At 41.7% G+C, this 144,179-nt stretch overlaps 2 protein-coding genes across 2 annotated transcripts; one reads left to right on the top strand and one right to left on the bottom strand.

Moving 5' to 3' along the window:
* Nucleotides 1–7,450: 7,450 nt before the first annotated feature.
* On the top strand, nucleotides 7,451–13,015 carry bfsp1 (beaded filament structural protein 1; the record flags this gene model as incomplete). The annotated part of the gene is made up of 8 exons (XM_080848361.1): nucleotides 7,451–7,830; nucleotides 8,184–8,244; nucleotides 8,479–8,574; nucleotides 9,306–9,398; nucleotides 10,658–10,771; nucleotides 10,891–11,111; nucleotides 11,618–11,709; nucleotides 12,012–13,015. The coding sequence occupies 8 exons, from the start codon at nucleotides 7,451–7,453 to the stop codon at nucleotides 13,013–13,015; spliced, it is 2,061 nt and encodes a 686-aa protein (XP_080704487.1).
* A 1,888-nt stretch (nucleotides 13,016–14,903) lies between these two features.
* Nucleotides 14,904–90,149, bottom strand: pcsk2 (proprotein convertase subtilisin/kexin type 2; the record flags this gene model as incomplete). Its single annotated transcript, XM_080849504.1, has 12 exons — nucleotides 14,904–15,390; nucleotides 22,242–22,469; nucleotides 23,695–23,795; nucleotides 25,143–25,358; nucleotides 59,065–59,240; nucleotides 60,100–60,188; nucleotides 66,923–66,999; nucleotides 79,150–79,187; nucleotides 79,415–79,523; nucleotides 81,726–81,839; nucleotides 88,061–88,165; nucleotides 89,967–90,149. The coding sequence occupies 12 exons, from the start codon at nucleotides 90,147–90,149 to the stop codon at nucleotides 14,904–14,906; spliced, it is 1,923 nt and encodes a 640-aa protein (XP_080705630.1).
* Between the last annotated feature and the right edge of the window lie 54,030 nt (nucleotides 90,150–144,179).

A 144,179-nucleotide genomic window follows, 5' to 3' on the forward strand; every position in this document is an offset into this window, starting at 1 on the left:
TCTTTTTTTGGTTGAATTTGAGCGTTTGGCAAAGCAATGTTCACACCATTAAACGCCAGATTGAATGGGTTCACGTGATTACTTTTAATGTCTGTTTGACCATTCTGTGGAGTTATGGATCTCCCCCATTCATTTAGAAAGGAACCTGATCTTGTATGCCTGAAATAGCTGCCTAGGGGCTTTACCAAGATGGTAGGCAAGTGGTAAGACTTGCTTGTGAAGTCTTTGATTACCTAAGGTTACCTAATAGAGATATTTAGAGTGTATGTAGTTATTTAGCCTGTAAAACTACAGGTCATATCTTCCATGGATTGTAGCCTACATTTTTAAGTCTGGCTATAGTTGTTGGCTGACATGAGCTACAAAGCTTTTTTGTTTAATGTTACACTTGTATTGACATAGTAGGCCCTGTGGGCTAATCTGTAATGTCACCAGGTCTTTTGGGTAAAAAGAACAGATAATTTCTCGTTTTGGCGCGTCAATGTAAAATTGCAATCCTGGTAGCAATTCGATTTCAACATTGGCATGGGGGAAAAGTGTTGCTGAAAAATTGTGTATTGGAAACTATCAGGGTTGGGAAGAAACAGATTACGGTGAACGCCAAACAGATCTTGTGATCATAGTTTATTTTCAGCCACAAATTGAATTGTTTAGAATTCATTTTTGTAATAAGGTGATAAGGAAGTACAGTTAATGTCGCATAGAGGACATCACCGTTTTGCAAAACTAGTCAAATTAAATCACCTGCTAACTGTGAATATCAGACCCTTCTACCACGGGAGTTTACTGCAGTCGTTACAGTACGTTACTATATGGGATTATAAATGGCCTGGAGAATGTGCACCCGGAGGCAGCCTTCATTTTTGTTGGAGATTTCAACAGAGCCAACATGAAGAAAGTCCTGCCTCAATACCATCAGCACATAGAATTCTTCACACGTGGAGACCATGCACTCAACCCCACAGCATTCCAGGGCAGTTACAAACCCCTCCACCGCCCAGCTTTTGGAAAGGCTGACCACACCTCCATTCTTCTCCTCCAGGCATATAGGCAAAAGCTGAAACAGGTCAGACCTGTTGCGAGGACAGTCCATCAATGGAGTGACGAGAGTGTGGCTACTCTCGAGGACTATTTTGACACCACTGACTGGCTGATGTTTCGGGAGGCAGCAGATGGGGGGAAAAAATGAATACACGGACACTGTTTCCAGCTACATACAACACTGCATAGATGACTTCATTCCCAAGAAGGCTGTCTGGTCTTTCCCATATCAGAAGCCCTGGGTTAATGCCGCGGTCCGGGCCAACCTGAGAGCGCGGTCTGCAGGCCTTTTACTCCGGGGACCCTGATCAGTACAGGAAGGCCAGATACGACTTTTGAAGACCATCAAAGCAGCTCAGAGGGCTTACAGAACCAAGGTGTTGTCCAGTTACCATGGCTCTGACCCCAGGCACATGTGGAGTGGACTAAGAGCCATCACAGACTATGAAGGGAGGAGTTACAGTAAGACCCAGTCCTCTGTCCTACATCCAGACGAGCTGAATGCCTTTTACGCTCACTTTGAGAGGGACAGTGACCCCCTGCAGTTAAGTTACCTGGATTTTCGACTTCCTGACGGGGAGGCTACAGGTGGTGAGAATGGGTGACCGCACCTAATCCACAGTGATCACTAACACAGGCACCCCCCAGGGCTGTGTGCTCATCCCCCTCCTGTTCTCCTTGTTCATGCATGACTGTGCCGCTACGCACAGTTCAAATCTCATCGTGAAATTGCTGACGACACAACCATTGTGGGCCTCATCACTGATAATGGTGAGTCAGCCTACAGAGAGGAGGTTGATACGCCAACATGGTGTCAGAATAATAACCTCTCTCTCAAAATCAGCTAGACTAAAGAGATGATTGTGGACTATAGGAGACGGCAGGAGGAAGAGCATGCACCTCTACACATCAACAGATCCGATGTGGAAAAGGTCAGCTGCTTTAGGTTCCTCGGGCTGAACATCAGCAGTGATCTCACCTAGTCTGCTCAAAAAACAGATGCACCAGAAAAGCTGGCAGGATCCTAAAAAACTTCTACCATCCATCCTTTAGACTTTTTTCCCTGTTGCCTTCAGGCTAAAGTATTCGGTCTCGCACCTGTAGATTGGATAGCAGTTTCTTTCCAAGGGCCATCAGGCTTTTAAATGGACAGTGATAGAGTCTCGCCACTTTGCATGTTACAGTTTCATCTACTGTTTGCACTATCAATAATATTGCACTACCTGATACCAGGTACACTTGATTTGTCTTTAGGTTATTATAGGTCTATTAGGTTAGTATAGGTTACTATATGTATATTATATGTTTAGCAGAATGTGTTGTATATATATTTTGTGTATTTAGTAGATTTATTATATGTTAATGATATGTGTAATTTATGTTCAGAGTACTTATATGTTATGTTATGTTATTGTATGTTATGCTATGGTAGGTTGTGGTGCGGTGTCTTGTCTTAAGAATTTCAGTGCCCAGTCTGACTCTGTGTTGTTCTGTGCTTCTGACAATAAAAGACTTGAACTTGCACGCCAACAGACCTAATGAAAATGCCAATTTGTAGCATTGTAGATTTGATGGGTGAATATTTTTGTAATAACAAAAATAAATGCATAGGGCTGAGAGCGGCACAGGTGCTGGGCCCGCCTCTGTATCTGGGGGTTCCCCTGGAGGCCACGGTGGAGTTGGTGGTCTGTTGGCCAATGTTTCTGGCGTGCACCCACCTCTGTTGAGCCCCCTGCTCCCTGGCTTCTCTGGCCACACTCATACTCGTCCCCAGTGATAAACGGGGCCTCAGCTGTTACTCTCCACCGTACAGTCTTCTGGAATTGAACCTGCATCAGGACCTCGGCAAGGTCTGCAGCCACCAGGGGATGATCTGAAGAGGTCGTGGGAGGTGGGGAGCTAGGTGTCTGGAGGGACGTTGTGGTAGCAATTGTGGTGGGTACAGAGGCCCCCACTGGGAGAGAGGAGGATGGCCCTCTGGTGGTGGTCTGGCTGCTGCAGCCAGGGTGCAAGAGGCAGCTAGTGTTGAGGGCGTCACAGTTAAGAGGGAAGATGCTGCACTCCTTAAACTCCTCCACCACAACACCTGGTCCTTAAGCCGCTGGTACGGGTGGCAGAAAACTAAGCCGAATTCGGCCTGATTTACTATTGTCAGTCACCATGGCAAACTCCATCTTCAAAGGATCAAAGTAATCTGGCAGGAAATGGGAGGTGGGTGATGGGAGATGTAGGCGCACAACACCCTCCCTCCTAGCCACCTGGATGGGAGGTGGGTGATGGGAGATGTAGGCGCACAACACCCTCCCTCCTAGCCACCTGGATGACAGCTGGTGTCAGGTGTGATTTATGTCCCAGTGGAGCAGAGGGCCCTCTGTCCTCACTCAGAGAAGTCCCACATAGTCCAGGCAGGGTTAGGGTTAGGGTTAGGGCAACAGGGTATTCTTGTCCTCTGGTGACAGTCACTGCTTTGGGCCTGTACGGTAGCCATGGGTCACCCGCCCACTCACCCTGTCGCTCAGGGTGTTACGAGGGACGTTAAAGACCCGGCGTGGCTGGCACACTGGCACACTGGCACACTGGAATGCCTGCAGCCACCTCCTCTAATGCCTGCAGCCACCTCCTCTAATGCCTGCAGCATGTTCCTGTGTTCTGTTTGTCTTGTTTGCATGTGTATGGTTTATGTGTCGTTATTTTAGTACTTCAGGCATCCTGTGAGAGGGGAAACTAACTTGCCTGTAGTTTCCGTGTATATGGTGTGACTGGTGTTTCCTATTTTCTTTATGCCCTTTTGTTTTTATGTGCAGACATTGTGCTATCCTGGAGGAGGGCTAGTCACCTGGTGGTGGAGTCCCGTTTGATCATTGGTTGCTCTGTGGTTGCTGTGTCACGCTGGTCACTTTTCGTGTGTTGTGCTGTGTTTGCCTTCACAAGGGTGGTGTGAACCCTGAAGCACATTTCCCAGTTAGCCTGCCGCCCCTCTAGGTAAGTTCCTACCTGCTATAGTTTGTTTCCATTTAATTCCCTTCCCTAGCATGTTTGTCAGCCCTGAACCTCACGGTGCTGACAGTTTGAGTCCTTTTATTGATTATTAAATAAATACCTTTCCTACTTTGACGAACCTCTCAGTCTGTTTAGGTCCATTCCTTTACCTGCAATCTTATACATCATAATTACATATCTTTACAATAAATAACATCTTGTGGAATTCAGGACTCTTGTGTGGTGTGTGTTTTTCAAACCTGTTCTCAAGGGCTGATGTGCCTATTAGAACATTTATTTGAAATATTATCTGGGTGCAATTCAAAGGGTGGCGTACAGTCATAAACAAACAGTCATAAACAAACATGGCACAGATCACTCTCTGAATGGCTTTAAAGGCGTACGTCAGCGTACGTCAGGGTACGTCAGCGTACGTCAGCGTACGTCAGGGTACGTCAGCGTACGTCACATGGTGAAACGAAGGATTAAGAACACACATAGAACAAATATATTGCAACAGCAACATTTTCTGGCCGTTTTATCAATACTGCCAACATTCATAATAAACTCCAAGTGTAAAACATCAGCTTGAAATGGATGTATTATGAATGTTGTTGTGTGGCCAAAGCTTATAAAACGGCCTAACATTTAAATCTTAAGTCTTAACATTTTTCACTTACACCACAAGACCACAAAACATGTCTAACCTATTTGCAGAGGTATTGGAACAAACACAAATATTATTATTAAATTAATGCATGTGTTTTTAGACAATATATCAGTGACATGATTCTAAATCAAATTAAAAAGTAAAAGGGGAAACTGTTGACTTGTAAATGCCTTAATGCTGAATGACTGCATACACTAACACATCTTTGCAAGACTAGAACCTGCAATAGTATCACAACCACTTTTATGTGCTATGTAAATATGCACCTGATACATTTGCTTTAATTCCATGTATGATGCTAATATGCACATTGCCTTTACTTTACTCGGTGTGCTAAAAAAGTCGAGAGTTTTAAATATTTGAAGTAGCGCATTAAGTTATTGTTTATCAACTACAAGGACACATTTTTGGCATAATCATTTTTTGCAGTTTCACCTTCAGTAGTACTGAACTACCACACCCCTCTTGTGTGCCGCATCTCCCTACATTGGGTGCAGTGTGTGGAATTTGGGATCTTTTACCAGAAATAGAGAATAATATTCATAATTATGTTTTGAATAGTGTATAATCACCTCTAACTACAAATCGCTGAGTTTTCATTGGCTTAGAAAGAGCCCATCATATCTACAAAGGGCAAGGTCAGATTCCACAGGGACAGCCATGGTGTGCTGCCATGTTTCTACAGGAGCCCAGAAGGGACAACACTGGGTCAAGAGAGGGCCTTCCATATTTTTACGTTGAAGTGGCAGGTTGAATTGGTGGCGCCAGTTGAAGGACCAAGAAGAAGAAAGATGAGGTATAAGTGGCTTCTGGTACTGGCTGACCATTTTGTGCAAGGAAGTGTGAATCTTCATCAAAGAAGTGAAAACATGAAGCAAAACATGAAGCAAGCAATAGCAGAAAACAAGGAAAAACATTGTTGTGGTCAGATGGAAATTGCTGATGAAGGTCAAATGTTTTCAGAGAGATGCTGAAGTTGGCTTTTTTCTGCTGGACAGGTCATTTAGCCTTCCAATCTAAATGCATTTTGTTATTTGAGAGCTTTACCTAGAATATGGCCATGAGCAGAGTTACAAACACAAGAAACATTTCCCTCGTGTCAGTGTTGATATCTAATTGGTACCTTGATTGTAGTTTTATATTAATGCTCCAAATCTAAAATGCATATTTGTTATTTTGGCCCAAAAGACCCAGTGACTGAAGATGAGAAATGCAAAAGAAAAACCACTACAGGACTGAATCCCCTAGAGCAGGCATGTAGGTCAGATAGGAAATCTAAAACACTTCTATCTTTGATAACCTTTTATCATGTAGTTTCAGTATTAAACTGCCCTGTAGTAGACCACAGTGTTATATTACACTGCAATATAGTATATACTCTGACTCAAGTGTTGTGTGTAGAAAGGATCACTTTGGGCTTTTCAGTGACACAGTAGACTGTGAGATGAATAGTATACTGAAAAAGATTGTATTATAGTATACTGATAAAGCTTTAGTTGACACATGAATGCCTCTAAGGGTGCTGACAGTTATAATGTCAACAGAGGTCTTACAATACTTTTCCAATACAATGTTTCAAGGAGTTCTGCATAGAAAACATATCACACAAATGACTCTGCAGTATGCAAGATACACAAACTAAATTATAAAGTTATAAGATCAATAAAAAACACATTGACTCAGCAGCAGGTCATCAAGGTCACAACATATGTCCTTCTCTGAAACTAGTATGTAGGTGTAGCGTTTAGTATGTAGCAGTAGCATGTGAAGAGCAGTGCTTTAGAGAGACAAAGAAGAGTTCAATGTTTAATTGTTGCTGCATCTCATATTGTGAAATGTTTTTGTAGTATTTTGAAAAAGAAAAATGTTATATGAAATTGAAAATGGCTGCCAAGACCACATTTGACTTGTTGCTTTACAGACATGAGATGAAGTTTTGATGCTTGAGTGCTAGGTTTACGATATTGTGGTCCAATTTTAATATGTTAACAATTATCAAAAACAAACTAACTTTGATTCATCAAACATATGTTGCTGGGCTGGCCTGGTTATTAACAGAAATTATTTGGAAAATATATTAGTGATTTCAATTATAACTGATTTGATTCAGCCAATCATCAGTGTTGGCTACTGTGCAACCAGAGATCTATCATTGGTTAATGTTTGGTTGTCTGTACAATACCTTTTACTTTTGCTCAGTATCTGTATATCGTCTATGGGAAAGTTCTGTACCTGTACCTCTGTACCTGTAAACAGAACAATACCAGTTGTGTCCAGATCAGTCTAATGCCTATGCATAATAGTTTCTATCCTCTGTTGAAGTGCACACCATGCATTTTATTTTACATTACTATACAAGGAACCATAGTGGCATGCTTCCTCACCCTCCAATAAAATGGAAACAGCTGAGTAAAAGACAAAGGATATTGATAAATGTTTGTTGACACAGCATAGTGTTGTCCAGCATTCTGTCACTCTCTTTTGCACCATCACAATGGCAGTGCTTTTGTGGGAGTCCGGCACAATGGGGAAACAATCCTCTGGAACACACCAGGCGGGCGGCGGGCAGGCCCTGACCGGGGGAAGGTTTTTAGCTATTTCGCCCGTGGTTTGAGCGGGGCAGCCTTCAGACTAACATGAAACATCAGAGGGTGAGCACCCTAGTTTTCACACACTAAAGGTGCTGAAGAGAGTGACGCATCTCGGCCCCACAGCAGTGGAGAGGAGAAGAGTAGACCAGTTGCACAGCAGCAGGGCAACATGTTTAAAACCAGCTACTTGCGTGAGGTCCGCAAGGAAAAGTATGAGCGTTCGGATGTTTTTGAGGAAGTAAGCAGCCCGGACGCCAGCTACACCTCCACGGGTCCCACGGCTGCTCAAGGATGGGAGAGCTTACAGGAGCTAAACGGCCGCTTCGCCCGCTACATCAACCGGGCGCGCGTACTGGAGCAGCGCAATGCCATCTTCCGCAAGCAGCTGGAGACACTGCAGCGGATGGAGGAGGCGTCGGGCCTGGAGGAGGCATTCAGTGAGCAGATCAATTTGAACCGCCAGCGCATCCGGGAGCTCTACTCGGATCGCGCCAAACTTGAGCGAGAGCTGAAGGATGCAGAACGTATGCTAGATGAGTTCACCAACAGGTGAGAGGATGCCTGCGGAGCAGACAGACAGACAGACAGACAGACAGACAGACAGAGGGACCATTTAGAGACCCTCACCGTTTCCACCATGGTCCTTGAGCCTAGATTTAGACTAACACTTGGGTTAGTGAAAAGTACATTATGAATAAAACTTTGTATTGTTATTTTCATGCTTATTGTATTAATTCCTAAAATCAATTGATCATCAAACTAGTGATTGTTGTCATGTTCAAACATCGAAAGCATGACCTCGGTTTAGATTTGATCTGTTGACTAATATAATGACACCAGTAGCGTGATGAGCACACATCACCGGGATGAAGACAGTAAAATGACACAAATGTTCTTCACAGGTATAGAAATGAGTGTGACTATCAAGAACAGCTGCGAGGCACTCTGGGACAACTGAATAAGGTACCATACTAACATGCCAATGGCTGCTGTGATACAAACCTGTCATTTCAGAACTATCCTAAAAGCAAACTCTGAAACAGCAAAGCAGGATCTTTCGAACAGATGAATGTCTTCAATGTAACACTTATCTTTCCCTTAACCAGTTGGAGATTACTATGAGAAAAGCATATTATTCAAAATTGCAACCAAGAAAGAACTGGTTAGTCATGGATTTATATTTCTCTCACACTGCAGGAAGCTGACAATGCCCTACTTAGAAACCTTGAATACCAGATCCAGTCTCAGTTCCTCCAAGATGACTTTAACTCCACCAAAGATAGACACAAAAAGGTAAAGTATCCTTCACAAGATTACCCCTCGGAAATCATTATGGATCTTGAGCCTGATGAGTCCTCCTAAACAACAAGTTCACAGACTGGTGTCCTTAAAATACTTGGTTTGGTGATTTGCACGGCATATTTATTGATAGTATAAAGTCATGGAATATAAGTTTCACTTAGATGTAGCTTTAACACACTGCCACACCATGATTTAGGGCGCATGGTGTGGCTGAAGCACATGCAGCACCAGAGTTTTGTAGTCCAATCATTTGGGACGATTTGAAAATGAATACTGTGAATATTTGTATTATATATATATATATATTTTCATTCACCATAAAGAGCACCAAAGGACATAAAATACCAGTTTTTTCAATGATTCTATTATCATACCCATAATACTGTGCAGTGCAACAGAATCTACCGAACACAAATCATTGATTGCATTATTGATGGTGGTTGCACAGAGATATGTGTTTTTCTGCATTAGTTAACATCGGGCTCAGATGGAAATATTTCTGAGGCTTTAATGACGTGCTGGCGCCCTTTAGATTAGTAGTACAGATCAGTATTTCCAGTTTGAATTGTGACATCCATTCGTATTGAGCCCTGGACCAGGTGGGTGGGCATTGTGACATACCCGTGAAACGAAGGCAATACAAGGTGGTACACATGTTTGGGGTGGCACATGGGGACTGTATATGGTTAAGCAACACATAACTCCAACCTTTTATCTTCTAGAATCTGGCAGAAATCCAGACTTATGTGAACATTCTGCAACAAATCAACCAGACAACTCCTCTTTTGCCTAATATGTCAGTTGGGATTTCAGAGGTAGGTTGACTTTGTTAACTTCAGTCAAAATGGCGACAGGTAAATTAGAATAAGAGTTTCGAATTAGAATGTGTCCACTGCAATTTCACTGTTATCTTTGCCACGATGCAGAGTTACATCTTCAGTAGAGAATTAACAGATTTGGCTTTTAAGAAGGTCCGGTGTATTCCACATACACCTGACAACAACAGTATTGTATGACACTATATTGTAACAGTAGTGTAATTTACAGTGTCAATTATCTATCCAATTGAAATTAATTAACTCATTTAAACCACTGGCTGAATCATTTTTACACTCTACACTGTTAGCACCATATGCTTGTATTGGTATTGCAGGTCCTCTATATTGCATAGTTTTAGTATTGCATAGTGTCGATTTCATATTTTTCAATGTGTTTGTAGATTTCTTCCTCTGATGGCTCACACAAGTCCTTATCCTTAGGAACATGAGAAACTCCTCGCTCTAGATATATCTGTTTGACATTATCCTTAGGAACAGGAGAAACTATTCGCTCTAGATCAGTGGTTCTTAACCTTTTTGGAGGAACTGAACCCGGCATGCTTCATCAGTGCATTCACCGAACCCTTCGTAATTTGAAAAATAAAATATGATTTCTTCAAAACTTAGGTATGTATAAAAACGGCCCGACATTGCTAGTGTGAACCGGGCTATACTGTGTGTGTCTAGTGAATTGACCCCTACCGAACCACTGAGAGTGACTCAACGAACCCCTGGGGTTCGATCGAACCCTGGTTAAGAACCACTGCTCTAGATCTTTCTGTTTGACAATATCCTTAGGAACAGGAGAAACTATTCGCTCTAGATCTTTCTGTTTGACATTCTCCTTAGGAACAGGAGAAACTCCTCGCTCTAGATCAGGGGTGTCAAACTAAAATACACAGAGGGCCAAAATAAAAAAAAATGGGTGTAAGTCGAGGGCTGCACAGTGGGGCAAGCGCTCCCTAAATTGACGTATGCTACCAACGCAGGGACAGTGCATTGTGGGACTTGCAGTATTTGTGGTGCGTCCGACATACCAGGGGCCGCAGCAGGCAAGCTCTGATAGATAAATAGATGGATACTTTATCAATCCTGAGGGAAAATTAGGCAAACCAAATAAAATGTCACCGTTGCTCATTCAAATCAATGTAACTTTTTGCAACATTCTGAGAAGCTGGCAGGCCTGATCAGGCCCCCGGGCCTTGAGTTTGACACATGTGATCTAGATCTATCTGACTGTTTGACATTCTCCTTAGGAACAGGAGAAACTCCTGGCTCAGCGGCGTGTTCCAGCCCTGCAGAGTCAGCTGGAAGAGTATAAGATCGCCCTCTGCCAGCTGAAAGCACAGAAACAAAGACTGCAGACAGAGGTGGGTGATTCTAGACACATGCTTGGCAACTAGTGGTCTATTTATATTCATTGTGGCCATCTGTATCGTTGTAGTATTCAACACTGTTCGTCCACTTTCCTGCCTTCTCTGTCTCTTAGACTGCGGTGCTGGAGCAAGCCATCAAAGGCACCCAGGAGAGCTATGATGATGAGATTCAGCTGTACAATGAGCAGATTGAGACACTGAGGAAGGAGATCGAGGAGGCTGAACGCACACTAGAGAAGTACACCAATGAATGCAGGCACCTGGCAATGTATCAATCCTCCCTTGATAATGAGCTGGAGAGATATAAAAGGATCATTGAAAACGAGGACAACAGGTCAGTGTCACATGTCCTAAACACGGTTGTATTTTCAGGAAATGTCCAGATGTACAGCCTTAGGATGTTATGGTACAGGTACTGAACTGCACATACAGTATGAAACCATTTTCACCACATGGTGGCAATATTTATTCACCATACCTTAATCCTTTCAAATCCATTATGCAAAGCTTGAATTAGTAACTCTGTTCATATTTTGTGATTTATACAATTTGTCCAATTCAGTAAATTACATTCACTGAAATTATATAAAGTGTATTGGAGTTTTCTAAAAGGACGTTGTATTGAGAACACTATTATATTCTTGAGAATTACAATGGTAAAGACATGAAGTACCAAATGACAAAAATGGCAGTAAAAATAGTTATATTTATTATAGTTATATGAAATAATGATTATTATGAGATGAAACTTGTGCTTTTTCTGTCAGTGTGGTGGAGAGCGCTACATTGACATAGATGGATTAATACCTTCTTGATGTGCTTCATGTCACTCTCCCACAGGTTAAATTCAGCTATAATTGGAACTCCGATTACGTTGTTCACAACTAATTTCAGACACATCCACAACTCCACAGTACCCAGGGGAGGGAAAGGTGAGAAATGGAAAAGGGATGATGCAATACACCTGTGTCTCACTGCTAACCAAGTGAAAGGGAAATCACCAAACAGGGTGATAAACTAACGCTCTTCATATCCCCAGTCAGTCATTTCTGTGCTGTCAAGCAAAAGAGAAGTCATGCACCTTATGACACCACACCAGCCATTATCTTCAAGATTGCTATCTTTGTCAAACTGCTTTAGTACTAGAACAGACGTTCCATTTCATGAGAAAAGACATATTTTAACTGCTTTTGGAATTTTGGAACTTTGACTGCTAACTCATGTTCTCTTACAGATATCACTCAGGCCATACAGGATATCACCAGTGTGAAATCTCGTCAGAAAAATCTGGCAAAGAAGGTGAACAAAAAGAGAGAAATCACCCAAAGAGATGTGATGGATAGTGGTCTGGAGGAGAGGGTGTCTGGGGCTGATCTTCTGGAGGATGACAGGCACGGCGTGGAGGTGGAGGAGGCGGACGTGAGACGAGAGGATGCACCCCTCCTCTCTGGGGTTGTCCATGAAGATGTTCCAGATGGTGCCCAGATCAGTAAGGCATTTGACACACTGTGTAACATTGTCCGAGACCGCATTAGGAAATACAAGAAGCCTGAGCCGATGGCTGACTTCTACACTAAAGGCCGCTATGTTCTGGTCACTGGTGACTCCAGCTACCTTGACCCCTGCTTCTTCACATCTTCTCCTTCTGGTGGGCATGTCTTTGTGACCATCTGGGATGGAATGATGCCTCCTTATGATCCTTATGCCACACCCTCAAGACCATTTCCCACCCCAAGCCCTGCCCCTGCACCTCGGCCTCTCTCTCCTTCTACCCCCTCAGATGACCCGCAGGGCAACAAAGGAAAGGGAGAGAGAGGAGGGGACGACAAGGGCAAAGCCAAAGAGGGAGGAAATGGTGGGAAAGGGAATCAAAAATCAAAGAATGGAGACCCCTTTCCAAAAGCCAAGGACCCTCGACCCACTTCTCCCAGCGCAAACCAAGGACCCACCCCTGCTCCTACCACACCCAAGAATCATGGTGCAGGACAGCCAGGACAGCCAGGGCCCCGTAATGGTAGGAACATGGATGACAACAGTTCCCGCAGGGGGCCACCACCCATGCCTTTCCCCAGAAGCAGCATCCCCCCTGACTCAATGAGTTATGAAAAGGTGGAGGTGGTGGAGTCTGTGGAGAAACTGTCACCTGACAACAAAGTCAAGGGCTATGAAGAAACAGCCATGGTTGTAGAGACCATGATTGAAAAGACCAGCAAAAAGAAACATGGCGACCGAACCTGAAATGATTAAAACTAACAGTCTACAACAACACCCTAACAAACAATGCCACATTCCAGTGCTCCTGCCTCATCGCTGCAAGTAAAGTGAAGATTATTCTTCATCTTGTTCCTGCTGGGTCTTACAGTGCAACTTACCTCTCTCAGCCCATTAGTCTGGCCTTTACTGTCTGAAAACTTGGGGATCATTTTTTTAAGGCCATGCCCTCCCCCTTAAAATCATAAATGAAATAGAATCTGAATGTTCCCCAATTCTAATTTGAGTAATGCTGCTGCCCTCATAAATATACCCTCATACAATACTCCTCACAAGTTCTGTCTGAAAAGTCTGGGACACAAAATACCCCAGTTATTTGCCAGCACAGCTCTGCTGTGTGTTGTTTTCAAAATAAAATCTGAAACCTCTCAAGTCCATGTATCTGGTTGTTCTGTCTCTGACTTTATGTCCAAATATATAGGAGGGACTACGGACAAGGATCATACTTCATATTAAGTATTCATATTATAATGTAATTAATACATGATTATGTACTTCTCATATAAGTTCATTTAGTTACATTACCAACCATGTCCCTAGAAAACAACTTTACCTTTTACCCAAGAACATATTGTATTAACTGGAGTCAAATGTCTAAATACTTATTATTATATAGATAGATTATATAAGTAAGGGATAATGTATAGAATGCAGGTCATTATCGGGAAATAAGCCCCGACAGGGCGAACAGCACCCAGACGCGAAGCGGAGGTTATATATATATAACCTCCGCTTCGCATCAGGGTGCTGTTTGCCCTGTCAGGGCTTACTTTCCTGATAATGACCTGCGTTCTATACATTATCCCTTACATATTTAATATAAGATGAGAAGAGATGTTAAATATATAGTGTAGCCAAAAAACTCCAGGTGCATCCATGGTCATATTAACAACGTCACTAAATGGTGTTTAAATGAAGCAGTCGCCAGAGGTTCCTCGTCCACAGTTCATAAGAGTAGCTGATCTGGAGCAGAGGTGACCTGCTCGTCTATGGTGATCTATTCTTGTAGAAACCCACTGCCTAGTCAGACACACTGCTCAACGCTGTTCTCTCTGCAATTGATTTCTGTAATTCTGTTTTGCATGCTATTATTTGTCAGTAGCCAGCCTGGAATTTATTTTCTCAACTACTCAATCTGATTCCTTAACAGTGTGGCTTGTGTCTACATTTTGCATAAGATTGCAAGGAAAACAGAATGGTCCCTTTCAAGTGGTGATTTGCAAAGATTTACGTGAGACTCTAAACATTTCAATTAAATCATGGAAATACATCTAAAATATCTTTACCTAAATAATACTGGAGTGAAGTCTCCTTATTCAGTTCAGCACTCTAAGAAAACGTTGAGTAGATTTATTATTAGATAGACCAGTGGGAGTAAAGTTAGCTGGCTAAAGCACAGGTTGCCAAAATTATTCCACAGTCTTTGCCTTTTATACATAAACTGACACAAACATAATATTGTCACGAAAGTATAACACAAAGAACTATCAATGCTCTGTTTGCAAGATATTAAACTTTAAGTAGAATTACAGAAATGATCATTTACACAAACTGTACAAGAGTTGTCTTTTCAGAGGAAACGGTTTTAAGGTGAAGAAGAAAGAACATAATAAAGCAGATACGTATATTCTATTTATATACATTTTTGTAAAGTGTAATAAAAACAATACAGAAAACAACGCATATTTATTGTCTTTTATAGATGCCTTACAGTTATTATGATCTGGATACAAGGAATACTTAACCAAAGATAGGGAGAAACAGCCACAGAAAAGGAAAACTACAGAAGACGAGAAGAAGAGGAGAGGGGAGGACAGGAGAAAGGAGTGTGAGAGGCAGGGCATCATGCAGTTGTCTAATTTTTACTCAGCAGGCTTTTCAGGCTTCTCTCCAAGGCTTCATCTAATTCCTCTTCCAATTCCTCTTTTTTAGACATGGCCAGTTTGGATTGGTAGTCGCGCACTTTCTGGTCAATGTAAGGTGCACTTTGGGTTCCATGGATCATTAGGGTCCACTCTTGCAAAGTTCCTGTCTGTGGTACTTCACCCTGGAAGAGAACCTCCAGCTGCCAGGTTCCACGGGGGTCTTCTCCCCATGAGTGAGAGGTCATGAAGGGCCACTTGTCATAGCCCACCTTAGCATCATCATCTCGGGGTCGGCGGCTCAGAAGGATAGATTTGGTTCCCATAGGAGAAGTCATGTTCAAATTAAGGTCACCACGCCGGCTGGCATTAACCGTCACCACGGCCTGCACATGCTCAAGGTATCGCACATAGTTCTCCTTCCCTTGGCAGGCATCGGTGGTAATGGTTAGGACTAGCTTGTCTTCAGATGGAACTTTACTGCAACAAGAAGAAGCAGTAGAATGTCAACTTCAGAAAACCAAAGAAATAGAAAATAATTAGTACATCATTTAAAAAATAATAAAACATTTGAAATAATCGTCAAAGTAATCTGTTCTTGATTGTTGGGCATAGTAGTTGATATTGAAATCACTGTATGTGAACTACGACAGAATTTCTTTCCTTAGTGTGGATTGGGTAGTGATATCCTTATACATGTAATCAAAGCTTTGAACGCTGTGATTTGAAACCTCAAGGACTCAATGATCCCCTATTGTCTATGACCAGGTCTTATTCTATTCTAAGAGTGTCAAAAAAACAAAAATAAAATAATATCCCTTCTTGAATGTGGCGAGTGGACCGGCTCTTGACCTAACGCCTCCATTGTAAGTTTATGATTCTGAATGGTGCTTGAGGATCTGGCATTCATTGTGGAGCATCTGGTGGAAAGGAGCATCTTTGCTGTTGCTGTTCTGTGTCTGTCCTGCCTGTCATAGAGAGATACGCAGCCATAGTCCCAGGGTGCCAGGAGCCTCCCATATGTCATGCCAAGCAACCTTTATTTCCTCTCCTCCCTTGAGGCATACGGAAGTAACAACATGTCATTCTGATTTGGATTTGAACTTCTCTCTTTTTTCTCCCTTGTAGTAGAAACACTTATTTGCCAGTGACAATGATGGCATTGTGTTCAGCAATTTATGTAGCAATTTATAATTGATATAATTAAAAACAGTGTGTATGTAATACAACACTCTTTAACACTCTCCACAGCCATCTAGATTTGTATTGCTGAGAAAGCCCATACACGTTAAGGGGGGAGATGTTACGACCCTGGCGGGTCTAGGCCCCGCCCCATGAGATTGCATGCCTGTTGTAGCTCTGTCTTTACAGCAGGTGTACGGCAGGTGATTGGTGACAGGTGGACCCCATGATTGGTTGGGCTACAAAAGGTTTTGGAGTATCGTTGGTTTTTCTTGTATCGTCGTTGTTTGTTTATATTACCATTTAACTGAATTTACATCACATCTTTTGTTTCTATTCAACACACTGACCTACACCACACGTTTGCTATAATTATTAGATAACTGTATAACTGTAACCTTTAATAAATAACTTATATATATATTTTTATATACATTCTACGTGGTCTCCTCTTTATGTTTCGGTCATGGAGCTATGATCGTAACAGGTGCTTAACTGAGAACTGGCCTATTTGATTTCACAACTGCTTATACACTGCAAAAATGCTTTTCTAACCTAGGCAAAATCTGCTTAAAACAAGCAAATTTGGCTGCCAGTGCGTTAAGCAAATTTGGCTTGTTAAGATTTCTTAAAATAAGTAATATTTGCTTGAAATAGGCAAAAATAACCTTACCAAGAAAGCACTAGGTAAGTACAATTTAGCTAGAAACAAGACCAACTAGTTTTTTTCATCTCAATATAAGAGTAATAACACTAGGTTAGAAAAGCATTTTTGCAGTGTACAGATATGTAGTTAAAATGTGTATGCTCATTAGCTGATGTACCCATATCTGTTTGTTATCACAGTGGTTTTCCTCCCCTCTTTACAGTAATAGCAAATGGGGGTCCTTTTCTCTTTCCATTTCTTTCCACAGCTGGCTTTTTGAGGTCACTCTGCACTTAGCTCATTCTTTTGAGCTGGGCTCTGCTCTGAGAGTTTGTTCCTTGCTACTGTCGTCTATGTAGAGTTCAGGTCCTGGATTCATTAAAGAGTCTTGAGACGATGTTGCTTATGGTGCTACAGGAACTATGTAGAATTTCTTTGTAAAACACTTTTCATTATGACGATTTGAAAGTGCAGAGTACAGAGATTAAAAACAGTAATTAAGGGCATAAAAAGGCAAAAGTAAATGATGTGAATCATGTGTTTTCCAGGAAAAGGCTTTAGTCTATAAAAAAGTGTTGCGTGGGTTTAAAACAGGCTTTCTTTGTTGCTGTGGGAGCACAAAAGCCTTGGTCTGACTGTCCTTGTGGAGCTTGGTGATAACACCAAAGGCTGGCCTGCGCCGTCATAAAGTGTCCGTAATGGCATTATCCAGGGGGAGGCTTCTTTGGCCTCTGCCATTACCACTGTCACATTAGGAGGGAGGAGGGGAGGAAGAGGAGGGGAGGAAATGAGCTAGATAGAGACAGAGTAGAGAAAGTCTTCTTGGAAAGAAGATGTTTTATATGACAGAGAAACCTGAGGGGTCGTGAGATTATTAAACAAATCTGTTTTCAAGTTTTGGACTTTCTCTTTAATCTTTGATTTTTGGTGAGATATTGGATCATTGGAACATTTTTTTAAATGAAACCATGTGAGTTTAGATGGAAAATCATTATTTGGTGGCACTGGGACTGAAATGTAACCTCGACAACACGCTGCTTTTTGTAAGACGTCAGAAGCCAAAAAGGTTATGTACTGTAAAATCTTCATCGTAAAAATAACTAGCAACTGATACCCCATTCCCGCCCACACTGAAAGCCCTGTTTATTGCTATTTTACTGTTGTGTGGGAATGGGAGCAAAGCGATGAAGTCGAACCATAAATCTATTCCCTGGTGACCTAGCACCATTACCAATAATGTTCAACGGCTCCAGCGTGAATGCAGAACACAAGATTACAGTGTTTGAGAAGGGCAATGGGGAGGGGGCACTTCTCCCTCCTCATTCACTCCAATGATATCAGAGTAAGCCCTTGCCCCACTGATTATTTATTATTTATATCAGGATTGTTTATTTAGCATCTTCCGCAAGTGATTCTAACCACTTTTAACCCAAGACTGTCTTTTAATGGTGAGCAGATTTGGGGAAATTAAATGTTGCAGCAAACGGTATTGCCTGGCTGCTATTGTTGCCTAGTTGCTATGCTATCTTTTTGCAAAATAAAGGCAACCTCACAAGTTGGCTTTACGCTCACGTATCTCTCACTCACAGAATGCAAGGAGCCTATATTACAGTTGCACCAACAAATCACAGTTATCATTGTTTTATATCTATTCTATCTATTATCTTGTTTCTGTCTTGCTATCTCCACGGCAGTTCATCCTTATCTTTCATCTTTTCATCTCTATTCTATTCATTGTAGCCGGGGATTTTAACCGTGCCAATCTCAGATCTGTGCTCCCCTCATTCCATCCAAACGTGACCTGTGCAACCAGAGGCAGTGTGACACTAGACCAGGTGTACACTAATGTTGTTAAGGCTTACAAAGTACAGTCTGACTCCCACCTAGGCCTGTCTGACCACCTCTCGCTGTTCCTCTACCCCTCATAGCAACAAAGAATCAGAGCGACAAGACCTGCCACCAAGTCCATAACAGTGTGGAATGAGGATGCCATCCCTCAGCTACAGGACTGCTTTGACAGCACGAACTGGACAATATTTAATAGCCTGGAGGCTTCTGACGACCCAAAAATTGCACTGGAGGAATACACATCTTCAGTAATGGACTACATCAACTTCTGTGTGAACAATGTCACAAGAAGGAGGACTGTGAGAGTGTTCCCCAACCAAAAGCCATGGATGTGCAGAGAGGTGCGTTCACTACTGAAGGCCAGAGATGCAGCCTACAGATCAGGTGAAACAGCAGTGTACAGTGTAGCCAGGGCAGCACTGAGGAGAGGCATAAAATCTGCAAAAGCCAAACACCGGCAACGTGTTGAGCAACTTTTCCACACTCACACCAATCCGAGACAAGTATGGGAGGGAATAAGAGCAATCTCGGACTACAAAGGGACTGTGTCACCCCCCCCCCAGACCAGCTGTGCTACCCTGACTGAAGAGCTGAATCAGTTCTATGCACGGTTCGACAGGGACAACAATGGTCAGCTGCCTCTGCCCCTACCCTCTGACGATACTGCACCCACTCTGACCCCCCACGAGGTCAGACTCTGCCTGAAAAACATCAACCCCAGGAAAGCGGCAGGACCAGATGGTGTGGCAGGCCGCGTACTAAAGAACTGCGGTGACCAGCTGACAGAGGTATTTACAGACATTTTCAACCGCTCTCTAGCCCTTTCACATGTCCTCCCATGTTTCAAAGCATCAACCATCATACCTGTGCCAAAAAAGACTGCAGTCACGTGCCTGAACGACTATAGGCCAGTGGCTCTCACCCCCATACCTGCTAAATGCTTGGAAAGGCTGGTCATGAAACACATAACACATCACACCAGCTTCCTTTGATCAACACCAATTTGCCTACAAAGCGAACAGATCTACAGAGGATGCAGTAGCCCTGCTACTTAACACTGCACTGGAGCACCTGGAGTTAAACAACACTTACATCCGTATTCTCTTTATAGATTACAGTTCTGCCTTCAATACGATCCTTCCAGGCAAACTCATCTCCAAACTTCAGGACTTAAACCTCAATGCTACACTGTGTAACTGGGTATTGGACTTCCTGACCAATCGCACACAGAGTGTACATCTGGGGAAGCATCACTCTTCAAATCTGACCATCAGCACTGGCGCCCCACAAGGTTGCGTGCTCAGCCCACTATTATACACCCTCTACACCCATGACTGTACTCCCTCCTGCCCATCCAACTACATCTTCAAATTTGCAGATGATACAGTGCTTGGCCTCATCTCCAACAACAATGAGGCTGCCTACAGGCAAGAAGTGGGAAACCTGGCAGTCTGGTGTTCTGAGCACAACCTCAGTCTCAACATTAAGAAAACAAAAGAGATGATCATTGACTTCCGGAAGTATGCCCAGCACAATCACCAGCGCCCACTCTACATCAACGGTGAAGAGGTTGAGCGTGTCACCTCTCTAAAGTTTCTTGGTCTGACACTGACGGAGGAGTTGTCCTGGGTCAAAAACATAGCTTCCGTTTTGGGGAAGGCCCAGCAACGCCTCTTTTACCTCCAGAAGTTGAGGAAAGAACACCTTCCTCAGAGGCTGCTGTATAACTTTTACCGCTGTGCTGTAGTGAGTGTGCTTACATACTGCCTGAATGTATGGTTCTATAGCTGCACAAAGGCGGAGCAGGCAGCCATCCAGAGGCTGATTAAAACAGCGGGAAGGATCATTGGAGCAGAGCTGCCCGACATCTTTTCCATCTCTCCTCCTCCCGTTGCCTGCAGCGCTCTAAACGCATCCTCACAGACCCTTCTCATCCTGCCCATCATCTGTTCCTGTTACTCCCGTCAGGGAAAAGGTTCAGATCAAAAAAGGCACGCACCTCCAGGATGGCAAAGAGCTTCTATCCCTGTGCAATAAGGCTCCTCAACAGCTCAACCAAAAATAGCCTCTTACCTTTGGGTGGCCCATTCAAATCAATAGAACTTTCTTGCAATGTATCAATTATCCCAGTGTCAGTTCCATAAGTAAAATCATTCTTTCAATCACATTCCAGTTTTTTTAAGACTTAATTTCATTAGCTCCTACGGTTATCAAGGGCATTCATTTTATATTAGGATAGATGCTCTGTACCAGATGTAGTTACTAGTCTAGCTTTTACCGTTTTCAGGTAGATATAAGCAAAACAAACAAACAAACACTACACAAGATACAATAAAACCAACAAAAACTGTCTGGGTGATACACAAGACATACGTTACTTGCACAGCATGATATCTATAGTCTCCCTGGTTATAGGAAGATAGAACAGTTGAATTATTTCTTCTTGATATTTCAAGGCTATAGGCTAATAAACCTCTCAACTGCAAAATAAGAAAATATATAAATCAATGGGGTGGAAGGAATGAGGGCTATGGGTTAATTCAGACCTCAAAGAGCAACAGGCAGGCATGAGATGGTTTCATGTCAAGGTAACAGACACAAAAAGGTGAAATGTTTACAAACGTATGTGCTTTTTCAATCCCAGGTGTGGGTATAATTAAATTGCTCAAGGAGTGATAATAAAATAAAATAAATTCTGCTTCCTATTGCGTTGTATGGTTTCTTTGAGTGTTTAATTGGCACCCTGCAATACTCTTCATCATTATAAACTTATACCCACTGCCTCACTGATATTTTGGTTTTAAATATCCCTCTCTATACCAGTTTAAATATCCGGTGTAATTTAGTGGACTCCACTATACTTGAATATGGGACCAGTGGAGGCTTAATATCCTGTGTAATTTAGTGGACTCCACTGTACTTGAACATGGGAAGGCCCAAGGCCCCACACACTGGATGCCAAAGTGCCTCCATTGGGGTATGAAGCATGCACACGAATCAGTACTTAGGAGGTAGAGGTGTGGTGTGTCCTGTATTGTTTATAAAGATCTTGTCAGTCTAATGGATTACACTAGAGCTTGTGGTCTGACATGGTAATGCTAGCGTTGCTATCCCTTCCTCTAAGTCTGGAAAAGGTTAGGATAACACTCCATTCAAGACCTGTGGCTCCATGGATGCATCATCCCTTGGTAAAATGCAACAGTTTTGAAAGGACACAATAATATTACTAGATTGCTCTTTCCCATCTCCTCCTCCCGTTGCCTGCAGCGCTCCAATCGCATCCTGACAGACCCTTCCCATCGTGCCCATCATCTGTTCCTGTTACTCCCATCAGGGAAAAGGTTCAGATCAACAAAGGCTGGCACCTCCAGGATGGCAAAGAGCTTCTATCCTCGTGCAATAAGGCTTATCAACAGCCCCCCCCCCCCCCTTCATCTCCCCCCGGCCCAGCCCGCCCCGCCCCCCATGGACTGCTTTTAGCTGTCTGTTGCTGCCTCTACTGTCTCGTTGTCTTTGTGACAATGACAATAAAGTACTTTGAAATTGAACTAGATTGCGATTCAAGCCAGGAACTTTGGACTCTAAAGACTAGTTCTCTCACCTTCAGTCCATCAGGATATTTCATGGGGTGTGAGAGTGAATATTGCAGACTTACTGTATCTCTTGGATCGAACCAGCCACACAGTGGAACCTTTCCGGAACAGTCTTCCACTCCTTGGCCATCTTGACCATGCCTCCAGCATCCAGCACCCCGTAGCCAAACAAGTGGTTGAACTCAAGACCCACTCCATTACGCTGCCACTGATGCACCTCATCGTGGAGTTGGTTCCGCTTGGAGGTCAGGACTGCCAAGTGCTGCATGTCCCTCCAGGTTAGGTCTGGGCTATTGGGCACACACACACACACACACACACACACACACACACACACACACACACACACACACACACACAAACAGTATAATTTTCATAATTTCATCATTTGGTTCAAATGGTTTCTTAATTGGAGAATTGCAGATTCATTTTCATATCATTCTGTTAGTGACCTGTTAATCTCATGCCCTGTAATGAAGCCTGGGCTGTTCCATGAGATAATCTCTGCATGGGGGTGTGTGTGTATTTATTCTCCTGTCACTAAGAGCCTTCTATCAGTGCTCAGCGCCAGTGTGTTTAGGCAGCCAGAATGGACTCAAAAGCTCACATGCACTATTTACTTCCAGTCAGGGCAGAGCCCCCCTGCTCTGCTCTCTTCTCCTGCTGACAGCAACATCATTATTTAGAGGTAGGTAAACACTGTGGCTTCAAAGGGCGAGTCCACATCAATGTTTACTAACTGTGCAACTCAACCATATGCCTTACAATGACAAGAGAAGTACTCTTACAGACACAAGTGAATGGAACAGCAAAGAAAGGGATAATGATTGTTTCCACATGTTCAAACAAGGACTCTGTTGTCTGAAAACATGGCCCTTGCACATTCATTTTTTTTTTGCCTGAAAATGGGCATATTAAAGTTAAATTCATTACGCACAGAGGAACTGGTAAATGCGATTTTAACCTACTATGATTGGCTGAAAACAATAGGATACCACTTTAGTAATCAAGATCTCACAAACTGTTGCATTTAAAATTTCTCTGTAATGTACTTGTCAAATATCGGTCTGGTGTGTATGTGTTTTAACATACATGTATGCTTGGTTAGTTTGTGGTGTGTTATTTGCAGACTATCCTATCTTTAAAATATTTGAAAGAAAAACGTGTAAACATTAACTCAGGTTAAGTGCTGGGTAATGTGCACACAGTACTGCAGCCGTAGGAGGGCATACACTCCTGTACACTCATCTGTTACTTAGCAGCCTGAAAATGTAAATGTAAAGGAAAGCCTTTGTTTCTTTTCAGGGCTTTTTGAGGGGTTCAATCACAATAGACATTGTTCAACTGCCAGGAAAAGGAGCGATCCTCTTTGTACATGAAGTGTCCCTCGTTAAGGTTTATCTGCTAAGCTGTGTGTCAACCAACAGAGCTATCCAGAGTTAAATAATGGCGCTTTTCTGTCTTTTCATCACCATTTCCCTCTTTCTTTTGTTGGGGGAAAAAATGTGTACCTACTTGGCTTCCAATGCCAATGCAAACACGCCGGCTGCTTCTGGAGCGGCAGCAGAGGTTCCAGAATGACGCAGAGTGCAGTTTCCATACAGATCTGTGGTGGCCTGGATAGACAGCAACAGGAAACATCCTATGAGCCACATTACATCACATCATCACATCATAGTGCATCCACCACTGCCCTGACATACTTATAGAAGAGTGGGGAAATATGGTATTGGCATTGAAAGAGGAAGTCAAAGAGTCATGGACGGAGAGGTAAACACAGCAGGGTTCTCTACGGCTCACTGATTTTATTGATTGGTACGTGCCAACTTAGAGGGGACTCAGCTTCAATGTCTAATAACTCGTGTCTGATTTTTTTGGGCAGACACTAGCCTGCCCAAAGTCATGTAACTATTTATTATATTTACGCACATCAGTACACTGTCTTGTGCTAATACTGTTTAAAACAAATATTGAATCATTTTCTTACAGTTGGCCATACACTAGTTGCACAAGGATGACATTAATGAAGAGAGAAACATCTGTTTGAATATTTATAGCTGACCAAAGAAATTATGTTGATCCTGTTTACATGTCAGTATGATGGACATGCTTGCATGATGGACCCTCTAGGTTGTCACATACCCTCAGCATCACTCTATTGCCCCGAGGGGCATTGAAGAATAGGTGTGTGCAGAACACATGGATGTCTTAAATGTGAAAACGAAATATATGCTGTGTATTTTTTAAACAGAAAATCACCTCAGTGTGATTTCAATTTTAAAACATCATCTGTTCCTGATGGCAACATATATGTTATTGTACTAGGTGCGAATGGGAAAAAAGTAAAAAAAAAAAAATGCATGTTAGCTTTTAGGGAAGATAACTGAATGGTAAAATGAGCAGGCTAGCTCTGGAAAAAAAACAACAGTCAATTTCATGGTCATGTAATAATAACCTTAGAGTAAATTATGTGTTATTCTTGTGAATACAACCCATTTACATTGCTACCACCAATAAGTATGAGTGCATGGTTATATTAGTCCTCTATGCACTGGATTTAAAATGTATTGATGGCACAGACTAAATGTCACGATAACCAGCAGCAACCAGATAGAGGAAGATTTCCTCAGCGCCTAGGGACAGAGCTGATCTTTCCTGAGTGCCCTGCTGACGCTACTTCACTTCGCTCTGTCTTCTCCTTTCTATCTTTCACTCTGTTGGCAAGTGCTTTTCATGTTAAATACTTTTTCTCAAATTCATGTTCTCTAGAAAAAAATTGATATCATTACGTAGCTTTTTTCAATATGCATGTCCTTTGCAATCCATTATACATACTAAAATTAGATGAATCTTGAAAAACAGAACATTTAACATTACATATAGGGGTTATTGTGTTATTAAATCACACACACAGAGAGACACACAGAAACACACACATTTGCACATGCTCATTAAACACGTACCACTCCAGCCTCAGGATTCCTCTTGCGTCCATTACTGAAGGTGGAGGCCAGTGTTGAGGAGCAGCTCTCATCATACAGTGCGGTCCTCCCGTCATTAATGGCTGAGTTAATGGAGATGGTCCACATGCTGGAGGCATAGCCATCACAGTTGCAGTCGTCATAGCTACCGCCATCTCCAGAGGCCCAGACATAGATACTGCCTTTTCCACCACGACCCTGGGGACAATAAAACCAAAGAGCCCCCGTCACCTAGTGTCTATTTGACTGTAGCTACAGACTCTGTCTGAGGGCAAATACTTTATTTCTGTATGCAAATGACTTAATGAACTCACACACAGGAATACAAACACTGTTTTAGTGAGGTCATTCTGTGTGGGTTCACAAATAGCTTCCAAGTTGACTATCTTAGAAATGTTCTAACAAATCTTTCTACAAACACTTGCATGTGCGTGATGAATGCATACAAAGGATTACCCCCCACTTCCTAGTAGGTTTGAAGATTTAATGTAAACACCACTTCCACCATTTCGGACCTCAGACTGGTTTTGGACTTTGGACTGTTTTATATTTGAAGGGGAATAGCTCAACACTGCCTGTATAAAGCGCATATTTCATATGTATAATGTTAGTATAAAACCAATTAAAATTGTGTTTGATTTTCCATCAGAAAGCCAATAACCCAAAAAGGCTAAATGTCCACTCAAATTACTTAAATTACTTCACAAAATCTTGACAATTAACAAAATGCCATTGCACACAAACACAATTTGGATGGTTTTGCCAGTTTGACTAGTTGGACAATACAGTTTTATGCAAAAGAACTTTGGGCTCCCCTGAGCAGAATCTGGACATAACAAAAGTGAGTACACCCCTATAAAATATCACTTAAATATCAAATGATTCAAAATGGTATCGCCTCTCCATATTTGTTAACAAGTAGAGTATTTCCTTTTATGAACAATCAAAATCAAATACTTAAGAAGGACTACATTAAACATACAGGCCTCAAAGTAGAAACTCAATGCAACACAAGTGAATACACCTGTGATCACTGACCCACAAGTTAGAAAAGGTGTGATCATTAAAATAAGTACAGCTCGGATTAGCCCAATTGCACGAACAAGGTAAAGAAATGACCTGTGAACACTAGAACCTTCTCCATTTTGGAGCTCTGGGCTTTGTCTCTCGGGATATCTGCATCATGGCCCCACATGGAAAAGAATTGCCAGAGGAACTGACAAATCTGATTGTGACACTTCACAAAGATGGAAATGGGCACAGGAAGATTGATGACCAACTTCAAATCAGTCAAAACAATTGCAGCACTAATTGAGACATAGTGTCCATGCCGCGGATAGTGTGGTACTTGCACAATCTAGCTATGGAAATCTGTGTTCCTGAGCTAGCTTAGACTGTGCCATGGACATTGTATAATGTCAACCTCTATGGATGGCTAAACTAAGCTAAAACACATGAAAAGAAGCCTGATGACTATTGGGAGCCCATTCTGTGGTCAGATGAGGCCAAGATCACATGTTTTGGCTCAGATCAGGTCCACTGTGTTTGGCGTGAACCTGGCTAAGACCAAAAGGTGTTGACAGTTATGGATGGCACCATGAATGCCTGTGGATATACCAAATACTGCCTGACAAGATCACTCACATTCTCCAGAAGCCTTGCAGAAGAGAAATATTCCAGCCTGAACATGAGCCTAAGTACACGGCCGAAATGACGCAAGAGTTCCTAAAGAGGTGAAAACTATGACCTGGCCAAGTATGTCGCCTGACTTAAATCCAGTGAAACACCTTGGATTATTTTAAAGAGAAAGGTAGAGCAGCACAACCCCTCCAGTAATGAGCAGCTGAGAACATGGCAGAACAGAAGATGCAGAGTGGCAGAACATCACCCACAAATGTGTGCAACACTGGGGTCCTCCATTCCGAGAAGATTGAATCTTTCATCAAAAATAAAGGTGACCATACAAAGTATTAAAAAAAGAATAAAAGATTTGAATCTCAGTCATGAAAGGAACATTGACTTTTGTTTTATTGAGTTCCTACAGTTGGGCAGTGTTGCCAACTTTTCTGTAAGCAAAGTAGCTGTTAGCTCTCCCAAAAGTCGCCAGAAGTTGCTAGACGTAATCAGCTAATTTGCATAATATGCAAACAAGCTGCGCATGCGCATATTATGGGATAGGTGAATACAAAGTTCTAATATTTTTCCCGCGAATACAACGCTCTAATATTTTGCTGCTATCTAGTCAGACTGGCCGCGCAGGCACTGTCTGAGGGTGCGTCCATACTAGCCCGGGTAAATACAAATACGCGTACTCGCAATTAAAACGATCCGTCCATACTAGCGTTTTCCAAAATGTTTGCCGTCCAAACTAGTACTGGTGTACACGGGTACATGACAATCGTTGTCATGGTTATGACACTCCTACCACTCCCTCCCGCCACGCTGCTCTGTTTACATGCGTGCTCAGCTGACACTTCTGAGGTAAAGAAAAACACATTGGTAGTTCATTTATAATCGGAGTATACAGTACAATGGCAGCATCAAAGGCGACTTTTTTCTCATGGACGGACGAAGAGGTGGAATGTCTTCTCCGATTAATGCTACATTATAAAGCCCAGAAAAGCTATGGAGAACGTAGACTGGGAGAGTTGTGTCACAAAGTATGGTGACATACTACAACTTTTTTCAGCGGAGTATCCCGCAGCTAGTGCTGGAAACCAAAAGGGCTTCCCTCACACGCTGGAGGAGCTTACAAAAACCTCATTAACAACAAAAATGAAGGCAGTTAGGGTCAAGTACCGGCATGCGTTGGACTCCGGGAGAAAAAGTGGCCATGGGCGAGTTGTTCTCCTTTATTTTGACATTTGTGAGAAGATATGGGGAGGGTCTCCAGCGACTACAGCACTTGGCTCTGGCATTGAGACAGCTGACATCGTGGATCCCATGGTAAGTTAAACTATTGATTATCATTTAAATTACTTTTACCTAATTACAAGATGAGCTGTTGATAAACTGATGTTTAACTGTCAGAGTTTAATCGCACAGGGACTTGTACACACCAAGTTACTGATATAACCTAGAGATGGTAATATACACGAGGAATAAACTTCATCCATAACGCGAGCCAAAGACAATTTATTGATGAATACACACGGTTATATACATGTTATACAATTGAGGGCATACTATTCCATATATATTAACAAGAACCCGTTAAAAATCAATTGACGTTACATTCGTTGGGCATCTATGTGCTGCGGCTCCCGCTCTTTTTCTCGCGAGCACACATTTGTGTGCTGTATGTGCCGCAAGGCTGATTTTTTTGTAACAAATCTTACGATCTAATTGGCCTAACGATTAACCTATGACTGCTGTTTTATAGGAGAATGGCCCTTCTTCTCCTCCTGAGACCCAAGAGGACCCTCTGGATGGGGAGTCACAGGGCCGGAGAAATAAGCTGACGGCCTATCTCTCAGCCCATAGATATGAGAAGCTGAAGAGACGAGCTCCAGCCGATGAGCAAGAGGCCCGGATCGCGCAGGAGGAGATCGAGATTAAAAGACAGCTGCTCCAGCGAATGGAGGAGACGGAAAATAATTTTTCTGCCAACATGGCACGATTAACTGGGACTGTAGAGAGGCTGACAGACGCATATGTGGACGGCTTCGCAATAATGCGTCAGTCCATGTTTCAGCCGCCTCAATATCCCCAGTACCCCAGCTATCACTATGGGCACACCCCTGCAATGCCCCCTGCAATCCCCACTCCAATGCCAACAAACCCATCTCCCAGCCCCTCCATGTCAGCACACCAGAACCCTTTCCCCCATTATTATGAGGAGTGATTATGTCTGTCTGTCTCAAATCAGTTCTTGTTATGTTTTCATATCTGTCTTTCTGTCTGTCTGTCTATCTCAAATCAGTTCTTGTTATGTTTTCATATATCTGTCTGTTCAAGTCAAGTTTTTGTGTTACTGTAATTGAATACATTTGATCAAATCCCATTGTCTCTGTCCACATTTCTTACTTTTACTGTTTTAACGGGCGAATGTCTGCTTTATTATTATAAAATAATTAGCGGGCGGAGGTGTAACCTTTATGTGTGTTTTTACTGAACACGTGTAGAAGCATTACGTGAGCATGACAGGCACCTACACTACACAACCAAGATACTCCACAAAGTGCTTAGCAACCGCTGCACAGGGTAAGTGACAGCCAATGGTAAGGGACATTGTGAACATGCGACTCATCCATTTATGATCATGTGTGCTCAGAAATACGTTATGTGTGGTTTCCGTTAGGATGAAGTTCCCACTTACCAGCATGTGTCTTTAGCGTAGTTTTTTCCTCCGTTTAGTTTCCCCCTCTATAGTTAATACCAGTAACTGGGTATTCACAAGTCTTTGTGCAATGCCAATCTGACAACAGGTTGCGGGCCCAGAATTTTTCTGAAATGTTAGCATAGGAAAAGATGGCTAGCAGGAGGAAAAGGACAGATCGAGCAGCAGCCATTTTCGACGGAGATGAAAAAGTATTGTGAGCAGTGGGAAACAAAATTCTCAGAACGTATACGATTGCAAGGATTAAAGGACGACTTCGCACATCATTACGGATATTGCTAAATTCAAGCGATTCGACGAAAAGTTTAAATCCAGAGACTCCGTGAGATTCACCTTTGACAACACGTAGCTACTTATGCTGCCGCCTAGGGGATACTGCTGAACAGGACAGAGATAACATTCCCCAACCACTACAGCAACAAAATACGGTCAGTTTTAGTTAATAGTGGCCTAAGCAGTAACGGCTAAAAGCTTAACTGTTCAGGCTATTAAACATCATTTTTGTTTTCATTTATTTGTAACAACAATTGGAAAAAGAAACAAGCACTGCATTTTTATGGATCAAGGTATTTTGTTGAAACATTTCTGATTCTTCGCCCCTCTGACTCGTTGCACTCAGTGGGCCTGCGTTGGGTTGGAGGCTGAAACTCTCGCTCGTAGCGAACAGCTGTGTCAAAGGTTAGTTGAGCAACTGATTCTTTTTGCAGTTCGAAAAAGTTGAACAAAACAAGCCATGATGACCACAGGCAAATGATCCAAATTTAAATCCATAGGTCTCCGTAATGCACCAAAGCGCGCCTTCAAGCGCCCAAAGGCGCATTCGATTACAATTCTAGCCTTACAAATTGACAGTCCGAAGTACTGCTCCTGGGGTGTCAGTCCCCCGCTTGCATACTCTTTCATCAGGTATGTCATCAGAGGATAGGCTGGATCACCCAACAATAACACCGGGACTGGGGTTTCTCCCTCCACCACAGCCTCTGGACACGGAGGAATGGTGCCATCCCTCAGGTGCCTGTTTATGTTGGAGTTCGCAAACACACGAGCGTCGTGGACACTGCCGGGCCTCTTCACCACCACATCGATGAATTGGAATTTGTAATCACATACAGCTTGTACATTCAGTGAGTACCTATTTTTCCTATTTATAAAATCAGATGAATTTGACCTAGGTTGTTTGATATCAATGTGTGTGCCATCGACTGCTCATATGCACTGTGGTATCACGTAGTTCATGTAGAAATGACTGGTAAGGTCAGCCACTGCAGGCTCGGTGAGCAGCAGGGTGATGTACTGGAGGCAGAGGTGGTTGGTAATTGCTGTACATACCTCTCTGACAATTTTTGAGACTGCTTGATGGGCCAAGCCAAAAGAGTTCGCCGTTTTACGTAGCCTGCCTTCATCGCTCAGATAGTACAGGGTACAGGCCACCTTCTTCATTATGTCTACCGGCTCTCTCATCCGAGTTGAAAGTCCTTCTATACGAGGGAGTAAGATTATACTTAATCGTATTAGGCTCCCTCTCGACATCCTGAAGTTATCCCTCCACTCCTCAGGCAATACAATCTGGCTCTCGAAATTGTCCCACCAGCTAGCTGTTCGGCCAGGTCTCACCCAGAAACGCCGCTCCATGTAAGGGTTAGACCGTCTTTTCTTCCTCTCTTCACTCAGGCAGACCGAGTACAGCGCTCGCCTTCTGCGTAGGAGTAACGCATACCTGTTCACAGTGGCGGCTGGTGACATTTTTTTGAGGGGGGGCGCAGTTTGGCGGCGCGGTTTAAATAGCTCTCCACAGGGAGAACAGGTTTTGAGTAGAATATTTGCAGTGATGGGCAAGCTTCTTGATATTTGTAGTGAGCGAAGCTATCAGCTACTCTACAATACATTCAGCTTCACTACACAGAAGCTACACCTCATAAAGAAGTAGCAAGCTAAGTTACAAAAACCTGTCAAAAGTAGTTTGATAACTTAGTAGCTACTTTCAGTTAAACAAACTGCATGCCAAGTCAATGCAATTGTAGTGATCAACACAACTGTCAGTCAGATAAAAACGGTAAATGAAATTCAATCACCTGTACGTGTGTTCGTATGTTTGTGTTGGATGTCGTTATGTTGACAGGAACTTTTTCTTTGGCATTTTCGCAATTCGACTCCCTGAGCAGACAGCACAGACTTCCTAGTCAGCATTCTAGTTATCCGGTTGTCTAGAATGTGCATGCAAACTACCTGTTTAAAATGAATTAATTCTAAATTTATGAGCAGCGTCTGTTGTACTTGAAATTACGATACCTAGCTTTTCACTAGTCTCCACTAAAGTGACGTTCTGCTTAATTTGTCTGTTTGATGGATACAGGTACTGTATGAACATTAGAAAGGTCCAGGATACATTCTTTCGAGGACACTACTGCACTACCTGATCAATAAAAGAGCTTAGCTACTGAAAAGTTACTTGGTTTTGTAAATAGCAACGTTACTGCCAAGCTACTGTCAAATGTAGTTAAGCTAGCAGCGTCGCTACAAGCATTACTCACTGAACAGCCCGCTAACCAGCTCCGGTCAAGGTGCGTCCTCCCGCGGTCAGTGCTTAAATCCATACATTCTGGTCCCATGTCTTTTAGGAAGGGCGTAGGTTTGGTCTCAGCATTGGTAGGGACACTGCCCGGCAGACCCCCCCCCCCCACCCCCACCATAAATTAAAAAATGTAGTTGATGTTATATTTAACAGGCAAACTTTATTAGATTATATTAACATTTGTGTACTACTAACTTGTGGAACTTGGAACTGATTTAAACATAATAAGAATAATAAACCCTTAGTTTAAATAAAAAAAATAACATTCTCCACATTTCTTGACATCACATGTTTTTGTTGTCCTTTTTGGATATCCAAAACATGAGTAAGACCTCATCTGAAGCCCTGATGGTCCAGCTGCTTCTTCCTCAACCTGCACTACATCTGCACTGGATTTCTTAGTTTCCTGAATGCATTTCAAAATATTGCCTTAATGAACAAAATTTCCTAATGAGAAGTATATGCAGTGCATTTGTTTCTGAAATTAATTTGTAATATGTAGGTAAATGGTTCAGGTTTTATGGAGCTGTACTAAGCCTTCATCATCTGGATTGCAGTGCATTGAAATAATGTATTCATGAATTATATGCTACATACATTTGAGCATCCCAATTGATTGCACCTTTTTACTACCTTCAAGTATAACATGTATTCTCAAAATAGCCAGTGTGATTGATTACATTCATGGGTAAAATTGTCTAAACAGGGTAGGGTAGCTTATCCTTCTGACTTCAACAAGACGAGATGTAATGCAAGCTAAAGTAACATGCCCTACACACTAACAACTTTCAAAACATGTTTCCATTGTACAATGGGTGGCGATTTAGGGCTAGCAGCTTCGCAATGTGGGTAGTTTTCCGACTAGCTAACTAACAGCGACCTGGGCTTTTTGATAGCTCTATGGGTGGAAAAAACTTCTGGCATCTCTTTTCTTTTTAGGTGGCTTTTCAGAGCACAAAAGGGTCAAAATATCAATGCTGAGACCAAATGAAATACTGACTACTAGCAGCACTCTTTCAGGATTCACGTAGTGTTTCTAACTCTGCCACTTCAGCCAATTAAATGACATCATCTTGTCTCACAGGCTCGAGGGCGCATTGGAAAACTTAGAAATGTATTTCTAACTCTTCTGGGCGACGAACATTGTATTGATAATAATACGAATGAGTTTGCAAATATATTGTGCAAAATAATTTTTTTCTCAAATTAACAAAATATTGGTAGGGACTTTTTTGTCTTTCCCAAACTTTGGTCGTGACTAGTCCCTACCAACCCTATGCAAACCTACGCCCTTGTCTTTTAGTCTCTTCTTATCGACATCTGATCGTCGATTAAAAGGTGTTCCACGAATAGATACTAAGGAGTTTTCAGTCGCCATACTCTCACAATCCAATTATCTGCTAGCTAGCCTATGGTGCTCCGGTAGATATGTGATATTTAAATGAGATGTGAGGGAATAACAAAAGGTCTCTGATTGGACAGTCCTGTCAGGATGATATACAAGAAGCCCTGTCATTGGCTGTGGGCGCAAGTGATGTGCGCCCCGGGCTCGAACTGTCATCCGCCAATGAGAAGCTGTCCTTGCTCAAATGTTCCTGCCCCTTTTTTTGGCTCCCAAAGACTTCCACTTGGCCTTTTTTTTTTTTCATCTCAAAATTGTAGGGTGGGCGGCGCCCCAGCGCCTTGTATTGACGCAACGCCACTGCCTGTTCATAAGTACTACTTGTACCTGGAGTACTAAATAAACGTATAAATATATTGTGGAGACCGAGCTGCACATTCCGTTTGTTTTCCATGTTCATGTTCATTTTGAGTCTTGACGTTATAGCTTCTCGAGCGCAAGCTTCCCCTAGTGCCATAGCGACCGAACGTCATCGTATCTGAAAAGCTCCGTGTACCCCGACCCACTACTACTCGAACGCGGCGTTTTCAGATGTCTCCGGCCAGGGGAGCGTATTCGAAAATCTTCGTTTTCAGTCTCAGAATACGCCGTATTAGTGTGGACGCTAAATGTAAACGCAGACATATTTATGCGTTTCTACATTTACCCGGGCTAGTATGGACGCACCCTGTGGAGAGGAGACGACAACAGCCCTCACTGTACTCAGCTCCTGGAGATCGGTTGTAACGTGAACTGCAGAACGGGATATGTGAGATGCTTTTTCAGTGCTTGTCAACACAATAATCCACCAAATGACAGAAAAAAAAAGTCGCTAGATTTGTCGCTAGTCGCTTTATGCAGTCGCCAAGGGGCTCTGGAAAGTCGCCAGATATAGCGACAAAGTCGCTAAGATGGCAACACTGCAGTGGGGTCTGTATTTTTAGTCGTGATAATCATGAATCATTTGACATTTGAGTGATATTGCTCAGGGGTGTGCTCACCTCTGTTGTATTCTATTTCATTTTATTTGGTTTTATTTTTGAATTGTAACAGCAAACAGACATGTTAAAATAAAAAAATCTCCAAATGGTGAAATTATTTTAAAAAATATAGAATTTTCTAAGCAAAGGACAAATTATCTATTTGAAGCTATTAAATGCTCAATAAACAAAATGTTTAAGTGGCATTATGCAGTAATTGTACTTCAAGATTAGGGTTAGGATAAGCAGTTTTACCTTAAAAAACAGCTTACAAAAAATTGGGCCGCTACAATGACTTTTAATATGAAGAAATCGCCTCCGTGCCATTGCCATACCAGGGTCCGTAGGCATATTACGGCGTTCTGCCGCCCGGTTTTTAGTGTATGCCGAACTAGTAAGTAGCTTATTTGCCGTCTTGCTTTGTCTTGTGTTGCACTTGATTGATGTTTGACTGTGTTAGGACAGTTGTTGACTAACTAGATTGTCATAGTGTCAGAGTGAGCACATTTCAAGAGGTTTCGCTAGTTTTCTCTGCTAGCATCTCGTTAGCGATTAGCAATTAATCTGTTATGCTGCTTTAATAAATGGGTTACTGTGGAAATTAAGAGGCGATCTGGAATATTCTGTGCAGAGAATTCCTTGTGCTAGTATCACATATCGCTCAACGACACATGCATTCCTATATCTAACCCACCTCAGTATACTCAGAGTCCCAAGAGTTCACACTTTTATATGGCAAGCCACATACTAACAGAGACATATCAGACGTATCAGACATATCAAGCCACATGAAAGTCGAGTGTAGAAATGGAGATGGGAACTGTGATCATCAAGTAGTCACCCAAAGGTTACACAACTAATAACATGCTTCAATACCACAGACTACACCACATAAACCACAAGGTGCACCACAACCATCATAGAGAGACTTTTCCACAATAACCTGAAAAGGGTAATACAAAACGTACTATAGCTTCACCAGCCTAAAAGCTCTATTAAGGAGAAATTGCTGGTTTTTGTGGGTGTTTTTGTTTTTTGCGATTTGGCAGCCCCTAGAGATTCAGGACCTCAAACTGCTTTACGGAGAACCTTTATTCAAACTTAATGTTGTAGGTCCCACAAAAGACTTCATTACCCACAATTCCCTTATCACTTTTACTTTCTTATCTGCATTTCATTGAGACAGTATTGGCTGACAACAAGGTGGTAAAATCGTGATGCACTTGTGCCTAAAGCTGCGTTGTAATCATACATCTTTCTCTCTCTCTACAACTGGCTTTGCCAGGCTCATCTCTCTCTATCTCCTGGCGTCGGCCAAAGAGCATCTCTACCATCCACTCACCTCCAAGGGTGAAGAACAACTCTCTTTGTTCTCAACAAAGACAAAACTCTCTCTAAGATCTCTCGTTAGCCAAACACTGACCGCTAACGTAGTTTAGCGAAAGCAGCTAACATTAGACCTGCTAACTAACTGCAACGGAACAAAGCACAACAGAATTCGCGATTCTGCAACATTCCGAGCGATCAACTCCTCGGAGCTTAACTGCAGTGAAACAAAGACGTCACAGCAAATACAACTTTCTTCATCTACAGACGTTTTCATCTCTTCTCTGCCTCCTCAGCGTCGGATTCGCAGCACGACTCTTTCCAAGGGACTGGTAACAACCGACATTCTGGGCAGCTAGCTATCGTAGCTTATTCACAACCTGGCAAATCATAGGACTGTTTACATATGCCATTATTTATGTATTTCATCTGTTGTGTTTACCGAACGTAACTGTTTGTATATTTTCATTGTTAGTTGGTAGTTGGCTTCGCCACACCATCTAAGGGTTAACCCCTGTAAGCAACATGACGTCCCCTCGACGTCCTGTAATGGTCTCTCTGAACGTTCTAAAAACGTAAATGTGTATGGTTCCCTTGACAACTCTAGGACGTTTTGCACGACGTTCCAAGAACGTCCCTAGGACATTGCGGTGACGTCTGGAAAACGTGTTTCTATATGTCCTGGAAACGTTATGCAGGACGTTGCAAGAACGTCCTGAGGGTATTGTGATGACTTCTGGGAAACGTGTTTTAGACGTCCTGGGGACGTTATACAAAGACGGTAAAAGGACTCACCGTGGACGTAGCAGGCACGGTGGGGGTAACGACCGTTTTTGCTGAGCTGAATGAAAAAAATTAAATAATAATAGATTGCGGGCCGTCATTTTGCTTACAGGGCACACACACACACACACACACACACAAGTTCAAGTTTATTTATATAGCACATTTCATATGATATACAGTGGGGAAAATAAGTATTTGAACCCCTTGCGATTTCACAAGTTTGGCCACTTGCAAAGAAATGTGTGATCTATAATTGTAATGGTAGGTGTATATTAACAGTGAGAAACAGAATATCAACAAAAAAATCCAGAAAAATGCATTTTATAACATTTATGACTTTATTTGCATTTGATGCAAAAAATAAGTATTTGAACCCCCAAAACTGACTGACAAAAATGACTTAGTACTTGGTGGAATAACCCTTATTGGCAAGCACAGACGTCAGACGTTTCTTGTAGTTGGTCACCAGGTTTACAAACATCTCAGGAGGGATTTTGGTCCACTCCTCTTTCCAGATCCTCTCCAAATCTTTAAGGTTGTGTTTTCAATGGGAGGGAATGAGGGAATGAGGTTCAAGCCCAATATTCCACGTTACATGGCCCCATCCATAGTCCCCTTGATGCGGTGGAGTCGTCCTGTACCCTTGGCAGAGAAACAGCCCCAAAGCATAATGTTTCCACCTCCATGCTTGATGGTGGGTATGATGTACTCTTGGGGTCATATTCAGCATTCCCCCCCCTGTCAAACACGGCAAGTCGAGTTGATGCCAAAGAGCTTGATTTTGGATTCATCTGACCATATTCTGTCTCCCAATCCTCCCTAGAATCATTCAACTGTGCAATGGTAAACTTCAGATGGCCCTGTACATGCGCTTCCTTGAGCAGGGGGACCTTGCGAGTGCTGCAGTACTTCAAAAAATTACGGCGTGGTGTGTTGCCAATGGTTTTCTTGGTGACTCTGGTCCCAGCTGCCTTGAGATCATTCACAAGCTCCCCCTGTGTAGTTCTGGGGTTATTCTGCACCTTTCGAATGATCACTGATTCCGCACGAGGGGATATCTTGCATGGAGCCCCAGACCTAGAGCGGGTGACAGTTGTTTGGTGTTGCTTCCATTTATGAATAATCGCACCAATAGTTATCTGCTTCGCACCAAGCTGCTTGCCGGTGGTTTTGTAGCCCATTCCAGCCTTGTCCAGGTCTACAATCTTATCTCTGACGTCCTTGGACAGCTCTTTGGTCTTGCCCATGGTGGTGAGGTTGAAGGTGTGAAGTACGATTCTTTGGACAGGTTTCTTTTATACAGGTCACCAGTTGAGATCAGGTATACCTTGTTAGACCTAATGAGGACTAATCTGTGTGCTTTTTGGGCACATAACTGGCCATTGGGAGCCAGAATTCTTGCTGTTTGCTTGGGGGTTCAAATACTTATTTTTTGCATCAAATGCAAATAAAGTCATAAATCTTATAAAATGCAGTTTTCTGGATTTTTTTGTTGATATTCTGTTTCTCACTGTTAAAATACACCTACCATTAAAATTCTAGATCACACATTTCTTTGCAAGTGGCCAAACTTGCGAAGTCGGCAGGGGTTCAAATACTTATTTTCCCCACTGTACATAGACACACACACACACGCTTACAAACTTGATTGCGAGGCTTGGGAATTGAACCAGCAACCTTCCTATTACTAAACCACTTCTCTACCTACTGTACTACCACTGTCTGATTATAATTTTGTCACTTTAACACGTTTATCACAGTGTGAGACAGCCAACAAACTTAGTCATTTTTTCCAAGGGTTTGAGGAAAAGCATAGGCTATTGTAGCGATCTCAGTCACTACGAATTGAGGGTTTTCCGTGATGATCCCTTTTTTAATAAACATCCATGGCACGTCACAGACGGGCGGTCAGGGAGGCAGAGCCTAATAACTAGCCGCACTAATAATGAGAAAATAAAATAAATATGAATGCTTCTCTACTGATCTGTGCTATACATTTAATGTCTGCATGATTCCAATACAATGCATACATAGGGAGGTCTACCAAGTCTCAGCAAAGATGCTGCAACAGAACGTAGAGCTCACCGGTCAAATTGTCTGATTGGAATTTCTTAAAAATCCCGTCTCGCAAACACAATCTCAATTTGACAACAATCCTAATATTTAGGCCTATAAAGCAAACGTGCACTGCCCTTATTATGTTTTAAAGGAACAGGCTAATCTGCTGTTAGAAAGTTAAACAACACGCATATGCTGCATTTTAAATGAAGCGCAAACCGTCGGTTACAAACAAGGAGCAAACTGAGTGAGAAGGATCCAACATGTCCAAGCACACTAGCCTTAAAAGCTTTTTTTCAGAGGCCAAACACAACTGATGAGGGTAAACCGTCTGACGAGGATGAACCTGTAATACCTGCAGTGTTGCGTCTGAACGTGTTTCATTTCATTATACTGTCTATGCCCGTGCGTGAGCGTGCCGAAGTTGCGTAGGAGCCGAGAGCGATATTGCAGACAGATAGAGATTTGGAAAGCATATAAGCATATTAAAAAAAACGACCTGAACAAGTACATTTTTTTGGAGCTGTGAACTTAGTTCAAAATTTTGAATTATGAACTATGAACTGAACTAGTTCATGTAGAAAGTGAACTTTCCAAACACTGAATACCTGAAGCCCTGGCCTAGATGTTCGAACAGCTTCACCAGAAAAAAAGCCGAAATGTCGGGCGTTTTTGTTGTTATGGAGTGACAAGTTCTCTTGGCTAAGGTGCAAGGTAATTGATAGTCACAGTGAAATGTTCTGTTAGCACTGCGAAAAGGCGACGCAAAGGATTCACAAGAGGGTCGAATAATTTTAAAATCTCTGCTCTCATTGAACAAAGTCAGAGAAATGACCATGTTGCGGTGCTCAATTTAACGCCACAGCAGGTTGTGATTAAAGGCCACTTATTGACGCGCATCAGACATTAATGTTTTTTTTTCCCATGGTAAACTTAGAAAAATAAACATGTTGCATTCTAAACTACCTGATTATGTTATTATTTAAGCTACGCAGACCGTCAGTTTTCTTCAATAGGCTAATTTAGAAGCAGAAATAGATAGGCTATTTGGCCGGCTTATCATTAAAATGTCCGGAGAATGAACATTTTTCTCTAGCGGAACCTCTGGTGGGACGTTTTTGGGGACGTTTTTGAAGGACCGAATGCGAACGTCCCGCAGAGGACCACAGGGACGTCCTGGGGACGTGTGCTGAGAGACCAAATCAGAATGTTCCCTAAAAGTGCGTGTAAGAGCCATTCTTTGTATTTATTGTTTGTATTGTTGTTGTATTTAGAAGATTTAGAATAGGATTTCATATTTATATTTGGACAAACGTTCTGTTGCAAACGTGGTACTAATTGCACCTTGTTAGTGTGGTGTCCTAATTACTCCCTGTAGGTGGCGGCGAGGCTGCTACTTAAGACGGTGTGGTGACGCGGCCCAGACGCTGTAGGGGTGCAATGCGCAACAGTCATTGACCGTGTCCGTACCCGAGAACGAGCCCATGCGCGCGACTGTGCCAGCCTGACCGCGGCCTGTTGCCTCAAGCCAAGCCCCATTGAACCAAATTGAACTCTGCTTTATTTGTTTGAAAAGTTTACGTTTACAAGTTTATGTTACCCTTTTTATTGAATAAACCAACCACTCATCAAGGAGAAAACAATAACGCATCCTCGTCCTTTCACGCGTCAGTCTCTTGCATTCATACAGTCAAAGAACAGTGAACTAAATGGGAAAAGTAATGGAAACAAATGGAAACAAGGAATTAAGGAAAATTAACCCGTTTTAATCACTACATTAAGTCAATGACTTCGCTGGACTTCGTTGTGGACAACTGAAGAACTTGGAAAAGGATTGTGCATTTCGAAGGAAAAGGAAGGCCGACGCGCCAAACAATTCAAACAAAGGAAAGCCCGAGGTATGTGCTTCTGAAACTCATTATTGGAAGGAAACGCGGACTTTGTGAGTATCGTTTTGTTTGATTAAGAAATTGGAAATTACTTTAGAAATATTTTCCTTTGAGAAGCACAATGTCTGTAACACAGACGGATGAAGTCATGTCCGGAGAGGATTTGAATGTTGTAGCCAGTAAACGAATGCGCGCTGGCAAAGTGTCGCATATTACGCGCAGAATGAAGATTTTAGAAACTCTTATGGCTGGCAATGAGTTTGTTGAGGAAGTGAAGGAAAACTTGACTAAGCTTGAAGAAATGTTGAAAGAATTCGAAAGCATCCATAGTGCTTATATTGAAACTTTAAGCATAGAGGCCAAGGAAGCAGATATAAACACTTGGTATGAGCCCCGAAGGAAACAAATTAATTTCTTTCTCTCGAATACTGCGAAATGGATCCACGCTGCTGAAAACCCAGAAGCGCACAGCACTGCTTTACACTCCACTGCTGCTGTACTACCCGATTCTTCTGAACCAGATGCAGATACATATTTGAAAGATTTGGATGCTTGGTCCGTCACTAGCCGACGTTCAATGAGATCCAATGAATCAGCCTCCCAAGCGCTCATTCGCGCCGAGGCAGAGCAAGCGGCGCTATTGGAAAAGGCCGCGCGTTTGCAAGTAAAGCACGCTTTGGAAAAGGAAGATGAACTACTTGAACAGAAAAAGGAAGAAGTAAGAAAAAGACGAGAAACATTAGATTTAGACACAGAAATGGCTGCCAATATGGCAAAAATGTATGTGCTTAAAAATGCTGAACAAGCTGCGTTTGAAAACTTTGAGGAAGAAGAACAACTAGAGCCTAGGGATGCAATGATTGAATACTTTGACGCAGAAGAGCAACCATCAGCACATTATGAGGTCATGCCTGAACCAGATGTAAGGCTAAAGCAGGGAGTTAAAGTTCAGTTCCCCTATCGTACTCATTCTTCTGTGCAGGATCATGATAATGTCCAACAGACTTATTCTGTTCGCTCTAAGAGTTCATTTACTCAAACCCAAAATACAGTGCCAGTTAGGCAAGCCAGTAGTCAGGCTAGCGGCCATGCCAGCAGTCACACAAACACTACAAGCGGGCAGCCTAGCCCAATGTCTGCTCCATCAATGAAGCAGCCACCATCACATGATCTCTCTGATATTCTTAGGAGGCAAAATGAGCTGACCAACATCCTTGTGAAACAGCAAGTGCTCTCTACTTTACCACAAGGGAGCATTACACCTTTTGATGGAGACATCCTCCAGTACAAATCGTTCATTCATTCTTTTGAACACATGATTGAGAGAAAAACAGACAACAACCAAGACAAATTACAGTTTTTAAGTCAATACACAAAAGGAACAGCATTGGATCTTGTGAAAAGTTGTCAACATATGGACGCAGACAGAGGATACCCAAAAGCAAAAAAACTACTAAAAGAAAACTTCGGAAATGACTACAGAATTTCCTGTGCATACATGGAGAAGGTATTCAACTGGCCAGCCATCAAACCTGAAGACACAAAGGCATTGCGTGAGTATGCATTGTTTCTTAGAACTTGTTGTACTGCTATGGAAGAAATTGACTACATGACTGAATTGGATACCATCTCTAATATGAGGAATGTTGTATTGAAACTCCCATATAAGTTGAGAGAGAAGTGGCGTGCAAAGGCATGTGATCTGCAAAGCAAAGGCAGAGTCAAAATGGAAAATGTAGTCTCTTATGTTGAAGGTCAAGCAAAGATCATGTCAGATCCTGTATTTGGCAACATACATGACTCAAGTCATACCCAAACAAAGTCCAAATCAGTGTTGAAACCCAAAGGAAGCTTTGCAACTAATGTGAATGTGAAACCAAATCAAACACAGAAAGGCCCAAATAGCCCATGCCTGTTCTGTAAAGGTGACCATGAACTGAAGTCATGTGATGAATTGGAGAAAAAAGTGCACAAAGATAAGATCACATTTCTAAGACAAAATGGTGTCTGTTTTGGATGTTTAATGAAAGCAGGGCATATAAGCAAAGACTGCACAGGGCGTCTAAGCTGCTCTGTATGCAAGAAAAAACACCCAAGTGTGCTGCACATCAAGACAGATCAGACTTCAGCAAAGCCTACCATTAACAGTGGGCAGGTGTCACTCAGAGCTGGAGAGCATTCTGGGGCCGGTGATAGAGATGGCAGTAGAGAGTGCATGATGTCAATTGTTCCAGTGAAGGTGAAGCACTGCAAAGGAACTGAGGTGATAAATACTTACGCTTTTCTTGATCCTGGCAGCTCTTCAACCTTCTGTACAAAGAGTCTAGCCAACAAGCTGAACCTAACAGGGCGAAAAACTAACATCCTGCTCCGAACCATGTCTCAGGAAAAGTCAGTGAGCGCAGACATCATCACAGGCCTGGAGGTGTCTGCAATTGATAAGTCCCACTTCATCACGTTGCCAGATGTGTACAGTCAAAGCAGAATGCCAGTTGACACAAGTAACATTCCCAACCATGATGACCTATCTAAATATACTTACCTCAGTAAAGTGAGCATTCCCAAAATCGAAGCTGATGTAGAACTGCTGATTGGCAGCAATGTTCCGAAAGCGCTAGAGCCATGGGAAGTGGTAAACAGCCAAGCAGATGGTCCGTTTGCGGTCCGAACGAAACTTGGATGGTTCGTTAACGGTCCTCTTATTGACAGTGGCAGCTCCAGCACTCTTTCTGCTACTGTTAATAGAATATCTGTGGAAAAATTGAATGACACGTTAATACAACAATACAATCATGACTTTAATGAAAGCAAGGAAGACAAACCAGAAATGTCCGTTGAAGACAAAAAGTTCATCGAAATAATGGAAAAATCTGTCTGTCTCAGGAATGGACATTACACATTGGACTTACCTTTCAGGAAGAAAAAATTAGTTATGCCAAATAACCATCAGGTGGCAGAGCAGCGTCTTGCCAGTCTAAAGAGAAGGTTCCAAAGGAATGAAAAGTTTAAAACAGAATATACCAACTTTCTCACAGATGTCATCAACAAAGGACATGCTGAAGTTGTTCCACAAAATGAGCTGAAAAGATCCGATGGACGAATCTTTTACATCCCACATCATGGAGTCTACCACCCAAAGAAGGGCACCATTAGGGTTGTCTTTGATTGTGGTGCTAAATTCCGTGGTACGTCTCTGAATACAGAATTATTGCAAGGTCCTGACCTAACAAGCTCTCTGTTTGGTGTGCTCACTAGGTTTCGCCAAGAGCCTGCTGCTGTCATGACGGACATTCAGACAATGTTCCACCAGGTCCGAGTGTCAAAAGAGCACATTGACTACCTCAGATTCCTCTGGTGGCCCAATGGTGACACTAGTCAGCCTCCAGCTGAACACCGCATGTTAGTGCACCTCTTTGGTGCAGTGTCGTCACCAAGTTGTGCAAACTTTGCACTTAGGCAAACTGCTAAGGACAACAAGGCCATGTTCCATCCAAACATAATCAGCACAGTTGACAATAACTTTTATGTTGATGATTGCCTTAAGTCTCTCCCCTCTGAACAGGACACAGTGCAGCTGGTGAAAAAACTAACACATCTCTGTCAAAAGGGAGGATTCCGACTGACTAAATGGATGAGCAACAGCCGGACCGTCCTGGGACACATCCCAAAAGAGGACAGAGCCTTTGAGGTCAGAGAACTGGACTTGGACAGAGATAAGTTACCAATTGAAAGAGCCTTGGGTCTGCTATGGAGTGTTGAAGATGACATGTTTAAATTCAACATCATTGTGAAGGACAAGCCTCACACACGTAGAAACATGCTATCCATTGTGAGCTCAATTTATGACCCACTGGGGTTTCTATGCCCTCTCACTCTACCTGCAAAGTTGTTGTTACAGGCTCTGTGCAGAAACAAGCATGACTGGGATGGCAGAATACCCCAAGCTGCATCTGATAAGTGGGGAAGATGGATTGAAGACTTGAGTGTGCTGGAGGGCTTTGAAGTGGCTCGCTGCGTGAAACCGCATGGATTCAAACCAGTCAGACAAGCTGAGCTACACCACTTCGCTGATGCCAGTGAGCATGGATACGGCACCGTGAGTTACATCAGAATGACTACTGACAGTGGTGACATACACGTCTCCTTCATGAATGGCAAAGCAAGAGTCGCGCCGATGAAACAGATGACCATCCCACGCCTGGAACTGGCAGCTGCAGTGCTGGCAGTTAAAGTGGACAAGATACTCAGGAGGGAGATGGAGTGGACACTGTCACAGTCAACCTTTTGGACTGATAGTCAGTCAGTTCTAAAGTACATAGCTAACGAGCAGGCAAGATTTCACACCTTTGTAGCAAATAGGATAGCTGTCATTAGGGACAACACAGATGTGTCACAATGGAGGCACATTAGAACAAAGCTGAATCCAGCTGACAGGGCGTCAAGAGGAGTGAGCGCCAGCACATTTGTGAAGTCAAAGGAATGGATCCAGGGACCAGACTTTCTCTGGAAGATGGAAGAGGAATGGCCTCAAACCCCCATGGAACCCCTCTCACTCTCGGAAGATCATCCAGAGGTGAAAAGAAACACCACTGTGTTCAGTGTGATCACCAAGAAGGAAGAGGAAAACCCAACCGAGAAGCTACTGGAGCATTTCTCAAGTTGGCACAAATTGAAAAGAGCAGTAGCATGGTACCTAAAACTGAAAGACATACTTAGAGAAAAAAGGAATGTACAAACAAAAGATGTAAAGGCAAAAAAGCATACCTCTTCCCTCAGTCTGAGTGATCTGTGGAGAGCAGAAAAAGCCATCATTGTGTTTTGCCAGAGACAAAGATATCCAGGTGAGATGGCACAACTGGAAAAGACACCCACAGCTGGAAAAGCAGCAGTAGGCAGGCAAAGCAACATCTACAAACTCGATCCAGTGCTTGACGATGGAGTTCTGCGAGTCGGAGGGAGACTAAGCAGATCAGCAATGCCAGAAGAAGCGAAGCGGCCGATGATTCTGCCAAAGGACTACCACATCTCCACTCTTCTGCTTCGTCACATCCATGAACATCTGGGGCATGCTGGGAGAAATCACATCCTCTCCACTCTGCGAAAAAAGTACTGGATAGTCAATGCCAACTCTGCTGCACGCAAGATTCTCTCCAAGTGTACTGTGTGCAAACGCACAAGAGGCAAGATGGGGGAACAGAAAATGGCAGACCTCCCCAAGGAGAGAGTTGAGGCAGACCTGCCACCATTCAGTAATGTAGGTGTGGACTACTTCGGGCCCTTCGAAGTGAAGAGAGGAAGGAGTCTTGTCAAAAGATATGGAGTCATATTTACCTGTATGACAAGCAGGGCTCTGCATCTAGAGATGGCTCATTCTTTGGACACCGACTCCTGCCTAAATGCCCTGCGAAGGTTTGTGTGCAGAAGAGGACAGGTCAGACACATCCGATCAGACAATGGTACAAACCTGGTAGGAGCCAAAAGAGAACTGGAAAAAGCCCTGTCTGAACTGAATCACAGCAAGATTGAAAAAGATATGCTACAGAGAGGAGTACAGTGGAGTTTCAATCCGCCAGCCGCTTCACATCATGGTGGAGTGTGGGAGCGTCTCATCCGCATGGTACGGCAGGTTCTTTACTCCATCCTAAATGAACAACATCTTGATGATGAAGGTCTACAAACACTACTGTGTGAAGTAGAAGCCATCTTGAACAGCCGTCCCATCACCACGGTGACAGAGGATGAACGGGACCTGGAAGCGCTGACTCCGAACCACATCCTCCTCCTGAAAGCTCAACCTGCATACCCACCAGGACTGTTTCAGAAAACCGACTTGTACATTAGAAGACGTTGGAAACAGGTCCAGTACCTAGCAGAACTGTTTTGGAAAAGATGGACACATGAGTATTTACCATTACTGCAGGAAAGACAAAAGTGGCACATGGAGAAAAGAGGATTCCAGAGAGGTGATGTCGTAATGGTCGTCGACAGCACAGCGCCACGAGGATCCTGGCCACTTGGAAGAATCCAAAAGGTCTATCCTGACTCAAAGGGCCTTGTGAGAGCCGTGACCTTGAAGACCAAGTCTGGCGTTTTAACCAGACCAGTGACAAAGCTGTGCCTCCTCCTTGAGGCAGCAGAGGACGCTGATTGAAGATAAGTGTACATTTGTCAGCACTTATCTACCTTGTTTAATAGATTATTAAGTAAATATGGCTCTCTATACAGTATTTCTTTTGGTAATTGATGTACACACACAATTAGGGGCCGGTGTGTAAGAGCCATTCTTTGTATTTATTGTTTGTATTGTTGTTGTATTTAGAAGATTTAGAATAGGATTTCATATTTATATTTGGACAAACGTTCTGTTGCAAACGTGGTACTAATTGCACCTTGTTAGTGTGGTGTCCTAATTACTCCCTGTAGGTGGCGGCGAGGCTGCTACTTAAGACGGTGTGGTGACGCGGCCCAGACGCTGTAGGGGTGCAATGCGCAACAGTCATTGACCGTGTCCGTACCCGAGAACGAGCCCATGCGCGCGACTGTGCCAGCCTGACCGCGGCCTGTTGCCTCAAGCCAAGCCCCATTGAACCAAATTGAACTCTGCTTTATTTGTTTGAAAAGTTTACGTTTACAAGTTTATGTTACCCTTTTTATTGAATAAACCAACCACTCATCAAGGAGAAAACAATAACGCATCCTCGTCCTTTCACGCGTCAGTCTCTTGCATTCATACAGTCAAAGAACAGTGAACTAAATGGGAAAAGTAATGGAAACAAATGGAAACAAGGAATTAAGGAAAATTAACCCGTTTTAATCACTACAGTGCGATTTAAGGCTCATGCGAATGTCCCGCAGAGGACCACAGGTAAAGGTTACGGGATCGTTTTTGAAGGACGTCCTGGGGACGTGTGCTGAGAGACAAAATCAGAATGTTCCCTAAAAGTCCGATTTAAGGCTACGGAACGTCACAGAAGGACCAAACGTAGACTTGCTACGAACGTCAAAAACGTTCTGGTAAGGTCCTCTAGCGAACGTTGTGGCGGGGACCAATTGGGGACGATTGGGGACGTTGCGAATGTCCTGTTAACGTCCTGGTGACGTTCCCTGTTTGCGGGGAACGTTATGATTGCTTCTCATCTACATCGGGACTTGCATGCATCACTAACCATTTCCCTCTTCTAACATGGCATCTTAATCACACACGATTACATATACACTACAGTTCAAAGGTTTGGGGTCACTTAGAAATGTCCTTATTTTTCAAAGAAAAGCACTGTTTTTTTCAAAGAAGATGACATTAAATTTATCAGAAATACACTCTATACGTAGTGAATGTGGTAAATGACTATTCTAGGTGAAAATATCTGGTTTTTAATTAAATATCTACGTAGGTGTATAGAGGCCCATTTCCAGCAACTATCACTCTGGTGTTCTAATGGTACATTGTGTTTGCTAATCGCCTTAGAAGACTCATGGATGACTAGAAAACCCTTGAAAACCCTTGAAAACCCTTGTGCAATTATGCTAGCACAGCTGAAAACTCTTTCGCGGGTGAGAGAAGCTATAAAACTGGCCTTCATTTGAGCTAGTTTAGTATCTGGAGCATCTCATTGGTGGGTTCGGTTATACTCTCAAAATGGCTGGAAAAAGATAACTTTCATGTGAAACTCGCCAGTCTATTCTTGTTCTTAGAAATGAAGGCTATTCCATGTGAGAAATTGTGAAGAAACTGAACTTTTCCTACAAGGGTGTGTACTACTCTCTTCAGAGAACAGCAGAAACGGGCTCTAACCAGAGTAAAAAGAGAAGTGGGAGGCCCCGGTGCACCACTCAGCAAGAAGACAAGTATATCGGAGTGTCTAATTTAAGAAATAGACGCCTCACAGGTCCTCAACTGGCAGCTTTTTAAATGGTACCCGCAAAACGCCAGTGTCACCTTTTACAGTGAAGAGGCGACTCTGGGATGCTGGCCTTATAGGCAGAGTGGCAAAGAAAAAGCTGTGACTGGCCAATAGAAAGAAAAGATTGATATGGGCAAATGAACACAGACATTGGACAGAGGAAGATTGATAAAAAGTATTCTGGACGAATTTAAAGTTTGAGGTGTTTGGATCATACAGAAGAACATTTGTGAGACGCAGAACAGGTGAAAAGATGCTGGAAGAGTGCCTGACATCATCTGTCAAGCATGGTGGAGGTAATGTGATGGTCTGGGGGTGCTTTGGTGCTGGTAAAGTGGGAGTTCCTTGTCGTAGAACACTACGACATTACCTGATGGGAAGTGACGTAGTCACGCATCCAACTTCGAATACACTATTCATTCACGCCTGGAAGGCTGAGATGCGTCAATCATCTCCTGAGCCCGCCCCCTCAGGAGTGCATAAATATGAGCGCTTTAACGCATCTCGTCCTCTTTTCAACTTTCGACGTTAGGTATCCGTACCTAACATCACACTTATCGTTACGCTCAAGAAAGAATTGCTATTTGCTAATTCGTCTCGTGTGCTTAACACTCTTGTAGCCGGTGAGTCGGGTTTATCCCTTCACTAACTTTGAGCGTGCTCCCTCCGCTTCCAGCAGCGTGGTGTCTGGCATCCGCCCTCCGGCTGTAGCCTCACCCGCTAGCCCTTCCCCCTCTCCCATCCCTCCCCCCACCCCGTTGGTCACCACGGAACACGAGGCGGTGGAGCTAACCTCTTGCTTCGAGGAGATGCCGGCCCTCGAACTAGACTTCGGTCTGGACACGAGAGCCTGCCCGAATCTGAAGAGCTCTCGTCGGAGAGTGAGGATATGGATGTGGCTGGGCAGCCGCCCGTCACTTCCAGGACCCTGGGCCAACAGCTGCATGAGGTGGCACTGAGGGCTGCGACCTACCTCGGTCTCCCTCTACCTCCACCTCCTGTCGTGCAGTCTTCCATGCTGGACGGGGAATTCTTCGGCGGCCCTCCAGCCACGGCTCCCAGCCCCCTCCCTTTCTTCGCAGTGGTACATAGGGAGCACACAGCGACCTGGTCCACGCCCTACTCAGGACGTGCCCCGGTTCCAGGCTTCGCCTGCTACCTCCACCTTGACCAGGTGAAGGAAAGCGGCTACCTCTCCGTCCCTCCGGTGGAAGACGCAGTGGCGGGTTACCTTTCACCCTCTGCTCCCTCGGCGCATCTGGGCCAGAAGCCTGCTCTGCCCTCACACATTTCCCGTCACCAGGCATCATTGGCGGAGAAGGCGTACTTGGCGGCTGGGCAAGCCGCCTGTTCCACCAACACCTCTGCTCTCCTGCAGCGTTACCAGGCGAAGCTGTTAACGGAGTTAGCCGCGTCGCTGGGAGGCGACCATCAGGTGGTGGCTGAGCTGCGCAGGGCGACGGATCTCTCTCTCTCCGTCTCACTCGCTGCACAGCGCAGGCTCAAGGAAGAGTCATGGGCGCCTCCGTCATGAATCTGCGGTCGCTTTGGCTGTCACTGGCGAGGCTCAGCGACAAAGAGAAGGCTCCTCTTCTGGACTCGCCACTCACCGTCGGCGGTGTCTTCGGTGAGTCTGTGGGTTCAATGGCCGCCCAGTTCGAGGCGGAGAAAAAGAGTCGCGATGCGCTTCAAGCCTGGATGCCCCGCTCCATCTTTGACCAGCGCTACTATCCTCAGGCAACTCCAGCCACAGGAGCCAAGCGCAGTGGATTCCATTCTCCAGCACCTCCGCCAGCTAAGGTCCCGGCGCGCCGTGGATGGCACAGACACCCCTTCCGCCTTCCAGAGCAATCCGACTCGCGTCAGCCCGCTCCACGCCAGACGCAGAGCGCACCCCGCGGAGCACGCCAGCATGCTGCCAGGCGGGGGAGAGGTCGCAGAAACTCTTCAGCCTCCTGATCTGCGGCTAAAAAGAGGAGAGGGGGAGAGGTGGAATCCTCACCACCAGGGAAATTGGCCCGCTTCTCGCGTGCAAAAATCATGCCAGCTACGGTTTGTCAAGTTACACCAAACACACAAAATGTATTTGTCCCAACTGTCCCTTTAGGCCGGCGTTTCAACATGCTTGTGTTACTCCCCCACACATCACGCATTTTTTATCAAACCGAGGGGGCAACCCCAGATCTCTTTAGTCAGAGCGGGCACAGATCTAGACAGATTGAATATGAGCGAGCCTATGCTCGACCAAGTATTTCGCTCTCGGCCCAGCCTGCACGACTGTGTGGAGAGCTGGCGCGCATGCGCAGTGTCACCTTGGGTTCTAAAAACCATATCAGTAAGATGCACGCTCCAGTTTGCCCGTCCCCCGCCGAGGTTCAGGGGCACGGTTCAAACGTTAGTGCCACCGCACCAAACGCGTTTCCTACAGGAGGAAATAGACTCCCTTCTAGGAAAGGGAGCAATACAGCATGTACCTCTCGGAGAAGAGAACAGGGGGTTCTTCAGTCGCTATTTTCTAGTCCCAAAAAAGGACGCAAAATATCGACCAATCTTAGACCTCCGTATTCTGAACAAAGCTCTCATGACGATAAAATTCAGGATGCTGACCCCTCGTCTGCTAGTTCAATACATAAGACCGGGAGATTGGTTCACTTCCATCGATCTAAAAGACGCATATTTCCATATCCCCATTCACCCCAGACACCAACAGTTTCTGAGGTTTGCCTTCGGAGGGAGGGCTTATCAGTTCTGCGCGCTCCCTTTCGGTCTAGCTTTGGCTCCAAGGGTGTTCACAAAATGCGTAGAAGCCGCCATCGCACCCTTGCGAATTTACAATTACTTAGACGACTGGCTTTTTTGCTCGAAGTTGAAAGAAGCGGCGTTACAAGAGTGCCATCTAGTGGTGTTGCACCTACATCGTCTAGGCTTCGTGGTGAACAAACTAAAAAGTGTTCTTATCCCCAGTCAGTCCGCTCTCTTCCTGGGAATGGTATTAAATTCCATCTCGATGAACGTGGGTTTCTCTCAAGGAAGAATAGAAGCAATCAGATCGTGTGTAAGTCAGTTCAAACTGAAAAAGAAAGTTTCATCCCTTCTCTGCCAAAGGCTGATAGGAATGATGGCTTCGGCTGCTATAGCGTTACCTCTCGGAATGCTACACACACGCCCCTTTCAAACGTGGTATCTCTCTTTAAAACTCAGTCCCACCAGGAACAGGTTCAAGAGGGTGACAGTGGATGCCAGGTGCCTGAAAGCTCTGGCGATCTGGAAAACGCTACACTTCCTCACATCGGCAGCTCCGATGGGCATAGTGACACACCGTTTAGTGATAACGACAGACGCTTCCACATCAGGGTTGGGTGCGATCTGCGAGGGAAGATCAGTAAACGGCCTCTGGTCTGCGGCAGAGGCCGAGTCACACATCAATGTCTTAGAACTAAAGACGATTTTCCTGGCGCTGCAGCACTTTCTGCCCTTAATAAACGGTCAGCACGTTCTAGTCAGAACAGACAACACATCCGCCCTGGCATATGTAAACCATCAGGGGGGTGTTCTCTCTCCGACGCTGCATCGTCTGGCGTCCCGCCTGCTCTTGTGGGCAGCAGCTCGCATCAGTTCCCTCAGAGCAGTTCATGTTCCGGGCAACCTCAACTGGGGCGCGGACTTGCTGTCGATGGGCAATCCACAGCCTGCAGACTGGTGTCTTCACCCTCAGGTGATCGAGCAGATCTGGCTACGTTTTCACAGAGCTCAGGTGGATCTGTTTGCCAGCAGAGAGAACGCCCGCTGCCTGCTCTGGTTCTCGCTGGGGGGAGAAAACCCCCCGTTAGGTGTAGACGCGCTGGGCCACCAATGGCCGAACATGCGTCTTTACGCTTTTCCCCCGATCTCTCTCCTTCAGCAGGTGCTGAGCAGGATAAGGGACGAGGGCAGATAACTGATATTAATAGCCCCCCATTGGCACAATCGACCATGGTTCGCGGATCTATACAGGATGTCAGTGCAACCTCCATGGACGCTACCTCTACGGAGAGATCTCCTGATCTGTGGCAGCTCAGGGCCTGGCACCTGAAAGGAGCAGGCTGATAGCTTCGGGGCTGTCTGATGCAGTGGTGTCCACAATACAGAGTGCTCAGGCTCTGTCGACACGATCCCTCTATACGCTGAAGTGGCGCAGACTTGATCAATGGTGTGTCGTGCGGCAGTGCGACCCTGTCAACTGCGCTCTGAGCGTAATTTTAGAATTCCTGCAGCAGTTATTTGACGAGGGGAAGGCGGCTTCCACTCTCAAAGTTAACCTTGCGGCTATTTCGGCCTGCCATGCAGGCATTAATGGTAAAACTCCAGGTAATCACCCTCTAACGTCACGCTTTATGGCTGGCGTTAGGCGTCTCAGAGTGCCCGAAAGGCACTTAGTGCCCTCATGGGATCTGCTGGTGGTTTTGCGCACTCTCACAGGTCCTCCGTTCGTACCCCTTGAGACGGTAGATATGAAACTTGTTTCATTTAAAACCGCGCTGTTGTTGGCTTTGGTGTCAGCAAAACGCGTGGGTGACTTGCGAGCTCTGTCAGTCAGCGCATCGTGCCTACAGTTCGCGATTGCTGGTGACAAAGTGGTTATGCGTCCGAATGCCGCTTACACGCCTAAGGTGGTGTCAACTCCTTTTCGCAATCAGGTAATTGAGTTGCCAGTATTTTCGCCTCCCCCTTTCGCTTCGGCGGAGGAGGAGCGCTTGAATAAGCTGTGCCCTGTGCGCGCTCTCCGCTGTTATATAGAACGCACCAGTGCTTTCAGGAAATCTGACCAACTGTTCGTATGCTTTGGAGCACACGCGAGGGGCAGACCTCTTTCAAAACCTAGCCTTTCCCGTTGGATTGTGGAGGCTATTGTTTTGTCTTACAAGAGTTTATCTTTAGAGCCGCGGGTAAAGTTGCGTGCGCACTCTACTCAGGGATTTTCTTCCTCTTGGGCATTATTGAAAGGCGTCTCAGTCGAGGATATTCGAAAGGCTGCGAGTTGGAATTCTCGCAACACTTTCGTTAGATTCTATATGTTAGATGTGGCTACTCCTTCTTTCTTGCAAGAAGTCTTACACGCTGATAATTCATTAGCTCCCCAGAGCCTGTGAATGGTTATTAATATGAACGGTTGCCAGCCTTTACACGTTTAATGCTGACGCTCCGATATATGGGGAAATCATGTAGACAGACGATTGGAAATCGCTTAGTCTGCGTGAGAAGGTTATTGATAACGTATGTGTTCATTAGCTTTTATACTAATGCAGATGAACCGTTATATGAGAGATTCATGTAGGCAGGTGATCAGAGATCACTCTGGCTACGTGAAAGGAAGGCATAGTAATGCATGTGTTCATCAGCTTTTATATGATAAATGCAAATGAACCGATATAAGGGGGAATCCCGTAGGCTGGTGATCAAAGATCTTGTAGCCTATGTAAAGAAGGGATTGCCCCGTGATGTTAACCGCCAGCTGTCGTGAGAACCTCTTGGGAGGTCAGAAGTACGAGGAGCTGGCTAAGGTTTATTGACACTGTATTTTTCACGCGTGAAGGGATACGGTTCCCATCTAGTAATTTCGTAGTGTTCTACGACAAGGAACGTCTCGGTTACTTACGTAACCTCGGTTCCTTTAGTGGAACCGCAGACATTACCAAGTTTGCGTGTACAGTGTCCATTTGTTCTTGGAGTGGGTGTGTTTTCAGTATGTTGAGTGTATGTATGCTCAAGTTTCCAAGAGAACGAGATGCGTCAAAGTGCTCATATTTATGCGCTCCTGAGGGGGCGGGCTCAGGAGATGATTGACGCATCTCAGCCTTCCAGGCGTGAATGAATAGTGTATTCGAAGTTGGATGCGTGACTACGTCACTTCCCATCTGGTAATGTTTGCGGTTCCACTAAAGGAACCGAGGCTACGTAAGTAACCAAGACGATTTGTACAAGGTAAAAAGGATTTTTTTGCCATACCCTGTGGACAGCGCTTGATTGGAGCCAATTTCCTTCTACAACAGGACTATAAAATAGGAGATATTGCTGAATCCCCAGAAAGGACTGTATAGCTGATTTACTGAAATGATGAGTGACAATCACCACATGTCTGTCCGGTCAGAACAAGAATTGCTGATGCCAAAGTTCCAAAGATGACTGGTTTTATTGCACACACACGTGAAGTGAAGACATGAATGACTGATGAATGAACCATGAATATAATTATCCGTGTAAAGGACTCATATACAAGGATGATGATGAACTGACTGATAGAATCCGTGGACTGAATGAAACAATGATCCGTGAATATAATTGCCGTTGTAAATGACTTATATCCACGGCTGTTGACCCGTGGTTTCTATGAATGACATGAATCACAAGACGTACTGATATTAACAATTATATATACAACAAGAATGAATATATATACACGATGAAACAGACCAAGTAAATAACACACATATACACAAACACTCACATTCTTAAATCGACGCACGGCAAGTGAATGATCGCAAATTAATTGTCCAACAAACTCCTTGATGCTCCTCTCTCCAGCTCTGCTCCCACAAAATGGCCAGAGAGGGGTCTGGCTTATATAGGGGCGAGAGGAGCTGAGAGGCATGTTCAGGCATGCCTCAGGGGGAGACTTGAAACTGTCCACTGAGTTATTTGGGGTTGCCTGGAAACTGTCTTGGGGTGACAGTGACAATGACAATGGAAAGTGACATTCCACTGTTCACGACCCCCCACAGAACCTAGGGATGATCTGACCTTGTTATTACCCCAGGTCCTGTGAGAGGCCCAAACAGCGGGGTGCCTCAGCTAGATGCAGCTGAGGGAGAAGCCTTCTTAACAAGGACAAAGACCCAAAGTGCACCTCCAAATTATGCAAGAACTATATAGGGAAGAAGCAGGCAGCTCGTATGCTGTCTGTAATGGAGTGGCCAGCGCAGTCACCAGATCTCAACCCCATTGAGCTTTTGTGGGAGCAGCTTGGCCGTATGGTACGCAAGAAGTGCCCATCAAGCCAATCCAACTTGTGGGAGGTGCTTCAGGAAACGTGGGGTGAAATTTCTACAGATTACCTCAACAAATTAACAGCTAGAATGCCAAAGGTCTCCAATGCTGTAATTGCTGCAAATGGAGCCTTTTTTGACAAAAGCAAAGTTTGATGAACAAAATAAATATTTCAAATCAAAATCATTATTTCCAACCTTGTCAATGTCTTGACGATATTTTCTATTCATTTCGCAACTCATTTGATAAATACAAGTGTTAGTTTTCATGGAAAACATGAAATTGTCTGGGTGACCCAGTACGGTAGTGTACATTGGCCTTCATATAGCCACACACGCAAGAAGAGTACTCAAACTTCGCGCTGCACACAGGCTCGTCCTTTTTCACACCACATATATGGGCCATTCTACCGAATTGATGCAAAGTCATGTCGGATATATTTAGAATTTTTTTATGGTTTATTCCCAAAACTTTGTCCGTATGTATATTGTACCATATCTAAAGTACACATATCTAGTAAAAGAACAGTCAAGTTTTATATTGTATTTTCAGAATGTGTTGGAATGTTTTTCCTCTTCCAAAAATTGTCACTACCGAAACATCACATTTACTATAGTAAAAAAGTATTATTATTGACCTGTTCAGATTGTGTTTCCTTCCCTTCTCTGAAGAGTATTTTTACAAATATTTCTTGAAGGTTTTCACAATGAAATCCATAGAAATGAATTTTTTACCTAATTTTCAAGTCCAATTTATCTGTTTCGGTAGTGACTGCACTGTTTCGGTAGTGCTGCACTGTTGGATGGATGTTCATTTCTCTCCCAAAATCATCCAAAAGGTGCTCTGGGCCGCCCTTTAGTCCACACAACACATTTATTTAAAAATGATGGGATTGAACTACTTACCATTTCATTTTGTCACTACCGAAATCATCTGGTCACTACCATATGTTTCGGTAGTGACTGTTTCGGTAGTGACAATTCTAGCTAACTTTAAGCATAAATAAAGAATTCTAGCAAGCACACAGCTTGCAAACACATCTTTGAAGAGGTGAACACACATACAAACATAAGATTTTCCATGAAACCCCAAAAGGTTTACTTAATTGAAGAAAACATGCGTTTCGGTAGTGACAATTCTTAAGGTTACACGTCGATTTTTAGACTTTGGAACACATTTATATAAAAACTATGGGATTAAGCTACTTACCATTCAATCATGAGGGACAGAGATGCAGTGTCACTGCATGGTCAAAAATGCAGAGTCGTGGCTAAAACACAGGCTCAGCCAATGGACTAAAACTCTTGTGTTTCGGTAGTGACATGAAAACTAGGGACATGATTTTTTGAGTATAGTAAATTGATTTAAAAATTAAACCCACAATAAATCTAAATATTCCAAGTTCTGTTTCAACCCAATCATAAAGATCTTTGAAATTAAATCATTGAAAAAAATCTAAAACAAATGAAAAGTGTTATTTAAAGGCATTGAAATCTAGGTGTCAGGGTTGGGGACAGCTACTTCCCAATAGAAAGTACCCTATAAATGATGATTTTGTACATATTTAGCTTATCACTATCTCATGTAATGCATTGGGTTTATATAGACCATAACATTTTCTAATTAAATATCTATGCCTAAATACCTAATTGTTTTGTAAATAGTTTTTATTGTTGAGGGACTGCATATTACACAAATTCGGTAGAATGGCCCATATATGTTCACGAACGTGCACACACATGCACGCGGAACTACGGTGGTCAGACAAAGGAACACAGACACACATATTTTCAGGCACGCTCCTAACAGCGCAACACCGAGCTTACAAGCTTGCGCACACACACACACTCCCTCTCCCTTACACATACATATACTCCTTCAATTAATTAGTTAGATACATTTAGCTAGATTACATATTGTGTGTTATTTTCTTATCATTGTGTAAATAAATACTTTGATTTATATACACTGGTTTATTTAATGTTACACAAGAATGGACGTTGTCAACCTCTTCTATTCAGAACTCCAATGACCTTCAACCATACCATAAGGTTACTTTGTTTGTAGTTATTAATTTAATTATTAATCAGAGTTCCAAATTGATAGTATAATATATTTTATGAGACTGATATATTTAATGAGACTGATTTGTGGATTATCATTACTTTGACCACTGTGGAGAACACTACACTTTGTGTGGCGCACTAGGTGTTCAATTTAGTTAATCTGCCTTTGTGTTGAATGGTTGATACCTGTCCAATCGGGTGAGATTACCAACATATTGTTGCTGTTGCAAGGACAGCACCAGTGTGTCTTGGTGGCCCTCGTGAAGACAGTATCACAATTTATACACAATTGCACCCACATTCACCCGGCGCCTGCTCACTGGGTAAGGTACGTACATATTCTGGTACTCCCATGTGAGAATGGTACCAATTTCACCTACAGTCTTGTGAATGTGACATAGGTTAACATTCCAACTCCCAACATTCTGCAACTGCCAATAATTATATTTTAATTATTATATATACAGTATAATCACAACAGTAAACTGTCACTGCTGCAGCCTCTGCAGCTGTCTCTGTCTCTCTTACTTCCCATTATCAGTCTATTGATCTACCTTTTTTGTAATAATTTTTTCTCTTATCTAACTTCCCAGTCTCTTCTATTTCTGTTTTTAAAAGCCACTCTCTCTCTTTCATTCACTCTATCACATTTTCACTATCACTCTATCACACTATTGCTATCACTATCACTTTATCACTATAATTCTTTCACTCTAGTTCTGTTTTGGTTTCCTTCTCTGAATCTTGCTCTTAATCTGTTTAATTACTTTGTGTTTCTCTTTCTCTCTCTTTCACTCACTCACCCCCTAACTCTCTATTCCATGTCTTACATTGTTTGTCTTTCTCTGTTAGGGAATGGTGCTGTTTAGTGCGGTGTCTGCCATAGTGAACATTTGTCGAACAAAAAGAAATCGCATTTATTAAAGAAAAACTAGAAACTTCCATAGACTTACGTTGTAAGTAAGCTACATTGAGCCATTGTGACATCTTACATTCACCTGTGCCATTTAGAAGGCTCCTTTTATCTCTGTCCCTATCAATATAACTCTGTAACTAGGAGTATTGATAAGAGGCACATTCCATACTCGTTTTTCCCCCCATCTCTCTATGCTTCTTTCCCATTCTAACCCCTTTTACAGAAATGCAGCTCTATGATATATATAGTCATGTAGATACTAAGAAACATGGCCATCACATGCCCAAATGCTCTCTGAAATAGCTCTCCCAATTAAAAAGTAACTTACTTTCCTGTGCAATTCAAAGTCATTTTTTCATGTTAACAACACACACCTAAACCTAAACCTATACCACAATATCTTTTCAATCTAGTTGGTTTTTAGTGATGATGAAAAGAAAACAACACCAAGTATTAAAACCTTTTGAACAAGATGCTGGCATTTTACATCAGGTTCATTTTTGAGCCTTCTCCTACTCCAAAAATAATTCAAAGACTTGAAAAATATTTCTTGACACTTGTTTCCTTTCATGAAATCAGTTTTTAAGCACATCAAGAAGACATTTTTGTCTCTACGGCTTTCCAAGTCCATCTTATATAGCACATTACTCCTTCATAAACAGGCTACCTTATTGACACCATCCGCCATAGCTTGCAGTGTTAGCTCCCGAGGGCCGTCCACTGTCTTGCCATCATCAGTGGGTCCCCAGCTGGCACTGTAGATGTCAATAACCTGAGGCATGTGGCTGATGGAGGACGCCTCAATGATATCTGTCATGAAGGGTTGGTCCAGCATTCGAATACCTGTGTGAAGTCATTAGAGAAGAGAAGATATTATTTCTTGTTGCATTTTCAATGTCTTAGTATAATACAATATTGTGCTGAACTATCAAGATATTTGTTGTTGAGTAACTACAAGATTCAATGTAATGATTATGGATTTGCAGTCATTCGGGAGTGGAGTGTTTTGATAATCTCGGAGCTGTCAAAGACCCTTCAGGCATGAACAATAAAACTGCTGCAGACTCCGGCAGAGGCAGAACAGATGCTCTGGTCCCTCGTGCCAGAAAGGATGAAGTGGCTTTAGGAAGGCTGGGTGGAGTTGCTAAAGGCTTCCATGGAGTTCAGGCATGTGGCAGTTTGAGGCAGAATAATGTATTTACAAAATCTTGTGCAAAACTCAAAAATAACGCCATATTACCTCAGCAGACAGTATGGCTGACAATTGACAATATTTACCTGTACGTAAATATTTATACATGTCTCCTATGTGCTTACTATTCTATTCTGCCGATCACTACAGATCGACAGAAAAAAAAGGAGTGTGAATGCATACTATGCATGTGTTTTTTCTACACACAAAAAACTGGAGGGAGAGCGTGCAGTTAAATCCAGTCAAAAACAGTCCTGCTCATATGACTGGTATAGTTCTTCAAGATAGTGTTTAGCACTTACTGTGATGGCAGAGTGAGGGCCCTGGATGGCTGGAAGTTATGTATCACACAATTGTCAGCTAAAATGATCAACCAGTTTGGTATGATGATGCTATATTGTGTAATGAAGTCATTTAGTGGATGTTTCATCCCAGGAAACAGAACTGTCACTGTTAGCTCAGATGTACCGGGTTATATGAACCCATTTTGTCACATCAGTAAGGACGTACCGGCCACTTTGGAGTTGTAAGCCACGCCCACTCCACAGATGTTGTTGTTGGCTACTGCAGACACCTCACCTGCGCACCTGGTTCCATGACTGTGAACATATGGAGAGAGGAAAGAGAACTATAAGGGTTCCATGACTGTGAACATATGGAGAGAGGAAAGAGAACTATAAGGGTTCCATGACTGTGAACATATGGAGAGAGGAAAGAGAACTATAAGGGTTCCATAACTGTGAACATATGGAGAGAGGAAAGAAAACTATAAGGGTTCCATGACTGTGAATATATGGAGAAAGGAAAGAGAACTATAAGGGTTCCATGACTGTGAACATATGGAGAGAGGAAAGAGAACTATATGGGTTCCATAACTGTGAACATATGGAGAGAGGAAAGAGAACTATAAGGGTTCCATGACTGTGAATATATGGAGAGAGGAAAGAGAACTATAAGGGTTCCATGACTGTGAATATATGGAGAGAGGAAAGAGAACTATAAGGGTTCCATAACTGTGAACATATGGAGAGAGGGAAGAGAACTATAAGGGTTCCATAACTGTGAACATATGGAGAGAGGGAAGAGAACTATAAGGGTGAGATTGAACTAAGCCCTATCTGTGTTGATTTTTTTTTCACATATTTCACATATTTTGTGATTTCTAATTAGCTGCAAGGGATTTAAAGCGGAAACAGACCCAACATGGCACAATGAGACACACACATACACAGTGGCTATTGTTCTTCTGTAAATCAGTGACTGGTTAATCTGCATCACATTCAACATATATCTGAGTTTTCTGAAGCACTGATACATACCCTGCCATCACACAAAATACTACCTATGTCCCCCTACATTAAAGTACATTTGTTTATCGGCTCAGGGCCAGTTAGCACACACTGTGCCTTTTCATTTGACGTTGAAAGTACTAAACCTGCAGCTCCTGGAACCGCCTAACGCCATTAAAAGGAATCAAAAGGTTTGAGACAAGGAAATAGATATACATGTTAATAAGATGTCATCAAACTGAGATAATACATATTATGTATTATATACACATATAATACATAAATCTAGAGCACTGAAACAAAATTAAATACTTGGACCATCCATGTGAAGTGGAAAATAGATGGCAAGACATAAACACAAATAAAAGTAACAAAAGAAAACAAACATGGTAGAAATGAGAACTGTTTCCATTGTTTCTGGAGGTTTTGGCTATTTAGGCATCTAAAGGCATTTTTATACTTCTACGATTCTCTCCGATTTGGTCGTAGAGGGACACTTTGGCACGCCTTGGCACGCCTTGGTAACACCTTCACCCAGGTGTTGCCGCCCATCCGACCCGTCGGAGAGCCGTCGGAGAGCTGGTCGGAGACAAACGCTTTTTTCTAACTTTTCTTAAAGAGACGGAGAGAGTCGGAGACCCCCTTGGCTGTGATTGGCCAGTTTACGACATCATTTCCAAACAACATCATTTCCGGAATCACACATCAGGACCTCACATTTCCTGTTTTCTGTCAAAATGTTTTAGTACGACTTTGGTAAACTACAAAGCTGCACAGCATGCAGCATTAGGCTACCATATTTTATATAAACCCTCGAAAAGTACATTTCTCCCGACCACTGTTGGTCTCTTGGCTGGTGGCTCGGTGTTGAAAGTGCCTTCTCCAACCAGCTTCAACTGACATCTAACGTAATTTGCTACGGAGTAATGCTGGCAGCATAATTACTTTGCATCTGTTAAATAGGACATGTATTTCATGTATGTGTAGAACCTATTTAGAATGACTGACTTTACATAAAACGGCAGTGAAAGACATTTGAGTCAAACATTACTTTTGCCTCAATGAGGGTGGCGTGTGAGAGCATAATCGGCACGACAACGTTGTACTTATTAGCAGCACACTTTTGAGAGTTATTGTGAATACGCTAACGCTTGATTTAGCGGAAAATCTAGTAAACGTACGTACCACCTGTCTCCTGTTCTGTTGTTGTTGTAGTTGTCGCTCAAATCGCTACAAGCACGTCCTCTGCTTATAACTCAAACTAGTCCAGCAGCTCCACCATCTGCATGCTTTGTTTTATAGTGACGTTTCACGCTAACACTTTTGACAAGGGCAACCGTCTCGTTGCAGATTAAACACATCGGTTTTGTCCTGCCCACAAGCAGCACAAATGCATAGCCTACTTGTCAGTCCACTCTGTCTTAAATTCGAGAGTTTTGGAATCAACTTTTCGTGTGTGAGAGCCTGGCAGATGATCATTAGTAAGTGTGCTAATGTATGTGTTTTTCAACATACTCATGGTTGAAATCGCAGTCCCACAACTGTATGTTGAGGTATGCATGTTCTTGCTGTGTGTCTGATATAACTATAACACTGCATGATGTATGATGTATGATGAATACCGTGGGTTTATTTTTCTGGCCCTGTCCTCAGAGTTTGGGGGTAATTTTGTTCGAAGTGTGCATGCTTTGTTTCATAGTGACACATTCACGTTACCACTTTTTGACAAGGGCAACCGTCTCGTGGCCAATGAGTGCATTGTCATAGCGTTGTAGTTATTCAAAGGTTACCCAGCGATCATTGCAGTATGAATGTGACAAAAATACCAAAGAAAATAAGGACGTATTCATTTTATTGGATCGTTTTATAATAGTTGCTCTTATTGTATGTAAGATAAGCATATCGTTTTGTTATAAATCGCAATGTTTTTCACAAAAAAATGACCACCACGATGGAGATACATTTGCCTACTCAAGTGAATATATAGCATTAGACATGTTATTATTGACTGTACTACATGTCTCCAAGGCCCATGTGACTGCACCTGCCCGACAGGTCTTGAAGCAACATCCGTGTCATGTCAGTGACAGTTGGGAGGAAAAACAATCAATGACTTCCAATAAAGAGGTTATGTGATAGCTACGGGCTCAACAATCAGTAGTTACCCCACCCAGCGGTCTGGCGTTGAATAGGTTGAATAGGCTTTAGGACGCATAGCCGTCGGAGTAGTATGTAAGCCCGACCAGTACGTTCAATTTTTTCTGAATCAACCGCCTGCCCCCGCCCGCCCATTTTTTTTTCGAGGACGGAGAGGGATGCAGAAGTATAAATTAGGCTTAACACGCTACTGGACATAAGAAGGAATCACCCTGTAAGCAAAATGACGTCCCCTAGACGTCCTGTAATGGTCTCTCTGAACGTTCTAAAAACGTAAATGTGTATGGTTCCCGTGACAACTTTAGGACGTTTTGCACGACGTTCCAAGACCGTCCCGAGGACGTTGCGGTGACAACTGGGAAACGTTTTCTATAGGTCATGGGGACGTTATGCAGGACGTTGCAAGCACCTCCCGAGGGCATTGTGGTTACGTCTGGGGAACGTGTTTCTATAGGTCCTGGGGACGTTCTGCAGGAAGTTGCAAGAACGTCCTGAGGGCATTGTGGTGACATCAGGGAAACGTGTTTTAGACGTCCTGGGTACGTTATTCAAGGATGCACCGCGGACGTAGCAGGCACGACCGTTTTTGCTGAGCTAAATGAAGAAAAGAAAATAATAATAGATCGCTGCGCCGTCATTTTGCTTACAGGGCGCACACACACCCAAGTTCAAGTTCATTTATTTTACACATTTCATATGATATGCATAGACACATACACAGACACACACGATTACGGGCATGGGAATTGAACCGTAAACCTTCCTATTACTAAACGAGATCGCTACCTACTGTCCTAACACTGTCTGATTACGATTGTGTCACTTTAACAGGTTTATCACAGTGTGAGACAGCCAACAAACTTAGTCTTTTTTTCCGAGGGTTTGAGGAAAAGCATATTGTAGCAATCTCAGTCACTACGCATTGAGGGTTTTCCGTAATGATTACTTTTTAAATTAACATCCATGGCACATCACGGACGTGCGGGCAGGGAGGCAGAATAACTAGCCAAACTAAGAATGATGAAATAAAATAAATATGAATGCTTCTTTACTGATCTGTGCTATAAATGTAATGTCTGCATGATTCCAATACAATGCATACATAGGAAGGTGACCAAGTGTCTAGCTTTAACATATTGAGCTTTCCATAGGCCTTCAAAGATGCTGCAACAGAACGAAGAGCTCACCGGTCAAATTGTCTGATTGGAATTTCTTTAAAAATCCTGTCTCGCAAGCAGAATCTGGATTTGACAACAATTCTAATATTTAGGCCTATAAAGCAAACGTGCACTGCCCTTATTATGTTTTAAAGGAACAGCCTAATCTGCCGTTAGAAAGTTATTAAACAACACGCATATGCTGCATTTTAAATAAAGCGCAAACCCTCGGTTTCAAACGAGGAGCGAACTGAGTGAGAAGGATCCAACATGGCCAAGCAGACTAGCCTTAAAAGCTTTTTTTCAGAGGCCAACTGAACTGAACAACAGTGATGAGGGTAAACCTTCTGACGAGGATGAACCTGTCCTGTAATACCTGCAGTGTTGCGCGTTTCCTTTTATTATAGGCCTACTGCGCGCCGAAGAGCCGCGAGCGGTATTGCAGACAGAGATTTTGAAAAATTATAGCACTCGCAGCATATTGAAAATTGGAGCTTTGAACTTAGTTCAAAATTTTGAATTATGAACAATGAACTGAGCAAGTTCATGTAGAAAGTGAACTTTCCAAACACTGAATACCTGACTCATTGAACAGAGCAATGACCATGTTGCGGCGCTCATTTTAACGCCACAGCAGGTTGCGCTTAAAGGCCACTTATTGACGCGCATCAGACATAAATGTTTTTGTTTCCCATTGTAAACTTAGGAAAATAAACATGTTGCATTCTAAACTACCTGATTATGTTATTATTTAAGCTATGCAGGCGGTCAGTTTTCTTCAATAGGCTAATTTAGAAGCAGAAATAGGTTAGATATTTGGCCGGCTTTTCATTAAAATGTCGGTCAAATGAAAAACATTTTTCTGGTTCAGAGAGGACCATCAGAGGACGTCAAGGGGACGTTTTGGAAGGACCAAATGCGAATGTCCCGCAGAGGACCACAGGTAAAGGTTACGGGGACGTTTTTAAAGGACTTCCTGGGGACTTATGCTGAGTGACCAAATTATAACGTTCCTTAATAGTCCGTTTTAAGGCTGATGCGAACGTCACGCAGAGGACCTGCAGGTAAAGGTTACGGGGACGTTTTTAAAGGATGTCCTGGGGATATGTGCTGATCAAATTATAACGTTCCTTAATAGGCCGTTTTAAGGCTCATGCGAACGTCGCGCAGAGGACCTGCAGGTAAAGGTTACAGGGACGTTTTTAAATGACGTCCTGGGGACGTGTGCTGAGTGACCAAATTATAACGTTCCTTAATAGTCAGTTTTAAGGCTCATGCGAACGTCACGCAGAGGACCTGCAGGTAAAGGTTATGGGGACGTTTTTAAATGACGTCCTGGGGACGTGTGCTGAGTGACCAAATTATAACGTTCCTTAATAGTCAGTTTTAAGGCTCATGCGAACGTCACGCAGAGGACCTGCAGGTAAAGGTTATGGGGACGTTTTTAAATGACGTCCTGGGTACGTGTGCTGAGTGACCAAATTATAACGTTCCTTAATAGTCAGTTTTAAGGCTCATGCGAACGTCACGCAGAGGACCTGCAGGTAAAGGTTACGGGGACGTTTTTAAATGACGTCCTGGGTACGTGTGCTGAGTGACCAAATTATAACGTTCCTTAATAGTCCGTTTTAAGGCTGATGCGAACGTCACGCAGAGGACCTGCAGGTAAAGGTTACGGGGACGTTTTTAAATGACGTCCTGGGGAGGTGTGCTGACAGACCAAATTATAAGGTTCTCTAAAAGTCCGATTTAAGACTCATGCGAACGTCACAGAAGGACCAAACGTAGACTTGCTACGAACGTCAAAAACGTTCTGGTAACGTCCTCTAGCGAACGTTGTGGCGGGGACCAATTGGGGACGATTGGGGACCTTGCGAATGTCCTGTTAACGTCCTGGGGACGTTCCCTGTTTGCGGGGCAGTCACTCCTCACACTTCTCCTCCTCCAGTGTTCCCCACAACCCTCCCATGGATGCACATGCTTCAGTCACAAGAGCACAACTTGTCATTCTGCGCTGATGTTTTCATGTGCATGCTGCGATGCAATTACGCCTTAAATGGGCGCTAACATGTTAGTACATCTGCCCCTCAGTGTCATGGTGTGACATTTGTAAGAAAGCCTTAGCTGTGTAGGTTTTAAACAGGTTTTAACAATATTTTTACGAGGGTTCTGTCCTGTATTGACAGCATTTGAAGGCAGTGTTAATATTTGGAGAGTAACAGAAGGCAAAGGAAAGGTCATGTCTTTGACCACAGAGGCTTGAAGACTGCAGGGCTGCCAATCTGTTCTCTCTCACATTCCTGCGGGTCATGCTCTGGTAGCATCTGACATCACGCAGGAAATCCTTTCCAAAAGGACAAACCCGAGACATAGCACACTCCATCACAAAGAGAGCCATATGTAACACATTTATCAACATTTTTGTAAGTAGAAATGAGGATGATGGAACGTTTATACTATTATCACACTAGCTCCTTAATGCACACACACATGGGCCACTTCCTCTGAAAAATAAACCATGCTTATTAATCAACTAAAGATAGTTCTATTTCTGGCTCTATAGATGCCATGAGCAAACACATTCATTTGTGCCTGCTCTGTGAAAAATGATGTGTGGGTTCTTTCACTGGCTAGAGGTCCATTTAGTCTAGACTAAAGCAGTGCATCTGCCAAGGATCTCATTAAGAGAGAGGGAAGGGTAACACTTCTGTCTCCAAATCTACCCATTACCTGTTAAACCAGTCATCTGTGTAGCGGGGGTAAGGGTATGGGTCGTTACTGCTGAAATCATAGCTGGCCTCAGCATTCTGAAAGAGAAAAGGTCAGGTCAAATATGATGTAGACATAGGGAGAGAGGAGTGGGCTTGTATAACCAAGAGAGCATATACAAACATTAGAAATTACTATCTTATCTGTATCCTAGGCTTCATATAATTAGAAGTAGTAATAGAAGTAGTATAAAACAAGAAGAGGAAGATGAAGTGTGCTCTGAAGATTGCAAATGAATTGCCATCATAAAGCTTAATGAAAGTCAACGATTGTTTTCAAGTGAGTGGTACAACTTAATATACTATATTCAAATAGTTCAGCTGAGTAAGACCGGTTTTCAAGGCCAGAAAGACTCTAAAACATAATATACTATATTCAAATAGTTCAGCTGAGTCAGACCGGTTATACAGGCCAGATAGACTTTGTAAATTGTCTGTTGGTGTCAAATAGAACCTTTCTTTGCATGATGCACTGGGCTGTTCATGTGAGCCCAGACACAAAACGTGGTCTTTCCCGACTTGATTTCAAATGCAATGTCTCATATGAGTCACTATAGCAGTACAGTCACACGGTTGAAAGATAGACATCTGATCTGCATATGAAAAATTAGATGGTACTAGATGGGATTGGTAAGTGTATCCCTAGTGTATTCTATTGGGGAAGCCATTGGTATGCCTGAGAGGTTTTCAACGAATTTCACCTTATTCTGTAGTGTAAGATACACATCTGATTTTCCAAGCATCGTTATTAGATAATAACAAAACAAAATACTAGATAATATTAGATAATAGATTAGATTATTAGATCATAACAAAACAAAATACTACAAAGCAAGGAGAAAATATAGCCTTTCACATGACTCCACAGTGAAAAATCAAAGCCTCAGTATGAGCCAGCACTAGCCCAGTGATTTCTATAATGTGATGGTTTTAACAAAGGAGTGAATTGACCCTACCAATATTTGTACTAATCAATGTCTGTGACGGTCGTGGTGCGACCGAACATGACAAGCACACTCCTGCCCTATCTTTGCAACCACAAGCGCACCCAACAGGCATGGTTTGCACACACGCACACACAAACACTCAGACCACTGATTACAATTGGATCCACCTCATGGACACTTCTAATTGCCTAGACTGGCTGGGGGGTACATCTAAAATGGTATGGACCATACCACTTGCATAAGGTTGTTTTTAACACTATTTGGAATTTATGAATTACATAGTTATTTCTGTGATTGATGATTGTGAGGAAATGCTATGTTCGGGTCTCAGGGTCTGTCTTGTCATTGTGTATTGTTTAGTGTTTGTGTCTACCCCCCATGTGTAAGCAGTGGTGGACGAAGTACACTAACTACTTACTTAAGTGAAAGTATAGATACCTGGTGTAAAATATTACTCCAGTAAAAGTGTATGCACTTTGAATTTCCACTTAAGTAGAAGTATAAAAGTATTGGCCTTCATATATACTTAAGTATTAAAAGTAAAAGTACCTTAATGAATTATGGTTCTAATGGCCTTTTATCATTTTCACATCAAAGCGCCGGCTCAATCAACTGATATAAGGTGAAAATAGTAATGCCAATCTTTAAATAGTGTCTTACATTTGTCTATTAAAAGTGTATAAGCACAAAACATTGAAAGCTATCTATTGCCATTAGGTAAGACAAAGTGGTTATGAAATACAAGAGAACAGTTATTTAATTTTACATTTATTTGTAACTTAGTTGCACATTTAATTATTAAAAAAAATGCGGAGTTAAACATAAGCTCCTTTACTATATCCCATCTGTCTGTCTGTGTTACCCTTAAACTAATAAATCCTGATGTTTCAAAGTATGATAAATACCATTACAGGAACTAGTTCCACAAAATCAGAGAATGTGGTGTTATACTAGTTTGTGCTGAAGACTAGTGATAAAAGTGATATTCCCTACACAACCCTAGGTACAAAAACAACAACACTTGACCTATTTATAGGCTACTAGTTTGTGCTGAAGACTAGTGTTAGCAGTGATATTCCCTACACAATCCTAGGTACAAAAACAACAACACTTGACCTAGTTATACTAGTTTGTGCTGAAGACTAGTGTTAGCAGTGATATTCCCTACACAATCCTAGGTACAAAAACAACAACACTTGACCTAGTTATACTAGTTTGTGCTGAAGACTAGTGTTAGCAGTGATATTCCCTACACAACCCTAAGTACAAAAACAAAACACCTGACCTCAGATCAAACATGAAGAAAAAACAGGAACTCGTTTTTGCATAAATTGCACAACATTACAGAGTATACCAGTCTGCACCGAAGTCTGTAAAGAAGTATGTAGTGATACCTTTACCGAGGGAGTTTGTCAAGAACTGCATGATAAAAGTTTGCGACATCGTGTGCCCTGATAAAAGGCAAGCATTTTTAAATGTGAGCCTGAGCAGAAACACCGTTGATTGTGTATGTTTCTTCCATCATTTATGTAGCATTACGTAGGCTAAGCTTGAGCATAAAACAGCCTCAAAATGCTGCAGAATTCAACGTAGCTCGCGCTCAACGAACGAACGAAACTGACGAAACCGAAAGGACTTCAGAGCAAATAGTGCTAATCCCTGATTGGTGTGATTGTGAACTCACTTTGACCTTTCATTATTTGATTCGCTCTGGTAAAAAGGAACGAGAGGTTTTACTAAATGTAATGGAGTAAAAAGTACGAATTTTCACTTTGAAATGTAGTGGAGTGAAAGTATAAAGTCTCACCACATAGAAATACTTGAGTAAAGTACAGATACATAGATATGTTACTTAAGTACAGGAACGAATTACATGTACTTCGTTACTGTCCACCACTGTGTGTAAGAATGGTGCTGGCCGCCATGTATATATGTTCAGTGTTCTGGGCCCAGTTTCCCGAACGCTAAAAAGGACTTGAAATCGGTCGTAAGAGGGATATTGCAGAGCGGTTTCCCGACGCCGCACTTACGGCAATGATGAATCTATGATGTCGCCAAAATCCACGTGGGCCGTTAAGATACGTCGTTATCGGGAAACTAGGCCCAGTCTAGTTAGTCAAGTCTTGTTTAATCAGGTATGTGTTCCCTTTTGACTGCTGAGTTTTGACCTCTACAATCTTTAGAGGCTCAGCAGGTATTTTTTTAATAGTTATGTTAGAAAGGCCAGAGACTTTTGCAGATTGTGCACGCGCAGAAATCCGCAACCTCCTGTGTTTTGAATTAGTTCGCGGCAAAAACCTGAAGAGTCTGCAAGGTGTTAGTTTGGCTGTACAGTTTAATTAGTAAAAGTAAGATCTGTTTCATATTCCGGACATGTTTGTGCGTCACTGACGAACTGTAAGTCTGTGTTTTATTTCCTATTATATAATGTATAATGTGTAATTCTATAGTTTAATAACGTTAGTTTAGTTAGCAGTTAAGATTAGGTGTTATTTAATATGTGGATATGTTAGTTGTATGGCTGGCTACTCTAAGTTTAGTTGAACTGTTAATAATGTTAGTGAGTAAGTTAGACATGTGTAATATGTGTAAGGTTTCTTGTACTATTATTTGTAGCATAATTAGGTTTTCTATTTCTACCGTGAGAATGCCCGTTAATGGCAGTTAAGCTATAATTAGATTAGTAAAGCGCATTTAAATGACCAGTAGATGGCAGTAAAATCACATAGTGTAATCACCACTATTTACTAGCATAACCTATTTGCGGTGTGTCAAACATATGTATATATTAAGCCTTTATGTTAATGTTTTATAATAATGATTTATGCATACTAATGTATAATTTGTACTTTATTTTCTTTGATAGACCATAAACATAAACACAACACAAACAGATAAAGACAAAGATAAAGATCCTTGAGACTGCATTCTGACTGTGTTCTTACCGACACCACCACATCTACCCTACAACCTATACAGTCCTTTACGATCAGTTTAGTCAGTTTTACAGTTATGTACTGCAGTATTTTTGTCCTCTACCCCATTTAGAGGCTGAGCAGATTTAAGACTGTTGCTATTTGTCCTCAGTAGATTTGTGAGGCTAAGCAGTTCTCCTCGGTATTTTGAACCTGAATAAACCTTTATATTTGAACCCTCACTCTGTCGCTGAGCTTTCATGCCAAACCCACACATTTCGAAGGCAACCGAGGATCGGTCCGTCACAATGTCATAGTTTTTAAACCTGTAACTTAATAGAATATCATGACTGGGGGATTTTTGTCAGGCAGATGGAGTTTAAGTGTACACTACTGTATGTGCTGACCTAACCATATTTTGTATGTGCTGACCTTTTTGCTTTGTACTGCACTTAACATGTGTTCCATTCTATTTTACTTTTGGCAAGCTTCTCTCCATAATCCTTCCGTTTTATGGTTCACTATGCACCCCCTATCTCACCAAGCTCATCTAAAGGCTTACTGCTTTCTAAATGAAGTGACATGGGAATCGATATGCCACGAAAGTGATCTACTGAAATGTACTGTTACTTATATCTACGAATACTTCTAGCCAATCTGAATCCCTCCCCTTCTCCTAACAATCTTTTCTGTTTTGGGTTGAAAGACTCATAGAGTGAAATAAAATGTTTCCAAGGTATTGGTATTGTGTTTACAAGAATAACAGGGTTGTAATAACAAAAGAGGAGGGGTCCAAGTAACAAGCCCTGAGGCACAACAGCAGAGAAGTGATACTTGTCCCTGCCTTTGAATGATCATTCAATGAGATACAAGTCAAACCAACAGTATACTTTTAACCAAAACGCAGAGATTAGACAGTGTAGAAAGGAAGATATTGTGTCTCACTATGTCAAAGAATGCTGATAGGTCTAGTAAAATAAGAAGTGATGACTGAGAAAGGGGCTCTTGTTACTCAAAAAGCCACAGTGACAGACAAAAGAGCTGTTTTAGCTTTGTTGGCCACTCTTAAAACAACACTGCTTAGAATCCAGTTAAGAATTCTGAAAATGAACCATTTCAAGAATCTTTATTAAGACGGCAAAAAAGGGCTATAATGTGCTGGGAGGTCAAACTGTAGGCAAGATAACAGAGGACATGTTATAGGACAACTAAGGGGGAAAAGATTGAGACGTCTCTCTCATTGAGACGTATAACTCGAGAATGGTGAATGAGTAACGCTCCAATTTCCCAAGGAATTATTTTGCGTCTCCAAAATTCTCAAATACATTGTGTTCCATCTTAAATTTCTTTTTTCATCATTTCAACATTGTTTAACAGCTAGTTTGTTGCCAAAATAGCGACAGAGATTTATATAAATTACAAGCTTTACTGCTCCATTTCTTGTGTATCAATTCAAATGAATCAATACATCACTGACTGTTGTTAAAAGAATGTGTAGGTCTGGTGATGAATCTAAAAGCAGTTAGGTTGTGGGAGGGAGGATGGGCTTTCTGAAGGAGAATGCGTGCGCAGCTCGGCAGGACACAGCAGAGCAGTGAAGCGTGCACAGGCCTTCCCCACACCGCAGAGGACGGGGAGTTATTTTGGGTGGAAGACTGATTTGGCTTCATTCCAAGGCTGAACGAAGTGTTTTCCATACTATGGCATAGCTATTACTGCTGTCTATTTCATAAGTACTATTGCAGAGCTATTACTGCTGTCTATTTTATAAGGAGCTTGATGGTTTTATGCTGTGCCGTATTTATGTATTTCCTGGCCTATAACAAAGCAGAATTAAATGTTATCAAACACATCCTACTCTGAGGCATCCCACTGTTTTGTTTTGGTGTTTCTGGCTCTCGATGAACTATAATGAAAGCATATTATCTCGGTTTAATTAAGACCCTGTAGGTCACTTTATTCCCACTGGCATTGATAAGCCTTTCATTAGTGTTGAGAGCTAAATATTGTGTGAACTGGAATGTGTCGATCCCTAGGATGCTCAACATCTATCTGAGGAGGTGGCACGTGACACACGGTCTCTATCATCCATCCTTAGTAATGTGTTAACCAGGGATTAGAAACGGTTCAAAGAACGAAAACGAAAACCGGTAAAGAACGAAATTTTGTGATGAACGTAATCGAAAACCGGAACAAAAACAATTTCAGCTGTTCCGGAGTGAAAACAATATTTTCAATTTTAAATAACCGGTTAATAACGTTATTTTTCGTTCCAAATAACCTTTCTTGAAATATTGTGGGAATAAAATAATTGTTAAAATAAATCTTAAAAAAAAGTTTTATTCCGGAAGTGATGGGCTTGGCTACCTGCCCGCTAAATGTTACCCAGACCGCCTGGCTGAAGTGAAACTACTGTTGACACTAGCGAGCTGCTAGTAGCCTAACAGATCTGCAATGATTGTGCTGCCTGTGCCCGTTACCTAGGTCAGTGTAGAGCGTGCCTTTTCGCCTCTCAAATATATCCTGTCTCCTTTGCGCAGCAATCTGAAGGAGAATGTTTTGGAGGACATACTTTTCCTTAAACTGAATAAGCAATTTGGTATGTAAGCTATCTGTTGTCCATTTCAAATAGGCTAACTCTCGAGTTAATAGAAGAGAGTAGGCATAGGCCTCTAGCTATGGACATGAGTTGTGTTTATTTTGCGCGTAATGGAGAACGTTTTGTTGGAGATGCTTTCCGAATTTGAATGTAGGCCTAAATGTGACCGGCTGAGTTTGTTGTCATTTTGTTTTGAATAGTCATGGGTCTAAGCTGCTGCATTTCTTGCTTTCTTTTTTTTTAACGGACTTCAGTTCGAAAGACATGTTTGCGTTTAAATGGTCCTGCAGCCTAATTTCATGTTGCCGACTGGAAACAAATAAAATTGAACTGCAAGGTGATATAATGTTGTTTCATTATTTATTATAATTTGTAGGCAAACTCCGTTTCCACAACGTTGGAAAAGTGCGCATTGCATTTAGCCTATAGGCTTCACGCACGCACCCGAATAATGACAAACATTAAGCACGCGCATACCCCCCCGCATAATGACAAACATTAGGCACGCGCACCCCCCCCCCCCACCCCCCCCCCCCCCCCATGACATTTTTGAAAAGAACGTTATTAACCGTTCTTTTATAGGGTTCTAACCGGTTAATAACATGAAGAGAAGTATAGGAACACTGGAACGGAACAGAAAAATAACGTTTCTGGTCAGAACGAAACGAAATGAAAAATATTTCGTTTTTAATCCCTGGTGTTAACTGTTCAATATTGTTATTTTTATCCTTCCGAAGAAAACCTTCCTTTAGGCATCACACAACTAAGAAGGGGCACATCTACACCTGTCTTTGTGTAACATTTAGGCATACATTTTGACAGCATGTTTAAATAGCTTATTTGAATCACCGTATTTTCTGCACTATATGGCGCACTGGATTATAAGGCGCTCTGTCAATGAATGGTCTTTTTTCGATCTTTTTTCATAATGGCGCACCGGGCTAAAAGGCGCATTCTAAAACTGATTGTTCCAATCCTTGAATCAGGATACCCCTGGCGCTGCACCAGCAAAGAGGAGCCCGTTTGAAAACTATTTCAACAATTGCACTATTAATGGCGATATACAAATAAATAATAATAATTATTAATAAATAAGCACCTTTTTTTGTCGGTAGCGCAAGTGTTCCACCTGGCTGTTGCGTTGCTTCAAGGGTTGTGTGGCAACGATTTATTTAGGAACAATACTTTGTAGAAGAATGATGGTTTATCATTAAATCATTCAAATATTGTTTCTTAAATTGAATTGTGGCGTCGTGCCTAACAACTCCCCTTACCTGTTCTAAAACCAGCGCAAAGCACGGCCTCTTGGGATTTATTGCTTAATTAAGAGACACAAAACAGTCAGTCAAACTTCATCAAACTTTATTAAACTTTCAACATTGTTCAAACGTTAGTGATACATTAATGCAACGTAAAATACAACACAATACACTCACTTTTTCAGTTCATTCATCGTCCACAAATCCCTCAAATTCTTCATCTTCAGTGTCCGAGTTTAACAGTTGGGCGATTACGGCATCCAGCATCCCCGGATCCCTCTCGTCATTATCCGAGTCAGTGGAGTCAGTGTCATTGCTGTTACCTGGCAGTTCAGTGATGATTCCGGCCTTCGTGAAAGCTCGGACAACAGTTGAGACTGATATCTTAGCCCAGGCATCCACGATCCATTGGCAGATAGTAGCGTAAGGGCTCAGATACACATACGCGTTTTTGTAAAAACGCGACGCTAGGAAATACATTGATTCCTATGGTACGGCGCGCTATCACGCAAAGCGCCCCGTACCATAGGAATCAATGCATTTCAAATGCATTGATTCCTATGGTACGGCGCGTTTAAAGCGTGCGCCCCTTCTCCACCACGCGATGCGTCTTTGAAGCGTTTTTTTAGGTGCGCTTAAAGTTGAACTATTCTCAACTTTCCAGCGCAAGGCAGGGAAGCGCACCGCTTCTGTTTTGGCCGCCGCACTTTGCCAAGGCGTTACTGAAGCGTTTCTGCCTGAAAAAAGACGCGTATGTGTATCTGAGCCCTAAAGGCGGCTGCATGCTACAGCGTTGGGGGTTAACGGTTGCACAAAATTTACTCGGTGCAGTTCATGCTCCCAAAGGTTGCGCGTGTTGTTATGAGCCTGCCATTTGCCTGGCAGATAGAAAGCTGTTTCCCTAACAGAAAGTCTGAAGCTTGAAGTTCTTTTCAAACCTTTGCTTGGGTAGCACTGTTAAACTGAGCAGACATGCAGACTACATTTGAGTAATCTCATCTCGTAACATTCGTTTTCTAAAAACAATCACATAGTATTGCATGTTTTACTGTGGTAGAAAATACATTAGCTTAATGCTAACGTATATGGCAAATCCTATAGACACCGCGCTAGGTATTAGCATCAAGTAATTCACGTTAATGTTTTTGTATGAGCCTGACATTTGCTCTGCAGATAGATAACAGGTTCCCTAACAGAAAGTCTGAAGCTTGAAGTTATTTTCAAACCTTTACTTGGGAAGCACTGTAAAACTGAGTAGACATGCAGAATATTTTAGTAACCTCATCTCGTATCATTCGTTGATAGAATGCAGGCTGCGAGGCTCGCGTAAGGGCTTACGCAAAAAATTACGCAAGTCTAGAAAAAGGGGCCGACGCACGCAAGACGTAAGAAGTCGCGCAAGGGTCACGCAAAGGGGCTTGCGCGGCCGCTTGCGCTTACGCAAGGAAGCATGAATTAAGGCGGCTGCTTGCTACAGCGTTGGGGGTTAACGGTTGCGCAAAATTTACTCAGTGCAGTTCATGCTCCCAAAGGTTGCGCGTGTTGTCATGAGCCTGCCATTTGCCTGGCAGATAGAAAGCTGTTTCCCTAACAGAAAGTCTGAAGCTTGAAGTTCTTTTCAAACCTTTGCTTGGGTAGCACTGTTAAACTGAGCAGACATGCAGACTACATTTGAGTAATCTCATCACGTAACATTCGTTTTCTAAAAACAATCACATAGTATTGCATGTTTTACTGTGGTAGAAAATACGTTAGCTTAATGCTAACGTATATGGAAAATCCTATAGACACCGCGCTAGGTATTAGCATCAAGTAATTCACGTTAATGTTTTTGTATGAGCCTGACATTTGCTCTGCAGATAGATAACAGGTTCCCTAACAGAAAGTCTGAAGCTTGAAGTTATTTTCAAACCTTTACTTGGGAAGCACTGTAAAACTGAGTAGACATGCAGAATATTTTAGTAACCTCATCTCGTATCATTCGTTGATAGAATGCAGGCTGCGAGGCTCGCGTAAGGGCTTACGTAAAAAATGACGCAAGTCTAGAAAAAGGGGCCGACGCACGCAAGACGTAAGAAGTCGCGCAAGGGTCGCACAAGGGGCTTGCGCGGCCTCTTGCGCTTGCGCTTACGCTTACGTAAGGAAGCATGAATCACCCTTTAATGCAGGCTGCGAGGCTCGCGTAAGGGCTTACGTAAAAAATGACGCAAGTCTAGAAAAAGGGGCCGACGCACGCAAGACGTAAGAAGTCGCGCAAGGGTCGCACAAGGGGCTTGCGCGGCCTCTTGCGCTTGCGCTTACGCTTACGTAAGGAAGCATGAATCACCCTTTAAGGCTGATTCATGCTTCCTTACGTAAGCGTAAGCGCAAGCGCAAGCGCAAGAGGCCGCGCAAGCCCCTTGCGCGACCCTTGCGCGACTTCTTACGTCTTGCGTGCGTCGGCCCCTTTTTCTAGACTTGCGTCATTTTTTACGTAAGCCCTTACGCGAGCCTCGCAGCCTGCATTCTATCAACGAATGATACGAGATGAGGTTACTAAAATATTCTGCATGTCTACTCAGTTTTACAGTGCTTCCCAAGTAAAGGTTTGAAAATAACTTCAAGCTTCAGACTTTCTGTTAGGGAACCTGTTATCTATCTGCAGAGCAAATGTCAGGCTCATACAAAAACATTAACGTGAATTACTTGATGCTAATACCTAGCGCGGTGTCTATAGGATTTTCCATATACGTTAGCATTAAGCTAACGTATTTTCTACCACAGTAAAACATGCAATACTATGTGATTGTTTTTAGAAAACGAATGTTACGAGATGAGATTACTCAAATGTAGTCTGCATGTCTGCTCAGTTTAACAGTGCTACCCAAGCAAAGGTTTGAAAAGAACTTCAAGCTTCAGACTTTCTGTTAGGAAAACAGCTTTCTATCTGCCAGGCAAATGGCAGGCTCATGACAACACGCGCAACCTTTGGGAGCATGAACTGCACCGAGTAAATTTTGCGCAACCGTTAACCCCCAACGCTGTAGCATGCAGCCGCCTTTAGTCGCCCGGCGCTGTCTCCCTGTCTTGGTGAATGTGTGTTCGCCTTCTGTCATCCACTGCTCCCACGCAGCTCGCAGTTTAACTTTGAACGCCCTGTTGACACCAATATCTAACGGCTGGAGTTCTTTAGTTAATCCACCCGGAATGATGGCAAGCACCGAATGAGTTGGTTTTTGACAGCATCGGTGAGATGGGCGCGCATGGAGTCGCAGATCAATAGGGACGGAGATTTGTGGAAAAAGCTATCCGGTGTCTTCACGTAAATTTCTCTCAGCCACTCACTCATCTTTTCCTCGTCCATCCAGCCCTTCGGGTTAGCTTTGATGATTAATCGGATGGAAACTTTTCTTTTGGCAATGTCTTCCTCTTGAAAATGACCATTGGTGAAAGTTTCTGGCCATTAGCCTGGCAACCGAGAACTACAGTTAGGATGACTTCTCGTTCCCTGTGGTGCGTACAGACACCGATCTGGTCCCTGTTTTCTCCACGGTGCGGTTCACAGGGATGTCAAAGGTGAGGGGAACCTCGTCCATGTTGGTGATGTGCTCTGGCCTGATCTTCTTTTCATTGATCTTGCTTTTGCAGTATGCGCGGAAAGAGGCCAGCTTTTCTACGTAATCTTTTGGCAGTCGCTGCGAGACGGTAGTCCGTGTGCGGATGGAGAGATTACGTCTTTTCATAAAATGAAAGCACCAAGAAGGACCGCCTCGAAAGTCATTGATATCCATGTCCTGTGCTAATGCTGTTGCCTTCAGTCTAATAGAGACTGTAGAGACGCTTCTACCTACTGCTCTCTGTTCAATTACCCACTGTTCAATTTTGTCCTCTAACTGTGGCCATCTCGCTTTGTTCCTTCGGAAACTCTGTGTGGTCTTCTTCACTTGGCGCAGGTCATCTTCTTGCTTCCTCCACTTTCATACCATTGATTCATTAACGTTGAATTCTCTCGCCGCTGCTCTATTCCCATGTTCTACTGTGTGACTGATAGCCTTGAGTTCGTAAGCATGTCTCTACAGGTGCCATTTTGGGGTCACTTTACTCACACACTGAAATATTATGATGAAGCATAGTATATATTACGGCGGCGGCTGTATTGTTTACCAAACAAAGCGGTGCGGCTTTGTAGTTTATCAAAGTTCGAAAACATTGACAGAGCGCGGTTTACCACACAAAATCGCTTTGATGTCAGTACGCACAACCATAATATATAAGGCGCTCCGGATTATAAAGCGCACTGTCGTTTTTTGAGAAAATTAAAGGCTTTTAAGTGCGTCTTATAGTGCAGAAAATGCGGTATAAACCTTCTTTTTTGAGACCACTGAAATAGTGATTTTTCTGGTGCTTTACGTAGATATGAATACAGTATATGGCTAATACACACTATCAATTAGATTTAAGGTGAGTTCAATTCAAATCTTATAACTTACATAATTTGCCGCAAGGTCTGGGTGGAGATAGTCAATTCCTAGAAAATAGGTGGATACATGTCAAGGTAAGCATGTGAACTGAGTACAGCTTCAGGTCTCTCATTCAGGTATTTTATATATAACATTTCAAGAATATGACAAGCTAGACCAAATAAAAGTAAAGTTGTTTTAAAACATTTGTTAATAATCTTTCAAGATACCGGTAGGCAAAAGCTCACTATGACTCAAGTGAGTCATTCTTAACATCATGAAATACAGTACATACCATCATCCATGATGGCAATTGTCACCCCTTTCCCAGTGAACCCTAGCCCCCAAGCTTCAGCCACATTCAAATCAAGTCCAGGAGTGCCGTCTGCCTGGCCAGTGTTTACCTAATCAGACAGGAAGTGCATCAAGGTTTCTACTTTCAAATGAACCAGCCAGAGAAATTACAAAGTCTGCTGGAAACTATTTTGGTCCCATTTTTTTTAAACAAAACAGGCATGAAAATTGGATGAAAGATGTTTTAACAGAAATGCATTCCCCTGTCAGTTTTATGGCAGAAAACATAAGTGACTTTCCCAGTTTTTAAGGAGTCTGCAAATTAAACATTTTTGTGTATTCTCTCATGACAGCTATTCTTCAAAGCCCTTACAATTTCATGCTGGAAACTTGCATAACATGTTACACTGCAGTTCAAACAGGGCCTCGTTTCCCGATAACGACGTATCTTAACGGCCTACATGGATTTTCGCGACATCGTACACTAAGTAACACTTTCTATGTACGTGCGTTTCCCAACCATCAACTTAAAGTCAGGTGCACGAGCGCAACGTGCATGAGTTCTTAGGTAGCTCTTAGGAGCTGTTTACGTCAGGTTAACCTGTTTACGTTAATTGCTGTGAAATTAGCGAGCCTATGCGTGCATCGAACGTGCAATGTGCACTGAATTCGGGGCGGGGATAGTAACGCCATCTCCAGCAGAGTAGCCTATTTAAACTGTGTTCCCATTGTAAGGACATTTATTACGATCTGTCTGAGAGTGGGCTGTCAAAGCTAGCATCATCGAAGTCATACAGTACAGTAGGCTACATACATTCAATAAAATTAACCTACATTTGAGTCCAACTGCATGACCATTCTTACCCTACACTTACCCTTACAATAAAGAAGTGATCCTATTTCAACCATAACTTCATTTTAAATAATGTCTTTCTTTATGACATTTAGTTTATAGTTTAGACAGCAACGTTGACATCTACAGTATATTCAACTGCATCCACTACATAATCTCAAACTTTATTTGTTGGTAACTCTCCAAAAAGGCTACCATTAACACATTTTCTTAATGAAAAGGAAACATGCATCACAATAATACTTCAGTGTAACCTGTACCTATGTGGAGTGTAAATATGTCTTGCCATTACACTACCCAACAGCCCTACGTCTGCTAACACTACAGAATGCATAATTCCTACGGGCACTGCACTAGTTTTGTATAGCCTAATCTTTATTTTCAAATACTCAATATTCTTTATTTCTATTTTGATGGGAATAGGCAGGTGAAACAATGACATTCTCATGATGTGCTATACACAGAAACATCGTTTGGATTTCTTCTACAATATATACAACCATCTAGCTAGAAAGCTACCATATAAGCCAATGGAGTGGTGGCATAAGCGCTAATTGTGCCATAAACTACTGTTTGAAAGCTTCAGTTAAGACCTACATACTCTCCATTGGTCGCGTAGCACATTTCAGATCAAACCGAGTCATTATAAACATATAAAAAGTTGTGTAGATAGCTTTATTAATGTAAAATATTCCTCGCTTCAAGTAGCCATGTTTTTTTTTTTAATTCCCCTTTCTTCCGAACGACGGTCGAACGACGCCCCTGGTGGATTAAATCGCTAAGTGTGAAGTTACTACTGGTCCTGACCACACGTAGAATTCTTCTCAACGAAAGATACACTTAAGCTAAGTGCTGCGTTGGGAAACCCGTCTGCAACGTAGGATTCCTCTTACGAACGATTTCAAGTGCTTTTTAGGCTAAGTGCGCGTTCGGGAAACGAGGCCCTGAACTGTACAATTATAACTAGGTGAAGATGAATTATATCAAGATGAAAAACATTAGATACTACCAGCTTTTCTGCTTATGGAGAAAAAAAGATTTGTATTACTGCTTGGCAAATATATATATAAAAAAAAGTTTATAAATATTCAACTTAAACCTGGAGGAATTTATAACAAATTTAATAAAACTTTTTTTGTTACTATGGCCAAACAAAATGTTCTCATGATGAATTCAACCAAATCTTTAAAAAAATTGAATTTGGGTATTTCAGTGAAAAATACCTCTTCTACTGTCATTAGGATGTGGGATATTAGCCCTTCTAATGGGTAAGAGAAGGCAGCAGACTTCCTATGCATGACTTGCATGCAGCTAGTTGGCAGATGAAACTGGACATATTGATGTGGACAGAGGGTATGAATGTTGGGACACAAATAAAGCAATATCACCTAAAATGAGTTTAACATAAAGGACTTTGGGATGCTGAAGTTTATACAAACAGTGTAATGTGACTACTTACAAGATACCATTGCTTAGTGAAAAGAGGGTCACTCATGTTGATGTCAACATAGTTCAAGTCTCTGTAGCCTCGTTTCTGACGATCAAATCCCGCCTGTTGAAGTACACTTTTCACCTGATGAAAAACACAAGATGACATTAACGTCCACTGCAGACATATCGCGACATATGCAAATCAGTTAGGATACCTTTAGAAGAAGTGCTGAATATAAAAGATTCAGTTGATTCACATATAGGGATATCTTTGGACAAATCAACCTCTTTAGCTTATGTATATAACACTTGAGAAATATCACACATTTGATTAATGCATTGAATGAATTCTGGAATTTCCTACAGTTAGGACCAGATAATAAAATAGTATATCTGTGTATGTCACCAACTTCCAAAGAAAATGAAACAAACACGCCAGGCTGCTTAATTGTGGGAATGTTTGGGTTGTTTTTGTTGGTTGGTAACATTTTTGTATCCCGTACAAGCTCCACAACAATCATTATTCTCTCGTAATTTAGACAGTATCTTTAAAGTAGCCAAATTCTACATCTAATGTTTAATGTGTTTAATGTTTCCAAAACATTCTGACATCGAATGACAGCATTAGGAGTCCTCTACACTACTTCTTAGTTCTCCCAAACTAAGGCGCTAAGGGACTTTATGAAATGTTTTAATTAGTCAAAAGTGTACTCGTTAATTACACTTAATCGTTAATCAATAATCATTTTAGGATTCGGAGAAAGAGAAGCACAGACATTTGTGCAGCAAATATTAATATACTGGCCATGCATAATGACGTGAATGGAGGAGGAGTGACATTGACAAAAAGAGCATGGGATGGTGATCCTGTGCTAAATGAAAATAATGGAGTTTCCAAGGCCATCCAAATGTCCAGAGGTTGTGATTTCAATAATAATGTCAGGAGGAAAGCCAGTTTGTTGCCCAGTAGAGTGGGCCTTTGTCTGTGCTTTGAAGTGGCTGAGCTGAGTGATGCACGGCGACTATATTGTAATGGCTTCCAGGACAGAGCAGGGATGGTTGGTGTGTTCTGGCAGTGGATGACACAGTCCCAATGGCATAAACACTATGTGTGGGAATATGTAACATACGTCACATAGAGGCACTCCAGGGAAAAAAGCCTTGGCAGGTGCCTTCAGAAAATGTTTAATGGCAAAGATAGTAAACATTTATAGACATCTTGTCAACAGCAACAGCAAAGCATTGTGAATTGGTGAGAGCAAACAGAATTTATGAAAGTAGACTTTCAGAGAGTAGAGTAGAGTTGCAGCTGTTGGACCCTTTCTGTTCTGGTGCCAGGTGTCAACAGGTGCCAGCAGTGTGTGTCCTGGACATGCAAGCCATCTGGAACTGAAGTTACTCATTTTTATGACAGTGTCTGCCATACAACTGGTGATTACATCATCTCTGTTCAATTTTCTTAAGTGTCTGAAATGATCTGTCAATGTGTCTTATTGTAATGGGGAGAGGCCCAAAAACATGTGGAAATATTTGTGTAGAAGTTTAATTGCTGTCATTAAGGTTTTAGTGCTCATAATATCCGCGTAATATTGGTTCCACCAGTGCATTTCACTATCAAAGACTGTGTCAGTAAATGATCAGTTAGGTTGCAGCTGGAAGGTGCAGATGAATTCACTACTTGTATTACCACTACTACTACCAGTACTACTACTATAACAATAATGATAATATTAATAATTATAATAATAATAACAGAACCTTTCTGGCTGTTAGTATTCAGAAGTGCTTTTTCAGAATAAATATGCACAATAAAAGTATAGAGGACAGGACAAAACAAAAACATAATGTGTTACAAAAATGTATTAATTAATTAAAAATGTTATTTAAAAAAAGCATAAAAATAGCTGTCATTAAATATAGTGAAAATATAATGGATGCCCCAGTACAAAAATGTTGCATAAATTAAAATAAACTAAACTAATATTTTTTTAATAGTTTAGGCATTCTGAAAGTCCAGTTTATAAAAATGTGTTTTAAGAATTAAGAAAACCAATAGGAACTCTTTGAACAAAGATAGATATGACCTTTTTGAAAGTATAGATATTACCTCTTTGTGCGAAAAGAAATGCTTTGGTATGTGAAAGTCCTTCAGATAATTTAAGGGTGCTGGTGACAGTACATTTTGAAGGCCTTTAAGGGAACAGTGGAGTCATTAGTGTGCTTGCCCGAAGGGAAGCACAGTATTGTTATCGTCAAGTTTTCTTTCTTTATTTATTCTCCCCGTTTTTCTTGCAGCTAACTACTCCTCGCCCGTTTGAGCTAGAGACGCCATTCAAACACCGAAATGTCCGGCTCGATCCGGTGCAAGCCGCTATGACTTTTCGTGGCGGTACCCCTTGCCACTCCTTTTTTATTCCTCTTTTTCATCCCCTTTTTTCTCCATAGACTTGCATGGCAGAGCTCTGCCATTATGACATCATAATAGGGTCATTAAACTGGCTTGCAGCTGTGCTTCTCACTGACACCTCCGCCAAATCCAAGGAACCGCATTTTCTCTGTCCCTCTCAATTCAACTTTGAAAAAGAATAAGAGGAACCGTATTTCTCTGTCCCTCTCAATTCAACTTTGAGAAAGAATAAGAGTAACTACAGTTTCTAACCTAGCTACCGTATTTCCACTTCGTTAAGGTGAGTTGAATGGCAGCATTTTCAGTGTACTGACTGAAATTTTAATGGAAACTGATAGTTAGCCGTAGCAGCTAACATATAAATTAACGTTACGTTAACGTTGGAGATGCCATTTTCCTTAATTCAAGTTGTGAAGTAAACCTTTGAAGTAATTCATGAATTTAGTTGTGTGGATATAGTGAGCTAAGGCTTGTATTCCCACTACGGTAACGTTAGCTGTGTTAAGCAGAGCTATCCTAGCTGTGTTAAGCAGCTGTAACATCTGAGTACGGGGCTAAAGGCTAACTAACACTACGTAACGGGAGTATCCACTGGCAGTTTCAGCTAGCCGTAACGGGGGATAATTTTCCTTAATTCAAGTTGTTAAGTAAACCTGTGAAGTAATTCATGAATTTAGTTGTGTGGATATAGTGAGCTAAAGCTTGTATTCCTACTACGGTAACGTGAGCTATCCTAGCTGTGCGGGGCTATGTAAAAGTTGCTTATACTGAAAGAATGGTTAACTTGTTGTGGCCGATAGCGTGAGTTAACATTAACCCGTGTCCTGGGAGTAATGATTCATGAGAGACCTTGAATCATTAGGTTAACTGAAAAACGTTTGAGGATGTAGCTGTTGTAGTGTGCTCAGTTTTCGAAAACTAGACTGAAACTAAGAAGGATAACTATGACTAAATGTGACTAAAACTAATATGCACTGAATCTAAAATAGCTGCTGAATCTAAAATAGCTGCCAAAATGAACACTGAGATGTATTAATTTTGGCAGCTATTTTAGATTCAGTCTTAAGACAAAAATGCATATTAGTTTTAGTCACATTTAGTCATAGTTATCCTTCTTAGTTTCAGAAGAGGTTTTTCATGGTTGCTAGCTCTAATCAGATGTACTATAGGCTTATAAGAGAAGACTAACTTTTTATGCCAACGAACACCAATAACTAGAGCTAATTTGACAGACTATAAACCAATGTGATACACGTGCTCTCTAGCTATACAGTAAAAGTGTTGCTTACGTTTGATACTAGACCTACAGTCTAACTCTAACTGCATTAAGTCTAACATATAGGCCTATCTTACAATAAACTTTAAGTAAAGCTGGCTATGTAACCGCATTCATTCCAATATTGTTGCAGAGATGTTTCCTTTTACCAAGATAGCAATTTCAACAATTCACTTAGCTCAGTAAGTCAGTATAACGAAACTCTGAGATACCCTCATATGTCTAAACGTCAGTGGAGCCAAAATATAATGGTTGAGCTTGGTTGCTTGCTAAAATATATTGGAAGAAGGCCCCACTACACTGATTGAGTAGATGTAAATACATGTTAATTCATAGGCACTTGTTCTCTCTGTCACAGAGCAAGCACACTCTCGCAGTTCGTTCACGAAACGCATTCTAGTTCTAATTGCTCCTGACTGTTTTCTAAGGTTGATAATGCACCTCATAATTGGTGACTTTTGTGTTGGCTGATTCTGGACTACAATTATGTAACATTCTTCCAGCTTCTTTGATGACTCTGTCTGCTTCTAACAAAATGCAGCTCACAAAATCCCTGTTTGTTCGGGATACTGGAAGAGTGAGCACCTTCTCTGAAACCTTCATCGTTCGAATGATCTTTGGACTACTGATTGCACTGAAAAGATGTCTGGCCTTCACTGATAAATTGCTTGAATGTTTCACCAAATTTGATCCAAATAGTTAGCAGTGAAAAAAAAATCCCAATTCCAGAGCAATTTGTCATTGCATTAATATTTACTTTTGATAGTTAAATAGTCAAGCATTAATGACAGAACACTCATGTGTGATTTACCAACACATTCACTTCAAACCGAGGACATTTCATCTGATCGATCTTGTAGGATCAGTAAGATCGAGAGCTTTTTATATATAATATTATATATTCAAATATATATATATATATATATATATATATATATATTACTTGAGTAGAGACCAAGGCTACTATTCCAAATACAAATGTTCTCAGTCTGAGTCTGCAAGCTATAAGCTATAAGCTTTTTTCATATTACCATCATACAAAAACATAAAGGTGTCTTTATTCATTACACCAACACACAATGACCAAACCGAGACTTTGGCATGACACAAGTTTGTTCCCCGGATGAAAGCATGCCCACCTGTGCTTTCCAGAATGGGCGCCCAAATACATATACATTTAGATTGTGTTGGCCAAAGTAAGAACATTTGATAGAATTTGATGCAACTGACTTTTCTTGGTTATGAGGCCCCACACACACGCACACACACACACACACACACACACACACACACACACACACACACACACACACACACACACTGAAATTATGAATTCCAGTGTAGTATTACAACAGTCTATTCTATACAAACAAAATGACATCTTACGATGCCACCATTGGTTGGGATATTAAAATATAAAAAAGATGCTGAATATGTTAGGACAGAGTAAAAAAGTACTCTTCATCATCTTTTTTACTGAAATAAATGGTACAATTCATGATTTTTTTTAAATGTGCCATTGAAGTCATGCTTGATACAACCAAATAGATATGTATTAGTCACACTGAGACAGAGCGAACGCTCTACCAACAAACACGGTCACATTTCCACCCCCCACATCCAATCCCCTGTCTATAATCTCTGTGACCATGCACTTCATTAGTTTGTGGACACAGTGGAAATGAAAAAGAGAATCTAAATACTACATGGAATTTTATCCAAGTCAGATTTCCAGTCCCATATTACATGCTGATAAGTGAAACCAAATATCTTTAAATAGGCCCTGCCTTCTCCAGTCCATCTCAAATCCTCTGTCTCTACACAGGGAATGCCTTGAGGGACTACAAGCTCTGAGAGATACTCATGACTCAGTGGTTTTAAATGATCTTTTTCAAAGATACAACATGTTTCACACCACAAGTATACTAAGTTAAACACCATCTCAGCTACAGCTGTCATCAAATGTTCTTAAGAATGGAAATAGTGTGTTAAATGGTGTTTAACCACTATGAATGATGGCTGCCTTGCTCAACTTAAAAGGCCCAAGGAGGGGAACAGTGTCACGTTGGAGATGAGAGGAAACATTAACTGGTTTCTACATTAAGCAAGCTGTCAGTTTCAGCATGGAGAAGGAAAACAGGAAAGTAATCAATAAAGAATTGCAGCAGCTCTCAACCAAATGTTGATTCAGAGGCTGCCAAGGCTAACCTGGCTACCTGCATCTTTTTCAATTGATTTTAAAGGGGCTCACTGCTTCAACCACTACAGTTATAACAAACTGTTATAACAAAGCAGTCTCACTGTCACAAGGATTTATGTGTCTTAACCCCTGCATGTCAAATTGTGCATGTTTGTGGAAAATGTAAAATGTAATTACATTTTTTTGTATTTACTTTCATTTAATTTGCTTCATTATTAAAACCACTGAGTTTTGTCCCACTTATATGCAAAAATAAAAGAGTCTTGAAGTTTATGGTTTAAAAAATCAGTATGCCGTATGTCGTGATTATGTTTTGAAACTGCAGTTACCATTTACCAAACACAATACGAATCCTTTACTGAACATAGTGGACTATATCATGTCTCACATTGATCGTGCTTTAAATGAACCATTGTTTTCCAGGAACTAAAAGCAGGCTGGTTTCTATGGGAACCACACAATATGAATGTGTAGCCTTACCCTGTGATCCTTCTGGAGACTCTGCCCATGCCAAGCACTGCGCTTCTTCCTGGTAAGAGGGCTATTCTGTGGGTAGAAATGGAAAAGCCCATCTCCAAAAGGAAGCTGATATGATGGATAGATATAGAAATGGATAGAAAGAGATAAAGGGAAAGACAAATAAAGGAAGACAGAGTGGGAAATTAAACACACATTTTATTGTGCTGATAAATATTTAACAAATAAAAAATGCAGCCCCTACCGTGACCACAGAATGTAAGTTATCGTATGCGATCATGCATTGCAAATGATTGTGCTGTAGGGGAAAATCATTGAACTCTTTGCCTTCTGTCACAATACTGGTAGCCTATGGTGGCATTGGGTCACTGCACTTAATGATATCTAATATCTGCCTCCTTCATGCAAATCAACATTCTGAAGAGAAGAAGTCATGTATAAGTTAAAAGCTCTATTTCCATTCAGATGGAACAATTCAGCGGGAGAAAATGAGCATCGTGATCACCACCATGGAATACAATTCATACTTCATTTGTGAGATTCAACAATGTAGAAAGACAAATTAAATACGATTCTCAGCTCATGAAAGTGTCTCGGATTTCAATATTTTCAAGTATACAAGTAAAGAACAAAGACACCGATTCATCCCATACTGTTAAATGAAGTGTGGCCAAACCAGGCAAATAAGGGATTTCATTACATAAGAAGTGTGAGCTTGTTCTTAAGACCAAAAAAAATGAAGTGAGATGATGGTTCTATCAGGAATTGTCTTCACAATAGTTGGGATAAGAAACTAAGATTGAAAGGTAAGTGACAATAAACTGAGATCAGCAATTTTCTTTAAGAAACAGAATGATGGAAGCAGTCAAAGGCATATGCTGCTCAAACAATCGAAAGATCCAATGATCCACCTGCTGGCTGTCAGGTCTCCAGCTTACTCTGGTGCACTTGACTGACTGGGGCCACAGGCTATGTACAAACACATCTGATTTAGGCATCTACGCCTAACAATATTAGTGTGCTGAGGTGGTCACTTTCTCCATTTGACAAATAAATGCCTGTTTGGAGACAAACACACATAGAGTGGCATACGTTCAATTAGCTGTTGCTATTCACTCATGGAGTAACTCATTTGAATTTGTTCTCACTCCTTCGATGGTGTGTTATTTGTATGTGATGTAAATAACTTAATAAGTGTTAAATGAAGGGTTCTTTTTAAATTACACAAATGTAAAATGCTCTTAAATATACAATTTGAAAAATAAATAAATAAACATTGTCTGTCTGTGACAGGGGACTGAGAACATGATACATCTTTTCATGAATGTGTAATAATAGTAATAGTAAAAGTGATAATAGTATAATAGTAACAGTAATAGTGATAATAGTAATTTTAGTAGCCTGTGAGTCTACCATACACATGTCAACGCATTTTGTAGGCAATAATAATAACTGAGGATATTGTAGTGAACATTCTCTTGTGCACATGATACTATTTTACCACAGATTTGTATCAATACTTTATAGATTGCATAGGACTGATGTAAAACCAGCAGCAACCCCTTATCCTGATATAAGTAGATAGTGCTGGGTTATGTAATTATTTCACAATATCAAGGCCTTTCCCGAACATACGTTCTGATGACGTAAACATTTGTAAAGGTAGGCTACTTTAACGATTAAAGACTCATTAATAGACCAAACACTATTTAAAGAACAATAGTAATAAGAACACCGACCCTTAAAATGATTAGGATAATACTTCACATTTAAACTAAAACGTCGTTTATTGCCATCTAAAATACCTAATAAACGAGTTATTTATTAATGCAGACGCATAAACACTAACAGTAAAGGAAAGGATAGCCAATTTTCGACCATGTTCTATTTTGGACACTTCACATCTTACCTTCCGGACGCTCTCAAACCCGTGCTCCAACGCAACTTGAGGGGCTTCATCATATGAACCTTCATGCAACTGAACCAAAAGATGATTTGTTAAAATCCCATCCTCTGTGTCCCCTATCGCAAAAATCAGTGCGTTGACCAGTACTAAGACCACCATTGGTCCATATCTTAAGAATCCAAACATTGTCGACACGGACTGTCCGTATGATCTTGGAGGAGAAATCTGCGAACGGGATGCTCCAAATGAGAGATGGCTTCTATCAGGGCTTTTGGGGATGCATCTCCTGAGTCGGGGACAAGGCTAACGTAAGTTTGTCTGCGAGTCGGATAAGCGCAGTGTGCGGTGGTGAGTTGAAGGCTTTTGCTGTTGACCAAATCTGCATTTTCAGCTGCTCTTTCATCTATAATTCAGCGTTATCGTGTGGGTCTTCTCCATGTGACGTTCTGCGGAAAAGTGCCCAATAGGCTCTGGAGGGCGTGGCCATTGCCTGTCACCCACCTCGTAGTGCTGATGGAGCCTAAGTCCCGTACCCTGGACAAATCTGAAATAGAGTCAGACAAAATAATGTGGATTTATATGCTATGAAAATCTCCTGCATTAAAATAACCTATGATGTCTTATGGACCTGCCTGTTACAGCCACTTGTAAATGTTAATATTTATGTCAGTATGGAAGATCAAGACATTGTTAGGGCAACAGAATAAATATAGCATATCCATAAAAGCCATCTATGATTCAAAATGCTGTAGGCCCACTTTCACATGAACAGAGGGCAATACACACACAATAGGGATTCAAATATAGTTTTTGAGTCTGAATAAATACATAGTTAGTAGATTATTTTTAAGTGTTTTCTCAGGTGGCTCAACACAGTCAGAGGGGATCAATGTACCCCTAACAAATCGAACCAAAAGACTACATTCTTTTTAGACCCCATATTATGTTGTCTATTTAAGTTAGGCACACTGCTAATGGTTCAATTGATAGCACACATCCCACACTTGTGTTGTATGCATTAGGTTTGTATCTAATATTGGCATATAGATAGACTTAGGTCAAACATGTCTCATCTTACCCCACTCTCCCCTATGGTCTTTTGTGGGTCAGTACTAATATGTAAAATGGCATCTGTCTGTGAATATAAGGTGTTTGTGTAACATCCCTATTACAGAAAAAGAAGTTAAGAGTGCACACAGAGACAAATGTTTTCTAGCCTACCTGTGAGGTGCGTTCAATATATTTCAGACCGAAAAAAAAAAGCCTAATTTTTAATGCAACTACTGTATATGGAAGAGTATTCGTTGAATTATATCTTAACTGGTCCATGTCTAACAAGAATGATCAAAAAGCTCTGTCAGGCTGTTCCACTGATTGATCTTTTCTCTAATATCTCTTGTCTATCAGACAAGCCAAGATACTCATCATTCATAGACTGTATGCTTTTGTAAGGTAACTTGAGAGAATGTCTGAAGAAAAGCAAATTGATAATTATGTTGTCTACTGTATGAAATAAGATGAGAATTAATTAAATAGACTGAGAAATCAATGGAATTAAGACTGTCCTGTGTAACATCTAAAATGGATGGATCTGTTCATCGAATAGAGGGTCATGAGAAAACGCAGAACAGGTGTCTGCAGGTGTCGGCAAATAGTTTGGTGAATATCAGTGTGTGCTAGATCAGTACAGAGGCAGTACACAGGACAGGACACAACCACATGTCCACACAGGACAGGACACAATCACAGGTCCACACAGGAGATTACACAACCACAGGTCCACACAGGAGAGGACACAACCACATGTCAACACAATACAGGACACAACCACATCTCCACACAGGACAGGACCATAGGCGTCAGTTACGGGGGGGACGGGGGGGACATGTCCCCACCACTATTCATGATTTTAATTTTGTCCCCACCACTCTTGAAAATGTGCAAACCAATTGCGACCAAAAAAATCCCCACATAATCAACCGCAATCACCCATTCTAAATCTTGCGTATGATCCGGTCCCATCAATTCGCAAACATTTCTCAATTTGATAGTTTTCAGCTGACGTCAGAATGACCAGCTGGAGGGCAAAATTGACGTTCCACAGCTGTTTAACACGGGAGTTAATACAGGAACCACCCACCTTTCAAGCTCTTTAAATATAAGTTAGTAAAATGCCAGACAGTTGTTGCTCGGTTGGCTGTTTAAATCGGCGAGGAGACAAGCCCAGATTTAGTTTTATCGCATTTTAAAACCCGCTACCGCTCCTGCCAGCTGATCAAAAAAATGTTTATTTCGCCGCCTGCCAGCTGATTGTAGACGCCTTCTGGGTTAACTTTTCTCGGACACACAGTAAAGTAACCTTACTTTTGGAGCTGGAAATAAAAGCAGTCACCCTGTTCTGGTCGCCTTCTTTATCAGAATAACTACCTAAAATGGGAATAAATCAAGTAATAAAGACAAGAAGTAAAGCATCAAAACGATTCAAAGTGGATTACCCAGCTGCTGATCTACCTAAGTAGGCTACCTAAGCAAGCAAGTAGGCTAGGCTAGTGTATTTTGTCATTCAACTAGTAATACTACAATGTCAGTAGAAAATATATGGGAAGATCATTTAAGTTGTCATCCGCCAGACAAGGTCTTCGTACTTAAACCAGGGACCGTTTAAACCAGGGAATTGTGTCAAAAAAATAAAGAACATCGTTGGGTATGCTAACGGCTGCTAGCTTACAGCAGGTACCTCGCTAGCTGGTACCTTGTTATTTAATGGCACTCATCTTTGCGCTGATTATGAAGATGGTTTTTAGTTTTCACCTTCCGGACGACATCGGTTTTTTTTTTCGCTTCAATGTCGTTAAAACAATAAGATATTGTTGGAGGAAGTTTGTTTTGTTGCAGCAGGCGCTGTCGAGCGGCTGATCCAATAAATCCATGTAAATGTTCGTAATTCACAATAATGTTTGATAACCCCCCCTGAAGAAGTTGTATTAATGTTTCCCCATGTGTTGTCTACTGCTCATTTTACACCGTTTCTCCAAAATCAGTTTGATCGATGAAATACTGTGTTCATTGGTGTTTTCATGACAACATATTGTAGCAACCCTTAATGTGTATTGTACATCATAAGTACATTAGCCTGCGTCTCGCAGAATTGCATTATCATTGCTTCTGATGTTACGAAGGTAAGGGGGAAGTCAAGTCATTGTTACGCCGCTGGTTGTTGCTCAGTACCTCGTTTCATGTCATACACCCTTCAGTCTGTCAATGATTGTCTGGTCAACTTTGTTGCTGTCATGAGAAGTGTTAAGTTGCCCATTCTGTTCTTTGTCCTATGTGTATTAGTATTACATATCCCGAGCCAATACCCTGGTGTTCCCAACACCGTTTTGCAAAACAAGCAAAAACACGATCTTTTATTGTTCGAATGGGATTTTCAACACCTGACAATACACTGTAGAGCATATTGAAATGCAACGTTGAATGGATTCATAGCTTACATAAGGGTACCCAGCACTTTTCAAACCACACTCAAGCTTATGGTTATTGTCCCCACCACTTCTAAAAACAAACTGACGCCCTTGGACAGGACACAACCACAAGTCCACACAGGAGATTACACAACCACATGTCCACACAGTACAGGACACACAGGACACAACCACATGTCAACACAATACAGGACACAACCACATCTCCACACAGGACAGGACACAACCACAAGTCCACACAGGAGATTACACAACCACATGTCCACACAGTACAGGACACACAGGACACAACCACATGTCAACACAATACAGGACACAACCACATCTCCACACAGGACAGGACACAACCACATGTCCACACAGTACAGGACACACAGGACACAACCACAGGTCCACACAGGACACAACCACATCTCCACACAGGACAGGACACAACCACAAGTCCACACAGGAGATTACACAACCACATGTCCACACAGTACAGGACACACAGGACAAAACCACATGTCCAAACAGGAGAGGACACAACCACATGTCCACACAGGGAGGACACAACCACATGTCCACACAGGACAGGACACAAACACAGGTCCACACAGGACACAACCACATGTCGACACAGGCAGGTAGGAACATAGACAATTATTATTATTCTTTATTTCAGACACCAAGTTCCATATAAAGTAACAGACATACAATTATAATAAATAAATACAAATAGAAATAAAGAAAAACAAAAAGATACAACACACATAATACAGTGCATTAAAAAGTATGAAGACATTTGTGCCAATGTCGTCTTAAGTTTGAGGTAAAGCGATAACAGCTCTTTAGAGGGTTGACCAGAGCCTCTACTATGCAGTTCTCAGACTTGTCCACTCGACACATGAAACCATACATCAGTTTTCTCAAGAGCGCCTCACAAGTTGGTACGTGCTTAGAAACAAACAACTGACTAGCACTATGCCACCTAGGCACATGAAGCAGCAATCTAAAAGCATCATTGTAAGCTACTTTCAGTTTCTGTATACTCCTTTTCCTGTAATTAGACCACAAATGAGCAGTGTACATTGGTGTTATGTAGGTTCTAAACAGGGAACATTTAACCGAATCTGAGCACATAGAAAACTTTCTTAATAACATATTGGCCTGAGAATATATTTTGCAGCGCTGTCGATATATATCGTTGTCATCAGTCCAATCATCAGAAATGACATGGCCCAGATATCTTATTTCCTCACGGGCACCAAGGGGACTGCCAGATAGATAAAAGGTAGGGAAGGTTAATTTCCTATCCTGATTACTTCTGACTATCATTATGTGGCTTTTCTTTGCATTATATTTAATATCATGGTCTATGCCATACTGAGAGCACACCCTAAGCATCTGTTGCAGCCCAGCACTGTATGGGCTGAGTAAGACCAAATCATCTGCGTACATCAGATGATTGACAATAGATTCCCCTATAAGACAGCCTGTATTTGTCTTATTCAGCTGGCTTGATAAATCGTCCATATAAACATTAAACAAAAAGGGAGATAAAATTCCTCCTTGTCGAACTCCGTTGCCAACATAGAAAGGAGCTGATACAACATTGTCCCATTTAACATGAAAAGTTTGATTGGCATACCAGAACACCAAAATCCTCACAAGAGGTTTAGGGACACCTCTCGCTAGCAGCTTCATAAACAGTTTTTCATGACAAATTCTATCGAAAGCTTTGGAAGCATCAATAAAGCATAAAAATACAGATGAATTTAGACTTTTGTACCTAGAGACAATCTCCTTCAGAGCATAGATACAGAGATCAGTACCATGTTTTCTTTTAAAACCAAACTGATTGTCAGCAGTCAGAACATACATTTCCAATTTCATTAATAGAATTCTCTCAAACACTTTAGACAAGATACTGGCTAATGCAATGGGTCGATAGTTGTCTTTGCTGTTCAGTTTACCAGACTTATCCTTAAGAACAGGCACTAACAGCACTGACATAATAGAGTTCGGTAGAACACCATGAACCATAATTCCAGTAAGACACATGGCTAGTAATGGACTGAGTCTATAACTGGCATTTTTTAGATGCTCTGCAGAAATGCAATCCATACCACAAGCCTTGTTGTTGTCAAGCATGTGGATGGAATCATAGATATCTACTGATCTAACTATCATGTCTGCTGAGAGACCTTTACATTCATTATCAATTCTAACGGTGTTACTTTTAACACAATTAAATAGTTTACTGTAATGCTCTCGCCATAGATCAGCAATCTTCTCTGGACAACTAATCCCCTCGATATCAGAAGGGAGGGGAGTTCTGTTTTTATTTATGATCTTGATCTCCTTCCAGAAGTCAGTAAGATTGTCATTCTGCATCTTTCTGGCCAGCGAGTCTGCTCTCATTGTGTTTTCATTTTTCTTAACAAAACGAAGTGCATATTTAAAACTAGCGTTTGTGAGTTTTTTGTTTTCAAGCAACACTCCCTGTCTGGGTCTGCCTGCCTCTGACCAGAGTCTAAAGGCCTCTCTAGCAGCAGCATGTTGCTCAGACACAAACTCATTCCAGCCAGGTCGTATGTTAGGGACCTTCCTCTTGTAATTAATAAAAGGTTCACTGGAAGTATAAAGACATTTGACAATATCATCATACATGGCACAGAGCTTTTCAGTATGATGTGTATCCTTGCAGCTCATATCCGTGCACATAAGGGCATCCCTAGGCAGTTCAACATCACTGAGTAAGCTATCAGTTAATAAAGAATATCTGTGCATATCCTCTTTGGTCAATTTTGACCAGTCCAGTTTTCTTGAGGGAGCAGCATTACCATTGTTGGCCAGCAGGGGTACACTCTCAACATTTAGCAGCATAGCAACTGGTATGTGATCAGTGGTGGCCAGTCCATAACATATCTCTATACTTTCCAGTGAGTCATGAGCATCGGCTGTTGTCACAATATGGTCTAGCCAGGAAGTTGTGTGCCAAGCTTGAAGTATATGGTGAACAATGAAGTATAAGGTGGAGATACAAAAGTGTATTTACTTTGCCCAAACTGACCAAAGTAGTAAGTAAACAAGAGCAATCCGAGATTTCTGACCTCCAGCAAGGGTCCGTTAATTTATTGCAGTACTGCGTTTCAACGACGTTGTATTCACAAAGTGACGTTGTATACACCCAAAACTCAGTGTAAATCTTATATCAAGCACTTGCTCGATCCCAATGCACAGTTTTCGATTACAGTGACAACGTAGGCTATCACATACATTTAGTTAGTCACGCAAAGCAATGTTAGGATCAATATCATATTGGGACATTGAGAGAAAGATCGTGTATTAGTCTAAACATCATTCCTTGTTTTGACAAATAACCTCATTGGGATTTTCCACGAACCAAAATCCTCACCCACACTACAATGTGAATCATTCGCCCCGATAGATCTTGCTTTACGTCAACCCTTGCTTGAGGTCAGAAATCTCGGATTGCTCCAGATCAGGATCATCCTGAAATCTGAATTTTAATGGGGATGTCCCAGGCAGTGTTGTACCTGAACGCGTTCATTGAACTCGTTCATAATTTTGGTGAACGTGAATTGAACGTTCTGTATTATTGCATCATTCTGGTGTCTGTGAACGGCACGTTCACTCTTTTTAATTTCGTTCAATAAGGTGCCAGATTTCTAGAGACTTCCAGGCGAAAAACACACATTTAACAGTCATTTAACAGTTTCAAATCGCTGCGTGTGCTTTATTTTACTGTCAATGCCTGGCAAGTGTGAGAGCGACAAAGTTGCACAGAGGCCGAAAGCGGTATTGCAGACATATGGAGATTTTGATTTTTTTTTTTTTAGCTCGCAACATATTGAAAAAAAGAACTGAACTAGTTCATTTTTTGGAGCTGTGAACTTAGTTCAAATTTTTGAATTATGAACTATGAACTGAACTAGTTCATTTTAAAATGTGTGAACTATGAACTGAACTAGTTCATGTAGAAAGTGAACTTTCCCAACACTGGTCCCAGGAGGAAGATCCACCTCTTGTGAAAATCTCAGAAAGATCCGCCAAGTAGTTTCTGAGAAATCTTGTCCACAGACAGACACACGGACAAATAAATAAATAAATAAATTAACGGAGCCGATCGCATAACCTCCTTGCTGGAGGTAACTAACAGAAACTTCGGTGAGAAATGGATCTGTTCGATGTATTCACTACCTAATCTAAGCAGTAATTAGAAACTGCAATGATGCCTATCTCAACCTAACAGACTACATTGTATCCAGGCACTGCTAGTCTCTAAAATCACCACAATAATACAAATAGCCTACTGTATATTTTAGTATTTTCATTAAGGCACCCTCTGATTTTAAATCCTGCTGATCTTTGGAATCAATCTCACATTTTGTGGTGTGCAACACCACAGAAACCACAGGAAAATATCCTCCTACTATCGAAAAGCCATGTCAATGCTGACCTTTCAAGTCATCAAATCCACACTGGGTTTCTGGAGATAAGAGGATATTGGACATCAATGACATGGCATGATATCCTGGAGTGGGTGGCCTATGTGCATGTTGTGTCATAATCAGAGCTCTATTCAACAGTTGCCCATATTGTTCCCTATTTTCCCTTGGGATTTACTGTATGGTAAAAGGAACTTGAAAAGTAAACAGTAGACTAACATCATTCAGTTGCCCAGGAAACAAGTGCAATATAAGCCACAAAACACACTATTCAGATGGTTCCCCCTAAAAGGCAAATGAAGTGAAATTCAAGGAGAAGAAATGATTTTTCGGAGTTGAACCCCAAACATTTAGTCAATATTGGCAGTTGTTAAGATAAGACTGACTGGCATTCAGATGTTGTGGTTATTTTATTGTCATGTAATTAGGACAGGCAACCAATACTAGCATTGAGTTGCATTAGCGATCTACTAGCAAAGTAGCATCTTTGTTTTGTATACTTTTTGTAACCACACTGTTTAGCTAATGGTGCAATGGAGAGCTGCTTCTAAGAAATGGCCCAGTGAAATCAAAACATTCTGTTAACATGAACTTCAGTTGGTCGGAGCCATGTGTACATGTTCTCTTCCATTTAAACATTCTGTTAGCATGAACTTCAGTTGGTAGGAGCCAAGTGTACATGTTCTCTTCCATTTCAACTCTTAGTTTCTGCAGGAAGCATGAAGGACATGTAGCACTGATGTGTATTCTGGTCTAGAGATTAGTCCAAGAGTATAGTTAAAGTGTACAAGACTTTATACTTTTACATGACATACTTACTTTCACTGATGTGTTATAAGCACGGTTTCATTGACAAGGGCATGAATGTGTTTGTACATGTATGTCTGTATATTGCCACATTGTCTGGAGATTAGAAACAATATCATCCTATACAATAATCCTTTTTCATCTCCCATAAATCAACAGAGGAATGAAACACAAACCCACTCTGTGTCGGCCAAGCACTAGCACCCGCAAGCACCACAGACACCTCAGTATGATGGTGGAGGTAATCCTTCAGCTGCATTACATGAATCCTCTACATTATGAATGAACTTCCACAGACAAACACACATGAATGGCTCACCTACTGGTCGTAGGTCAAAGACAGAGAGAAAGAGAGCAAGAGAGAACAGAGAAAGATTCAAATATAACAGGACTAAGAGGACACACACACTCCTATAGTCGTACTTTTGAAACCACACTCACTCAACTTAACCACTGACTAGCAGTAAGATATAAGTATAACATAACAGCTTGCGGATGTTACCTGGCTAGACCATGACGGTTCTAAGCGGTCATTAACATTATGAATGCATGGTGAGTGCACTGCTCCTGTCTCTTATTGCTTTTTTAAGGCTATTTCTTTCATAAATTGTAGCCTATATGTTAACATCAGCTGATCAGCATAAAGCTTGTCATGTGCAATCAAAACAACCCCCTGGGGGATGGGACACCATGGACTATTTGTCAGGTAAACATATCCATATCGTTTAACCTATATTGGTTTTCTTGTGTCTATAGTAGTTTAGTTTCATCTTAAATAGATACATTAGTATTATTTATACCTTTATGTATTCATTGGCACTTGGTCGGGCTCTGCACAGTGCATGGTATTCACGTAGCCTACATATTGCTGGCTTTCCCTTGCCACTGTTTATTCATATGCAATGTCACGTTCGGCAAAGTGGTGCCAGGAAAACAAAAGCAAGAATTGAAGATGATGCATAATGTAACTAATTCCTTCCTCACAGTGTATTATTTATTGGGAGGAGAACACTTTGTGCACCCTAATGAATGAGTTGCTCCTGAAAACCTGGGGATAAGGAGCTGGAATGAGTGTGAATCAGAATTAGGTGGCATTGGATGTAGGTGATGCTAGATGGAATGATGTTCCAAATAAAAGGTTACGAAACTGTCACAGCCTCTCAATACAAAAATCCCTATAAATAATCACTTGGACTCTAGGTGTTAGGATCCTATGTTAATTCCATTTACATTCTTTCTTTGGAGAAAACAGCTATTGAAATAAAACAATCCGCTGTAGGAATCTCAAACTCTCCAATCTCCAATTTTACAGTTTGTACAGTTTTTGGTCAGAAAAAAGCTAGCAACACAACATATGTGCAAATATAAAACTCTACAGCAAGCCTTTAAGTTATCTTACATAAACTGCGTAAATGAGCCTGCAGCATGCGTGGGCGTTGATGTTCTTTCCATTTTAAAACAACATTAGCACTAATGGTAATGGTATCTTTGGTCTTTCCACCTATAAGCTGCACTTGTCATGGCATCAGGGCAACACCTGACCACAGAAGAGGCACAGACTCCATTAGAAAAGCAAACAAAATCTGTCCTGTTCAACCTGCAAATAAATAGAAAGTAATTATAGCTTTGCCTTTGCTTTGGCCTGTAGCACAAATCTAGCCTTGGGAATAATAATATAAAAGTGATGAAAACATAAATAAAAACACTATCACCATCTGATTAACACTGTTTTGAGAAATCACATATTTACGACATAAGGATACAATCACTTTTGTCTTCCCATGAATCAGCTGATAATAATATAGATTGAAAAAAATAAAATTAAAAAAAAGTAGTCTTAGAAGTATCTTGAAATATGCTGATCAAATCAAACGGCATCTGGTCCTATCACAGCATGGCTGTACCTTTAAAACTCCTGTCATATGACTGATGTTTTTTTCTGCAGCATCCTCCTCAAGGTTGACCTGATTTTCCATGTTGCTATTGTACCTATAGTTGCATTCAGAATCGAGAGCTTCGCGGGCCGAGTGGAAAGATCAGTGACACTGAAGCCTCTGGACAATAGTCTTAGCAGGAGAGTGTGAACTCAGGACAGGTTCCCGCAGATTAAAGGTCCTCACACAAACATGACTCATGGCTTTGCTCTTTGCAATGCTCCATTCTATAAATGCCAAAAAGATTACAGTAAATATAGCAACACACACACACACACAGCGAGAGAGAGAGCGCACTAGAGAGAGAGAGAGAGAGAGAGAGAGAGATACGCACACACACCAGATTGGTGACTTGAGATAAATAGGTATTTAACAATCCCAAAATGATAAAGGTTTCAGTGTGCAGTTTAGCAGCAACACAGCAATCCATGTGAAAAAACACATCGGATTTGATGTGGTGTTGAATGGTGTTATGAGTTCAGAGAAATGTAAAGAAAAGAGAATTAAGGAGAAAAGAGTTGTTGAAAAAGTACAGTCAGTTTCACATATGAATGAACACAATGGCTCTGTACTTTCCCTAGGCTGGATCCTCAATCACAAACAGCCCTTAATGAAAGGCTATCTCATGACAGAATTATACACAAACAAGACCAAGAATCAGTCATTATTGAAAAGCACAAACAGAGGGAGCTTGTCAAAACAACAGACCTAGTCAGAACTATTGTCCTTGCTCCAGCAATGAAATGAATAGGTGAAATGTTTTTGACAAAACAATAACCAGAAATTCAGAAAAGCACTTTACTCCATTACACATATGGGATGCATTCTAGGGTTGACCTGGCTTTTGTTTTTATAAACATGGCAAAAACATTTGAGGGTTACGTTACCCCCTCATCAGTTTTAATAGGTAGACCTATCTGAAATTATGATAGAGATAATCTGACTGAAATCTTTTACGCTGAAGTCTCATAAGTCTGCCTGTTGGTTTGTTGAACTATGCATCTACCGGTTCACATAAGACTCAGACACAGTTAGAACGTGAGAAAGATAAATAAGAGTTTTCTATTTTTCTGTATTAAATACTTTTAATACAGAAAATGCAAAATTCAACTTTCCAACTGTGTAGGTACAGAATGAACACTTTCTTCAGTTTTATTGCAGAGTCATTTGTCAAAGTAATTGTGTCATCTGGTCTGGTCTGGTCAAATTGGCATGGAGGAAATACCAACTATGACTCACTGAATGCCATTTATTTTGGCAAAATTCAGTTAAATATTCCATGGGATCTTTCCTCGTGTGATTACTTCAAGTAAGCAAAGAAATGAGCTATCAGTTATAAGTACCCTACCAGGGTACTCTCATGCACGCCCACACAATTTGGTTTCACTACTTAATTGCTTTACTTAGCCTTGTTCCTTTTGCAATGGATAATTGGTTGTCATGACAAACAACACAAAAGCAGTGACTGAAATTCAACTGCAGAGCCCATAGACATACACTCCACTCCATATATATATATATATATATATATATATATATATATATATTTTATGGCATGCCGTTCAGGAAATTAACATTTGAATATATATATATACAAAAGTCTGAATATATATACAAAACTCTGAATATATATACAAAAGTCTGAACATATATACAAAACTCTGAATATATATACAAAAGTCTGAATATATATACAAAACTCTGAATATATATACAAAAGTCTGAATATATATACAAATGTCTGAAATATATATATTAAATCAATGGTACCAAAATGTTTGTAATTACGTATTTTCTGCTTCATGAAATACTTTTTTTCTTATTGTTCAATTTTGACATTGATTTCTCACTAGAAATGCAATAATAACACGTTTATTTTACACCGTTTGACTTCACGAAGGATATTTTTAGAGACAAGTTCCCCATTGACTTGACTGGGGTCTTGTCAAAACCTTCGTAATTCCTTGTTTTCTGCTTCGTGAAATACTGTTTTTCTGTTATATGGCTAAAATTAAACATTGATTTCTCACTAAAAATGCAATAATAACACGTTCATGTTGCATCGTTTGACTTAACGAAGGACATTTTTACGTTTAACACTTCCAACCCCAAGGGCTTTTTTTGACTCTGTTAGGTAGTTTGCCATGCCTGATATTTTTGTATATTTTATCTAACTAAAACCCATGAGGCAAAAGTGGCATTTATGATTATATTCTAGAACAACTCAGCAATAATACAATGAGAGTAAAAGGATTGTAGTAAAACAAAGTTTTGTATTAAAATGAAATATAAAGACACTAAAATGAAATCTAGTTTTAGAGGTGCTCAAACTTTGTACAAAAACACATTGTAAATATTTTGGAAGTTTTCTTTTTTACTCTGAACCTCGTAAACAAAGGTGTTTGCTCCAAAAAGGTGAGTTTAGCATTCAAAAAGTGTGTGTGGTTTCTATACTTATTATAAGTAATATAGAAAGTGACACTTTTCTTCACTTAGACCACTATGCATATTGATGAGAGAGGTGTGAACATTCTGGGACACCTTGGTCAAAAGACAATGGCCAGCACGTAATGGCCCTGGAATGTCTTTGTGGCCCTCTACCCCCTTCAGGTTTTCTTGACACATCATGAACCAATGGTGATCACTGAATTACCATCCCCTTATCATATGAATAGTTGTAATTTGCTAATGGGAGGGTCAAAACCTCACTCAGATGCTGAAATGTGCAAAGGATAAGTTATACTCTCCTTACAAAGTGATTATTTAAACTTTAGTTTCAAACTGTATATATTTAAAAAGAAACAGGTTCAAGGTTGCTGTGGGTGTTAGTTTTATGTTTGTAGGACAAAAACTTGCGGAGATTTTTAATTCTATTAATAAAAATACCACCAAGTGCCCCACGGGGCCCCTTCGTTTTGGAAGGGTTAAATGGGATACATCGTATCCTCTCGTCACATGATCAAATAGAGACTGCCAAGGGAAGAGAGTTCAGACGGCTTGGTTGCCACGCTTCCGTCAGTCTGCCCCAGGGCAGCTGTGGCTACTCTCATAGCTTACCATCACTGGTATGACTGTGCGGCTTTGGGTCATTGAAAAGCGCGTTACAAATAAAAGGTATTATCATTATTATTATTATTATTATATATATATATACTTATTTGTAATATATATACAGCCGCGGAAAAAATTAAGAGACCACTTCAAAATGATCAGTTTCTCTGGTTTTACTATTTATTGGTATGTGTTAAAGTAAAATGTGCTTTTTTGTTTTATTCTATAACCTACTGGCAACATTCCTACCAAATTTCAAATAAAAATATTGTCATTTAGATCATTTATTTGCAGAAAAATGACAATTGGTCAAAATAGCAAAAAAGATGCAGTGTCTTCAGATCTCGAATAATGCAAAGAAAACAAGCTCATATTCATTTTTAAACTACACAATACTAATGCTTTAACTTAGGAAGAGTTCAGAAATCAATATTTGGTGGAATAACCTTGATTTAAAATCACAACTTTCATGTGTCTTGGCATGCTCTCCACCAGTCTTTTACATTGCCGTTGGGTGACTTTATGCTACTCCTGGCGCAAGAATTCAAGCAGCTCAGCTTCTTTTCATGGCTTGTGACCATCCATCTTCCTCTTGATCACATTTCAGAGTTTTTTTTTATGGGATTCAGGTCTCGAAATTGGGCTGGCCATGACAGGGTCCTGATCTGGTGATACTCCATACACACCTTTACTGGCCTGGCTGTGTGGCATGGACCATTGCCCTGCTGGAAAAAACACTTCTCAGAGTTGGGGAACATTGTCAGAGCAAAAGGAAGCAAGTTTTTCTTCCGGGACAACGTCGTACTTTGCCTGGCTGAGGTTTGTAAAAGACCATAAGGATTGAACCAAAGCGGACTGGAGGGTCTCCTAGTTCGTCTTCTCTGATGAGTCCAATTTCACAGTAGGTGCAAGACTCTGTGGCTTGTAGGCCTCTCCAGGTCTCCGTCTAACCATCAGACGACCATGTGTTGGGCAAAGCTGAAAATTGGACTCATCAGAGAAGACGAACTAGGAGACCCTCCAGTCCGCTTTGGTTGGAATGTTGCCAGTAGGTTATAGAATAAAACAAAAATGTACATTTTACTTTAACACATACCAATAAATAGTAAAACCAGAGAAACTGATAATTTTGAAGTGGTCTCTTAATTTTTTCCGCGGCTGTATATATATATATGTGTGTGTGTGTGTGTGTGTGTGTGTGTGTGTGTGTGTGTGTGTCTATGGCAGAGCCACTCTGACTTCAAATGGACTGATTGTTTGTTTCCAGCTGAAATGTACACTATTTTAAGACTGTCTGTCTTCTTTGATGACCCATGAGAAAATCCTATTATTGTGTTACTGTGAAAAATTGAAATAAACAAGACAATGACATTGTACCATCTGCTGAAGAGAAAAAGAATCTTTACTTGGCTGATGATCTTCAGACAAATGGCATATTAGAAGAATTGTTTCAGACCACTGAGCTCACAGTAGCAAAAACACTACCTGATGTTTTAGCAGGGTGAGGGCAGTCATCCACACTCAGTTAATCATGCTCATGAAAATCAACTTGCTAATTGTCTCATTCTGGTACAGTCACAGTAGATCCTTAATGAAGGGTTCACTACGTGGAGTGTCATTACATATTCATGACAATATCTTTGATCATTTTTACTTTGGTCAATAAACAACCCAGCGTGTAAGAAAGGTGGAAAACACATAACAGCTGAAGAATTTAAATATTACATTTTTTTCTGCTGTTGTGTCTCTTTCTCCACATAAACAGAGTACAAAAATAAACAAACAATAAAATGTAGGGTGGATGCCTGCTGTTGGCCACTTGGCCCCAAAATAAACATTATTATTATAATTATAGATGCAAATAATAATAATAATTATAGTTATAGATGCTAATCAAACATTATTATTATAGTTATATATGTAAATAATCATTATTATTATAGTTAGAGATGCTAATCAAACATTATTATTATGGTTAGAGATGCAAACTACATTAATATTAGGGATGCACCGATACCGATACCAGTATCGGGTATCGGGTCGATACTTCGTTAAAATACTCCTACTCGTACTCGTTTTAAATTACCGATACCAAAAACCGATACCCAGTGTTGCGTCTTAACGCGTGTGTTTTCTTCTCCTCTACTGTCTATGCCTGCCAGGTGTGAGAGCGGCGAGTTGCATAGAGGCCGAGAGCGGTATTGCAGACAGATAAGTTGAGGTTGAACTTGCAGTTTAAATTAATTCAATAACAGCTTGGATACGATGTGTGGAGGTGGCTTGCGTAAGCTAACGGTTTCGCTAGAGATTTTAAACTTAACACGTACGACCTCCAGTAAAGGTAAGTGCTATCTTTGGCTATTTTATGTTTTGCAGTTAACTTAGAACTGCTGTTACATAGGCAAAGTGTAGGGGCTAGCCTACTGTCTTTAGCGACGCTGCGCCTATAACATATTATTGCCATTTGCTACGGTTGATTGATGGGGACGGGAATGTATTTGTTTTCTCCTCTTTTACCCGGACACATTTAGGTCTCGAAAGGAGGACATGTGAGGGTAAAAGAGGACGTCTGTCTTGTCTTGTGTTTCAGGAGCTTGTTGACTTGCTAGTTTGTCATAAACACCCGCTAGCAATAGCGGCTAGCAAGACATCCCGTTAGCGATGTTAGCAAGGTTGTTTTAACACTCTTGGACATTGATGCTAGTAATACGTTTTTTTTCTCCGTTTTTCCGCCTGATGCTAATATTAAGTGCTTTTGCGTTAACTTCTTTGCAATGCTATTGTGATAGCTATGTTGGCTAGGTTGCAAACAACTTCCCTAACACAGTCAAACTTCAGGCAAGTGTCAATTTGGCTGCAAGAACGTAGCCGCCCAGTTCATTGTCAACATTAAACTCTAGTAAGAAATCGCTATACCGTTGTGCTGCCTTAACGGCGATTTGGACTCCTTTTAAGATAAATGATGACAGGAGTAAGGCACAGTGTAAGATCTGCACTGTTACAGTGTCGAGGGGCGGAAAGGAAAGTACTTCGTTTGACACAAGCAATTTGATTAAACATCTGAAGACGCACCATAGTGCTAAGCACACAAAGTTCACTCATGCCAGTGGCTCAAGAGACCAAAGCAACCAATCTTTACTGACGTCATTCAAAAGAAAAAAACACGCACGCACACAGACAGAGAGAGAGAGAGAGAGAAGGGGAGGAAGAGAGTTGTTGATCCTTTTGTAACTGAACTGTGCTCATGTTCTTATCCAGGATAGTTCTGTTCACTTTTTGTTAAGCAGACTGTGTTGTTAACTATGCAGCAAATTAAATTGCCATCTGTCTATATTTACATTTTGTCTAATGTGATGATATTGACTCTTTTTTTTTTTGTTTAAACCAGAAAGCTCTGTTTATTTTTGGCTTGGGATCGCCTTCTGTTAATATTGTACTATAGGCTTGACATAACCTGCAGAGGATAAACTAAAATCTTTCATGGAAACCAAATCTTTGAAGTATAGGTATCGGTACTCGGTATCGGCAAGTACACAAATAAAAATACTCGTACTCGTATCGGTTTGTAAAAAAGTGGTATCGGTGCATCCCTAATTAATATTATAGTCAGAGATGCAAATCAAACATTATTATTAAAGTTAGAGATGCAAATTCATTAGCATAATTAACATGCAAATAATAAGACAAAAACAAGTCACACAAAGGTTAATGCGAAAAGCAAAAGCTTAAAGACTGCCTCTCCGAGACTATGGTCTGCAGCACCGGCGCTCCACAGGGGACTATGCCCTCACCAGGGATGGGCAGGACGGAGAGATCAGGGGCCGTATTCACAAAGAATCTTAGGGCTAAAAGTAGCTCATAAGTGGCGAATTTAGGAGAAACTCCTAAAAATAATGGGCGTGTCAGTCTTAAATTTAGGACTCCTATTTTTTTTTACTAAGAGCAATTCACAAAGTATTTTATCCCTAAAAGTAGCACCTAAGTCTAAGACAGCTTAAAACTCCTCATGAGGACTCCTAAGTCACTAAGAATTATTCACAAAAAATCGTAAGATGGCTGCAGCCGACTTGGAATTGATAAAAGACATTGCTTGAACAGTGAAGGTATTAATATTGTCGTAGAATTAGCGCGGGTTGCAATGACGCCTTTAAACAACGATGTGTCCCGAAGTGAAATGTTTGGAAACATAAAGATAGCCTATTTGGCTTCGCGGAAAACGCAACTGACGACACTGGGAATCATCAGTCAGCCGTTTAATTCATCAAACTATCAACGCACTGTAGACCCCACATCATCCAACAGTTTATCCAGTTGCCTTTGGACAATCGCCAATTACACAAGATCAAAGTAAATTCCATGGCGATCGCAGGAATGTCCAGTGACGGGACACACATTACAATAATTGCCCCATCAAAAGATGGGGACTTTTTCGCCCACCGTGGCCTGGATGTACCGATGACTCGTGCATTTCAACGGAGAGCGGTCTGCAGCAGGTTTTTGAGAACTTACCAGCTGGATGCCGCTGGGGTGACAGTGGCTATTGGTCCTGGGACCAGTAGGCTTTCGCTTAGGCTACGTTTCACGTTCGTTTCGCTTGAAGGGCCGTATGTGCTGATATTTGAAGTGGTCAAGGGCTGGAAATATAATAGCCTAACAGTTTGCTGGGTGCTTTAATTATTACTGCCTTGATTAGCCTACATGCAATTGCCATATTTTATATTGATCGCTTTCTTTTTCTCTTAACGTGCAAAGTGTCATTCCCGTTGGATGCACAAACTTGTCATCATGCGTGTGCATTCTGCTAACTGCACTGTCCATAACTATTTAATATGACTTAATTTGAAGCCTAGCTTATTCTCTTATTTTCAGTTGATATAGTGGGATTGTTAGAGGGACGTCACAAATGAGTTTTTAATGAGAGAGCCTGTCAACAACCAATCACCGTCCTCACCCCTTCTAAACTCGTGCATGAGAATCGACGTCATCCATAGCAACGGTGCTTTTATCTTAAGCTTAGGAGTTTGTATTATCCTTAGTATGAGTAGGTCTCAGAAGCGTTGTGAATCACTTTTAAGAAATTACTCCTACGTAAAATGTTTTAGCGCGAGTTAGGAGCACTCTTAGTGGTAAGATAAAATGCTTTGTGAATACGGCCCCAGGGGCCTGGTGGATAACTTTGTGCAGTGGTGTAGGCAAAACCATCTGCAGCTGAACACCAATAAGACCAAGGAGATGGTGATGGATTTCAGGAGGTCTCAGCCTCCTTTGCTACCAGTCTCCAATCAATGTGGAGGTGGTCAACACCTACAAATACCTAGGTTTCCATCTTGACAACAAATTGGACTGGTCAGCCAACACTGATGCACTCTACAAGAAGGGTCAGAGCCGGCTCTACTTCCTGAGGAGGTTGGGGTCGATGTCTGCAACAAGCTTCTAAGCATGTTTAACCAGTCTGTTGTTGCCAGTGTCCTCTTTTATGCTGTGGTGTGCGATTAAGAAGAGCGATGCTGGAGGACTGGACTGGCTGGTGAGAAACGTGGGAGCTGTTGTTGGCACTAAACTGGAGTGTCTCACAACAGTGGCAGAGAGAAGGACCCTGAGCAGGTTGCTATCTAGTCCTGACAATGACCACCACCCTCTTCACAGTACCTTAAACATATAGAGGAGCATATTCAGTTTCAGACTCCTGTCACTGTCATACTCAATGGACAGGCTGAGGAGGTCCTTTGTCCCCAGGGCCATTCAGCTGTACAACTCAACACAGAGGGGGAGGGGGAGATGACTTTCTCTGCATGAGTCAACCTCAGTCTGCCCTATCATCCATCCCATCTTACCATACCAACCCACTGTCCATCCATGTACTAGTTATATTAGCCCAATGCACTGACTTTATATCTCATTTTTGTCTGCCTTTTGCAACTTAATTTAAAATTGTTGTTTAGCATGTCTCATTACTATTTGTGTGTATTAATGTTTTGTCATTATTTTTAAGCTACTGGATGTTCTAAATTTCCCTCGGGATAAATAAAGTATCTATCTATCTATCTATCTATCTAGCTATCTATCTATAACTTAAATGCTGGCTAACGTTAGCTTTTTACACCATAGATTACGTTTGTAACTTTTAAATTAAGCCAATAAGATCTTAAGCGTTCTAACATTAGCTAGTTGAACTTCAACGTTTCTTGCTATGTCTGGAACCAGTGCTATGATGTGCATACCCCTATCCCCATGAAGCTCCTTTCCCACTGAACCAGTACCATGAAGCCCCTTTTCCCACTAATTTCCTATTTTTCCTAGCCTGGTGACACCAGCCTACCTATTTCAGCCTGAATTGATTTCAAGCTCATACTCAGTCTGGCCCAACCCCGTTGACAATCGTCTCCAGGACTCAAAATCCTGTAGGACCAATCAGCGAACAGTTCAGAGCTGTGACGCAAAACTCGCCTTGGAGGAAAAGACACGAAAAGCTATCGGAAAAGTTGTCTCAACTCTCGAGAACATCAGAAAATTAAAAGGAGAACAAGAGTATTTTCTTGCAAGTTTTATGATTGGAAAGGACGTCGTAGCTCTTCTCCCAACTGGCTTTGGGAAGAGTTTAATCTACCGAATGCTTACTAAACGTTGCTGATTGGTTAAGGGAACTCCAATGATTTTAAACCTCAAGCTAAGCACCCGCTCATCTCGGAAACGAAAATGCATAGCGTTTTGCCAGACTGAAAGACGGAATGAAATGGAGTCACAGGCTGGTAATGGCCAGGCTATATTTTTCCACCAATATTTTGGGATTGTCTTCCATTTATTTCACCGTCACATGACCTGGTCCAATATAGCTGCGCCATTGACTGACAAACCAAAGCCCAATGCGGCATCTATGTACATGTTTATGTAGCCAAAGCAGTAAACATAGTCAGAACGTTTACATGATGGTATTAATTCGAATTTAGCTTTAGACGGACTATGCTATTTTTGGGGGCAACTACTATACTTAATGTACATGGCAGTGAATAATTCAAATCATTGACCGAAAACATGTCATATCCTGTTACCAGTGACGTGCGGTGAGGTTCGTAGCTGGTGAGGCACAGAAACCGGAAGTTATTGCGTCATTTTGAGCTCTAGTTGTTTAAAAAAAATATATAATGTATATATATATATACATGTATGTCTATGGTTTTAAAATTATCATCTGATCAGAACTGAATTTTTTTTACGTTTTATTGTCTAATACCATTATTTTTAAACGATCGTTTTTTTATTGTATTATGATGAGTAATTAATAAGATATTAATAGTTACAAGCTAGAGTATGTAGCCCTCCACCAATGATATGGCTCATTTCATTTTGTCTGGAGAAAATATAACTACGGTGGTGGGATGCTAATTTAAATGACCATTTACCCAACTCGGACACAGTTTTGAAAAAACAATTACATATTTATTTTCACAACATATTAACACCGCATACATTGCACACAATACCAACATGTTCTACTGGCCAGTATAATTTATAGTTGGTGCACTTTCGTTGGAGCTCGTAAATAAAAACAAAAGTAATCCACTCACTTCTTCCCTGTTCAGTGGAAATAGGTTGTCCTCTTCTCCCGCGATCATCCTTGAGCGAATGCAGTCACTGGCTAGTTTAGCTCACCTAGTCTGCTCACAACTTCAAGCCAACTGTCCTGTAGAAGCAGCCTTTAGCGTGGTTCGTGTTGCGCATGTAGTCCCGTTGGGAAACGTGAAACACTCCAATGCAAATGTCAATACATTCTGTCCTGTCGTTTGAAGCAAAACTTTTAGCTCCAGCATTGGTCTCCCATTATTTATCCTTTCACATTTCATTTCACGTTTGGATTGAAAGTCCAGTTTTGAGATCTGCTTCAGCTTAGCAATACGATGTTCGATTTTCGCCGTCAAGTAGAAGTGTAGAAGAAGAACAAACGACGTCAGAACCTATACCCGACAAGTGCGCTCTCGCTCGCTTCCTTACCTGAGGCAGTGGTACTGCCTGCCTCATTTAAGGGATTTGCGCATCTAAGGGATTTGCGCATCTAAGGGATTTGTGATTGCGCAATCCCAGGGGAGGCACTGCCCATAGACACCAATGCAACGACCGCACGTCCCTGGTTCATTGGCTGATCACTGTCAATGGGAACCGGAAATGCGCAAATTCAGCGATTTTGATAATAAAAATGCTCGAAATGATCCGAATCATGCAGAAATGACACCTGTAACACAGATTACTAGAGAAATATGAATATTTATTTTATAATCCCTCCCCTGCCTCCTCTGACCGCACGTCCCTGCCTGTTACAATAGGTGGCGCTGTTTTCATTACAGCTAGTGGTGATACAGCTATTTCCGCTTGACCTCTTCACCACTACCAACAACAACAACAGTTGATTGAGCATGAATCGTGTCTGTTCAAATAAAATGTTGAGTGTTTACAAGCGGGCACCTGCTATCGTTGATTATACAGTAAATAAGTTGTGAAATTAAACAAAAACTCATCACAGTTAAAGTTGTATTAGTATTGATTGATTCACATCCATATGAATGGATGACATGACTAACAAGTGGTGGAAAATAAATATGAAAATATTTCTTCGCTGAATTACCGCATTCTGACCAAACAGTCGCAGTCAACCTTTTTTTTTTTTTTTATATCAACACAGTGGTACCACATTTCTATCGTCGGACTTAAGCCTCTGAGAAGGTAGTATGTTGCAATGTATGTGGATTCTTTGCACAAGTGGCATCCTTCACGTCTCATCTAGTTCCATGGCAATGTTCCAAAAGCCCATTATCCTGACAGCCCACTGTTCCGAAATTGTTACTTACAATATTTCTAAATTTTGCCAGGGGGAATATTTAGATTTCGGAATTATCGGGTTTTCGGAACACTGGGCCGTCTCCCTCTCATCTTTAATCCTCCGATTCATTAAGTTGGCTATTTATATCGTTAGGTCGAATTTACAATAGACTCCCGGCTAAACCAGTCGTAAATAAATTGATTTGAATTTGTTTTGTGGTATGAAGGATTCTGCATTCATTTAAACTGTTCTATCATCTGAAATATCACGGTATGTCGAAACAAACTTTTGATCTAAACAAAATATTTAGTATTGAATGGGAATAGATCAGAGCAGTATCTTTTATGGCATTTGAATATGCCCTGATTGCTGTGCAAGTGAAGTATCCTGTGAAAAATGGGATAGTACTCCCTCCATGAATTTGCGGTCATTTGAACGTCCTTTTATGTGTTAAAGGAGGGGTTGTAAAGGTGCAAATATCTTCGGACCTCTTGTGTACACATATATACATGTCTATGTCTCTTTCGACATCCAGGTCACGACCTGGGAGGGGGAGGGCGGCGGGATCTCAAGCATGCACAAAGATGCAAAGTCCAGTTCATAGTCCAATTCACCGTTTACATGCGTGCGATGATCGCAATCATTCGAATAAAGGTGTTAACAAGAAAGGGATCATTCTATATCAGTCCGAATAAGCCAGTAATTCAAATCCATGTAACCGCACTGAGGGCCTGTTTTACTAACATTGTGACCGCAGCTTAATCGGCGCCTTTGCCAGGCGCACATTACGCATGGTGTTTTTCCGCATTTTCCGTGGTATTTATTAAACCAGATCCGCACTGGGCACTCTGTGCTTACTCCGCCCTTTAGGGCCTGTTTTACTATCATTGCGACCGCAGCTTAATCTGCGCCTTTGCCAGGCGCACATTAACGCACAGTGTTTTTCCGCATTTTCCGTGGTATTTATCAAACCAGATCCGCACTGGGCAATCATTATTTAGCGCACCGTTGAAAGACGGGACAAATCGCCTGCAAGTAACTGCCACCATGGAGATTCGAGGAAGAAAAAACTAAGGTTCAGCGAAGAGGAGATAGATATATTGGTTCACGTTCGCTCAATCACTGAAACTGATTCAATGTGCACGCGGTTATATTGTTGTTCTGCCCGCCATCACCTACAGCGAGATGTTTAAAATACCACAATTATAAAGAATATGCTATTGGTGGCATTAATCCATAAACTGTCTTTTATAACAATATAGATGTGTACATGGCGAGAAAATAAGTTCTACAAGGGACATGGGTTCACTAGAATATATCCCCACTGAAACAAATACATTTACCAAACCAGATCCGCGCTGGGCACTCTGTGCTTACTCCGCCCTTTAGGGCCTGTTTTGCGACCACAGCTTAATCTGCGCCTTTGCCAGGCGCACATTAACGCACTGTGTTTTTCCGCATTTTCCGTGGTATTTATCAAACCAGATCCGCGCTGGGCAATCATTATTTAGCGCACCGTTAAAAGACGGGACAAATCGCCTGCAAGTAACTGCCACCATGGAGATTCGAGGAAGAAAAAACTAAGGTTCAGCGAAGAGGAGATAGATATATTGGTTCACGTTCGCTCAATCACTGAAACGTGGAACTCAACTCAACCCTAAGTAAAAAGCAAAAGCCTTAAGGTTGATACCTCCTCACTTGGTATCTTCCCCGCAAACATTGCGTGCACATTGAATCAGTTTCTGTGATGTCTGGGATGAATCGGTATATAGAAATACGCATCGTTGAGATCTATCGTGACTAGCCAATCGCTTGGCTTTATGAACTGAATCAGACGGCGTGGAGTCAACATTTTGAACTTCAACGGCATCAGTGCTTTCAGTACACGTAAATCTAATATAGGGCGATAATTCCCATCCTTTTTGGGGACGAGGAAATACCGGCTGTAATGGCCTGCCTTCATGTTCTCTGGCGACACTACGCTTATAGCCCCCTTTACGAGTAACGCATCTACCTCCTGTAGAAGGAAATGTGCGTGAGCTCGTGGCACCATTGATTGAATGACACCCCTGAACCTGGGAGGAGGTCTGGCGAACTGCAGTGTGTAGCCCGTTGAGACTGTCCTCAGCACCCAGGGCGAGACTGCGCATGCGCGCCAGCTTAAAACGCAGTCTGCCAGGCTGGGAGATAAGTTGAATCTGTCGGGACCTCGCCCGCTCATAACCAATCTGTCTAAAGGAAGGTGAGTTTGGGGGTTTCCCCCTCATGGTTTGAATAAAAAATTGGTTTTGCGAATGCAACGGGTGCATTGCGGGAGTGGAAAAGCAAGCTTGTCTTGTGTCTGCGCCTAACAGGACAGTGTCGAGAACATGGGGATGTAATGCTTGTGGGAAAATTTTTGCTGTGCTGGACACGAACCTTACATGAGCGCATCTGGCGACCTTCCCAGGTGGTAGCGGGCACACTGCGTAGCCCGCGGCGCGTCACCCAGAACCATGTCTGTGTCCTCGTCCGAGTCGTGCTCAAACGAGTCATCCGGCAGAATCTATCTGTCCAAGTCAACGTCCAGTTCAACGAACATCTTTTTCAGTCGAACTCGGACAGCGGCTCAGTGGCCACTGCAGTCACCGCGACTGGGGCCAGAGAGCGGGCCGGGGAAGAGCAGGAGGACCAAGCAACCTCCCGAGGGAGGCCGCCGGGCCCGCCACTGCTCACAGGGCGAGGGGAGCACCGCCCGACCGGGGACACCTCCCTGGACGGCACGGGCTGCGCTCTCGGGATGAGGTCCCTTCTCTCCCATAGAGAAAGGCAGTAGTGAGATGGCAAGTCGAGGACGAGCGTGGTCACCAGCTAGACAGCAGCTTGCTTAAAGCGTTAAATATCCTTTGCAGCACTCAGAGCTAGTAAGGGATTTAATCCGCATCTCACCAACTCGAAAGAGTAAAATAGCACACAAGAATAAAGGATACGCTGAGCGTGTAGAAGGTTTTTTTGACGGTCTGTAGCTTCCAGTAGCCGAAGAGTCAAAGAGGATGAGCGACGCAATCACCCCCAATTTATGGGGACCTGAGGGGGCGGGCTCAGTGCGGTGTCGCAATTCGGCCTTCCGGCGTGAATAGAAATTGCTTCGATTGGTCAATGAAGGTGTCATTTCCCAAATGTTACATCGCAGTACCTGCGATAGGGAACTTGATCCCTGATCCTGTGCCTGACCCTGATCCCATCCCTGCTGATGCTAGCTTTGAGTGTGCGCCTGGTGTATGCCATAATAAGGTGTTTATGTTGCCTCTGTTGCCATTTGTCTGTTGTACACTTTGGGTATGATAGAGCCATGTCTACAGGCAGCCTTGCATGTCTCCCAAACACCACATAGAAGGACGCCAGGCCGCTACTACTATGAGGGGTGTTGTAAGCTTGGAATGAAGGTGGCAACTGACTAGCCCAGCATTCTTGTCCATCTTGATCCAGGGTGTTGGGCAGTGTAAGCAGTCCATAGGCTCCATTACCTTAGGGTGGTAGGAAGTGGTATTTCTACACCCATACAGTTACTGTTCCAAAACTTTAGCTTCCTTGAATCTGCTAAAATCATGGCTGGGAAGACACTGTAAAACACCATCAGAAAAGACATTCATGAAGGCAGAGAATAAAGGCACTTACCCCTACACCAGCTTCTTGCCTACAGCTAAAAGATGGGGCCTAAACTGATCAACAATAGTTTTTCCACCATAGAGGCCTTCTTGTCCAAAATAATAACTGGCTTTGCCCACCATCAGCCTTCAGCACCCAGGGCCCACCCAAAAAACATGGATCAATCCTAACATTCCTAGTGGTTGCATTTTCACCCGAGCCCTAATCGGTAGGGTACCCCCCCAGCTGGACCCAGTGGACTATCTCTGCTTCCCCGAGAGCTGTTGTGTGTACCTAAGCAGGATGGGAGCAACCACTTTTTCTTTCCCTCTGCCCTACCTGGCCATGGACTGAGGACCACTTAGTGGACTTCTTATTCTACTATCCAATAAATAAATTGTATTTTTAAAGTTTACCTCTGTCTTCTGTCCTCAGCCTGCTACCCAGCCCAGCCTAGTCAAACAGAACCTGGTAACACGCACATCAAACGCACAAATCTCCTTTCAAAATTTTGCAGCAGGCAGAATGCGGTTTTAGCTTTGTGCGGTTTGTACGTACCTACCATGCTATGTGTTTAGGCGCACGGTCACTAAGATGTTACATCGGTCCCTCAGTCCAAGAAATTAGCTAGCTTTTTACATATTATTTTTAATTACATATGGAGTAACTTACTTTAAACAACAGTGAGTAACAGTATGTAGCCTTAATTGTTCATGCATGAGAGGTTCAACTGCATACCATACCATGACACCCTTCCCAACACCACAGTGCAAAGATTGAGACACTCATCATTTAACATTGTCTCTATATAAGACAAGCTACCATTTAAAATTTCACTTCATCAAACAGCTAAACATTTTATTTGATCAGAGCTCTTGTTTAAAACAAATCTGGCTGGAGCTAAAACAGTTTCATTACTGGCTGTGTACATTTCCAGTATTTGGTTAGGTGCAGGTTCGTTGTATTAATAAACGAACTATCACATCGTAACATATTGGCTAAACGGTAGACCTGACAATATTATGTGTGTACAAAATGAACTTGACAAGGCAGTCGTTCTCGTAGTGGCAGTGGGTATTGCCATGTATCATTAGTTCACACGGCTGTGCTCCCATCTTTTACAAAACTGAATATTTGATATACAGTTGCATTTACTTACAAGGATCTCTCTAGCTTTGATATACAGTTGCATTTACTTACAAGGATCTCTCTAGCTTTGATATACAGTTGCATTTACTTACAAGGATCTCTCTAGCTTTGATATACAGTTGCATTTACTTACAAGGATCTCTCTAGCTTTGATAAACAGTTGCATTTACTTACAAGGATCTCTCTAGCTTTGATATACAGTTGCATTTACTTAAAAGGATCTCTCTAGCTTTGTTGACAAGGGCAGTTCATAGTTCACAGTCCAACCCTAAAATGTTGAATAAACAGAATTGAGAGTAAAATTAGTTTTCCCATCCAAATTATTGTTTCATGTCCCGTCTGAAGACATACCTCAAAACAGTGTTCCTCACCAGCAACAGTGTAACGCTACATGGATGTGCATAACATCATATAAACATTTAAACATTTAGATTTGGTAATGTTAGATTCAACCAACTGAGACAGCCATCAAATAAAAACACTAACAAAAATTACAAAAAAACTCAACTTCAATCACAGATCTATAATATTCAATGGGGAATTTACAAAAGTGAGCTAGGAAACCAGTGCCTCTTAGTTAAATGTCCAAAACATAACATGTACCACTCAACAACATAGAGAGACATAACTAAATCAATAACACTTTCCAACACAACATGGCTGATCTGGTGTAAAACACATGTTTGTGGTCTTTTTCAAGTGTCAGACATTCTCAGCATCAAAGGCTGTTTGAAGGGGACTGGATTGATTTCCATTGTGAGGCTTCACGGCTGGGGACACTTTAGGCTGAGGGGACGCAGCTGCTCCCAGGCCAGGAACTCTCACTGCCCATCACTCTGTCACTTCACAGCTCACAATAGGCCTGGCTGTCGCCATGGAAACTGCTGTCTTACCGGTGATCGACTCCAGGACTCAGGAGGAGCTTGCTGTTACACATGTAATTGTAGAAATATATGGGTATACACATGCACACACAGAATCAGTTGTTTCTACAGGAAGATAAAAATAGCAAGTAATAATTGTGCTTCAACATCGCAATAGGGCTGTTCTACTAAGTATCTTCAGAGGGATATTTAAACTGCATTAGGCTGCAGTGCTGAATATAATTACAGCTGTTGCCAAACAACAGTATCAAATGTGTCATTTTATTTAGATAATTACCATTCAACTTCTATGACCAAAGTCATTATAAATTATGGAATGTGTTTTTATGGATATGCTGCAAATAGTCTCATTAGGTAACAAGTGTTGACCAGCAACAGCAAAAAAAAGCTAGTCAGTGTATTCATGTGTAGGTTCACACACTAGACTGTCAATCTTAACAGTAAAGTATAACTTGTTTGACAAACTAGCTGTGCCTTTTGCTCTGTATAATGTGTACAATCATTACAGGGATGATTAGATGGTCACCTCTTTCTTTGGTTCAGTAAGTTTGATTTGCTAACTGTCCCACTCAACCTTGTGCTGGCATGTGCTCTTAATGTGAGCTTCAAGACCATTCAATTAGCTTTCTATATAATTTGACTAAACATTCCTTAGCTGCACCTCAAACCCAAATGGAATGTTTAAAGATAATTTTGGACTGACAGTTGGAAGAAACATTGTCAAAATACATTATTTGTGATTCAAATATCAGCTGAATGTTTGTGGAATAAAAAGGTTCAAGGGTAGAGGGACTCTATAAATCTTCATTGTGTCATTGTCAGGCCATTTGGTAAGGTGCTAGAAGGCCACTCAGAGAGTGCAGACCCCCAACAAGGCCATGATTCAGATCTGTTCCCAGATTGAATGTAACACAAGTAGAGTAACACAAAGAGTCTCAAGACATCTGGAAAAAAGACAGAAAAAAAGAGGTTGAGTTGGAGAATAGATTTGAATGATGTAATAAAATAGGTACACGTCGGTCCAGTGGCTGTCCTGTAGGTGAGAGTAAGATATTTAAATGTAATTCTAGCAGACACAGGAAGCTAGTGAAGGGTAATCAAGGTTTACTGTAGAATCCCCCCCCCCCCACGAAAACGTAATTGCAACTTTCGAACGCTATTTTGCCTTGTAAGACTGCAATTATTTCACATAAACACAACAACAATCGCAGCAAATAGACTGTGTTACCGTCACACACCTGTATAAACTCAGTCCCAACATAGAACAACGACATGCAATAAGAACAGTAAGGAACAGGAACATCGTTAGTGCATCAAACATAGAAAAGTATGCGCCCGCCGCACGGCATTATGGGGCGACTATGCCGGCACGTTACAGTATGTATTATCATTATTTGTTAAATTTAGCTTTGTGGCGAAATGTATTTTTTCGCTTCAATGTCGTTAAAAGAATAAGTTACTTTGCGCATAGGCCTACGTGATATTGTTGCCTCTGCCTCTCTCATGCATGCGTGCGGGCGCACACACACACACACACACACACACTGCAGAACCCATGTCTCATGTTTTTTATTCTTTAATTGGTGTAAAAATGTTGAGTGCATTACAAATAAAATGTATTATGTTTTATTATTAGAGCTGAACGAGAATGGACGTGGAGAGCCCAGGCCACAACCTAGGGAGGCTGGACGTGGAGAGCGCTGGAGGTCTGCCCCATTTACCCCAAACCTTGTCCAGTTTCAGTTGCAAGATGATGAACTGAAAGATGAGCGAGCAGATTGGCAGCTACTGGATTATGTGGAGCAATACATCGACTCAGAGCGGATGAAACTCATTGCTGACTGCACAAATGCCATGTCATTGGCTAACAGTGGGAGAGCTCTCAACACTTCGGTTGACGAGATGTATCACTTTTTTGGAGTAGCAATATTGATGTCGTGTGTGCCTTATCCACAGACGAGGATGTTTTGGTCCAATGCCCTTAGAATCCCTGCCATAAGTGACACAATGTCACGTGACCGTTTCTTCAAACTGCGGAGCCATCTGAAAGTTGTCATTAATGACGATGTTACAGAAGATACGAAGAAAACCGACAAATTCTGGAAGGTAAAGCCTTTTATGAACCGCATTCTCACCGGCTGCCGCCTTCAGGCTCGTCCAGAAAATGTGTCTATAGACGAACAGATGATCCCGTTTACAGGGGCCTGTCCATTCCGACAATATGTGCCACTCAAGCCGAATCCAGTTGGAATGAAGAACTTTGTGCTGGCATCAGTGGATGGAATCGTGCTAGACTTTGAAGTCTACCAAGGTTCAATATCACTGGGTTTGCAGGTTCAGGACTCAGACGGATTGGGTCTAGGAACACTGGTCATCAAACGTCTGAGTGGATCCCTGGCTGCTGGCACAAAAGTGTATTGTGATCGCTTCTTCACCACCATAGCAGCTGTTGATCAAATGCTGAAGAATGACATCTATCTTACTGGTACAGTGATGAAGAACCGGGTCTCACAAGCAATGAAGAAGCTACCGGATGACAAAACCCTGAAACGCCAAGGAAGAGGCACCTCCGCCACCGTAACCAGGGCAGATGGGAAAGTTTGCGTGGTCAAGTGGTATGACAATAAGCCAGTCGTGATGCTCTCCACTGTGAATGCAGAGCAGCCAGAAGACACTTGCCAGCGGTGGTCCAAGAAGGACAAAAAATATGTGACCGTCACACGACCAAGCATGGTGCGCGAGTACAACTCAAAGATGGGAAGAGTTGACATGTCAGATAGGATGATAAGCTACTACCGAATGAGTGTGAGGACGAAGAAGTGGACCATTCGCATGCTGATGTACTTCACGGATCTTGCTGGCTGCTGTATCGCGTAGATAACCAGGAAAATGGTACCCCAAGGAAAGCTATCATGAAGTTTCTTGAGTTTCGCATGGTAGTGGCTCAGGTATTCCTCAGCAAGTGTGATGTTCTTCGTGAAGATGCTCGTGTCGCAGAAGCAGAGAGAGAGTGGACACCTTCCACCACCAGGCAAAAGATCTCGGGTCGCTCCGATCCCCCACGTCTCAGTCCGTTCCAGCGCCGCTCACCTCCCGGAGATGGTGGCCTTGAAGAACCCCATGCGCTGCAGAGCACAAGGCTGCACTGGGAAGTCCCGTGTGCGATGCATAACATGCAATGTGAACCTCTGCATGCAGAGTGAACGCAATTGCTTTGCACAATTTCACATGGGCCAGTAGGGCTGTTCCAGACAGGCAGACAGACTGCTTTCTGGAGAAATAAAGGAAGCTAGTTAGAAAAAATCTATGGTTCAAAGGCTGCTCCTGTTTATTTGAAGATGTGTTCAAGCATTTAAATGAACTAGAATGCGTTTCGTGAACGAACTGCGAGAGTGTGCTTGCTCTTTTGCAGCCATGACCGAGAGAGTTTGCATGAGTGAGTATGCATGAGTGAGTATGCATGAGTGAGTAAACATGAGTGAGTATGCATGAGTGAGTAAACATGAGTGATTATGCATGAGTGAGTATGCATGAGTGAGTAAACATGAGTGAGCATGCATGAGTGAGTAAACATGAGTGAGTATGCATGAGTGAGTAAACATGAGTGAGTATGCATGAGTGAGTATGCACGAGTGAGTATGCATGAGTGAGTACACTGTAAAAAAAAATTCTGTAAAAAAACAGTAAATTACTGGCAGCTACGGCTGCCAAACAAAAACCGCAAAATTAAAGTAAAACATCCTAATTCAAATAAAGTGCAAAAACCCTATATTTACAGATATTTCCATTTAAGGATTTGCAGAGAAAAACTGTTTTTTTTATAGATTTTTCCTCAATTAATACAATCAAACACCATTAATAAAGTTACATCCCTAACAGTTTAGCAGAGAAAAACTGTTATTGTACAGATTCTTCCTAATTTATTACGAGCAAACACCTTTTATTAAGTTAGGGTACTAAAAGTATAGCAGAGAAACACTGTTATTTTACAATGTTTTCCTCGATATTTAAGATTAAAAACCTTCAATAAAGTGGCAGCCCTAACAGTTCAGCAGAGAAAAACTGTTATTTTACAGATTTTTGTATCTATTATTAATATCGAACACTTTCAATAAGGTGACAGTACTACAAGTTTAGCAAAAAATGCTGTTATTTTACAGATTCTTCCTAATTTATTACGAACAAACACCATTCATTAAGTCAGGCTTCTTTAATTAAGATTAAAAATCTTCAATAAAGTGGCAGCCCTAACAGTTCAGCAGAGAAAAACTGTTATTTTACAGATTTTTTTATTATTAATATCGAACACTTTCAATAAAGTGACAGTACAACAAGTTCAGCAAAAAATACTGTTATTTTACAGATTCTTCCTAATTTATAACGAGCAAACACCATTCATTAAGTCAGGCTTCTTTAATTAAGATTAAACACCTTCAATAAAGTGGCAGCCCTAACAGTTTTGCAGAGAAACACTGGTATTTTACAGATTTTCCCTCATTTATTACAATGAAACACCTTCAATTAAGTGACGGCAATTCACATTTAGCAGAGAAACTGTCATTTTCCAGATTGCTCCTACATTTTTATGATCAAACACATTCAATAAAGTGCTGACACATGCTCAAGATTGTAAAATGATGGTTTTATTTTGGAAGACAATTATTTCAAACATTGACTTGCAGGGTTTGTGATTGAAGAGTTTCAGGTGATGCAGAGTTTATTGATGGAGTACAGACGGGGAACAGGACACAAACAGAGTATACAAATCAACGAAAGGGTTAACAGACAGAGTTCTAACACAAAGATCTAGGAACATGAACTAAAGATCGCACAGAGTCTCACTCTGGCTACTGTGCGCAAGGGCAAAGAACAGAGGTACACGGCTACAGGCCGGACAAGACAGTCACATTACTCCCGGTGCCGTATGCACGGCACTCTGGATAATGCAGTCCTAAAAGTCTGCCGGCACCGAAATGGCTGACTCGGAAGCCAGCAGACAGGGAGCTTGCGGGGCTGGACGCCCAAGGACAGAGAGCTTGCTGGGCTGGAAGCCAGCTGACAATGGGGTTGTAGTTGCCGGTGGCCGGAAGGCGGAATCCCAGGGACGTAGAGTGGGCCACAGATTTAGAAGACTTGGGCAAAGGTTTCACCCTTGTAGTGACGAGACCAAACACGGAGTGAGGGGAGTGCAGGTTATATATAGGAGTGAATCAGGTGTGTGTGATCATGTGATTTGGGACCTGAATGCAGTGCAGCTGGGATGGTGAATGATACTAATGACATGCAGCTGAGAGCATGAGTGAGAGTGAAACAGGTGTATGTGCTTGTGTGATTGAAGGGGGCGTGGCCAGAGCGGAGCTCAGCAGGAACATCACAATAGCCTCTACCCACAAAAGTTAAAACATTTGACTTCAGACTCATATTAAACTACATGGAGTGAGTCAGTCCATTGCAAAGTAATTTCCCCCTTGTCTCGTCTTTATTGTTCTGCATTGCTCTGGGCCAGCCAGATCCAAGGTTAGGTCAGGTCAAAAGTATTGGGACACCTGATCATCACACATATATGAGTTTCACGCACATCTCATTCCAAAACTACTCTATAACAGTTGCCTCTCTTATAGGAAGTCTTTCCACAAGATTTTGGAGTGGGTCTGTTGGATTTAGTGCCCATTCAGCATTAGGGAATTTGGACAATGCTCTTGTGTGACTAGACCAGGCTTGCCGATGCCGTTAGAATGGGTCCCAAATATGTATAGTGGTGTTTAGTTCAGGGGTGGCTTGATTTTAACCGAATGAACAAAGTGAGTCTGTGACGGGGCACCTGTGTGACCCACCACTGCAGCCTGTAGGCTGCTGCTTTTGTGGACTGGGTGAAGGTGTTTTGGTGTGTGTGTGTGTTACATGTTTGATGTTCATGTCTTTGTTCAGTTAAAATCAGCACACATTCAATGTCTTGTCTCTGAAATTTTCTGTTTATTTAGTTTAACAATAATCATATTGTCATATTTCATACCGTTTGTCAACCGGTGTTTAGTGTCTAAGTTTGTGTTGTGAAGATGGCGCGATATATGGAGTTTATGTTTAATGAGATTTGGCTGCTTTATTATGTGTCGGCTATGCCGGCACCAAGCCTAATTGCTACCATGTGTAGTCTGTGTTTCCTAGTTGATTGGGAGTTTGATTGTTTAGGTATGGCTGCTGTGAGCCACAGGTGTTGGTGCCTTGCTGATTGACACACCTGAAATCAATGATTGGTATGAGCCAATTCAAGGTGCTTGTCAAGGCTACTTAAACTTACCTTTGTTCTTTGTTCAGGAAAGTTGCCAGTTTAATAGGACGTAAGTCCTTGGAGCTCTCACGATGGGCTAGTTACCTTGATCCTTTTATTTGCTTTTGTTTTGTTTCGTAGTGAGAGTGATCGTGTTTAATAAGGACTCTCACTGACCAGTTAATGGTCCTTTTTATACATGTGGTCTTATGTGAATTGCTTATTTGTTGGTGGCTTCATGCATTTGTCCTTAGTGAAAACTGTATTTTTTATATTGATTTAGTATTGTCAGTGTTTTAACTGCCTTTGTGCCTTATTTGGGTTAATAAAAATACCCATCTTTCTAACATCTTCAACCTCCTGAGTCCTCTTATGAGTAACATCTTGCTCTAAGCGTGAAGGCTATCCCGACCTTTTACAGAGTGTTATCTTATCAGGATAACCCAATCAGCCAGCAAGATACGGGAACCTGTAACTAATATCATAGGTTGACTGACCTGTCAGTCTGACACAATGCGCGCACCCAAGACTATTTTGTTGCTATCATATGTCCATGGTTGCTATGGTAAACTCTGCTAAGTCTGTGCGTGAAAAACATAAACTAATACTTTCCTTGACTGGTCCACACATGTGTCAATCATGACTGTAGACCAATGAGATGCAAAGATATCCGAGTGCACAACAGAGAAGGTGGGATGTAATCAGTAATTCACGTGCATTTGTTTTGCCGTTTAGCCACGCAAGTTTTGACAGTTCTATAACGTAATGCAGGTGCACAACAAAACACATTTATTCTACATCATCATGGCTTCTAAAAATAAAACAGAGAGCCAGCCCCCAAAAAGATTGTTTTTATGGGGTAACAGTAGTATTGGAAGAGCTTCAACGGTTGGATGACGAGAAGATTGAAATAGAGTCTGGTATAATCAAAAAGCAGCAAAAGTCACGGAAGTGTATGGAGGGCTCACCGATTATTTATATTCTAACTTTTGATTGGGATGAGATATCAGTTCCAAATTTGTTCAAGTGATGGCATACCCTTGGGGGCACACAATTATATGACAAAACTGGGCATTTCTATTCATTTTCCTACTTACATCCACAGTAATCTAGATGTAAATGAAAAAAAATAGGGAGCGCCTACATTTTGGGAAGGTTATCGACATCTTTCTAAAATTTCAGATATCATATATGGTACTCATAGCTTGACGGGTACTCTGTAACATCAAATTGAAATTTTCCACCATACTGTGCCTAAAACTCAAAAGTAAGCCTTTACATTTGGGCATGGAATTTTTAGGTCATTTAGGAAAAAACATCAAGGTTCTAACAGGTTAAATGAAAATGGGTTTGCAAAAATGTTTATGCTGAATTAGTGAAGAATTCACTGTAAATTTACATAGAATCATGCTAAATTGTTAGTATGTACATAAACCATAATATAATGAGCTACATATTAAATTACAGATTATCAGTGTAATTGTATTTACATTTGCATGTATTTCAGAAAAATGGAAAATGTATGTATAAATAATACAGTTATTTTCTGTAAAAAAAATTGAAATCCATGTAATTTGTCATTATTGGCATTATCCTTAAAATAGGAGTCGTGTTTTTAATTTATAGTTAACCTCCATTATTATATGTAGTTTTGTATACAATTTCAAAAAACAGAAAACCACTGTAAAAATGTAGAGTTATTAACTGTAAAATTAGGTTGTTTTTTTACAGTGTATGCATGAGTGAGTAAACCTGAGTGAGTATGCATGAGTGAGTAAAAATGGGTGAGTATGCATGAGTGAGTAAACATGAGTGAGTAAACATGAGTGAGTATGCATGAGTTAGTATGCATGAGTGAGTATGCATGAGTGAGTGAGTATTCACGAGTGAGTAAACATGAGTGAGTTTGCACAAGTGAGTATGCATGAGTGAGTATGCACGAGTGAGTAAACATGAGTGAGTAGAGCCCTGGTATGGAAGGTGTCTCTTAATATTCCTAGTTATACAGTTGAATGGAGAGTGGCTTGTGGCAAAAAAACATAGGAATGAGTCCTGAGGTTCTTGTGGCTTTTGTTTTTGTTTTCTGGCTATTTTCTGTGCCTTTTCTACATCTCCCCTCTCCGCAACCCCTATCAGAGACTGGCTGCTCTCTCCCCCTTTCTCTCTCTGTCTTGGCTCTCTCTCTTTCTCTCTGTCTTGGCTCTCTCTCTCTCTCTTTCTGTCTTGGCTCTCTCTCTCTCTCTGTCTGTCTTGGCTCTTTCATCTCGCCATCTCACTCACTATCTCATTTGGGTTTGTTTTATGTACTTAGGTTTATTTGGTTTAATTGGTCACTATGATATTTAACTATTGGCAACCATTTCACTTAAGACTATTGTCACTGTTTATGCTTGTTAACCTACATTTGGGTTTCTATCTTACTTGAATCTGGTCTATACTTGTAACTTGTAATTAATAAAATGTTAATTCATTCAGCAATCATACAATTCTTCTTGTGCCATGCCTCTACTTAATATCTAGCCAAATGTTGAACAGTGTATTGTAATGTAACAAATAAGAATAATTTAATGGAATTAAATCGGTCCTCCAGCTCGTGCCCAGTAAATCGTTCCACGTTCACGAAGGACGACAGATTTCATTAAATGCTCTCAGAGGAACATAGGAGAGAGGCCTTTTCCAAAGAAGACCCTTCCCATTCCTTCACGAAGACCCTTACCATTCCTTCACGGAGTGACCTCTATTCTGCCTCGCTTTCTCTTTGGACACATTCATGTTAGTTTGTATTTCACAGCTTAGTGTTGCCCTAGTTGTAGAACGCCCATGTTACTTTAGATCATGAGGCCGGAATTACACTGCCGACATTCATCTTTCGATCGGCAAGTTAAACACAAAAGAATATCTGCGGTGGACTTAGATGTAATTTTGTGAGGATGATAAAGTAGCATGGAATCTGAGTGTTTAACACGTTTCCCCCTACTAACAGTTTTCAAGCACATTTACTTTTCTAAATAGTTGTGTTTGTGTCTAAACCATTTCAGTTATCAGTTATCCCACAGAAATGGTAGTTTAAACTAGTTTAATCAGCCCACCTACAAACTGCAGCATAGAGCCAAACACCATTTAACAAAACATCACTGATGGCCAAATAGGTTTTTCAGATTCCTAGAGAGCTTCTTGTCCAAACAATATGGTTACTTCTCTCCTGTGCGACTCGATGTCACAGCTTCACAATCACACTTTTTGCGTAGTTGGAGGAAAACATTAATTCCATTGCCATACAGTAAAACATGGAGTTATGGATCTGGTCACACAGTGTTGTGTTTCTCTAGAAAATATCATCGGTCATGTGAAGGGACAGATTGCTTCAGAATCAAAGTCATTACATGTCCAAAAAGGCTAATTCTAGGTGGGCCTCTCAGGCTGAAAGGCCTCCCATGACTAGTACACATTTCGAATGCTCAATTACTGACAGCCTTAACAGAAGACATTTTTAGTAGGGCCGGGACTCGATTAAAAAAATTAATCGAATTAATCAGAGGCTTTGTAATTAATTAATCGAAATTAATCGCATTTTAATCGCAAATAAATATTTCACCTGAGAACAGTGAGAAGTAATTTTTTTCACATGGATTTTTAGTATACCATTGAATAATGACTGAATAAATAAGCTTAAGCAACACAAATATTGTTTATTTTTGTTCAAGTCCAACAGACCAGTGCAATTTTTGCCATTAAGTGTAGCAATACCATATTTAGAAATGTAGTACATTTCAGAAATCCAGGTAGCCTATAGATAGGTAGACCTTCTGTAAACTATAATACTTTGGGTTTTTTAAGTAAAACACAATACTTTCAAGTACATTCAGAACATTAGAAACCCTGACTGTTAGAAAACATCTCTGGTTGTACCCGGAGTCAGGCTTAACGTGATACTCGAGGTGATACTCGATGTGCTGCGGTGATATGCGAATTCCTTGTTGCATAGTTTGCACTGAACCATGTTCTTATCGACGCCTCCATCCGTTCATTTTTTGTAACAAAATGTCCCATTCACTGGGCCAACCAACGCGGTCTCATCAGCTTCTTTGTTCATGTTCACTGTGCCACTGTGGTTTGTTGTTCAACTCATAGACATATGTATGTATGTCTAAGGTTCAACTTGTTTGAACCGAATTTATGCGCGTTAGTTGGTGTGCCAGTATAATCGGTCCGTCTGAAACTCCTCCAGTGAGAAACGTTCCGCGGTGCAAAAATAGATACGATTAAAATGCGTCAATTTTTTTAACGCGTTAATTTTTGTGAAATTAATTAATCTTAATTAACGCGTTAAAGTCCCGGCCCTAATTTTTAGTTTATAATGTTGTACTAAACACCTTATTATTGACTCTTACACTTGAGTCTGAACTTGTGATATGATCTGTGGAGGACAGTGGAGCCATATGCATGCCTTACTTTTGAATTAAGTACATGTTTAAGGAAGTGTTTAAGTACATGTTTAAGTAAGTGTTTAATTGAATTAAGTACATGCTTAAGTAAGTGTTTCATTGTCTCTGGTGTGGTTTTTGCTGAAAAGTTGGAAATGAGTATGGTCTCCAGAAATTGCCATGAAGGTATTTGGGTATTGTGTTGGTCTTACGGTGTCTGAACTGATGATGTCACATGCTGGGTCGGCATCAACTGATGGCAGGATGTAAAGCGCAACAATAATGGTGCATGTGAGCCAGCCCTGCATCTCCAGTGTCCTCTTAAGTGGTCAGGATGTAGGGTCTTGCTCCAGACAGTAGTGTGGGTTTGGGTTTGAATGCATTCAACTGCTCTTGGAGGTAAACAATAGCCCGCTACCGTTGGCATGGTGACCAAGCACAACAATCGTTAAAAGTACCAGTAGGAGTAGAAATCAGTTCAGCCATACAGTATGAACAGTCCTAGTAGATAGTGTTTTGACAGACAAAAACGCAACAAATTACAAAAAAACATTAAATGTTGACTAGTGCAGCACCCTCTTGATAAATCTATCAAACTAACTACCTAAAAGTTGTGCTAGAACCTTTCAAACACCATCAGCAGCCCAGTTGGCACCAACAAAAAGCTTGATAACTGGTGTCATTTGCTGATAAAGTTGGAAATGTCCTGCAGTGTCTTTTCACACAAAACTAGATATCCTGGATGGCCAGAGGGAACAGTGTGTTGGTACTCCAAATGGAAACAACTTGCTATTTGTGAAAGATGTATAGCTGTATATTTTAATTAAAGATATTTGTACACACCTGGGCCAATGTTCATAACAGACTGTGTCATTGGGTAACATCTATTACCTCCACTGTGGGGGCAGACAGACTGAATGGTCTTCAGAATAATTACCTTCAATGTTCAAGTGCTCACCTCTAACATCCCCTCACACCACAACACAGAGAAGAGAATCAACACTAATATAGAGAACAAAAGGCATAGGATACAGAGAATATTGTTCAATGACAGAATTACCCACAAAACTATTACAATGATCATTAAATGTAAATGTGAACAAATGTAATTTAAAAAAAATAAATAATAATAATAATAATAATAATAATAATAATAATTATTATTATTATTATTAATAATAATAAATTGCTTATTCACAGAAGATCTGTTTTTCATTGCAACTATGTAATATAATTTCACCTACCGTTTTCTCATCTTGTACAGAACAACCTGCTATTTCCAGGAGTAGCTTTTCTCATCAGTCACATGCAGAGCTAGGCAGACTGCTCTTCCCCACACTGGTTGTGTTCACATATTTGATTGGACCCACTTCATCAGACAGACAGACAGACAGACCCAGCCCACCTCCCTCTCCAATGCCATATGCATGACCTTGAAAAGCATCATTTTACTGACATATGCATGTGCATTTGAATTAAATTACAATATGCAACCAATTTTTACTTGAAGTGGCATAGATTAATAACTATACAGGAAACTATCAACCAGAATACACACAATATAGTATTAGTTTCAGTGTTTAAACACTATGTCGATGCTATTCTTTTTCATCACTCTCTCAAATGTAACACTGTTCAACGACAAACCATGAGAATCAAAATGTGAAAATATTATGCAGTTCTGCCCTCTCTTCTCATTAACAGTTGAATTCCGCAAACTGTTGGCAGAAATATGAACAAATAGCTGACATAAGTGAAATAACAATACACCTCCTTTACTCCAACATACTTGCATGTGTGATAGCATTGTAATCACTAGAGTTGGTACACTTATGGAAGGACTTACAGTTGTTGGGATCTTGACTGTGTCACGTTGGAAAGTGTAGGTCTCATTGACATAGTTCCCAGGGAAGAACCCAATGGTGCCCATCTGATCAACATATCGGTCACTATAAACCTTTAATAAATCAACCATGTAATCAATTAAGATAGAAATGCACAGAACATACATCAATGAATTGATACACTACTGACGCATATAAGCACTTCCTGGGTTCCATTTGCCTGCTATTTTCAGCCCCAAAACACTGACAATCATCTCTCTCAAGGTATTAACAGGATATTCGCAGGCAGGATCCCAAGTTTGACCAATGAGCAACAGAAAGAGTAGTCTCTGTCTGCATCTAGTGGACGGCCATCTGCAGCTTCGATCTGCTATCATAACTGCCATGTTACTCATGTTATAATTAGTAGCTGTCAGTTTAACGCGTTATTAACGGCGTTAACGCAAGCCCATTTCAACGCCGTACATTTTTTTATCGCGCGATTATTTTTTATTTTTTTAGATTAACGTTCTTTTTGCTCTCCCAAACTGTGTAGTAGGCTAACGTTACGTTTGTGTGAATTGTGAGCGCGATACGGCGAAATGGATGATAAAAAGCTTCTGAATAGAAAGTTTACCTCTAAAAGCAAGCTTCACTGTTGTCGGAAAATGTAGTAGGCTTACCTTTTATTGGTAACCTAACTGTTTTTGAAATAAGAGGCCTGACTTCTATGTAAAATCTAAAATATTAAGCCATGGTTTAACTGCACTATAGGCTGAGTCCTTGTTTATCTTAAATGTGCACTTTATAATTTTATTTTTTACCGCCCTGTTTGGCAATGTTGTTTTTCAATAAAATAAAACATTGCATTAAGCAAGCCAATCCAGTTTTCCATGTTGATAAGGGCATTAAAAATGCGATTAATACATTTGCGTTTAATCACGATTCATTTTGAGTTAACTGACAAAAATGCGATTAATCGCGATTAAATATTTTAATCGTTTGACAGCACTAATAATTAGTATTTGACCTCCATTTTACATTTCTCTCTTCACATTTGTGAGTGAAACTTATACGTGAATGAATACAAGTTTTGAGTCATATTTGTACTAATATGGTATTGGTATTAATCCGGAGATTTATCTGTCCTGTCCATTATGCTATATTCAGTCTGACTCCTGATTGGGAAACCATGTTGGAGAATGTATGATTTCAGCCCATACTATTTTAGGAATATCCCAAAATATATGATAATACTACATTATGATTACAAACACCACCACTACAGCCAAGAAAACTTGCAAAAATATAAAGATATTACTTACCACTTTTCATCAGAACACCAGGACCACTTAAACAAAATATTACAGGCAATACAGTAATGGTGTAAATATGATCCATCAGCATCTTAATGAACTATTTATTACTGTGATCTACTACCGTTTATGACTCGTTTCACATAGTTCCTTGTATATGAAAATGTACTTGGCCAATAAACATGATTCTGATGATTCTGATACTGTGCAGCAACACTTACACTTCCAGACCAGAAGACTCCAGCACCCTCTGCTGGCAGCAGTTTGCACATAGATTGTCTGATCCCGTTTCAAGTTAATAAACCTACAGTCAGGGGCAACATAATCCTCCAAGGCTACTGCCAGTGAGATAGCATCTGAATGGTAGAAAATAAACATATTTAAATCAAAATTAAGATGTTTAATGTTTAATAACAAATTAAGACTAGTAATATAGTATTTTTAAAGTTCTGGCTAACTCACTAAATAGACATCTGAAAAATACACTGGTGCAGTGTAATGCTTGTAAAATGTCTAATATCCTAAATAAGTAAAAAAAAAAAAAACTCACATGCACACTCCACATCACATCAGTTTCTCCAATGGTGCTGTGCTTGATTGATATACAGATCCCACGAAGAGAAGTAAAAAGGCACAGCACTCAGTAAAGGACATCTTGAGATGTACGTCTGTAACGGCAAACATGGTCAAGTTCTCTAAAATTCCTTGTTCTCTTATTTCATGCTGATGGGCTGATCCATTACATCATAGCCTGCTGGACCAATCAGGGCTGCCCTTCCAGCCCCAAATTCTTGTGGGTGAAAATAATCAGAGAACTTTTGGACACCAAACCTTCAGCATTGTCATTCTTTATCCACACAGAATTAACATTAAGCAGATCACATAATGTTGTTTTATGGTGCATTTTGATCAGCCGGACCTTCTTAACACTTCACGCCTACTTTTATTGGTTATGTTGACAATTTTGCAAATATATCAAGGTTTTAATCATAACTGTTAACACATTGATTTGAATGTCTTCAGCAAATTTAACATTTCTTTTACTGACACTTGGGGCCTTCTGATTTCAAATAATTACATAAATGTGTGCTCTGCTAAATTCACACCTTGGGAGGCAAAGACATCTTTATTTAAAGGTCCTCCACACAAAGAAATCATTATTTAAAGGTCCTCCACACAAAACACTAGCTAAACCAAGAAAGAGAGGGAAGCAAAGGAGGTAAGCAGAGAGGTGAAGGGGGCTCCTGTTACACTCCTGAAGAGTGGATGAATAGAATGAATGAGAAAAATCACAAAATACTACTGCTTTCATCAGGTTCGCTATAATAGTAGCGACAAGTAGCAGTATATAAAACAAAGTTTAAATAGGGAAAAACCCTCAAGAGAGTTCACAACACAACAGTCCATTATTCTGAGCCATATCAATTCATTCTCAATGACAATTCAAAAAGCAGTATCACACATGAACTGTTATGGCACAGTGTAAATCAAGTAGATATGGTGCATCAAAAGTCATTTTGTCAATTTATTATACCTGGCAGTCCGGCCATGATCACATTCTAACCTGATTATGTAACTATCTACTGTCTATGTAACTCAGTTATATTCAATTGTGTATTGACTTGAATAGTTTATTATTTAGTATTTCCATCAAGAATAATCAAACTATTGTCAAGATGTTAATTGGCATAAAATCTCGTGCCAAGCAGCGATGAACTACACTTTCTCCTCAGTGCTAGCATAACTGTTCATCCGGACTGTGCATCAGCACCCTTTATTACATGGAAGAGGATGTTCTACAGATCTAATAGTTATTACAAAGCTCAGTCAACGCCATGTTAGAGGACGGGCACAAACATATGCAATGCCTTTCGCTGTGGTCTCAACTCATGAACACTCAGGATGTATTAACAGAAAATTGACATATAAGAAAGCTAAGTATATGAATCATTTAAGCCTACTGTCCTCTGTAACTACATTTTGATGTTTTACAGTCAGTAGACTGTAGCCATGCAAATGGAGCTGTAAATAAAGGTCAAATCCGACAGCACTTTGGGCTACTGGTGAGCAAAGTGCAGACAGCGTGCGAGAATTTGTTAGAGTGAACAGGGAGAGTTGGACATATTTATCTGTTTTTAAGATTTGTTAAAACTGTTTTATGGGCTTTTTAGCCTTTATTTGGATAGGACAGTGAAGTATTTTGGACAGGAAGTCAAGAGGAGTGAAGAGGCGGGGAGATGATCGGGAAACGACAGCAGGCCGGAATCGTACGTGTGTCCCCGCGGGCATTGTAGCCCGTAAATGGGGGGCTCATTGGCTCACACCACAGTGCCCCCCGACTGTTATCTTTTTATAGGTATATATATTTATCTGCCCCTTCTTAACAGTTTACTACTTTATCTAAATAGCAATCACTAATGACACCTACCTTAAAATACCATTATTGGTCATCTAATCAGCTATGATTCACTGAAGCATGATAAATGACACTCATCAGCGGGTCTCCTGTAGTTTTATTTCCAGGAAGCAAACATACTAATGAAAATGTGCATCTGTATTGCAAATCGTTTTGCGTGAAATCGTCTGCAAAATGAATAAATAGCATGGACCCCCGGGCAGTGGAGTTACCTGAAGACCAAGGCAGTGCTTTGCCTACATTAACTGTAGTTGAGGTGAGGCATTGCTTCAAAACAAATCAACCCTTGCACCAGGCACACACGACATACCAGGTAGGGCCCTCAGGGGTTGCGCTGACCAGCTTGCAGAGGTCTTCAGTGACATCTTTAACCTCTCCCTCAGACTGACCCTAACCCTAACCCTAACCCTAACCCTAACCCTAACCCTGACCCTGACCAGCTTGCAGAGGTATTCAGTGACATCTTTAACCTCTCCCTCAGACTCTTGGTGCTCCCCACCTGCTTCAAGAGGAACACTATTGTCCCTGTGCCCAAGAACACCACGGCCACCTGCATGAATGACTATAGCCCGGGACCACTGACTTCTGTCATCATGAATTGCTTTGAGCAGCTAGTCAAATCATTAATTTGCTCCTCGCTGCCTTCCACCCTGGACCCCATGCAGTTTGCATACCGGTCCAGTCCAACAGGTCTACAGACGACGCCATCGCCCTGTCAATGCACACGGAAAAAGGGAATACGTATGTGAGGATGATGTTCATTGACTACAGATCAGCATTTAATACCATCTTCCTGACGGGGAGGCCACAGGTGGTGAGAATCGGTGACTGCACCTCATCCACGGTGATCACCAACACAGGCACCCCCCAGGGCTGTGCTCAGCCCACTCCTGTTCACACATTACTGTGTGGCAACGCACAGTTCCAACCTCATCGTCAAGTTTGCTGACGACACAACTTTTATGTGCCTCATCACTGATAGTGATGTGTCAGCCTATAGAGAGGAAGTTGATACCCTGACAACATGGTGTCAGGATAATAACCTCTCTCTCAATGTCAGTAAGACTAAGGAGATGATTGTGGACTAAAGAGGCGGCAGGAGGAGGAGCATGCACCCCTACACATCAACTGATCCGAAGTGTAAAAGGTCAGCTGCTTCAGTATGGAAGTTTATTAGACTCTTTATTCAAATGGCAATGCATTTGTCAAATGGCAATTCAATGCGCAAAGTGACAATGCAATCCGCAATTCAAATGGAAAAGCAGTTGTCAAATGGCAATTCAATGTGCAAATGACAATTCAATCCGCAATTCAGTTTGCATTATTTTGAATAAAAATTTGAATGAACGCTTATTGCATTGCATTTCATATTGACACGGTCTTTTCGACTCTTTATTCAAATGGAAATTCAATGTGCAAAGTGGCAATGCAGTCCACAACATATCAATATCCACGTGATGTCAGTCACGTGATATGTTAGTGTGAACCTCAACATGGGGTCCATGTAATAAATGTCAGAAGAGTCAGAATCAGCTTTTTTGGGCCAAGTAATCATCTTTTAATCAAAAATGAACATACAATTTTCTGTCACTGACATGGAAGTAATTGAGGAGGACAGAGACCAGGCAATGGGTGGTTCATTTTTCAAACACAGAGCCGGGAGAATTGGGGCTTCGATCGCTAAACAGGACAGTTCTTCAAAACCTGCCCAGCCTTCACAGTCTCTTATCAGAAATATGTGTAACTCAAAGCTTTTCAACTTCACCTCACCTGCCACTGAACATGGATGCACACATGAAAAACATGCAGTTAATGAATTCTTACATGCTACTCCGGATTTCGTTTGTAGTTGTGACTGCTGTGATCAAGGTTGCGGGGAAGTTAAGTGTTACTGTGCTTACACATATTCCTCAAAATATACAACATAACACAAAACAATACAACAGTGCAAAACAATATAATACAACAGTGCAAAACAATAAGTTGTTCTTAAGACAAATGTATAGTAGAGGAACTGCCGAAGGCCGTACAAGCTGGGTGCTAACGCTTTAATTGAAGATCAATGTAGAAGATAGCTGCTAATCCTGGTTCTCGGGAGTCTGTTAAAACTGTGAATTAAGGTGTTTACACAACTTTTATGAGTCTACATCGGCTCGGTTTGTTGTTAATATACTACACGAACACTGTCAGGGCAAACAGAATATTGTAGGTCTTAAATTAAGCTCTCGGCCGTTATGGTTAGCTTGCTGCTAAAACTTTAATTGAAGATCTATGTAGAAGATAGCTGCTAAAATGCTATAAGCGCTGCACTGCAGCCGAGCTTGCTACTTGACACTCGCTACATGACAGCCAAACACCGCCTGCCGATAATTCGTCCCAATGGAAACGTGTAGTTAGACTTGAAGAGAAGAGAAGAGAAAATAAGAGCTTCTTGAGAATAGCGGTATATAAAACACTGCAAAACAGTGCCGTACATGGACCCTAACATGGCCGCCAAAGGTTGTTGTCATGGATATTGGTCACGTGACTGAATACGCCCAATAGGGGTAGGGACCCGCCTTGATGGGGCGACTGACAGATTGCATTTCCATTTGAATTTTGCAACAAAAAGAGCGTGATGACAAGTAAATGCTTATGCAATATACTGGGGGTGCTGTTTAGCTACTACATTGAATTTCCATTTGAATAAAGAGTCGAAAAGACCGTGTCAATATGAAATGCAATGCAATAAGCGCTCATTCAAATTGCTATTCAAAATAATACAAACTGGATTGCGGATTGCATTGTCATTTGCACATTGAATTGCCATTTGACAACTGCTTTTCCATTTGAATTGCGGATTGCATTGTCACTTTGCGCATTGAATTGCCATTTGACAAATGCATTTAGTTTTTGAATAAAGAGTCGAAAAAACCGTGTCAATATGAAATGCAATGTAATAAGCGTTCATTCAAATTTTTATTCAAAATAATACAAACTGGATTGCGGATTGCATTGTCATTTGCACATTGAATTGCCATTTGACAACTGCTTTTCCATTTGAATTGCGGATTGCATTGTCACTTTGCGCATTGAATTGCCATTTGACAAATGCATTTCCATTTGAATAATTGCCATTTGACAAATGCATTTCCATTTGAGTCTAATAATTGCCATTTGACAAATGCATTTCCATTTGAGTCTAATAAACTTCCATACTTCAGTTTCCTCTGTTTGCATGATTGTGATGATCTCTACTGGTCTTCTCACACAGACAAGGTGGTCAAATCGGTTTGGAAACGTCTGTTTTTCTTGAGGAGACTGAAGATGTTTGGCATGGACTTATGCACAATAGAGAGCATCCTGACTGGTTGCATTACAGAACCAGGGGCCGCAAGGTCCTACTCAGTGTGGTCAGGTCTGCAGAGTTCATCAACGGAAGGGGGCTTCTAGCCCTGCAGGACACCAACCACACACAAAAAGCTTGCAAGATTCTCACAGGGGTTTTCAAAGTGGGTGCCGTGACACATGCTCAGGGGTGCTGTGGAATGGCCCAAGGCTTGATCATTTAATGACATAAAAAAAAAACATAATATCAATTTCAAAATTAATTGTAATGTTAGTATTTCAATTCAAATTGTATTTGCAGCACAAACAACAATAGGCTACAGTTTACAGTTGATTCAGGCACGGGCGTAATGTCAACAGTTCTTTCGTTGACTTCGTTCGTTATTCCGTATTGACAGCAGGTGGAGGAGTGCAGGTAGGCGCAATGGATACGTTTTTAAAGATAGTGCATCCACCTCCACAGAAACAGACATCGGATTAGAATTCGGCAAAGAGAAACGATAACGACTCGTACCTCCAGTATGGGTTCACTTGGTGTGGCGAGGTAACTTGCCCCACACCTAGGCCTGTCACGATAACACATTTTTCTGTGCGATTAATTGCCCCAGAAATTATTGCGATAAGCGATAATATTGCCGTTTTGACACCATTTTCAACTTATATAATGATAATGGCATAATAATGCAAGTACACCCTTTCAAAGATCAATAAACTTGTATTTTTTAAAGAACACTGGAACTGGACATCTGGAAGACATTTAAAATATCCAGAATTAATTAACAAAACATCCAAAAACAATAAATACAATTATTTTAACCAAAAATGCTCTTGAATAAAAACCAAACACACGTTTGTTCTCCCAGGCCATTCGTACTGGCTGTCAAATGTTTGCAGCATTCGTCGAAATGCAGGCTTTTCCACGATTCCAAAGGGCATCATCTCTCTAGCAATGAAGCGAACTACACAGTCAGTGAGCGCGCACCATTTTGCGCTGTCCTGTTTGTACTTTGTTTGCCGACTAAACGCAGTGATTGTGGACTGTTGGGAAGACGGAGACTTCCCATCTATTTGTTTTTTCCCAAGCTGGGAAAACTGCATCGGGTGATTGTGTTTTAGGTGAAGATGCAGGTTTGTTGTATTGCCGCGTTTTGTTAATATTGTTTTCAAACAAATGCGACATGTCGGCTCGCATAGGTTATTTGGCTCGCCCCGGCCGTTGGGTTTGAAGCCAAAGTGCTCCCACACGGCAGCTGTCGCGTTCGGCTTAGACACCAACTCCATCTTTTTATTCTTCCAAATGTTTTTTCTCTTGCTCTTCTCCTCTCGGGACTTTCATGCTGCACTCTGCACTGTGCAACGCCAGGGTTCCGCCTCCCACATAGAGACCAATGCTACAAGTGACTGACACGTGACGAGTGGGTTAACTTATTGTGCCCTCAGCTCGGCCTTTAAGGCTGCGCTGCAGGAAATAATAACCATCATCAACTGAATGCCTAGCCCTGCGCTACCTTGAAGAATTCAGTTGGGGCAAAAAAACTGTTACTTTGAAGCGTGCTAATGGAATTTATTGCAGCCGGCAAAAAATTATCGCTCATTTTAATTTATCGCGCAATTAATTGATTTATTGCATATCGCGACAGGCCTACCCACACCAGTATGCTTGCCTGGTCTGCAAGGAGACGTTGGCTAATGCAGCCATGGTGCCCAGGTTGCCAAGGCAGCTGGAGACCAAGCACCCGGCACACCAGAACAGACATTGAATATTGCAAAAAACTTGAAACACAGAATACCACACAAAGCAAACGTATGCTTTCTACCGTGCGTTTGTCTGAGAAGGCACAAAAGGCTAGTTTTTGCTAGGGCCAGAAGCCGCAAAAGAAATAGAAAAAAAATCCCCCTCTCTGATAACACGATCAAACGTTGCATTGATTATATGTCGGAGGACATGGAATCTGTAGGCCTACTGAATGAACTATGGCTAAGGGGGGAATATGCGCTTCGAGTCCACTGATGGTGATGACCTCTGTGTTGCACTGTTCACAATCCCTCCTCGCATTAACAAACTCTGCAGTCAGAGACAGTCACATGTGTCCCATTAAGTTGATAAGTTGTCTGTGGAGACGAGTATAACTATATTTTTGTGAACTTTATATTGAAGGTTTGTTCCTGATATGTTTTGTTACTGACAGCTAATTTCTCGCTTATTACCAATTCGTATTTTGGCTGTGATATAGTTGTGACAGGGACAGACGTTGTCTGTTCATATTCTGTTAACTATTTATTCAAAAGTTCTATTAAATTAGTTGAATTAAAGAGAGTGGTTCATTTGAATGTAACAAAAATTAGATAAACCTCACCTTCTCAATGTAATGATAATAAAAGCAGTTATAGCCTATTCAACATATCACAAGGTTAAATCAAATGGCATAAAGTACAAATATGATACAAGGGAGGTTGAGAGAAAAAAGTTTTTTTTTTTTTTAAATAGGGGTGCCGTGGATGGAGAGAGATATATTTAGGGGTGCCGTGAGCCAGAGAAGTTTGGGAACCACTGTTCTAGAAGACTGTTACAACCCATCCTACAGACTTTTTTTCCCCGTTGCCATCTGGCAGATGATATTGGAGCATTCAGTCTCCAATACGTAGACTGGAGAACAGTTTCTTTCCGAGGAAGGGCCATCAGGTTTCTCAATAGACAGTGATCGCCAATTTATTTACTTGACTCTTTAGACATTGGCACTTTTAACTACTGTTTGCTTTATTAGTATTATTGCACTACCCGTTATTCAGACACTTGACTTGTCTTCTCCCTTTGTAGCGTATATTTAGTATAGTTAGCTTGTTATATGTTTTGAAACACTATGTCTAGTTAAATGTTTCAGGAAAAGATGAGGCCTCTCTCTCATTTTCTATGAATATTGTATGGATTTTATGTACATATGGCCTTTGTCAATCTCAGGTTTTCAACACTGTTGAGGGGTAAGCTCATAGCTAAGAAGGTTTAACAAAAAAAAAATGTTTTATAGCTGTTAAGTATAACAATATCTAAATTGATAAGTGCCATGTGGAACACTGATAGCTGCTAGCATCCAGAATTACCAACGATTAGCACAAAATCTTGTGTGTACATACATCTACTGATGCCTAATCTGGACACATCTTCAGTGATGTTCCTGGGATCATTGGACGTTTCGGGTCTTTCAACATCATACGCCCTCCTCCAGGTGACCCAGCCGGGGCTGATCAGACCCCAGCTTGTGTCCAGATGGCTAGCTAGCTACCATGACTCCATGGCTCCCCTCTTTTGAGCCACAGCCATCTTGAGGCTCTCTCTGCCGCATCGGTGGTACTGCGGATGGCTCTCCTCTTTCTCTCACCCTCGATACCCAAACTACTGAAGGCTCTGGCCAAGGAACGGGCTGCAAAACCTCTGCATCCAACCTCCACAGGGAAACACCTTGCTCTCCAGCCAGCCTGCTGGCAGTCACTGACCAGTCCTGCGTACTTGGAGAGCTTCCTCTCGAAAGCTTCTTCCAGGCGATCTTCCCACGGGACTGTCAGCTCCAGCAGCACTGCTTGCTTGGTGGACTCAGACACAAGGACAATGTCTGGGCGCAGGGTGGTGACTGCAATATGGCTGGGGAACTTCAGCTGGTGTTCAAGGTCCACCAACAACTGCCAGTCTCTTGCAGACGACAGGATGCTTGCAGATGATGTTCTTCTCGCGGGAGTTGGCTTGTCCCCGGCTCTGACAAAGGCGATGGTTTTCTTGGAGGGTCTGAACTGCTTTGCCCACTCCAGTCCTATGCTGATGGCTTCAGCAATGGTCTTGAGGACTTGGTCATGCCTCCACCTGTACCGACCATCTCCAAGTGCCCTTGTACAGCAACTGAGGATATGTTCCAGGGTTCCTCGCTTGGAACACAGTGGGCAAGCTGGTGTCTCTGCTATGCCCCATATGTGCAGGTTTGATGGGCTTGGAAGCACATCATACACTGCCTGGATGAGGAATTTGATGCGGTGAGGCTCAGCTTTCCAAAGCTCAGCCCAGGTCACTTTCCTTTCGACCACATTCTCCCACCTCGTCCAAGCTCCCTGCTGCTTCATCCCCACTGCCTTGCAGGTTCTCGTCTCCTCCACTGCTGCTCTCACCTCCTCCTGAACAAGTCGTCGCCCTTCCTTCCCCCTGGTGTTCATTTGGGGAGTTGGAAAGGATCCTAGCCCTGCTCGGCCTCGTGTGACCACTCCCACCAGGCTCCTGTGACGCAGCCTTGCATCTGCCTCTTGTACTGCTTCCTCTGCCCTCCATTTCCTGCCAGTCCTCACTTGGATCCCTGCCTTAGCCACCTTCGGATCACTTGAGTCCCTGTACTGAACCACTTCTCTGGCTCTAGTTACCTTAAATTCTTCCTCCAAGGATTTGAAAGGCAGTTGCAGTTTGTTGGTGTTCCCGTAGAGTGCAATGCTGCTCAGGCTCCTTGGCAATCCAAGCCATCTCCTGAGGTGATTGCTGACTTTCCTCTCCAAGGTCTCAACTGTCGAGATAGGGACTGCATAGACAAGTAGGGGCCACAGGATCCTGGGAAGAATGCCATGTTGGTAGACCCAGGCTTTAAACTTCCCAGGTAGACCTGACTTGTCCACGGATTTCAGCCAGCCATCCAACTCAGTGCAGGTTGACTGGATAGATGTTGTGTCTCTCAGAGAGCAGTCAAAAACCTTGCCCAAGCTCTTGACTGGCTTCTCTGAGATGGTTGGAATGGCTGTGCCTGTGATGTTAAACCGGAACTTGTCCTCCACCTTCCCTTTCCTCAGCACCATTGATCTGGATTTGGCGGGTTTGAAACACATCCTGGCCCATTCCACCAGCTTTTCAAGTCCCTTCAGAATCCACCGGCAGCCTGGGACTGATTCTGTCATGACTGTGAGGTCATCCATGAATGCCCTGATGGGTGGTTGCCGTTGTCCGGAATTTGTGAGGGGCCCTCTGCACTCTGGCTCAGCAGACTTAGTGAGCATGTTCATGGCTAGGGAGAACAATGTCACAGAGATAGTACACCCTGTGATAATACCGATCTCCACCTTGTGCCAACTGGATGTTGTTCCTCCTGAAGAGACCCTCATCCTGAAATTGCTGTAATAATCAGCGATGAGGTCTGTACACATGCTGGGTACATGATGTTTTCTTAAGGTGAGCTGAACCAGCTTGTGTGGAATGGAACCAAATGCGTTTGCCAGGTCAAGCCACAACACTGACAGGTTGCCCTTGTTCTCTCTGGCCTCCCGAATGAGCTGTGTCACCACACCAGTATGCTCCAGACATCCTGACATTCCTGGAATGCCGCCTTTCTGGACCGATGTATCTATGTAGGTGTTCTTTGCCAGGTAGGTACACAGCCGTTTGGAAACAGCACTGAAGAAAATCTTTGCCTCAACACACAGCAGGGAGATAATGCGGAACTGGTCTAGCTGAGTGGAGTTTTCCTCCTTTGGGATCCATACCCCTTCAGCCACTCTCCACTGTTCAGGGATCCTCCCTCTTCTCCAGAAGACTCGCAGGATTTTCCACAGACGCAGCAGGAGTTTGGGACAGTTCGTATACACTTTGTAGGAAGTGCCACTTGGTCCTGGAGCAGAGCTTGCCCTTGCTTTGCGGACAACCTCCCTAAGTTCCTTTAGCTGCATCTCCGACATGTCGAACTGCACTTCTGGTTCAGGGGGTTCTATGAGGTTGTTACACTCTCCTAACTCCTGCTCTCTTGCGGGGTCGCTGTACGTCTGCTTCAGATGTTGGTCTATATCTTCCTGCGAGGAGGCCAGTTTGCCACTGCGCTTCTGCCCCAGCAAATCCTTAGTGAACTTGAAGGGGTTAGCGATGAAAGCAGTACGTTTACGTGCCCTCTCACGCCGCCGCCTCCGATGCCACTCAGCCCGTCGGAGAACTCTGATGTTTTTCCGAAGGATGCACATTAGCTGGGCCAGGCCAATGCGTTCCTCTTGTCCTGCCGCCTTGTACTGGGATTTCAACGCTTTCATCTCCTGCCTGATGTTGTGGATCCTTACAGCTCTTTGATTCTTTGAGTAGGATGTTCCAGGGCTTTTCTTCTCCTCCTCGCCAAACCGTTCAGCTGCGATGCTGACAATGATTGTCGTCATACCTTGTAGCTTCCTGTCGGCCTCTCCTTTCGCCATTGCCTCCAGAATTTGGTCGACATCGTCATCAAACTGCTTCCAGAGTGAGGTCATGCTAGCTGCAGGCCATTTGATCCACCTCCTGTCAGACTTGATGCTCGAGGGATTAGTTTGCAACACTTGGAGGTTCTGGGCACTATGGGGTGACTCCGGGCCTGGCTCCTCCTGCGTCTCACCAGGTGTAACACCTGTGCGTTGTGCTGCTTCTGCTCCCAACGGGCACTTCATCCTCGCTTGGTGGATCTTT

Source organism: Sprattus sprattus (genome assembly GCF_963457725.1).
Source record: "Sprattus sprattus genome assembly, chromosome: 12".
Classification (NCBI taxonomy): Eukaryota; Metazoa; Chordata; class Actinopteri; order Clupeiformes; family Clupeidae; genus Sprattus; species Sprattus sprattus.